We start from the raw sequence: 144179 nt of genomic DNA on the forward strand, positions 1-144179 counted from the left end.
ATGATTCTCACCTGTAAGCATGCAGAAAATTAGAATAAAAATAGATTTTTTTTTTCAGTAGCTGAGCTAAATTAAAGGCACACTTATACAGCACAATGAGAAGCACAGCAGTAAATTATTTCACTCTCATATTCATCTGTCCAAATAATCAGTGTCTTGTATAAGCGAAGTTGAAAGGAAACTCTGGTGCAGTCACTGTCCATCACTGCAGATCAAGTGCTGAGCCGTCAGCTGCAGTGTGGGGATGGGAAAATGAATAAACTCTTCCTCTGACCTCTATAATGGCTGTGAATATATAATTGTTAGGTGCACAGATGCAGTGTTTGATGGGGACTTATATCTGTCCATATGCTGGTAAATCAGCACCAGTGCTGGTACTTTTTGGGGAGGGAAAACAGGGCAGGAGAGCAGGAGGCTGGATCTCCGAATTTTCCTCAGGTACTTCAGAACTCACAACATCAGCAGTGGCCTTGTGTATTTGGCAACCTACCTGTGCTAGTAAGAGATAAAAGAAAACTTGATTTACTTACATATTTTTACCATCGCAGCTGCAGCAAAACTACTACTATTACTTTGATGCATAAATGCAATCTCTCACCCACACCCAGAGCTCATTTCTACAGACCACAATTGTAAAATAATTTTCTCAAGTGTTTTCTGAGGCCTGGAATCATTGCCAGGTAAATAGTAGCAAATTATAATAATGAAAACTACTGATGAAACTCCTAGGCCCAATTTATATAGAAGAGAACTCTATCACTTTTCAGTATTCATATGAAAACAGATCATGAAAGTATAAAAGGATTTTTTGTTTTAAATTTTGGAAGCACTGACGAGCACAACAGAAATGAGGTCCTTACCATATCTATCAGTAAAAAACAATCTGCACAGCTGCCCCTCTGTTTGGAGAAAAGTGAAATCAAAATCAAAACACTCATACCTCAATTTTGCTAAAGAACACGGACAGGGAGCTACTAATTGGCTTTCCCAGTGCCATGCAAGATTTGTGTGACTGATCAAAGAACAGAAATCAGGTCTTCTGAGTCCTGTTCTTCTGCCTCGACTACAAGATAATCCTTCATTTCAAATTCCTGCCAATCAGCTCTCCTGGATATAATGCTGGCTGAAGTGTTACCATTGCAGTATGTAAATGAAATTAGTCAGGGGTCATCAAAGCTGGACAAACAAAGGACGCTCCCATTATCCAGCCTCAGGACTTCAGGTACTGCTTCTTTAAGATTTAGAACAAAATTAAATGGGAAAAACTCTATGAAACTAGAAAATTCAATAAATCCCCCTTACAAAACAGGACAGTCTGGATAAAACATGGCCCTGAGCAAGGGGATCGCCTCCTTTTATCTTACTCCTTCAAGAATAATTTCATTTTCAACAGCAACTGTAGAGCTCTTTGATTGGGTTTTTGATAAGAGCACAGTGAAGCAGTCCAGATTTGCTCTCCTTACTGTGGTATGGCTGTTTCCTGTGCCAGGAACATGGACTTGCTCTAGGGAAGGGCTCTCCATGCTGCCATCTAGCATGTGAATTTCTTTATTTTGCTGTGCTCAGCATTGACACGCGTGTGTCGTGGTCTGTGCAACAGGACAAGGGAGGAAAGCTGCCCATGAGAAGATACAGGCTGTGCCTTCTCACCCAATTTCCTCCCTGTAGAGACCTGATAACCCATTTGGGGGAGAAGCAGAAGAGTTTTGAGTGTTAAAAAAGGGGACCATGGGGCTGAAAAGATGCACTGATTTGGCAACTGCCTGTAATGTGAGCCAGCCCCTGTCAGCTCCTATGTACTGAGAGCCAAGAGCCCCTTCTCTGCATGGGAAAACTCAGTCAATAATTTCCTGGAAGTAAGGTGTGTAGCCATAGCCCAAGCACCAATACGATGCCACTCTTTAAGGAGATAGGAGCGAGTTAGAAAATTAAATGTAGAACTTTAAAAAAAGAATCCTTTCAACTATTTGTGTTAGAGTTTTACCCTTAAAAATGAGACCTAAGACCTGAGGCTTCAAAAATCCAACCTTAAAGCCCAAATCCTCAAAGGCCTTTAGACAGCCAAATCTCAGTGGCATAAATTGCTTTTGAAAAGATATTTATGCATCTAGCGCACACAAGTATTTTTTTAAAAGAGCTTGCAAAGGCAGAATTGCTGTTGTTGATAATGGAGCTACTGCATGTTTACATTTCAAAGAAATTATCTTTCTGAATGAGGAAGTAATGTGTTTCCTAAAAAAAAAAACAAACCATCAAAAACAACCCTAATGTTTTGTCTTGTTTATTTACGTATTTATGTCAATTATTGAAGAGTGGATTTCAGTCCAGGCCTACAGTATTTATCTGATTACACACATAGCTGTAGGACGCTGTCAACAAATTATAGGCTTTGGTCTGCTCACCCAAGAGTAGTTATGATAAATTTGGCTGGCCTACCTGGAAACATTTTATTTGAATTTTGGACTCCTTTCAGACAGCTGCATGATTTTCCTCCTCTGGGTACCATTCACTAATAGGTAGCTCTGAACTGCAAATTAAAATTTTGCTTTCTGTGACCAAAGTTAATTTTTGAACTGTTACTTCTTACCCAAAAATCTCCTCCTCTGAGAGGTAAATTGCATTTTATGTTAAAAAAAGGGAACAAGAATCAATTTGCACCAGCTCACTGACTACAAAAGTGTGATGTTTCATGAGAACTGGCAGCACTGCAGCTGCCTGGACTTCCTTTGCTAAAGCTGCTGCACAGAGTGAGTCACTGAAGCTACAGGAATATTTGGTCCATAGTGCTCCCACTCCTCAAGCAGGACATGCTGCTGGTGTCCAGGAGTTGTGCGTGGCGCTGTCACAGCAGCTGTCCACAGGAGTTGCCTACTGGTGGTGCCACAGCAGCTCAGCCCTTCTCCCATCAGCATTAAAAGCACGACTGCTTTAGTCTCGAGCAACTGATGTGGAGCAAATTCATTGTGTGTGCTCGTGTGCCCATGTGCTCAATACACTGTGGGAAAACTCTTTGTGCCCTTGCAGCTAATTCTATTGCTAGGGTGGCTGGGAGGGCAGTGAGCTGTACACTGGTGGTTTTGCTTTCGTGGATAAAACCGTGATGTATTTTCCTTACTAGATCAAGCCAACTTATAAACCCTGGAGAATTCAGTGAGGCCTTATGGACAGTGCTTGTACTGTCGTTCCTTGATTTGTTGTCTCTAGACCAGGAACTCAGTTTGGCATGCCGAAGTCTTGATCTCAACTCTCTATCTATCAAGAATTAGTGCTCTTTCTCTGATCTGACCCTTGGTGCCGTTAGGCACTGGAGCTAGTAGGAATCCTTTCGCTACACTGACTTTTGTCTTTTCTAACTATTTGATACTAGAATTTGTAATGAGAAGACAGGTGTATTATTAGTAATATTATTAGCATTTTCTTTAGTCCCAAATACTCAATATTATTTGATAGTCAAATATATGCCTCTCACTTCATTAAAAGGGTAATTTGTTAATCTTAGAGCTAACTTGCAAGAGTGGGTTGTGATATTTTTAGCTCCAGACAGTGTTTTCTCATTGCTGTATCATATTACCTCCTTGTACCTTAGCTGCAAATATCAGAAGTGAAGGATTAATTCTAATTGATAAGACAGTTGCTTTAATATAACTTCATTTGTTGAACAATTTATTATCTGAACCAATGCTTTGTCTTAAGAAACACACACAAGACAGTAAAATTTTTTTCTAATGGTAGAGTCTTTGGCTGATCACATGTCAAAAGATAAAGTTTGTTTCTCAGATAAAGTGAATCAAAGAGCCCTACAAACTTTCTATTTTTGCCTCTTATAGATAGCTTAAATTCATGCTAGAATTTTAATGCTGCATGGTGCATTTTATTAATGGATATTGTCATTTTAAAATCTCATTGATAATGAGCTTGTTCAGGTCATGCTGGTATTTCGCTCCTTGCCCTAATTGCACTGTTCCCCCAGAGTGGCAAGACTAAGCTAGTGATAATTGTTCCTCTTTTGTCTTTACCTACGGGCACCAACCTACACCTGAGCTGGAAATTCTGTTGAATCTCTGGTTTCTTCATTTTTCTGTGTCATATTTCTGCAGTAAAAACAAAATGAAGAACCTTTTAGAGTGAATTATTTTGCAATAAAATATACCGATGAGTATCGTCTAGGTTTAAAAAGCTTAAATCAGACCTATTTACATGCGTTCCCTTTCTATCCCACCCTCAAAAAGATTATATAATTCCTAGTCAAAGGCTCCAGTAATGAAGATCCATCATATCTATTTCTGTGCTCCATTTTCTTAGTGACATAGAATAGTTCCTAATTTGCCTCTGAATCTTCTTTGTTGCAATTGAGACTCACATCTGAACGGACAAGTTGTTCCCTTCCCCTTTGCAATTGTCTTGTCTGTATTCTAAGGCTTCTTTTGAGATAAACAAAATTATCTCAATCACTATTCACTAGTGATGTTTCTTAGTTTTCTGGTACTATGGTGTTCTTTGTCATGCTCTCCAGGTGCTCCAGGTAATTCTCGAAATGTTTGGTCCAAAACTGGACATACCACTCCATCTCCAAGAGAGCATCTTTCACATTTTACTGCTCTTTTTATAATTCAAGTTGATTTTTTCACTTTCCAATAGCATTGTCTCGTGCAAACATTATAATACATTGTAATTATTAGACATTTTTCTAGATCTTGCTGTCCAGCTCCATCTATACTCATTTGCTTAGTTGACTGTGCCTGTCTGGGTGTAGTACACTTCACTCATCCCTGCTGAGAATCAACTTGATGTTTTTCCACAAAGCTTTTCCAATTTATGGAGAGCATTTTGTATTCTAATCATATTCAGCCATCAAAAATTTGCCAAATATTTATTCACCTGACTTAGCCTCCCCTTAACAACTCAAATACCTGTTTAAAAGTATCTCTGTATTAAAAATTAAAAAGTATCTACAAGATTACATTAGCAGAATGCTGGACATATGAACTAGCATAATTACATATCCTGCTTCCTCTTGGCTTGGGGATTTTTCTCAGTTCCATTGCCAGAACCATCCCTTGGGAAGAAGGATAGTCAGAAAGCATTTCCTAAAGCCACTCTGATTTGACCCTTACAGCTAAAGGCTGGTTTACACCAGCTTCTGCTGCCAGCAGAACTGCCCCAGGATTTAGCTGTGAGTGGGCATCTCCAGAGTGTTTGTGAGTGACAGGGCACTGGGTAGTGGTGGGGAGAGGATATGGACAAGATTTGCCTTCAGGGATGTTCTCCACATTTTACAAGGTTAAAAAAATATGGAGATTCCAAGTCTTTGTGCTGCAGTGCAGGTGCAGGGCACAGAAAGCTGCCATGATGAATTGAGCTTTTTCCACCTCTGAGCTACAGCACTGCTTTCTATGTGAACATACCCCCAATTTATGGGCTTGAGGATCAATACAGACTATTTTCCACTTGGCTAGGGTATCCTCATCCTTACAGTATCCCTGGAGAAATTTCACTGACTCCAGTGGTATTATTAGTTTTCCCTAGATGACTCATCCATTCTTTATACCTGAGATCCTGGCAAGACTTATACTTAGCAGCTACGTGGTTGCTGGGGGAGAGCAAGTCAGCCCTATTCCTGCCATGGGTTATGGGCCATATACTTCATCAGCTAATGTCAACTGCAGTACTCTTCTCTCTTTTTCTTGCCTCTTTGCTATCTTTCTCCCTGTTCTCTCATTTTCTTTTTTTTCTTTTTTTTTTTTTTTTAATTTTTTAAAACTCCTGTCCCAAAGGTAAAAAGTCTAAATTATGAGAAGCCACAAGCATTTCTGAGTAAGAGCTCAGGCTTGTCTCCCTTTCCACACAGCTGTTCAGCAGGAAGTTTAGACTGCAGCTCTTTATGTCAATTTTGTCTTCTTGTTATAGACTGTTGAATTTGCCTAAAAGGTATCATAAGTAAAGCACAGGTAGAGCTTTATGAATGATGTTCAGAAATTTCTCCTAAACATTGCACAGCTTCCTCCTTCCCTGTCTTCTCTCTCTGTAAAAACAAGCTGTGTTTATGAGCCATTCACCCAAACATTTTTCCTTTTTGCATTCATGGCATAGAGGATCCTGGGGAGAGTGAATGTTCCCACAGCTACTGGGCAAACAGCAGCTAAGACTCAAGTCCGCCAGGATGGGGGTATATTGCAGCTTTGAAGCTGCTTGATGGCTTGGTTTTTATAGTCACATTTTCATATGCATATTTATTGCCTAGAAGCTTATGTAGTCATTTCTTTGAGGAATCTGGAAGATAAATGTTAAAATGGCACAATCTCAGCGTGTCCCCATGGCAACCCTTACACGCAATAACTTCAGAGTCAGTGGATCAGAGATGTTACTCTGGAAAAACACCAGATGTGGCAGACAGGACTTTGACCCAGGCAAGAGGCTCTCCTCTTTACAGATGCTGGTCCTGCTGGTGCTGCAGCTAATACTAAGAAGGTGTTTATAGACCTTTCAAGTTGGTTTGATTTCCCACCTGAAGATGTTCTAATTTGCACCCTGATCCAGAAGTTCCTCTAGACTTAGAGCAGCAAAGGACTGCCCTGTCTCCTGTTTCTGACAAGTTCTCCTGGCCTGGTTTGACTCCCATGTGCCTGTGCCTATAAGCACTGCATATGATTCCTCAATTCCCTGCTTTCTCTAGTATTTCTGAAGCTTATTTTGTGCTGGTCTCTGCAATGGAGCAGAGTAGCTGGGGAGCAGCGAGAAGTGCTATGTGCTATCACTGCTACTGACTGAACTTCTAGTAATCAAATATATACTGAAATCCCTTATTAATACAGGACCACTCCCTCCTCTCTCCAAATTCTTCTGCTATCAGCTGGATCAGAACAGATGCCCAGTAACATCTGTTGAATACAGAGATTTCTTGCCAGCATTGTACAAAGTGTCTGTGTTGTGTTAAATGCCCTGGCTTTGGAAAGCATAGCATGAAAGTGTAGGGTGCCAAAGGAAATTACACATTACAGACACACTGTATTCTCCTGCTGTCCTTGCCATTGCAACAGCTGTAGCCAGCAGCAGTACCTGTGCTGGAGCAGTTTGAAATGTGAACGTGTGGACGTCTGGTGCTGTTTCCCTGCAGGTCCTAAAGAAATTGCCTTCATCCTCAGGAGGTGAGCAGTGAGCTGAGTGCACGAAGAGACCTGCACTGGAAAGGGCTTAAATGGGGAACCTGTACAAGTCTGACTTCGCAGTTGGACTGTTTGATCTAATTGGAACTGGCGTTTTTGTCAAACCATCTTAAAGGACAGTTAACAGTACCTGGAGTCCTCTTGTCAGGTACTTAAAAAACCTGGGGAACAAATATAGAAGCAACAGCAGGACCAAGGAACACTTTAACATACATAAGAAATCTGGTGCAATCAAACTCTTAATAAGAATTCAAATAGAATTAATGAGGAAACAGCACAATAGCCCATCAGAATCAAAGGACAATTGCAACTGCTGTGAAACAAAATAAAACAAGATGGCCAAGCCTCAGAGCAAAACAGACACCATCCAACTCTAGTTCTAGATAAAAACTGGGTATTTATGAAATTCATAGCCTTTTTCTTCTTTCCTGAGAATCTCCTTTGATGTTGAAAGCTAATTTTGTTTGCTGTGAACCATGTCTTTTGTTACACTTATGTATGTGCTTATAGGGAGCAGCTGTTCCATATCCTAGGGTGTTGAGCTAACCAGATGAAGCAGTTAAGTAGGCCTTTATAAAATGATGAGATGTCACAGGAAGTCACTGCTCACCAGGCATCCTGGCAACAATGAAGCTGTGGATCTGGGGAGGGCTCCCTAAGGCAGGCAGCAAAGACAAAGTTTTGGGAATTGCTCTCTGAAAAAATGGTTGTGTGAGGAGGGAAAAATGAACAGATATGAAAAAAAAAAATAGAGAAATCAGAGGAAATGAAAGCAGTGATATTTAGCACAAACCCCTTTGGGAAAGCAGAATCGGGGATCTCAGAATATGATGATTGATTCTGTTTTGCTCCTGCCATTTTCATGGAAATAGTGCCCTTGGTGCAGTCTTTGTCAATAGAGGAGGGCACCAAAGGAATTACTTGACTAGCATCATCTGTTTATTTTTGCCATGAAAAAAAGAGAGCTAGATCCAAAATATTGTCCACAGCCCTAGGCAAAAGTATGACAAAAACATGTGTGCAATTATATTCCTCCCTTTGGGCTTTGCTGTTATCAGAAGGCATACAACTGCCTCTCCCTGCCCACAAGCTCTTTCTGAGATGAAGATACAGATTATGTATCACCAGCACTCATAGTTAATAGTCTTACCTCTTCTTCATACGTAAATACTGTGCAAACAATATCTAACTCATAGTTATTAAATAAGTAGATATTAATATTTTCATTTTCATGATAGAACAGAGGAGCAATTTCTTTCTTAATGTCATGTATTGACTAATTTTCTTGGCAGTGCTCGGGCATAGCTGGCAGGAAAGGGGGTTAAGTGCTGGATTGTGCCATAAACTAAACAACCTGATCTTAGTCTTCCTGAGTAGTAGCACAGCAGCAGAGAGAACATATGTTTGTTCTCAAAATGGGAAGGACAGAAGTGAATCAGGCCTGGCCACCAGACTCCAAAATACTGACTACCACCTGGCCTAATGAGATCAGACCACAATCATGATACAGTCCAGTTAACAAGACCACTCCCCCATGGAAGCAGGGGTGTGGCTAACAGCGTCTTTCAGACCTAATCCTGGCTAACATTTCAGAGGCTCTTCACATTTTGGGTACATTGTCTTGGTCCTGAACCCTACTTGATTCATAAGGTAAGCCCCTAAGCAAGTTGTCCTAAGTCAAAAAGCAGGCTTGTACTGGTAGAGCTGTAATAGGACAGATGTGTGGCATCTGGGGGCTCCTAGGTTAGATGATTAGTGTTTACTCATTAAATTAGGATATTACCACAGAAATATGTGCCTGTCTTTTTGGTGGATAGTGTAACAAGACTAGGCACCTCCACAGAAACCATTCACTGCTCCCAGGAGTGAAGAACAAGATGCTTGGTTTGCTGAAGAGAAACAACAAGACAGGTGTGTATCTTAATGGGCATCTAAATCAGGTTTTCTCATTAAATATGTCCATCCTTAAATCCACCATTTCAGTACTTAGTCTGTGCCAGAGGGTGGCTGTTTTCTGGAAGGGGAGGAGATAGCAATAACTTTCAGAGCTCACCTGGGAGGTGTGGGTTCTTCTCAGCCTGAGGGCTTCTGTGCAACTGCTCCCTTTTCTAAAAAAAGCTGAGTCTTTCCCATGAGGCTGAAATAGAGTTTCTTGCCATTTCTGTGCAGATTGGCCACTGTGCAGGAAGGCAAGATGAAGCAATGAGGAAGGTCCTACAGCAGCGCAGGGCCAGGCAGGGGACCAGCTAGAGAACAGCAAGGAGAATATCATTATCATGGTAATTTTCTTGACCTACTTTATTCAACTTTGGCACTTTGAAAGCAGGATCCCTAGCAACAGCATTACAGCCCTGAGGTTTCCTGATAGGGGCTTGGTGTTTGGTTGTTTTCAGCTGCTGTTCCATATCCTGAGCAAGGCAACTTGCCAGCAGCTTAACAAGGACTTTGCCAAAGAACCTGTCTCTCTTACCCATGCTCTCTCACCCATTCATTACTTTATATTGTTACAGTAGCCATGTTTGGGATAAAAAAATCAAACAAAATTTCATGCTACATGAAAAAAATGGGGAGGAAAAGAATGCTGTAGGCTACTTGTACTGATATGAGGGTTGCTCTGTGTATCTGAGCTCATGATCCTATGGTTAGATACAGATAATGAGTCAGAGCTGAATGCTTCCCATAGAAGCATTACATTTTCAACACACTGCTGGGGTGGTTTTATGAAATTAAAAGCACACACAGACATACACCGACAAATAGACACTCTTGGGGGAGTAGGGAGGGACCTAAAAGCATTTCATGTGTTTTACAGTCTGTTTAAGTAATGGCATTTGCCTAGCAAAAAAATTCATAAATACTACTTGGATTTCTTTTATTCAGACATTTGCCTCCTTGCTTCTTTTTAAGTTTCTAGGAACTCAGAGAGAAAATAAAACACTACCAAACCTTTTACTGTTAGGGTCCTGCTGGCCATCATATTGCTCATGTAACCAGATGTGATGTCTGTATTGTACAGGTCATATGAAATGTCCAGCCTATACTAGACTGGAGTGATGTTGAATTAGGGTACAGACACCCTTGTTACCATCGGCTTTGACAATACCCCAAAACCCTGATAATTCAGATGCAGAAAAAAGCTGTCATCCCCATCTGCTCTCTCCAACTGCTCCACAGTCTTTCCTTCCTCTTCTAGGCAGAGGCCCAGAGCAGGATTTGTGCCTCTCATCCATGCTTCAGTCTCTAATGGGTCTCTGCAAGCAGCACCAGAAGCATCTCAGGCCCTGAAGGATGTTAACTCTTAAAAGAACAGGCCCCAGACCATCCCTCTTTTAATAAACTCAAACAGTGTCTTAAATTTTCCTCTCTGTTAAACTGTTCCTTTGAAGCCATTAATCTAACAACCTTTTAGTACCACAAATGCATTTCAGCTGTTTTCTGTTCTCCTGGCTATAATAGTTGCCAGGTCCAGAGCCAGTGTCAGAAAGAAGAGGGTTTCAAAGACTGCCTTGTTCTTCCTGAGACGTAATCCATTTTATTACAGCTGGCCAGCAGCCTGAAGTATGTATTGTTGCTGTTGGAGATAAACACATTGTGGGTGGAAAGAAAGACAAGCAGTAATACCTGCTATTAACAGCACAATGTAGAATGTGAATCTCATAGCACCTAAGGAAACTGAATCCCAAAATATCTATGTTTTATGGTCCTACATATCATAATCGTGCCCATACCTTTGACTTGAAGTGGTGAACTGAGACTTTGCAATAAAAGGTTCAAATGGGAGTGTTGAAATTTTCTTCTCCAGAATTGCACAGAATCACAGAATATGCTGAGTTGGAAGGGACCAACAGGGACCACTGAGCTCCTGTCCATACAGAACTAACAGAGATTGTATGGTTCATGTGGGTTTTTTGAGTAGTTGTTAATAATTTGTTTACATTGATCCAAGTCAGATGCCAGGAGCACTGGACTTGATGCTTTCTGAGTTGTTCCAAACCTGGGGCCACTGAGCACACAGCGGGGACAGCAGTACAGTAGCCAGCACAGCAGGCTATCACACTCTGTTGGCTCTTTCTGAGGCACTATGCTGCCTCCTGGGTTAGCATCCAGCTTGATTTGCTAATCCTCTGAGCCAAAGGAAGGAAAGCAAGCATTGCCTGAGGCATGCAAGCAGAAGCAGCTGTGTGTGAGAGAAGACAGAGAGGTGGAGTGGCAGCCAAGGGGTGTCACAGAGGCAGACCAGCACTGTGGTCACCTAGAGCTGGGGCTGGAGGCACACACAGCCTGATAGGGTGCCAGCAGTAGTTACAAGCTGCCGACCAAACAGCAGACTGAGGGGGTTACATCATTCTATTGCTTTTGCCCAGACTGCCTTTGGAGGCTGTTTTAGGGACAGGTGGCATTTCATCCTTGCGGTGATCTATCAAAGTCACCCATCAAAACTCTGGCTACAGGGAAATTAAGGAGTGAAACTCCATGAAGGGGAGCCAGGATTTCAGTCATTGCTACCAGGATATCACACTCCCTGCTTGCAGCAGCACTGTGGCATTTCTTCCTGAATATAAGCGTGCTTGTAGGAATCCCATAAAAGAGGGGCAGAGGATGCTTGTCGGGATGCCCTGCTCTCATCACATAGCTGTTAAGACCCTGATGTTCTAGCAGAGCCTTAACATGGACTGAACTCACTCCTCTGAGTGTAGGCATTTGCAGAAAACCCCCCTGCTCAAAAGACACTGTGAATAATATATATATTGAGTTATTCTCTTTATATGCATATATGTAATAAAGATTCTTGACCTATTAAGTGAGGCAAGTCTCAGCTACCTCTTGGTAAAAAGGATCTGGATGTGTGCCACTATCACTTCTCTTTGTCTGCTTTATGTGGCTTGTAGGAGTGCAAAGCCTTGGCTGGCTTTGCATGTGCATAATGAAATTTTTTGCCTTTTTTTTTTTTCTTTCTAAATAAGAAGAAAGGAATCATAGCATTTTATTTCGGTTTGTTTTAGCAGATAAACAGCTTCTTTGAATCTGTATTTTACCTTAGAATTCACTTCTTTCAACTGCAGCAGTGAAAATGCTTTGTAATAAATCATGCAACAGTGGGTGTATTTTATTTGGGCTGATACAGATTGTGCTGCTTTATGCTACTACTACACCATGAGCTGTGCATTTTTGCATGTCCTGAGGTATTTTACCCAATTTTAGAAGTTCATGGTGGAACCTTGATTGATTTGAAGGTGCACAGAATTGCAGTATAATGAAAAATTGCCTGAGGTTTTTGCTGAGCTCATTGGTCTGTGAGCATTAATATACTCATCGCTATTCATAAACTGTGAGATACTGCATGCTACTTTTCAAGGATTTAATTGCAGTTTGCATTATAGACCTATTGCTGGTGGCAGGTGTCTTGATGAAATGGGGTGTTTCTGGGGATTTCTGCTATGTGACAACTTCCCAGGAATCACTGTCATCCCATTTCCAGCAGGGCTAAAAAAGAAGTTACTGCAGGTACAAGAAAATTTTACATTTAGTTTCTAGTGATGCATTTAAACTAGAACATTAAATTTGAGCCTAGCTTCTGTTTGAGTGACTTTGGAGGTTCTGTTGCCTGCCACTGAGGTGCTGAAAGCCAAGGGGTCTGTTGATGCATCAGCTTGGGTCTGGGCAAGTCTATGCACAAAAACATGTGGAAGTCATAATCCAATGTGCAGACAATCCTCATCTCATGTTATCAGGCCTTCTGAAGGATGGTTTCCCAGCGTTTCACTTCAATCAATGCTAGTTTTCATTGCTGTCTCTTTCTTTCTTTCTTTTCATCTCCTTGTGAGCACTACTTTTTCAACAGTTTACCCAGGGCTATTTGTTGCTTTGAAAGTACATGTAAAACTAAAAGTTGCCTGGGGTCACCCAGTTTGAATGTAGACCTCCTTGGTATTGCTTTGAGGACCCTGAAGGGTGGCATAACCAAATGCAAAGTTAGGCATGACTTGCACTCCCTCATCTGCTGGCAGAAAGGCTGCATGAACACAGTGATTTGAATTGGCTGGATCAGGCAAGAGTGAGAAACAAATGCAGAATAATAACTCCACATACAAGGTCCTGCTGGCAGGGAGATTCAGTTTGTCGTGAATCTTTGGGGAAGCATGAATATTGCCAATAAACAAATGAGACATAATCTCTGAGGTTAGGCAGAGGAGGAAGGAAAGTGCTGTCAGCCATAGTCATGTCCACTTAGTGGTTGTAAAAGTGACATTTGCTCAGTGTATTCTTCTTAGGACCAGTGCTGAAAGTACATCTCATCTATTAGCATATTTGACAAGCTACAGTGTTAAGCCCACTTTCTCAGTATCTTGCCCAGAAGAGTAGGTGAGTCTGTTTAATGAGATATTTTTCAGCATATTTTTATACCATTACTGAGAAAATGGTCATATTTCAAACAGTGAAATTTCAGAATATTTCAGAATATGCAGGGCACTGCCTGTCATGTTGGCCATGGATGGATGGTTCACTCCTCAACTAGTGTAGGATGGCACTGCTTGTGCCACAGCTATAAAGTAACTTGTGATGGGTAGAAAGGAGAAGCTCTCTTCCTATTTGGAGGCTTATTCATAAGAAAGAGATATAATCAAATAAGAAATCTCTTCTTTGGATAGCTACATAAACAGTTAAAATTACCTCTCTGTGCAGGAGTTCTGAAGTTCTCATTGAAGTTCTGATTTATTCAAGCTTTCCTGGAAAATACACTTCATTATTGCAGTTTTTTTTTTGTATTTAGCCAGAGGAGACACAAAAAACATTGTTTGAGCTCTTTGGAAAAGTGTGGCTGAGATTTGAACCAGATAGGAGGGGTAAATTGCTGAACTGAATGGTGATATGATATGAGGGCAATGGGAGAATGTAAAGTTGCTGTGTCATGACTGCAGCAACAAAAGTATTTTAAGGGGGTGATTTCTGCTAATTGCTTTGAGCCCTTTGCTCGTATCTGGTGTCCCTTACCACTGTTCCAACAAGATCTTTCCTATTTTGGATTGTGTTCTGTAGGGAGAGATTAGTGTCTTCATGTTATTTGGAAAGCACCCCGCCTGGGACTGGGCAGCCAATAATGAGTAAATAACTCATGTATTTTGGGAGCCTGTAACAGTAGCTGTGTGGAAAATGGCAAGTCTGTCTGGCTTGCACTGCTGTGTGTGTGTCCTGAGAGAGTGTCTGTACACAGCACGTGTCTCTCTGGCTGATGTGACCACCAGTGACTGTGCAGATTGTGCACAGTGAACTCTACAAAACCAGAAGTGAACTGCTGGGAAATAAGTGAGCATTTCACACAAAGCAGATCTGAGAGGACCTTGTGGCCTCTGCAGCCACCAAAGCTGATGTGTTGTTCTTCTCTGTTCCCATTATCAGCACTGACCACAGCAGCACAATAGCATCCTGACTTGTTGGGTCAGGATGAGCTGCTCTCATCCATGGCAAGGGTTATAAACATGCTGTTTCTTCCTCCCTTCTTCCCTGTCATGTCTGGGCAATAGGTTTTCCAGACTTCTCTCAGGGACTCCTTTTGTGCCCCATTTCCTATTGCTTTCACTCAGGAAACCCTGATTCACCACCTATACAGCCAGCCTGAGGAAGGACATTAAGATTAAAGTACAATACCATCAACTAAGCCAAAAATCTCCCAACATAGTTCATCTAACAGAATGGTGTGTGCCTTCAACCTCCTGCTGCCAAAGTCATAATTTCTTTACTTTCAGCAATGTGAGGATGCTAAAGCTAGGTGTACAAACTGGGTCACTTCATTACCATCACCTTCAAAAATTCAACGGTATGGGAAGGCAGTGCTTCCAGTTCCAGCACTACACCTGGGGCAGGCAGGAAATATCTTTCTCACACTGGGCTGTAAAATAGTTTTTTCCTTGGTTCAAACTTGTAAGGTTATCCTAATTTTTTTCCATTTATTTTGAATTTAAAATAATTCTTTACAATTTAAGGAAAAAAAAAATGGCCCAGTCCCCAAATCCCATGCTGTATTAGTTCAGCATGTATATTAAAAAAATTCCTTTTACATAGGGCTGGAAGGTTAGGAATGGGAATAGTTCTGCTGGATTGGCTATGAGAAATGGGAAAGGCTAAGTGTGTCATTGCTTGATGTGCTTAAAGTAAGGCTGGCTGCCCAATACCAAGCACTGGAATGGATGGGTGAAGAGCAGCCTGTCAGCAGAGGGAAGCAGACTCTGATCTGTTGGCTCTTCTGCATCTCCTGCAACTTAAAGTCCATGAGAAATATTTATGTATAATGTGGTTTTACTGGGATATATTTTGCTTCTAACACATTGCCTACATTGCCCTAATGCCTTAATCCCAGTTTAGTTAGTTAGGCGAAGACTCCTAATTTCAGGGGCTGACAAGTCCCCTAGTCCAAAGGACACACTGCTTCTTACATTTGTAGTTATGATCTGGCCACACGACCTTAGTTTTTTCTCTGGTCTGCTACACAAGTACGACCTGCTGGCCAGTTGCTGTTAGCATTTAATATTAACACGGCAGTGAGAGTGCACTTTCCCAGAGCCCATTTTTGCTAGATTCCCAGTTACAGAAACTAAGGCCACCTCTGGTCCTTTAATCCTTGTACTCTGCTTTTCTCACATCCTCTGTGGATGTTCTTCTTTTACCTCCACCAGAGAAATCTGCTGATAAAAACTATTTTTCCAGCCACCTTGGATATTCATTCATCTTTTGGTGTATTAATGCTGGTTTTTACAGAAGTCTTGCTGAAGTTTTAGAAAAATCTTCCTTTTCCTTTTGAACTTCTTGATGCTTTAGCTGAACCCTTGCAACTAAAGCAGGGTTTGATCTGTGACACAATATTTAAATAGAAACTCAATGCAGGGTATTGTTTTGGTTTACTACGTGCAACAACAAAAAATATTCTGGCAATTCCTACATTGAAGAATTTGCAGAATGAGACAAAAATTAATTTCTGTAAGTAATGCAGCCACTGTACACATCAGTTTTATAAAAAGAAATAACCATCAGATTAAGACACTGAGCTCATCTAGAGTTATTGGAGAGAGAGAATTCAATTCCACTGAGATATTTCTCATGCAACACAACATATGCTTTCTGAACATTTGCTTTCTGAAAATATAAATCACAACAAATGAACTGCAAAAGGCATGGCACTGACACACACAAAATTACAGAACAAAAGAAATCTCTCTTGGTTTCCTTTGTTTGATTACAAAAAGCTGAAAGGTAAAGATTTGTTTACCTTTGCTTTGTTAGCAAGATTCATCTGTCAGGTCTTTATGCTCAGGGCTGTTTCACGTGTGTGGTTACGGCTAACGAACATTTTAGGCACACTATTATTTCTTATAAATACTTTTTAGGGACTTGTGGTTGTACTTAGGTAAGATGAACACACAAGGAACTCAGCAGTGGTTGACTTGAAAGGTGTGTACCTGTGGGGGAAATCTCAAAAATAAAATGTTCCCATCAGAAGCTGATTTGGAGGCTTGGTGGGGGATTTTGTACCTACTGAAGAAGTCATGCAGCATGAGTTTTAAAGCTTTTCTTGGTTCAAATGGCAATACTTAGTAGTTCAAAACATGGCTCAAGGCAGCAATTTCATTTCTCTGGATTTTTGCAGGAGAAAAATGTAATAGTTCACATAATTGTACTGGACTTGCAATTGAAAAGGAGCTTGCATGCTCTAAATGTATTTCAAATGCTGAGACAAAGCAGATGTGTTCTTATAAACAGCTTTGTAAAGTCAGGTAATCTCATCTCTGTATGTATTACACCCTCCTGGTCTCATAAGTCATGAGATATGCATAGAGAGTAGTTTAAAATGTGAACATTCAGAACTTATCTGTCAGATATTTACAGGCTGGCACATCTTTTATTTTTTTTTTCATTTGATGTATTAATTTCTTGTATCTGTTTCAACTCTCTTAATCTGAGAGACAGATTTTAAAGGAATTCCAGATGTAAGGCAAACCATAAAAACTCTAAAGACTGTTGGCACCTAATTTTGCATGGAAATGTCCAATGGTATTTCCAAAACACCAGGTCTCTTTGACATCTAATATGCATTACTTCTCAAAATGAGCTAGTCCTATATCCTATGTAGGCTTTTTTACAAATCCTATTTGATGCCTATCTGCATCTTTAAGTATCTAAATGCCTTTGCAAATCTGGATTCAAACTCTTGAGTACTATCTCCGAATTTAATTATAAGTTTTAATTAAATGATGAATTTTGCCTAAGAAAGCATTTCAGTATTCAGTCTTGGAATTAACCAGGTGCAAGCCAGGGAAGGTTAGGTTCTAGATAATCCTTACAAAAATTAATATCTTAACATTCTCTGTGAGTGTTTAGTCCATATACTGTAATACAAAAAGATATACTCTCCATCTTTTCAGCAACTCAGTAATTTTTTCTTTTAACAAAGGGCAATAGATCAACTTCAGCCTAAGTCAACTGAGAACCTAGTATCAGATTTTGTTTAGTTGAAGTTTCCAGAAATGTGTAAATAGAAACATACTTCAATGAGAAAACTTTTGATATTACATTTTCTTTCAGATACTTGAGTCTAAGTTTAATGTAAAAATCTTGTACTGCCATCCATTTTGCTTTGGAGAGATACTTACTTTTTAGGGTTGTTTCTTTGCTCTAAGAAGCACTTGAAAATCAGCACATCTGAAATGCAAACCAATGGAAAAGTAATCTCAGTTTTCTAAATGAGGAGAAAGATCAGAATTCTTATTGTTCATCTTGCTCGCTCCATAGCATAATATTTTCTAGTTGATATCAGAAAGAAAAGCAAAACAAAAATCAATTTTAGAAGTGAAGGAAGAAATTGAAAGGAATACTGCAATATGTTAAGACCATAACGACCCCAGGTCTCTTTGTCTTCCAAAATGCTGTTATTTTCAAGACTACACAGATTGCAGCATTAGAAAAAGAAAGTGGTACATACACACACTTTTATGACCTCTGTCTGTTTTCTACTTAAATAAAGGTCAGAATCTTCTTTTGATATATAAGTTGTGGATGAAGTGCCAGACAGGTAGCCTTTATGTAATGTTTACATGTTTAATGATAGACACATCTAAAATTAGCCATCTTGCCCTTCCCTGTAGAACCCTACACATTATCTTCCTGTCTGTGATATTTACTCCAGTGCATAGTCTAACCTCTTTAAAGATTGCTAATAAATACCAGGTGCCCATGAACAGAAATAGAGAAGAAATGAACAGGTTTAATCGTGGTTGTGGTGGTAATATCCTCTAAGTAAAACTGATTTTGGTAGCCCCCAAAAACCAGGAACAAAGATGAGCATTGTCCCAAGAAAATGGGACCCTACCTGCACTTAGTTGAGTTCTCATGGTCATAGTAGGCATAGTTAAAATGTAGGTAGTTAAAATGTTAGGTAGTTAAAATAGTTAAAATAGTAGGTAGTTAAAGTGAGGAGTTATTTTTATAGAACTTCCTTTTTTTGTAGCAAACTAACTTTTTGTGAAACAATGGATCTAACTTTTGACAATGAACCTAGCTAAGGAATATTTTGACATCATACTTAGTGTTTTGAGTGTGTCCAACTGAAATGTCATGTAGCTACATGGTCGCATATATTAAGTCCACTTACAGACCAGCCTTTCTTACAGACATAAATCTATATATTTCATCTAACAAACTCTATTGTTCCTGCAGAATCAGTATTTCTGTAGGAGGTCACTGAAGTTTAGGCACACACAACATTTCATAGAAAATCAAAAAAGGTTAAATAAAAAAACTTTTCTATTTACTGGACTAAAGCCAGAGACATTTACAGTGTGTGGGATAAAATCAGAGCAGCCTGGAAGTTGATCAGTGAGAAATTTGAGAAAGAAACTAAAAATGCAAGTTGACCTGCAACTGCTGGTTGGGATGGGAAGAGAATTTTGGCACTGTGACCTGAATTTAGTCAAAATTAGTGAACTATTTATAACAACGATAAAAGTGTTTGTAACTTAACTAGTTGTCTATTAATATAATGAAGGATAGTTTTCCCTCCCATTGTGACTACACATCTTTTTTGCTTTGTTTTCCCTATTCCCCTTCAGGTTCTCATAATACTTACAATGTATGAATATCAAAATTTTGTTTGTTTCAGCCAATATTAATGATCTCATTTTTGATCTTGTTTTCTAACACACTAGAACTTTCTGCAAGTGCCACAACAAAGACAGTCTTTCTTGTGAAATGAGCAATATTAATTCTGATCATTTTTAGAAGTAGCAGAGCTTTTCACAGGAGCATTATTTTTAAGTGCTGTTACTGGAATTACTCAGGAGAACTTGGTTTAAATTAGTGATGCTTAAATTAATTAAAGAGAGAGGACTGTGAATTTTCCCATCTGAGTTAGGATTCAAGGTCTTATTTGTGAAGGGTTCTTTTTTTGTGTGTATATTTTCAGCAACGGCAAATTTGAAGAAAATCTGATTTGAATGTTGTCTGCTGCATAGGAGATTACATTAACATTTCAATTAAAAATTACATGCAGGCAATTGCTCATTTATCCTGAGATTTCATATATCTTAGTCTTGTGTAACTCAACACAGACCAGCTACAAGCAGTGATACTACAGTACTTATGTAGGCAAGATCTTCTATATTTGGTAGTGAGAAAAAGACATGGGAATTTTGGACACCTGCCTCCTTTGTTGAGTACTGCCCTCGTTGCACTGTGCCTTCATGGAATAGGGCAGGAGGAGGTGCACTTCATGGAGCAAATGCATGACTGATGAGTCATTTGAAAGTGCATGAACTAATTCAGCTTCCACTGACTTCAGGTGGATGGATAACATGCAAGAATGAAAAGTACTGCACCTATTCTGAAACATTAATTCATTTATCTAAAGTTGTATGCTGTGTCTGGGTGCAACAGAGATCAGTGGTCTTAAGGCCTCTTGCTAGTGCAGGACTTGTAGGTTTTGCATGGCTGGACAGGGATGAGATCAAATGGAAGTTCAGGCAGGAGCTACTAAGGAAGCCTATGACTATTGATTAAATATGGATGGTGTGATAAATAGGTGTGATTTGTGCTGATAAAATTGAAACAGTAATTAATATAGATATCGTAATCAATATTTAGAGATAACAAAATGGTTAAAAGGTAAAAAGCTAGGAAAGCGGAGGGGAAAGGTCCGCCCCCCCCATTATCTTTTGCAGATGTTCAAGGCAGGAAAAGGAGTCAGATAAAGCTTGCTAAAATTAACTGAAAGAGGGGAAACTTGGGTGGAAATCAGAAATATGTTAATTTACAAGATTTTTTATATTGGCTTATATAATTTTGGTTTTAGCATATATGATATTAGCTTGGTGTGCATGTGTAACCCAAAAGGTGAAATAAAGGACACCTGAGGAAGAGGAGCGGCCTTCATCTGGATGACCCCCAAAGAGTGGTGCGACCCCCAAAAAAGATGGTGGCGCATGCGCAGTGAAGATGAAGATATGAGGGTGGAGACACCAGTGTGATGAATCGAAAATAGGAGGAGATGCTGATAATAGACAGTATAAAGGAAGGAATTTTGGGCTTGGCAAGCTTGTACGTGAGGTGGCAGGGGTCCCAAGGCCCTCGCACTCCGTACCCCGCGGTAATTTTGCTTATGCGTCATTACCCGAACCAGACTATATTTTATTATAACCAAATTATACTGCCAATTTATTGAATGTATTCAATTTTATATTTTTCAACTATTTCATTTAAATTTTATTAAAATTATTATTACATTTAATTTTGTTTGGCCTTTTATTTGTGATTAGATAATTAGGCAAACATAACAATGGTGAGAGGTAGTTTACAAAATGTTATGGAAATGTTTCCAAACATAAGCTCATAAAATTTTGTTCTGAAATTAGTAAAGTGGCCTTCTGAAAAAAAAAAAAAAACAAACAAACGGTCTTTGCAGTGAAGGTCAAGTTGGCTGGAGCTGACATTTATTTAAATAGCATGAGTTGCCTTCCCTTTTCTATATCTCTCACTCTTTTTTCCCCCCTTCTCTTTTAAATAATCAAATCCCTTTGAGAGAAATGGAGCAGTTAAAATTTTTACTTTATGGAAACTGTTGGATTGACAAAGCCTACCCACTAGATCTAATTTACAGAGATCCCAAAGGCTTTGCTGAAGAAATCAATTGGAAGTTCTTCCTAAGGAAGGGTGTTGTACTCCTGGGATGTATGTATGTGTACTAAGCATTTTCCATTCATAAGAAACCATTCCTCTTTCAGACTTCAAACTTTTTTTTTTGCTTGCTGACTGGGACATCACCTTCTTTATTAACATAGGTGATACAAACACCTGTGAAAGCAATACAGGACTGTTGAAGATGTTAGGCTGGCATGATAAATTGGAAATTGAGTAATCCTGTTTTATGCAATCTCACTGCTCCTCTGAAAAGAAATTAGGTTTCTGATTGTAAGTGGTTTAATGGTAAGATTCTGTCAGTTTTTAAGTTCTGATTTTTGTGACCTCTCCTTCTCTCAGATAAGAAAACCAGAGTGAAGACGCCCTGTTTTATATAAAGTGTTAACTGTAGAAGCAAAAAAAAAAAAAAAAAAAAAAAAAAATCAAAAAAACACCCTACCTCCAACCATTACAGATATGTTTATTCCTTAGAAATTTCTTTCAGGAGCTTGGCATCTCTGATGAATACGAAAGGCAGTTTTAACATATATCTCCACATTTAATTCCTCAGTGCATCTGCTTTGACAGAAATCATTACAATGGGGTTGACACATCTGTGAACCTGAGAGGCGTTGTCAGAACACGGAGGAAAGAGCACACAAGATGAAGTCAGAGCATTTGTTCCTTGACAGCTCAGAGACACTGGCAGCCAGATAGGGCTGGGAAAAAAGAGAAGGCACTATAGTTCCTCCTCACTGATCTGAAGCCAGCAAACAGATATCATTTCAGACATAAACACTCTGAGCAGCATGGTTTCCTCAGAGGTTGTTGCAAGACTGAAGCATACTGATGCCTTCTCTGAAGGTTTATGTTTCATGACCCCATTTTAATGACTGTTTTTTTCTAACAGTCAGTCTCTGTAAAGATTCACACTCGAATAACCTATTTATGGTATGAATGAGAGGGTTTTTGGGGGGATTCAAACTGAAATTTATCTCCTTATCCTTACAGCTTGCAAAAAATAGAGTTTAATGTCTGAAGTGCTACTGAATGATTAGATTTTACATAAATCAAGGAAGGTTTGATATGCTTACTTTTTTAGGTTATTAACATATGTAACTTCATGTCTGTAGGTCTTTTTGTACTATAACTGAAAGTATGCCTCCGTTACTATCAAGCAACTCTCCTTGTATCAGTATCAAAAATGTCACAGCAATGTCACCATTTGAAAATATTTTGAAAGCTCAATATTGGAACCCCAGTAGTTTCTACATTTTTTCTTTCTTTTTTTTTTTTCTCCTAGAAATGCAAGAATGCAAGGTCAGTGAATTTGAATGCTGTAAATACTCAGGCTGTGATGTGTTTGTGCTTTTGTATCCAACTACTACAATAGCCTGCACAGAGATGCATCCATTCTCAGCTGACTTGCAAGCTGGAAAGCTTGTGCTATAGTATGACATGGTTAGTCTTTGGAAAAGACAGATTCCAATATTCAGTGACTAAAATTTTAGAAGTCTTCCTTCTTCTCTGCTATGAACCTAAAAAGCTTGTTCAGGCCTGCTCCTTCTGCAGCTGGTGTCCCAATGTCTGTTCTACTTATAGTGCTATTTATAACTGGTAGTAGTGTCTTACAGAACCCTACCCCCAAGTTATTGGGGAGAAGCACATGAAGAAAGGTGCAAAGATGAACCCAGGCCACTTGTATCTACCCAATTCAGACAGAACATGTCTTTGCCAGTGAAGAGATGTCAAATAAGGCATTGGCCTGACCTAAACTGGAAAGTTCTGCTGCTGTCACTAGTACTCATGGCATAATGTTGACTAAGGTTGTTCGCTGGTAGACCACAGTCTTCTGTCGACTCCAAATTGGGAAGTGAGTCTGTTCCTTCCACCCCTGGGGTGAGACTGGTTTTTGGATGCAGTTGGTAGCAAGGAGAGATCAATTGCCTGGGTGCCAGGCATCCTGCCATACAGCTGCCCACATGCCAGAGCAGTTCTTCACAGCACAGATCTCCTGACATGTAATTCAGTTGGCATCACTGAGGAAAATGAGTCTAATAACAACTCTTGGGCATTTTAATTCTGCAATCCTCATTCTGTCTCCTAATCATACATGGGTATTATTTAGATTCACAGTTTCAAAATATATCTCTACATGTCCAGCTCCAAAAATAGGTCAAAACACCTATCTCAGCATCAGTACTAAGAATTCACAGGGTGAGAATAGAGGAAAGGCATCCATAAATGTACATCCTGAAGCCTATCCTGTCTTAATTGCAAGAGGGAAAGTGAGTGAAGAGCAGGATGCCCCAAACAATAACAAAGCCCACGGCTGAGAGCAAGATCTAAATCTATACAGAGGATTTCAAGCCAGCACCTCTCTTTATGAATCTCTGCTTATCTCCCCAGTGGCACTAGGACATGGAAGTGCAGGGCATTTCTCAAATTCCAAACCATTTAGGGCATACAAGGTTAAAGATGGCCTCTTTAGTCCCATCAAGAAGCTTGTTGGAAACAATCAGTGGTTTCAGAGAATTTGTGCAATGCATTTGCAGTAGCTTCTCTGTGTAAGAAAGGGGCTAAGCATCAACTACACTGGCAAGCTCTAGCCTGGGTGGCACTAATGACTAAAAGAAAAAACCAGGCTATTCTATTTGCTATAAGATTAAGAAAAATAATATTTTTGATCAACAGTTCTAAACTCCAGTCTACTTCTTAACACCATACTCTTATGGTTAGAAGATGATTAGCTAATATTCCCATGCATTTTATTTAACATTTATTTACTCCCAGACTTGAATAACTTAATCATAATAAAAATAGATTTATTGGTCTGTTTCTCCTTCTTGCCCAATTAGGTAAAGCTCAGAATTTTATAGGATATTTAGAACACTGAAGCAGATGTTGAATAATAACAACTAATCTTTGTTCATTGTGATAAAGCCCAGAAGAGCTTCCAATAATGGCCAAACTCTGTTATGATCCTGGATTGCAGGAAAATGAAAGATATCTTTGAAGAACGTCTTCTACAGTACAGACCCATTTTAATTTCCTAGTTAGTCCTCTTCTCTCATATGATCAAAATCCCATGACTTTCTATAGATGCAGTATAGCTATTCCTGATCCTGTGTTCACTTAGAGGGAAAGATTGTGACTATCCCAATGTCTCTTTTAACAGGGCCAAAAAAGACTGAGGTTGCCATGGGTAATTCCAAGTGTTCTTTCAATTATGCTGATTTTACTGAAACATAAGTTTCAAAAATATAGTATATACAAACCCAGTATTGATGACAAGGCCACAAGTGATTTTGGGGGTAGTTAAATATGAGGAACCTCCAATCTACAGGAGAAATAGCCAAAATGCAATAATCCTTTTTAAACTGGTGCAGAGTCACACTCTTCCAGGTGCCTTTTTTGATTTCATGTCATGTAAGATATTACAGTATAAGGTACGCCTTCTCAAGTAATACACTTGTCCCACACATGTGTATCCCTGAGCTAATATTTCTCAATCATTCTATCTTCTCTCCAACATGGCATTTTTCTTGTCTGACCACTGTCTGGTCTCCCATTCCCAAGAAACTGAAATAAATATAGTCTGAGAGACTAAATTTTAGTAGAAACCATGCCTGGAAAATTCTCAAGGGTGACACCACCCATCTTGCAAGTGCTGAAGTAGTAAGTCATGGCAATTAAAGTGTTGTTTCTTAATGAAAGTGATATATAGTATCCCTGGTTTTATTGCATCCCTTGCTGCTTTTTGAAGTGTGTTAGACAACTCTAAAAATAGATATAATTGCCAGCAATTGCAGAGGAGCCTGTTAGTGAATGCCAAAGAGATTTAAAGGTAAATACATTTTGAAAACGTTGAGGTGGGGTACTTTCTTTTCCTTCATCCTGCATGTTGTTTGGGGGGAGGCAAGAGAAGAGTGTGTCTACCAAGCACAGTTCTGCCAGCAATCCACAGCAAAAGGGACAGTAAGGTCTGCAGGCAGTAGAAATGGGGCTGTTTCATAAAACATATGCCACCTATTTTAATACAGAATTTTCCTCCAAAAAAAACAAATGCAATGGTTTTGTGCAGTTGCAGATACTCGTATAGACTGTCACAGCTTTCCTGAAGGTGGCAGAAATAAGAGAGTTCAATAATTCCCTATTTGTACCAGAGAAGTGAAAAAAGATGTTCAGTCTTGCTACTTTCTTTTGCTCCAACTTAATCCCAATCTTGAGAAGTCACCATCTTGTTCCAGAAAGACAAAATGCTTCCCTTGTCCCTCTGTGCCTGCTGCCCTTGATGACAACCAGCCACTGATGCCTTGGAGGCAGCAGACAGGTTTTGCTAGACCCTGGCCATTAATGAAAGCTTGGGTGCTGCTGATGGCATGGCAGCCAGGGCAGTTCCAGTGCAAAGTCTGCACAGGCATGCTTTGTAGCAGCCACAAATGATGTAGTTTGGAGGGCAGCATAAAGGAGAAATGGATAAGCATAGTTTATGAGAGGGTCACCTGGTCCTCTTCACTGCTCTGCTTTTGATGGGACTGGGAAAATGATCATGCAATATCCCCAAGGTGTGACCACTCACTTGTAATGGTCCCCAGGCTAGCAACGGCCCTTCAAGGCCTGTTTGGTGACCTGAGACTTGGAGCAACTCTGAGCAAGAGTTTCACCACAATCATGGCTAAGGAGTATATTACCTGTCGGTAATAACTTATGGCCTATTACCATTTTCATGAGTCATCTGGTTATTTGATTCAAACCCTATAAATAAAAATTTTCAGTTGAAAGGCTTTTAGCAGTACACCTCCAAATATACTTCTTTCTTAATTCTGAAAATGTAGGGAATAACTGCCACAGGGGAAAAAAAAAATAAAAGAGAAAATGCATTCCCAGTCAAGTGTATGCAGTACACGATGCATCTCACATATATATATATATATATATATATATATATATATACACTGCAACAGTTTTCAAATTCATCTTTCTTTAAATAATTTTAGGCACAAATATTTTTTCTTTGAAGACCTGTAATGGCCAAAAATATTTAGTTTTGTACTGAATTTTATCTTTCTTAAACAATAACAACTAAACGTAATTAGGTGAGAAACATGAGTTCTTTGACACTCAAAACACCTTACAAAGGAGCACAGAGTGCAATTCATCATCATACCCCACCACGTCAAGTGACTCATGTTGTTATCAACAGATATTTAAAACCAAATTCCATGGAATTTCAACTGCTTACTGTATTATCTCTGAACATTATTTTTGCCAACTAGTATTGGGTATGCCAATATTGCAATGTTTCTTGCCTAATTTGGACTGGGCATCACCTCAGATTATGAACTCCCATCTTCTTGAGCAGTCAGCTTTTAAAAACTGCTGATTTTAAAGACTGCCTAAAGATTTTACAATGCCTTGTAAAATCTGAATACAGTTTCTAAAATCTGAAAACCTCCATTAGCATTTTTGCTTGTCTTTGAGCTGAGTAAGGGTTGAGCTATTTAATTTTATCCACCACTCGTGTGCTGGTGGAGTAGTGTGCCGAATAGTATCCTAGAGCAGAGCTGCTTGGCACTCTTAAACTCCTGAACTGGTAGCTCATAATGAAAACAATTCAAACCGACCTGTAAGAAGTATGGAAAGGCCCATGCACCCCTCATTAAAATTAATCTGTTTCTTCATTGCCATTCTGTGGTAAGGGGGGCCAGGTTTTGACTCACCCTCCAAAGTGTGCGCAGTAATTGTGTACTAAACCTCTCCACAAGGAGATTCCTCAGTGCATATAAACGTAAGACAGGAAACAAGGAACCAGATGTAAATCAGTGCTTGACTTAGAAAAGATAAAGATCCCACTTCAGTTCTGTCTTGAAGGCTTAAATGGAAGAAAGTTGCACAGGGCTCTTTCTGTATCAGGGGTGGATGCTGTTCTGAATCCTGATGCTGTTTAGCATGCCCAACAGGGAAGAGAGGAATGCTGCGTTAAAAATCTGCTCCTTTGTAGGTCAGATACAGATACATGTCTTGACTCAGTGATGACTAATAAGAACTTCAAATTCAGTTATTTTTTTCTTTTCCAGTATACAGTTCCAAATGAGTTAAAGAATTTCTTTCCACCCTGTTTTTTACTGAATCATATTATTTCCAAGATCATGATCTTCTGATCTCATGTATACACAGAGGTCTTATGATCAAAATGTTTTCAAGCACTCGTCTTCCTCAAATTCATTTTTACACATATTTTCACAATGCTTCCATATGATCTAGAGAATATTTGTCCTAAAATGGAAAACAGATGTACAGCTGACTCTTTCTTTACTTTTTCTCCTTGACTTTTGAAATGGATCTGTTTTTGGTTTTAGGCAAACAACGCTATATCAGAAATGTCTTATTAGTAAAAACAATAATGTAGTTGATGTTTTTGTCCTGACAATGTAGCATCCTATATAAGATCCAATATTACTGTGCTCTTGCTGCTTTTCTGCAAGCACAAACAATGTATCATCACTGGACAATAATTTTGCCAGATGAAGGCTGTGACTTTGTCCTCTGAGGGTTGTCTGTAAGCAGGTAATACTGTTGAACTAGACAGAGGGATTTACAATGAAACTCTTTTTAGTTATCATGCATAAGGCCAGGGAGCTTCTGAAAATGGTCCCTTTATGAGTAATTTAAATATGTTTCTAAAAGATTTAAAGTGATATAGGCTCAGTGTCAGAATTATGGCTATTTTTAAATGGTAGTGTAAAACCCCAGCTGCACAGCTTTGTCTGTGTTCATATTTTATTAATCAGTCTGTTTTAATGTCCTCACTTCTATCTCACTCTCTCTCATTATCTTCCTTTAATTCTCTGCCCAGCTACTTCCCAGAGACCATTTTAAAATTAATTCTAATGATTTTAGGCACTTTTAAGATGACTGTCCTCATAAAACTGTGCTCTTAGTGAACTAAGTTGTTAGCTGACAGCAGTGTTATTTGGGGACCTTGTCTTACTGTTTCCCCCAAGCTAGCAAGAGTCAGGCCAAATCCTTGGTCTAATCCTGTTTACTTATTTACAATTTAAATCAATTTAAATGAATATGCCACGGGATAATTGACTCCCTTAAAATATAATAGGAAAATAGAGGGTCTAAGCTCCAGCTGTTTTTCAGAGAGGAAGACAACTCACAAATGCTGTGACCAGGCTCATTTCCTGCAACCAGAAAATCCCTGAACACATGGGGCATTTTCTCTGGCCTGTTGGGAATCTGGGGCAATTTGTCCCCTCTGATTAATGATCAGTATGGCTAACAGCTTCAGATACTCTACTGAGTCTGAAAGAGTTGTTGGCAGACAACTGATTTTAATGGATCTAATGGCTTTTTGGGTTAAACACTCTGGATGGCAACCTTTAGTGCCTTTTAAGACAATGGTGAATGAGAAGGCTAGCCAAGATTTGTGTTAGTTAACTGGATTAGTTAAACAAGAGTGAAAATGTCTGATCTTATTGACATCCAGAAGAAATGAGGCAATTATGTGTCAAAGATTTCTGGTTACTTGAACATCTTTTCTTTTGTTCTACCATTGTTGTTGTGGATCACTGTGTTATCTGTCACTAGTCTGTAACTTCAGCTTTGACAGTTTGCCTAAGACCAGTGCCTTGTACAAGAAATCCCTTAGTGGGCTTCTTTGCAGAAAATCCTGCCTCTCCAATTCCTAAAAAACCAGAAAGACAGTGTTCATGCATGTCATTTTCTCTGGACCTCTAGTTCTTTTATGGTGCTTGTCCATCCTGGATGTACTGGCAAAACTTAATTCAGTGGGGAGGTTCACACTGGACTTTCTGTGAAATTTTCCAAATAGGAGACTGTTGAAAGGTGATAATAAGGATCACAAACTGTGTTAAATCTCCACCAGCTTCTTTTCAGAGTTTGATTTATTACTGTGGAGAAATGCACATCTTCTTAGGGTTTCAATCTCAGTCCTCCCTAGTGTTCAGCACCAGAGAAGAGTAATAACAAGGGATGGCTAATATCTGAGAAGAGAAGGAAATCTTCACACATAGGACACACACACACACACACACACACATATATATATATAATTTTTTTTTTACTACAGATCATGTCATTTCCCCTGTAATACCTGTTATTACACCGTAATATATTTGTCTATGTCAGAACACACCTGTTATTACACCAAAACATAATTTTCTCATGAGACAATTTCAAGGAAGATGAAAGCACTTTTTTCAACAAACTGGCTGCAGAAAAACAATAGTGATCTCATAGTAATAACTGCTTTTATGGAGGATGTTTCATCTTGTGAGCAAGATCTACCTTGAAAGTAAATTGCATATACTTTCCTATTTTATCTAGGTGCCTAAGCATGAGGTATCATTTAACCTACATATTTTGTTCTCCCAGTGTTTCTGTAGGTATTTTTACAAGTGTCATTCAACACAAAACTTAGGCACATAGTTTACTTTAAATCCTTTAAAAGGCTCAATTGAAGTCAATATCAGTATTCTTAGTACTCTTGGTACATTATATTCAGCAGATGTGTAAATACCTGCAAGATCAGTATCTTAGGCTGGCAGCTTCTTTGGGGCACACCATACTTCCATTAATGTAAAAATACCACATAAGTATGTGGGAACATATGCATTTTCTGCAAATATGCACAATGTCCCAGCAAATTTGGCTAAGAGTTTTGTACATAACAATAACAGACATAATTCTAAAAATTCAACCTAAAACCAGTCAGTCAAACCAATTATTCTGAAAGACTCAAGATAGCACATCCTAGGTACCATGTGGATTCTACCAGAGCAATCAAGTTCTGTAAGTCCTCATGATACTGTACATAAAGAAAGAAATATTTTCAATATCCTCTGAACAGTGTCGCAAATGTCCACGTCTCAGATGGCTGAAATGCATAGCTGTTATGCTATTGTCAGTGGTTCCTGGACTACATTTTAAAGCTGTTTTATTTTTTTTTTTTCTTTTCTGTTTAAGGAAGACAATAAATCCACCAAAGTTTCTCATTTTCTGCCCAGACACCCTGCAATCTGCTTCTGGGATAGTGCTGGTTGTTTCTTATATGTCCCATCATAAACAGTGATTCTTTATGGAAACATCTTTTCCATCTAGCTACTAAAAATGACAGCAAAGATTATGCAACAGAGGAGTTGCTTGGAAAACATCATTTACAGTCGGTACATACACTCAATGACACAAGCCCATTTCTTAAATAAAACTGTAGTTTAAGAGAAACCTGTGATAAGTCTAAACTGAGAAGAATATATTGATGAGCTAAGGCTATTATGTGTCCTTTACTCCTACCCTTCAGCAACAAAAATATCCACTTTCTCTAATGATAAGCATTATATGAAGCTATAGCTACTGTGATTTTGTAGGCTTCCAGGTGCAAATATCTTTAGGATCTATAATGCCATTTTTGTTTATAAATAGTTTGCAGTGTCACACTGTTCACTGCACTTACTAGTGATACATACAACAAATTTTTCAAGTATATTATTCAGAGGCAGTGAGTCATGGAGATGTGTTTCTACCTTGTTTCACCAGTCTGAGTTGGTCTTCTCTCATTCCTTTTTATGACTCTTTGGGTGAGATGTTAGAAATAGTTTTCACTTATTATGTCAGTCTACACAGAGAAACAGCTAATTTATATTTATTCAGTAATTGTTTTCCTGGATGCAGCCACTCACACCTTCCAACCACACCAAAACACCATGGTGTGTTTATAAATGTTTTCCCGGAGAAGGTGTTAAATATCTAAGTTTTCGTGCAGGGATGCTGATCACCCTCATGTCATGAAGATGGAACACCTGACAGTTTAAGACTGGAAGTCCACAGAAACACAGAAACTTGCTTTCAATAGGGCGTTTCCACAACCAGGCTGCCACTCTGTCCAGCAGTTGTGTCTGTCAGCCTAGGCAGGATGGGACTACTGATGGCAGAGGCTGTGAGGACAGGTCTCTTCTACTACAAGCAGATACCTCTGATAACTTCTGATGCTTGCAAGGCAAATACCTGCAAGCAATTGGCAATATTTTGTGCTTGCATATTTTTCAGTTTTGATGGGATTTGCTTGGTTTTTGAATTCTCAGTGAGTTGTTCTATCTCTGACCAGTGGCACTGGAGACTATTTGGTGCTTGTGGCTCATGGTATAACCAAGGACTGAGAGCCCTGGAAATTAGAGGCTGTTGTTATGTACACATTGTAAATTTCCTTACAATTTAAGGCCAAGAGAGATCATCAGACTGTCTAATCTGTCTTGCATATAGGTGCCTATTAAATGTTGTACATGTATGCCAAGGCTGAGAGAACTACTTTCATTAGTCTGTGGTATTTTAGTCCTTGAGAAATTAAACTAAAACAGTGCCTAAAACAGTACCTGAGAGTGATACTTGATGATACTTGAGAACTGATTAGGCATGCCCAGACAACCACAGAAAAAAAAATCCATGCAAAATATCTGCCATGCTTGCCAATCTGAGCTATTAAAATTTCTACTGCTTCTGGACTGGGCTCAATTCAAACCCAAGCATCAGATGTCTAAAATAATTTTCTGCTTTGTGGTAATCTCTTCCTGGATACAGCAAGATAAATAATACATGGTTCAAGGGAAGGCAAAAAGTTCTTCTGCAGAATATATGAGACCAAATATCTCTCAGAGGAGTGGAGAAAAGGTTCTTCTTCTCTGCTGTAGGCAGCCAACTGGAGCTCTCAAGTATGGGATTTGATTATACTTATTACCTTAATGCCAGCCTGAAAATGTCTGAGTGGGCAGGGTGCAATTCGAGCCATCCTGTTCCAGCCATAATGGAAGAAGTTGCACAGATGCATTGTCCTAATGGACGGGGCCAGAGGGATCACCAGGGGACCTAGCCTGATGTGACCCTCCTTCCCTCCCTGAGCCTGCTCTGTCCATTAGAAGTTCTCCCAGAAGCTGAAGTAAAGCTGTATTTAAGAAAGACAGCCTTTTTTAGGACAAGATCAAGCAATGATGAGTGCACCACCTCCCCTCATAAGCTGTTACAAAGTTTAATTACCTTTACTGCTAGGAAATTGTGTCTGATTTCAAGGTTGATTACATCTAACCTGAAACTTCCAGTCACTGGATTTAGTTGCGCTTTTGTCAGCAAGAGTGAAAAAACTCACTGTTGTTATCTATTCCCTGTGTCCTCTCACTTTTCTTAAGTAGAATATGTCCAGCTCTTTAAGCCTCCTATCTCAAGACTTGTACTTGACATACAAAATACTTGGATTTTCTCCAACATTTTCTCATCTTTAAAGTGCAGGCACCAGAACTGTGTTTGATATCTTGCAAGCATGCAAGGACTGTGCTGAATCCTTTCCTCACCAGTGTACTGAGACGTCATGTAAAGGTGATTAGGATAATCACTTTTTATCATTCCCTGAGTCTCTGCTCTCTGAGACAGTGTCCATTCCTACAAGCTTTTGGAATGTAGTGAAATGAATTTAGTGTGCTGCCTGTTGGACAGTGATCATTTAGCCAAATCAAATTACTGCAGAAGTAATATATCTTCGTTATTTATTGTGCTATATGCGAGCCTTTAAAGCAAGGATTCTATCTCATGGCCTGAAGTGCTGAAAACAAAAGAAAACAATATCAGGCAAAGACTGTTTCTGATTCTGCTTGGAAAGCTCCTCACATTGAAATCTCCTCATTAAAAGGCTACATTTTGAAATTTGTCAGTGAGACACTTCTTAATCCCCGCAATAGGTGACCTGTTAAGTCCATGTAATGCAAGACTTGAAATCAAAATGTCATGTGGTATTAGCTACCTTGCAGAAATCCAAGCACCTCCTATCAATACAGCTGCTTTTCTCCTGCAGACCTGTAATCTTTTATATAAATCTTCAAAATAACCAAACATTCCACAAGTGTATGTGTTGACAACTAACTGCCACTAACCTGTTTTGACCAGGATTAAATAGATTTATTCTTTTTCTAATATTTAAGTATCCCGGAAACACATGCTATTTTGAGAGAAGACCAAAGCATCAGTTTCAACTAATGGATGTCAGGCAAGTAGCAGAAAAATATACTTCCCTACTTATATTGTTCTCTAAATCAGAGCTAGGTGGAGTATGAGCTGAACTAGTTGAGCTTATTTACAACGACTGTTTCTCTCTCAGAAATAATGAATTACTGACAGTCTAGGATCTTCTGTTATTTAAAACAGAAGCTCTCTCCTAAAAGTCACTTCATCTCTTTCCTATAAAGGGACTAAGTAAAAGAACAACAAAAGCTTTCAAATGATGGAATTTGCCAAATACAGGAACAACAGAAACTACTGCTGCTTCTTGAAGGGAGTGTTTAATGCCCAGTCCTCAAAGCCTTGTGAGAGCAGCTGTGCTTAAATGGTCTGCACATTGCCAGCACAGAGCTTAAAAAGATGAAGAGACACAACGGATTTGTACTGGCTCTCTGTAAAGAGGACTTTGATTCATTACTAATCTTCTCAGGGCAAAAGCTCATCACCTATACATGCAGTAGCAGTACCCATGGGCTGAGAGGAGAATGAGGACTGCTGGTACCATCAAGCCTAGAGAGAAAGCAGAAACAGGTACACAATTTAGGAATGCAGCTATAGTGTAACCATTGTGGTTTGTGTTGCTTTTAGTATTTCCAGATTGCAAAATTTCATGCTTTTTTGCTGTTCTCCTGGCTCAACACAGACTACTGCTCTGGGCCCTGCCCATGTCCTCCCTTGGAGTATGGAGTAATCCTAGGGAGAATGTGCCCCTGACATGTCTTTGCATTGCTGTCTACAAAAAAAAAAAAAAAAATCACACTCTGGACCATGAACAGAATATTCCCTCTAAACTCCTAAGCATGTGCTACTAGAGTTAAAAACGTTGTGAGATTTAGCTCTTTAATGTACCTACATCTAGAATATTAATTTCATAGTACTGTTGGCTATGAAAAGAATTGATCCTGTAATGAAAGGAATATTAGTCAAGGGATAAAAAGAAGGTCACTCAATTTATCTCAGCACTGGAAGAAGTGGTATTCTTTGCTAATTTTGTAAAAAGCTATTAATGTCTCAGAAAATAAAGGGAATAGATGGTACCAGATGATTCTTTAATTTAGCCATTGAAATATTTTGTTAATATTTATACATTTTTAAGGATCTGATCCTGTAAAGTCTTGTTTATATGAATAATCCTTACTCACAAACAGTCTTGCTGAATTTTGTAGGGTTTTTTGCGTTAGAAAAAAAATAATTTGTGTAAAGATCAGTACTACCAGGCCTTTAAATATTTACAAACACTCATCAAAATTATTTTATGAGGGAAACTGAAGAACCATCTGGTATCCCCTGTTATTTAATGCTCCCTGATTTTCCTAACTACATGTAGAAGTCAGCAAATATTAACATTTTCTTTCTTATCTGAGGGCAGCCAAATTACCTTCTCCTTATCCTTTAAACTTACACTCCTTCCTAACAGAGGACTAATCCTTTCACTTCTAGTGATGTAAAATGGACAGGCGATGCCTGTAAGACAGTCAGCAAATCTGCTGCTGGGTTTGTTCAAGGAGCAAAGGTTTTTTCACCTAGAATGATAATATAGTCTTTCTTCTGCACACAACCACCATGACATCAGCAGTATTTCAGTCCTTAAAAATCTGTGACATTTTTAACAGCAAGTAGCTGTGCATCCCTTTACAGTAATTTTCCCTAGAAAAATTACTCTATTCTTCTTTTCAGAGATAAACTAAACAGCCACTTTTCAACTGAAGTTGTAGATGCTTAGCTGCTCTCAGGAGTGAGTCTTTGAATACAAACCTGCAAACCAGCTACACTTGTGCAGCTGGCCAAAAACCATTTTATTAGGTGCAATTTCAACAACAACAAAAAAGTATTTCTATCTTTTGATAGTGAAGTTCTGTTTTTCTTGGCAATTGCACTTAAATAATTAGGATGAATGACATCATGGCCAAAGCAGTAAGTAAAGTTATGTGTGCTAAGATCAGTCTTCTCTTATATTGTTGTGATATTTAACAATACAAACAGTTCATTCCACAAAGTACCACTAGAGGTTCAGTTTTAAAGGGAAATGACTGCATTTTTATAAATATATAATATGATGTTTTTTTTTTTTTTTTTGATCTACCCCCTGGCTGCCTTGCTGGGGACTATATATAATATGGTGTTTTTTTTTTTTTTTTTGGCAGGGGGAGGGAGGTGTGGGGACAGTGTATTGAGCCAAATGAAAAGCAAATCTGCTGGGTTTTTTTTTTCATTAAAAAATATGGTGTGGGGGCAGTGTGTTGAGCCAAATGAAAAGCAAATCTGCTGGGTTTTTTTTTCATTAAAAATATTTAACAACAAATCATTACAAGGAAGTTTGCAATGCTAGTAATGTGGTATATTGCAACAAAGTGCATCCATCCTGAGTACTACACCCAGCTGCCATATATCTATATACCAAAGAGTAAAAATATGAACACAGGCTGTATTTGAAGAAAGGGATGCTGCACATTAGATTTTGGGTTTGGGTTATCAACAATGAGTAATATTTTTCTACTTCCTTAAAATGAATCTGAGTTGCTTTCAGCTAAAGGAATAAAACTTTCAAAGCCTGAAAATTGTTTCCCATTGCAAATAATACAGGGTTGCTAATGCAGTCATAGCTTCAGTCAGTTTCATCAGCTTTGTGACACAAACACACTACAAAAAGAAATGCATGCTCATGTACTAGGTTTTTATTTTTTAACTCATTGTGTCTTCAAAGCTGGCTTGAGTCAGTCAGTGCGAGGGTTGTGCAAGGAACTAATGAAAGTGATTTTTATCAAGTTGCTTTTTGTATTTGTTGTTTTCTCTTATACTAATAAGAATTTAAAATGATAGGCATACATATAAGTGTTCATGAACCAATTTGCAAATATTCCTAGGAGAAAAAACAGCGGGTTTTGCTGTAGTACAAAGGCTGGTCCCGCACTGTCTTGCTGATATGATTCAGATAGATTACTCAGAGACGTAAATATTTACTTGGATAAAATCTCACTGGACTGAGGTTTAATGATGAAAATTGACATTTGGCAATGCATTTCTTTTGTCCCGCCCTTCCCTCAAAAGACCACCTCTCTATGTCCATAGCACTGGTCCTTCTAACCTAGAAGTTTCTTTTTTGACAATGGCCGATATGGAGATAAAACAGTTTTGTACAGTTAGAGGCAAAAAAACCAATCCAGAGGAAATCAATGCCAATTCATTTTCTGTTCTATGCAGCATCTTAGGCAGCTTTCACCTTAAAGCAAAACGGTTAAGATGGATCTTTCTAAAACCCATCTGCTCAGGTGCACTCAACTAGAGACAAGCAACAAAATTCTTTGCTGCACAAAATGAATAGAAAGTTTACTTTGCAGAGACAGAGTAGAAAATGCTTAACGGAGAAAGTATGTTCGAGAGAGAGAGGCAACCAATGGTGATGTTTCCTAAAGTCTGCGTTATGACAGGCCATGCAACTGCTGCAACACAGCACATTTCACAGAAGCACCTCTTCGAGAATAAAGTCACCCTCGCAAGAACGGTGGTAAACCCGAAGCAGGCTGTGAATAACCGGATCAGCACAAAAGGTCGGTGAGGCTGAGCACAGCATAAGTTCACCCATCGTAGCAAGTATTACACATTGGCAATGACAGCTGTTCACTCAGATGAGCAAAACAAATAACCTTATTCGTATTTTGCTGGGGAACTGGTGGGCACTGGGGGGAGCAGAAGCACCCTCTGAGGGCACCCCACGATGCTCCCGACAGGCCGGGCTATCTCTCTCCGTTGGCCCGGCTCGGGCGGCCCCGGCCCTGCCCCTAAAGCTGGAGAGCGAGACCCACACTCAGCCCCGGGCGGCGGACGGGCAGCATCACCCCCGCGGGCAGCACTTCCCCGCTGCGCGGTGGGAGCGAGAGGGAGGTCTCCTCCTTCTCTCCCTCCCCGCCCCGCTCTCTCCTCCCTCCCTGCCCGCCTGCCTCCGTGCCTGCAGCCGCAGCGCAGGGCAGGGGAGGGCGGCGCGGCAGGCACAGCCTCCCGGCGGGCGCCCGGCGGAGGCAGCAGGGCGGGCGTCAAGAGGCTCCGCCCGGCGCTCCCATGGCGCGGCGGCCCCGCGCCAGGTGAGCAGCGCTGCCTGTTGCGCCGAGCGGAGCGGAGCGGAGCCGCCGGGGCCACACGCCGAGAAGTTTTGCGGGAAGGCGCCGCGATGTGAGTTGCGGCGCCCCTCGGATGCACTGGGTGGGGGGCGGCAGCGCCGGGAGGAAACTCGACGGGGAGGGAGCGGGGGGAAGGCGATCAGAGCTGCTGCCTCCGAGGGGCTACCGCCGTGCCGTGCCACCTTGCCCGGCAGCGATCGGCGAGGGCCACCGGCGCTGCCCCCTCCCCCAGCCCGTGCTGGCGAACCTCCGGTGTCCGTGAGTCCTGGGGGCTGACGGGGTCGGGATTCCGCCGAGGCAGCGGGAGATGGGGAGGGAATCCAGAGGCGGAGGCTCTGGGAAGGGGGCTGACACCCTCTCGTTTGGGAGCAAACGAGGGATTTGAGACCCGCGGCCCCGGATCCCGTACCGAAGCAACATCAGAAAAAGGGGTGGAAAATAAAGCGCCCCTCCCATCCGTGTGTGTGCCCGGGGCGCCCGGGCGCTGCCGTGCCCGGCCGTATGCGGGCGGGCTGCCGGAGGTCGGTCGCGCTGCTCAGCGTCCGGGCGGCGGCCGGGGCGCCGAGCGGGGCTGCGGGGGAAAGGGGGCGGCGGAGGCGGGGACGGGAGGGAAGACGCCGTGTGTGTTGCCGTAGGATTTTTCCACTTTTGAGACCTATCAGGACCAGTTGCTACGGTTCGGGCGGCGGTGGCCGCGATGCGGGGGGAGGGGGGAAGAGGGCATCTCCCTCGGAACGCGAGCAACAAATGGCAGCGGCGGGCGGCAGCCGGGCTGCAGGACAGCGGCGGTGCCTGCTGCGCCCAGGTGAGCTGCGACGCCCCCGCCGCCCGCAGAGGCACGGGGCGGAACCGTAGCGGGTGGCGCCGGAGCTGCCCCGGGGGGCTGTGACGGGGTGCGAGGTGCCCCCGGCCCGGGACAGGAACGGGGGTTCAGGGGTCCGGCGGCCGCGGGGGGCTCCGTGCCACCCGGCGCTGCGAGCGGGGCACGGTCGCGACCTCGCACAGAAATGTGGTGATCTCTTGCAGCAAGCGGGTACTGGGTACTGTGTGTCTGTGGGAATCGCGGGCTCTTCTCTCGCCTTTCTGGCGAGCTACGCGTCCAGAATTTCCCTGGCCAAAAATTTGGAAAATGCCTCAGATGTGCCAGCGAGAATTCTTCTTTCCGTCTTTGCTTCTGCCTTCAAAAATTAGGAGATTTTAGAGTATCGGTTAGAAAATGTAAAAGTGATTGAGGCTGCAGGTTATCGTGCCATCTTTCTGATTGTCCTAGACAGCAGAAATGGTGTAATTACAGAATGAAAACAGCCGAACAACTTGAAAAGCATAAGTAGACCAACCACCTAAAGAATCAGAACAAGAACCGGGCAAACAACATTTAGTGTTCTCCTGAAAGAAGTAATTCTAGAGTTACTTACATAGATATGAAAATGACAGAATAAGCTAAAGCTTTTGAGATTATTGGAATTAACTAAAATATAATAGCCATGAGAAAATGTTACAGGTTTGGTAAGGAAAGGAAAAGAACCCTTCCTCAAGCTTAAAACTTTGACTGGGGTAGCCTTTTCTGAGTGTTGAAAAGACCTGTCAAAAATTTCTTCTTATGGTAACCTGTCTAATAATTTGTAGGTTTAAACTGGAAGGTGTGTGTCACGCCCTACTGACAGCAGTAGCTTGAGCGCTTTGATATAGAGCACCACAGTGTTCATATGGCTTACCTATTGATATTATTCTTAGTAATTTAATTTAAAAGTATAAGCTCCTAGTTTGGCTTAAAGGGAAAGAAAAGAAGCTGTAGAATTAACTAAATTTGCAAAACCTTTGCTATGCTCAGAGTCTAATTTTCTAGTCTAGTTTCTAAATAGTAAAATTGCTCAGAATTAATTATAACTGTGATTGCAGCAGGCCTTACTTGTGCAGATTGCCTGGATTTCTGTGGGATTACTTCTACAGGTAATATTCTGATGGCTCAAGATAGCAGGATCTGGCCCATGGTCAGAGAGTTCCAGCACCGTGTAGGGTTGTGCCCATTGGCACAAATGAGATGATTTGGACTTTGGCAAGAGAAGAATGTGAGGTTAAGTCTGGATCTCTTGCATTTATTCAGCTCTTGCTGGCTGGGTCACTGAACCCTGATCTTGCCATCCCCTGAGGTTTGCTGTAAAATTTGCGCTGACTTCAGTCCAGCCAAAATGAGCTCCTGTGTGATTGTAGTTTCCAGTTGCCTTAGGGCAGGCTGAAGCTGCTGAGTCTCTTGGAGATCAGGGCCTGAGTGAATGAGGATTGTACCTGCAACTATCAAGAATCAATGTGCCTCAAAAGTGAGATTAATTGAAAGAGAAGTGTCATTTAATAGGCATATAAGTCTGTGCTCTGGATCCAGTCCTGAGCTAATAAAGTCCATGAGAGCTTTGCTGTATATAAATGGAATAGCAAGACTTAAGGGTACAGGTGTGATTTGTCTTTTCCATGTGCTTTATGGATCTGTATTTCAAATCTTTTGGGAGGTAGGAAGAAAAAATTCTTCCCGCTCACACTGAAACAGCATTAGAGTAACTAGAGTAACAGAGCAAGTGCATGATATGCCAGCTCAAGAAATATCCTCCCAGCAAGAGAACTGGAATTTATAAAATTCAGCTGTATTCAGAAGTGCTAACTCAAGTGTCTAAAGCCAGAGAAAATGTATTGCTTCATTTCAAAAGCACCTTTAGATGCTCAGTTAAATAATAAGGTGCTTCTGAGTCTTGTTTTTAAGGATATTTCCTGTCACTTCACTAGGAATATTTATGTGAGTAGCACAAGGGATACATGGCTCACTGGCAGGAAGATTTTAAACTTTTTAATGAAGTGGATGAATTAAACAAGAAGGAATATGGGTAGAAATATATCTTGTTGCCACTTCAGTTAATCAGAAGATGAACTAAGGAAAGTACTTCCTCTCAGAGTGGAATACTGCACTGGTAATGACTTACAGGATTTGCATGTAACTACTGTCCTTGTTGTCATCTGCATGCCTGGTCCTTGGATCAGCACTCATTAGAGAATGCAAATTGAATTAGTGTTCTATGGCTAGCAAAATAATGCCCCTAATTTTGCCTCATTCAGTAAGCTTTGTTCATAAGCTTAGAGAAGACTCTTGTGAAGCAATTTAGAAACTTATAATAATGTTAAACAAAACCTTATTTCAAAATTATGTTATTTTGAGCCAAGAATAAATTACTTGAGTTCATAGAATATGTAGCATTTACCTTGGCTTGTTTGGCCAAGCATTTTTAAGCTGATATTTTATTTACTAAAAGTAACCTCCAGAAAGTGCAATTTTGATAGGACACTTCAGTACTGGTATGAATCAAATGCCAGTATGTCTACTGAAAGTACAAGCAGAAAGGATTTAGGAATTTCTCAGCACCTTCAATAAGTATTTTTAAAGGGATTACAGCCTGTGAATACATGGATGAACAAGGTATATCTTCGACTCTTAAATCCAGCGTGCTGTGGGTGAAGTAGCATCAAATTTAGAGATGTTTTGGTGAATTTAATCTCTGCTTCTAGTTTCAGTCCAGCTCTTTTCATAAGTAGTTTCTGTGCTCCCATCATTCTGGCGTGGTTTGTTAGTCTGGATGTACAGCAGACTTGTGGGTGCATCCCAGGGGGAAAAGGAGTGTGATGTGGTATTGGTTTTACTCACAGCTTCATCAGAGCATTAGATAAACAGTTGCTGTGGAACTCACTGTGGAGGAGGATGTCATTAGTTCACAATGCTTAAAGATGCATGATCCTGCTTCATGGGGGTTTCTGTGGGTGACTGGTGCCTGTGTCTGTATTGCCACTGATGACCTGCGCTGCTTATCCCCATCAGCACCTGTATCCAGGGCTGGCTTTGCTTTACACGCTTAGTTTGAACTTGGAAATGCAATCACAATGCTTACTGTTGCCAAACAACAAAATACCTTTTATTCCTCTCTCTGGATGTTTAAATGTTCCACTGAGTTCCTTCACCAAGCACATCTTTTTAAAAAATGGGAGTATGTCTGACTGACTTCTGCAATGGACGTGGGGAAGTCCTTTCCATAAGGATCATCCCTGCTCCTGAGTTCTGTTTTCCATCAGCAAGGAAAAGGCAACAGTTGCTGAATTTAAATGGTGTTTCTTTCTCTGGAGGGTATGAACTTTTGTAGTGATGGAAAAAAGAGAGGTAGACAAATGGGAACAGATGAAGAAGGCCTGATGCCCACAAAACAGCGGAGAAGTAGATGACAAGAGGGAGAAAGTAGTGGCTGATCTGAGTAGTTTGACTCTTGAAGCTGAGGTGATCTGGGCTGTACCATAGCCCTCTGGCTCTGTGCTGTGCCATGGATTTGTCATGGCCCTGCCATGGGCCTTCAGAAAAGGTGTGTTGGTTGACTTCAGTGGGACTAGAAGCCTTTTTGAGGAATTGAATTTGGCTTTTTGTATCTCAGCTCCACTGACAGAAAGGAGATAAAAAATGCCTCTTGAGGAAATGGGACTGGTAAAAAGCCTTTTAAGAGATACATTGATCTGGATAATTGGACTTTTTACTTAAACAGAGATGAAAATTACCACTACAGATCTTGATGTGCTTGATTAAGGTTTACCTCTGCTTTTCAGCTAGCTGGTGTGTGTGTTTGAAATTAATTTGGCACTTCATTAATAGCAGTTTCATAAAGCTGCTAACTTATCCTTTGTGAAGAAGAAAAAAGTTAACCTCTGCTTGCCAAATAGTACTATAAAGGTACGCTAATAAGAAAAAATGAAAAGGATGGAAGTGAGTGACAATACATAAATGTGATGCTCCTCTGGCCTGGAAGCAGGAAAGCAAATGGACACTATTTAATTATTTAAGGAACAATAAATGAGAAGGCCAGTTCTCAAGTAACAGTAAAAGGATAGATGAACAGAATTTTAAAATGTTAGGAAAGGGAAACAATGCATAAAGAAATTAGAAGGTGGACAGGAAGCGACCAAAGGGTCAGGGGATGGACTTAAGATTTCTATGGAGTATTCAGTTGAAAAATATTGCCTCTGTATTGTGGTGCTTGCATAACAGCCAATGTTTAGCCAAATTGTGGAAGTATGGCACGCAGTGTCCTCCTGGGGGGTCACTTCATGTTCCCACTTCATCCTCTGGATGCAAAGCTCAGTTAATAGGGTATGTGCTTTTACAGACAGTGTGTCTTAGGTGTTGGGCTCTGTTAAGAGGCTTACTTTGTGGATGTTGTTAGTTGCAATGGTGCTGTCATTTACTTCTGTCAAAGTTGCTTCCTTCACCAAACATTGCTTTTAAATGGAGTTTTTTTTGCAGTTTACCAAAATTGGGTGATGCACTTCTGCAACTGTAATCACTGAAGATACATTGTACATAAAGATCATAAGTATTCATCATTTCATTACAAATGTGTGCACTGGGAGTTAGGTGGGACACACGAAAAGCATGTGAAGGCTGTTTACCTCATGTAGATTACAAATGTGTATTGTTTTGGCAGAATTTCTTCATGCAAAATATTCTTGTAATGCTTACACAGTATATATGTTTATGTGCTTGTGAATAATTTGCAGCAAAAGAGTGAAGCCTTTGGATGTGAAATTAAATCCATGGTGCTTGGCATTGTAAAGGCATGGTAATTAAAAGAAAAGGAAAAGCACTGGGTCAACAATGTTGAGTTCCTGCTAGAACTCCCTCACCTCTAAAAGCAGAGACAAATGGTTCTTCCTCTTTAAAAAAGGAGCTGCAACTAAAATTTTGTATGAAATTGCCTGTTAGGTCATATATGGTTAAGCGAGCAATGGTGGTTATATATCTTAGTGGTGAAACTTCATCTTATTAGCATTAAAATGAAAATAAATGTATGTTATTGGTGTTTTAATTCTTGACCTTTTAACCTGTTTGTAGTTTGTGTTTGGAAATGAAAATAGGAACAATCTCTTTAGACTTCCATTTCAATTATTTTTATTTTTTATTCTTCATATAGCGGTTTTTGTACATTGTTTTCTACATACTCTTTTATTAAAAAAAAAAGAAAAAAAACTCAGAAAGCCTTTCCTTATACACTTCTAAAAATACTTCTGTAATGTTTTTTTCATGCTGAAGATTTATTTGGAAATGTTGATGTTCTGTTATAATTACCTCCATCTATGGAAAAAAAATTGCATTTGCCAGGAGCAAAAATTGTGAAATCAATAGGAGTTGCAAAAGAGGAAAGGTCCTCAACAGCAGGAGACTGACTGTTCGTAAGGCTGGAAGTTGGTAAATCCAGGGGTCAGTCTTTATAATAAATCTTGTTAGAGTTGGTGTTTGGTTGCGTTGGGTTTTTTTTCCCTAGATGGTCTGCAGATGGTCTTTAAAATTTATCTTGAATTCTTACATTTTATTAAATGTAATTATTGTTATAAATGTCGAGAGAGTGGCCCTTAATTCTTTTCTCCTAAAATGAAGTTAACAGGCTAATTCTGCCATTGCAACCTTCAAATAGCGTGGTAGTGTTTCTAAACGTCCTTTTTGCCCTTGTTTTCAGCTTTGTTGACACCAAGTCATTGAGATGAGAATTGGTGACTTTTAAACAGTCTATTTTTAACAAAGTTTGTAATAGAGTATTACTGTTTATGAATGTGTGTCAGTCCCAGTTTGCACAAGCACTAAAAGGGAAGGCTTGTGTCAGAGGAGATCTGCTTCTAAGTACTAATTTTCAGCTTTGTTGTTCTCTGGGTGTTCCTGGTCCTGTTCTTCAGGTGGGAGTACCAATTTTTACTCTGCTGCTGCAAGGACATCTCCTCTTTTTCAAAGCTGAGAGATTTCAAACTGAAACCTTTTGCAAAGGAATGGTCTATATCATGTTATAAAATGAGATACAAGTGGGGAATTTTGGTTTCTAGGCTCTTCTAACTTAGAGTGAAATAACTCCTCAAACTTCAGATCACAGTATTTCTTAGATCTTTAGTTGTTACTTCTAACACACTGCATATAACCAAAGCCCACAGTTCAAATAGAGTAAGAACATCTCAGCTTCAACTGAAAAGCAGCACATGGATGACAGCATGCAATCCAGGTAATCCTTTCTTTTCCTGTATGTTTTGAGGCTGCAGAGCTGGCATGTCATGTCCCTGTACACCGGATTTGTGATCCCTTCTTGGTTATAAGCAAGACTGTTCTCATTGAAAGGTTAATAATTTTTGTTCAGAAAATGTATGGTCATTTTCTCTTTCCAGAGTCTTTCACATGTTTTGCCCTTTGACAGAAAACATTTAATTTGTATTCTGCTCATCACTTTCATCAATTACTTGGTATACATATTGGCATCTCTGATGCATAGTGGGTGTTAAGAATAATTTCTTGACAGAAAGGGTTATCAAGCATTGGAACAGGTGTTTGAGTCACCATCCCTGTAGGTGTTTGGAAGATGTATAGATAAGGCAGTTAGGGACATGGTTTAGTGGTGGACTTGGCAGTGCTGAGTTAACAGTTGGACTCAAAGATCTTTTCTAACCTAAATGATTCTGTGATTCTATAAATACTTATTTTGCTAGAGTAGGACTTGACAGGATTTAGACATGCAAGAAACCTAAATCTTTGGCTCAGGAAACAATCCTGATGGATACAAATGGTATTTCAATAACTTTCGATCCAAAAATGTTTCTTGCAAAGCGACAGGACTGTTCTTCTTGCCAGTCATGGCAGGTGCTCCATCTGTACAAATACCACCTAATTTGAACAAGTCAAGCTTAACAGTTTGGGTTTTTTTTCCACTATCTGCCACACTTTCAACAATTTTTTCTCTATTCTTTAAACAAATGTGAGGCGAGGCAGCAGTGTGGAATGAAATGGACAGAGGCCAACCAATTACTTAATTGTAGTAGGTTTTTTTTAACACATTGAAAAGCAACAGTCAACTGTGCAATGTCAGTAGCATTGCAACTTCCCTTGGTTGTAGGCAAAAAAGAAAAAAATGGCATGAATCTGTTAAAAATTGAAATGCATGCTGTTGTGTTGTCTAATGCCATCTCAGCCCTTCCCATTGTTATGCTGTGTGAACAACTATGGATATATCAGCTGTGTGCTGTTTATTCAGTCTGGTTTGTGCAGCAATAATTGATGTACCCTCTTGTATTCAGGCTTTGTTTTCAGAACAGCCCTTTCTCACAAGCTTGCCATAAGGGATATTTGCTATTACACCTTTGTCACTGATTTCAGCTCACAGATGTGTATTTATTTTTACCATGTAAAAAGCTGTCATGCTAGGGATCTTTCTTGAGGTGAAATCTGACGACAGGTCAGATGCAATATGTTTTACATTACTTTCAGGATTAGTTTGTGTAAAAGTACTGTTCCAGTCTGGGCTTTCCATGACTGTATCACCACAAACATACTTCTACGGACCCTATCTGTTCTCCAAAGAACTTCCCTGAGACAAACAATCTCTATGCAGCATCACCTCCATGCACTGTCATCTTAGTGGGTTTTTTTTCACTGTGGCATGCATGACTTGGCAGGCAATGCTTTGATGATAAGTAAGTGGATTTAAAAAGCTTATGGGCATTTGAATTAACTGGGAAATCATTAGAAAAACATAAGGTGAGTGAGGTTGCACAGGTCCTTTTTTTTCTTGCTGTGGGCTTGCAGAGCAGGTTCTGTGGGGTCCCAAAAGAGTCTTGTTGACTGGAGTTAGTGTGTCTTGTTTCATTGCAGCAATTCTTTATCAGTGAGCTAAGACTGCTAGTTTTAAATTTTGATTCTTGAAGCCATGTAGTGCAGCTTTGAATACCGAGTAAATGCTTGGGCTTTTGCAAAGAGAGACTAAAATGTTATCAGGCTTGCAGAGCAGTTCTTCATTAATGTAAAGCATTGGTGGGCTGAGGGCTGATTCTGTGGCCTCATGTGTTTTTCCATTCACTAGGCTGCTCCAAGTAGCCTCTTCCATTTCCTATGTGTCCAAAGTTTCCTCAAATTATTTTTTTAAACGTATATCGTTGCCTTTCTTCTAAAAGTATGTAAGGCTAGGGGTTTGACTGTTGAATTTATTAAATATCAGTATTGAAGTAGAATTGACATTTTTGTAAATGTAGATGTGATGTGTGTATGAGGAGTTAATGTGACTTTTAAAAGCATTTGGTCTCAGCCCTTCCCACCTTGTTTCTGCATTGTGGACCAGCCACTTGCAGGTAAAGGGCACTGACAGAGTGACATTTTAGTGAATTTAAATACCACAGCAGAAAGAGAAAAACTGAATTTTTAAGGATCAGCTGTCGGGGAAGTGCACTTCAGTATTCCCATGTAGGACAAAAAAACAACCATATTTGTTTTTAATTACAGATACTGAGCTTGTTGTGGTCAGTTGATGCAGAGGTAGCTTGACTGCAGAGGTAGAAAGTTTGTGGTAGTGAAAATTGGAGATTGGTGAGAGGTGAGCCTCTTGCTAACATTGATATTATTCAGGTTCACTGTTGTTACTCATACACCTGAGTGTTCTTGGAATTACCTAGCAGCATTTGGCATAGAAGTGTTGCTCCTGGAAACAGTTTCAATCTGAGAAATTAGCCATAAACTTTGACCCTTTTGTGGTATAACTTAGACTAGATGGTTTTATTTGACAGCTTAATAGTTGTACCTAAGCTGCCTCTAAAAATATTTTGCACTTGAACTTTATTAGTCTTGAATATATTACTTTTTCAAATGAATTTTTATAGTTCCTACTACATAAAGGATGGACCTGGAAAGAGGAAATTAAAAGCAAGTGATCTGTGTTTTCACTTACAAAACAAATACAATATAATTATTACATTCTTCCCAACATTATCACACCAGAATGGGAAAAAAGAAAAAACCCATCTGTGTAAACCTTCTGAAGCCTGTTTCCTGTGCCGTTGTCTGTGCTCCTTCAAGTTAGAGGGAAACACTGTATTCCTCAGATGCCATAAGGAGAACATGGCTATTCAATGGTTGTGGCAACAAGCAAACACTGTGCTGTGCTGTGCTGTAGCTCCCCATAATGGTGAAAGCCTTTAATTTTTCATTAGGGATTTGACCCTTGGTTCATTTGAAGGGTGAACTTGATTTCCTTGCCCCTACAGAAAAAAAAACCTCGCAAAAGCACCAGCTGCTGTCATTACTAATTCATCAGATGTGACAGGGTTGGTGTTCTGCAGAAAAAAAAACCTCCCAAACAGACTAAGCAAAAGCACCAGCTGCTTAGTCATTACTAATTCATCAGATGTGACAGGGTTGGTGTTCTTCAGCTTGGGTTTGCGTGTCAGGATTTAGGGAAAATGGAATGAGAGGGAAGTGATGTCTATAAAGAGCTGGCAGGGGTGTACCAGATAAAATACCCCTGTAAGAAGGCTCATCTGAAGAGATGAAAGGCAGAGTAATCAGCACCTGCAGGAACGTTTCCTTTAAGGTTTGTACTTCTGGTGAGAGGTAAAAGATAAAACACGTCACTAATACTACAGCATGTCCTTGCTAAGCCTACAGCTGCTTTCCTGGCAGCCCCAATGGGGGCATTTTGCTGGGCCCTGAGAAAATGAGTGTTTTGGACATGCACAGGTCATGAGGATTTGTCAAGGCTGAGACATGAGCCCTGGTGCAAAGGCCAAGTCACAGAGCTCCTCAGACAGGAGCTCAGTCTCTGGCCTCACAGCTGTCAGCAGTGATGGGCATCCCTTAAAAGTTTGTTCAAGTGCTGAGCTTTTCTACAAAAGTTTGGAGTAAAGGAGATTCTTTATAGGTTGGGTGGCTGGTCCAGGGTGAAAAAGGAATGATGGCAAGTTTTTCAGTTACGCTTACTGCTCTCTAAAATACCAGTTTGACTGTTAACATGAATATTGTCAGTGTAAGTAGACTGTTTTTAATTGCTGTTGTTTACATGAGGCCTTCAATGAGGTTGTGATTGAGGACTACAGGAGGACTTTTCCAAAACTGTACTGAGCAAAAGGGCTCAATTCCTTTTCCTTAATGAGTGGCATGGCGTAGGGGTGAAATGGATAGGTGAGATTTCAGTGTTCTCAGCGCTGGGTGGAAAGGAGTCCCCATGTGACTTTTGCAATATGGGTTTGCAACATTTTCTAACTTGCCAGGCATTTCTCCTTTGTTTTGTTTTGCTTCCCCAGTACTTTTAAAACCTTGTTCTAGTTTTCCTCTGAACCGAAGTGATTTTTAAAGAACAAAGTCCAGGAAAGATGTTGGTACAACAAAGAAAAAAATTCCTAGAAGAGGCTTAGGAGGTCTGAAATTGGAGGTGAATAGTTCTTTTCCTTTCTCAGGGGAAATGGTCCTTGTAAATAAGAAGGTAAAGTGTTCTCAGGTGACAGAAGAGTCTTCAGAATGCTTAAACAAGTAAAAAAAATCTCTGTGTTTCCTAAACAAGGGGGGAAAGATATTTTATTATAACATAGACCTGTAATAAGTTAATAAAAAGTAAATTCTGTGTAATTTTCCTTGAAAATATTTTGATACTAATGAGAATCTTTACAGTCCCTAAAATTTCTAGAGCTTTCTTTTTATCCTGCTGTCTTCCATTTTCACTGCTGCTGCTCTCAGAAAAAGCTGTTTACCCTCTCTTTGAGGTGTCAGCTACACAGGACTCTTCCAAGGCACCACATTTATGCTTTATGTGGGCTAAGAGTTGCATGAGCAGGGCAACAAGTCTTTCAGTGCAGGTGCCTGGAGCTGGCCTTCCTGTACCCTTGCTGGAGCTGGTGGGGAAGAAGCTGGGTTTTTTGAGAAGAATAAACACAGGAATGTGCTTAGGTTCAGACCTGAGACTAGGGTTGTACAGAGGTTGTGATTAGATTGGTATTTAGTTTGGAAGCGTCAGTATTGTGGATTTATTTTTCTTTTTTTGCTTGAAAATCGCTCATATTTAAAGATTTCAAATAAACCTGTGTCTGAGCTTGGTGGAATTGCTTTGATTTATGTGGGTGTAAAGCATAGTAGATTTATGTCCATAATGTGCATGCTGTCTCAATTTTTTACAGACTTATGTAAAATCATAATGAAAACACCTTGAGAATGGATGTCATTTGTACTGATTTGAACACAGGATATTTCCAGATGAGAAGTGAGGTATTGTTCCTAACTTGCAATATAAAAATACTTGAAATAACTGTTTCTGGGACTTTAGTATCATCTATTGAATTCATATCTACCCTTGTCATCTGACAGACTACTAAACCAAGATTCTGCTCAAAATTATAGAAGTGACAGTCATACAATGCATTTCATTCCTGCTGAGCCCTGTTAGGTAGTTAGTCAGGAGTGATTTGGATCTCACTTCAGTCTTGCAAGGGCAGTCCTTTGGAAGTGATTTGCAGAATATGTAATTGTGCCCATAAATCCCTCGCTCCCCCCTGCAAATAGGGTAGAATTTCTGTTGCCACCCTCCTGTGTTGAGGAAGCAGCATTTTTTTTCCCCTCCTTTTTCAAAGCCCAGCAGTTGTGGTGAATTCCCTCTGCCACTGGCCATGCTTTCATTCCTCTGCAGTGTGGTTACACAGAATTGCTTCTGTGTTTCTGTCAGTGTTTGATCCCTTCCAGCTGGTAGTGAATCGAAGAAGTCATATGTATGGACGCCCAAACTCTGCCCTTAGCTACACTTGTGGAAACTTGTGGCATTATATGGTTGGCTTGGAAAGGCTTAAGAAATCCCATGAGATCCACTCCGCTGAAAGTCGCTGTGTAAATGTTAGACAGGGCTGTTGTTTTTGTTCTAGTACATTTTACTTTAAAGCTGCACCTGAGCTGCAGTCGATGATACTGTTTCATAACATTGAAAAAGAGGGACAGATTTGGAGTATGAGATGTGCTGTGCTGTCAGTGGAGTTTGTCACTGAAACTGTCATAGCTGCATGCCATGGCAGTGTCTGTGCTGTGAGAAAAACGTGCTCAGTGGGGTTCTGGTTCCTGGCAGCATTCTAGCAATTGGCCAACATGCAACCATCCTCCTCAACAGCCTGATCTCCTTTGGGAAAGAGCCAGGGCCATCTGCTAGCAGGGTTGACAGCAGTGGTGTCCAGCACCCTGGTGTATCTTGGTGGACCCTGATCTTGCACAAGAGTGAGTGCCAGGCAGCAGAGGGTGTTTCTTCTGGGCCAAGAAAACTGTGTTTGCGTCTGACATGTTCCTAGCATCATCCAGTATGGAGGAAGCACACGTCCAAGGAACCCCTTTGGTCTTCTGGCTCTGGGGAAGCTCTGGGTACTGACCCGTGGTGGTGTGGCTGAGTACCCTGTGACTGTGAAATACAGTGTAAAGGAGATATACCTTGGTGTATGGATGGGCCCATATGATCCTTTTGCTTCATGGTTAGTGCAGAACCACAGGAAATAATGATCAGGCCGATACTGTACTGACACAGCATCTTTGACTCATGCTGATCTTTGCCAGTGTGGAGGATACTTCATGCAGCTGGTCCACAAATAACCAAAGAGCTTGAATAGTTTTATAATACTTATTTTTAAAAGTGTTGCAACGACCTGAGCAGGTTGAAGTTGCAGTCCAAAAGCCCTGCCCTGAGTCATTTACTTTAATTCTTTAATTTACTTTAATTCTTGGTTTCTGTTTCTTGCGATCCTTGGGAGACAAGGAAACAAATTATGAGACGTGAGGAAGGTAAGCAGAAGATAGGATGACATGTACTATGCACACCTCCAGGACTGTCATTGGGTATTTTTATCTACTTCTAAATTTTGGAAAATTTTCAAAAGAAGAGTTCTGTCTATTTTTTTCCAGACTGAATGGAAATTTTGTCATTGGTTAATATAGAAAGGAAGTCGGAAATACCAGAATTACATGTGAATTATTTATGTATCCAATTTGCTGCTGTGAATGGAGGAACAAGGATCTTAAATGCTGTTAGTTACTGTGAATTTTATTTCACTGACTGTGGTTATAGCTGTAGGCCATGTAGCCTCTGGAGTGACCTGGGTGCCATACAGTTTAAGGGCACTTCTGGAAGGGAGGAGGGAATGTGTAAAGCGTTCATTGCTGGGTAGTCAGGTGACATCTGGAGGTTTTATCATGTTAGCAGAGAAAAGAGATGTTTTTCCTTCAAGTCCTGAAGGATTAACAGCTTTATTTATGTTTTTTCTGGTGTGTCCAGAACAGAAAAAATAATAGGAAAAAAGTTATAATTCTGTAGTACAGCATCTTCACATTTTTATTTTGTGCTTCTTATATTCAAGGGATTTCCTAGCAAGAATAGAAACATCTGCAATAGCAGCTCCCATTTATGTTAATCTTTTCCAATCAGCATGTAGCCTGAAATAATTACAATAAATGCACTGTCTGCTCCAAACACTCACAACTTCCATTTATTTCAGGCTTCTTTGCTTCACAAGTCTGAGAACACAATCCTTCATTCTGCTCTGCTTCATCTCCTTTGCATGAATTTATCCAACAGTATCTTTTGTGATCTTCATTAACAATGGTCATGCCATGATAAATTACATAAATTGAGAAATTTTTAATTAACTAAGTTAACAAAACAGGCCCACAAAGCATAATAAATTTAATTAGGTAATGTTTTCCTGTAATAAGTTTGCACATGAGGTGTGTAATGAAGTGGGCCAGAGTAAAATCTGTAATCTGAAGGTTTTTAGATTTCATAGCTGCAGAAATAGTTTCTTTAAAAAAAAAAAAGTATTTTTATAAGATCGTGTGCTAAACATACCTTGTTGTGCAAAGGATTATGCAAACTTGGCAGAAAAACAATAGTTACTGACAAAGACATGACTAAGAGTATGTTTGAACAGAAGAAGACATCTTCCACTCTTTCCCCCTCTGCTTCTGCCAGAGCTGCTCCCCAAGTCAGGGTCATTTTCTCCAGCTTGGCAGTAGTGCTTTGGCTCTGGTTGGGTGGGTTTTTTTTGGTTCTGGGCAGAACTGATGGGTGTTTTTGGTCAAGTTGGCTAACGTATGTGGTGTAAAGAGAACATTCAGAGCAGAGTCTCCTGGTGCTCTGTGCTTTTAGCTGGGCTGCTTGCCCAGGTATGTGGGAAGGAAAAGTAAGATCAGCCTTGGCTCATGTGTGGAGTGCTGGGGAGCGACTTCTCAGGTGTCCTCTGCAGCTAACAGCATCTGTCTTTGCTTTTTCTTTCCTAAACATGCATCCAAAAATATTAAGATTCTATCCCCTGCCTCCTACCCTCTTACACAGCCCAGCCGGGCTGCTTTTGCTTGAGCAATGCTCCCATCTAAGGAATTTGGTTCAAAAATAAGAACTTTGCTTTTCCTTTATGTCCAGGACAGCTTTGTGACAGTAAATGGTACTCTGATTTTTGATGATGAGACAAAGAAGAAATTAAACCAAAAACAGTGGGATAGGACACAGAAAGGAGATCTTTAATTATTCAATATTGGTTTGCCTTTCTCCCAGACTCTATGCAGTCACAGAGAGCAGTGCAAAGGGAGTACGTGGGTACATCACATTTACTCTTTTGGTCTGGTGATGCATAAAGTCAGAGTAAGGTTTTGTAATTGTCTTTCACAAGTGCAAATGATTGTGTATTGAAGGCTGTGAAAAATAGTTATCAGTATTTATACTGTGAAGTATCCTTTTTATACTTGAATTTAGGGCTGATTTAGAGAGACAAGTTTGATGTCAGCAACATCAGTATCCAGTTTGGGGTGGATCTCTGGTTTTTGTAGCCCACTCACATTGTTTCTCATTAAACTCTGAAACCAGGGAATGGGGCTTTTGGACGTTCTGTGAAAAATACATAGCACTACATCACCTGATTTGTGTGTGCATATAATTATTCTGCTATCTGCAACAGATATGTAGTATTTAACCTGGTAAGGTCTTTTGTGAAGATGGAATGGCAACTTACCTGAGCTGGTGTATAACTCCTAACCAGAAAGGTCACAAATTGTGAGAGGTAGATCTCTTACAGTTTTCTGATTCACAGACTACAGTTAATTGTCCATCAGAAGACATTATAAAGCATTTCAGCATGTGTATATGCTGAATCTCTGTCCGTTCCTGCCTTTTTACAATCAAGAGTGGAGCAGCTGTAATTCTAGAGAAGGTAAGAGGGCATAAAGTTTATGTAGCAGAAGCACATCTATTTTACAGAAAATGTCCCACTTAAATTTTAGGGTTCTACCTGAACATTTGAACAGTTGCCAGACACACTCCCAAGCTTATTGGGTATTGCACAGAAATCATGACTGTACTCCTTTGCAGAATTTGAGATAACCCATAGCACGCATGGTAGTCTGGTGGTAAAGAGGGACACACAGGTCTGGAGAGCAAAATACAGTGAAAGGAAAGAGTTGATAGGAACAAAAAGTAGAAATTAATGCACAGAAGCAGAGGGGGGAAATTAGTGAAGGAAATATAGGAATTAAAATACAGAGTGTTGGCTGAGAAAAGCAGCTCACTAGCGGTCACTCGCTAGGGTGAGAACATTGTATGTTCAAGAAGAGATTCAAGCAGACCTTCCCCGGAGATTTGTGAATCTTCCAGTGAAGGACTTCTGGATGAGCAAGAAGACACTTTGCCTCCTAAAGTGTTACAAGTTAGGTAGCTGAGGCAGATAAATTTTCTAATAGTTATCTGGAAAAGAAGATATTAGAAATTAAGATCTTGATGACAGGAGTATGTCAAATTAATGCGTGATGTATTTTTGGAATTATACAATGTGTCATAAGCCAATTTTGTTCCAGGGGAAATGTGACATCTTCTCCCTTGTGAGTGAGGTTTCCAAAGGGCTGAAAAGCAAGGAACATGGAAAGCAAAAAGTGAAGTTGTCAGATGGAGAAGAAAAGCATCTCCTGTGGTATTTAAATTGATAAATTGGTGTTGATGTATCCTGCTCTTCAACCCCTTCTGATAGCTCTGTGTGTTTCAACTGCTACACCTGTTTTCCATTTTCAGCCTGTTTCAGGACAGTAAATTTTACCTTGACCTGTGAAGCCAGTCATATCCTTTTACATAGCAGTGACTACCCAGGAAGCAGAAACATGAGTCTGTTCTGTTGCCATGAAATACATGCTGTGCCTCACAGCAGATCTGTTTCTTAACTCACGAAAATGTGTGCAATAGGATTTTGCTAGGCTACTGAAAACATTTGAGTGCAGTTTTACATACTGTATTCTTGTTTCTTCTGCTTTCAGGATCTGGACAGTTTAGAAAGGAAATGTAGAGTTAACATCTGCAATCTGATGTGGTCTTTCTTTTCAGAGAAAATACTGTTTCTGCCATTCATGTTGGGATAGAGGAGCCATCCTTTCCAAGACTTTCAGTACAGATATGAAAATATTCAAAGAGCTGACAGTTAGTAATTATTATTCATTGGTGCTACTTTGCTTCTAGTACAGTGAACATATTTTGAAGTAGAATTAAATCCAAGTCTCTCCAGGGGCTGTTGGTATTTTGCTAATGCTAAATTAAAGTGTGCCATGTGCTGTGCACTAGAGGTGGTCAGTGGTGGCTTGACAGAACTTAATTGTGTGTGTGGCAGGGGTGCTGTGAGTCACTGCATGGTAGGTGTGATGCAGCTGCAGACTGGTGGGAAGTCAGAGCCCCTTGTGTTTTCGTGAGCAGGAAGGAGAAGCTGCTTTCCATCCTGCCTGCAGGTTAGGCGGTCCAGCTCCTGGAGTGGTTATCCTGCACAGCCAGTTTTGATTCCTTCTGCTCGTCACTTATCCCATTGCTTTTTCAACTCCCAAGCTGTAAATACTTAAAATGAGAAATAAGCTAATTAGCAGCCATGAAATAGAGATGGGAGCTGAGCTTCCTTAAAAAATCAGTAAGTGAAGAAGCTGGTCCAGATTGGAGAAGAAGGGATGTAGTCTTTATTATCTTCAAAATTATCATCCTATTAAGCTGTTGAATCATGTGTTTGGATTTATCAATATAAAAATTTAGTAGTATTCCATCCTTGGGACATTCTGGTATATGTTGGAAGTTTTTAAATTACACTGCCCTGTTTTGAGTACTCATCCTCTTAATACATTTTCGGTATTACTTTCCTTGATGAGGTCCTCACCCTTCTCAGCCAGACACTTGGAGTGTGTTCACTGTGCCCAGATGATGCAGTCAGTGCACAGGATGTTGCAGCATGGCTGGGCTGAAGTGTTGGTGGGGAGAGAACCACCACAATTTAAATTTGTGAATGGTGCACTTGAGCCAGCAGAGTCATTGTGTGGGGAAGTTTCCTGAAGAGCTGAGCTGAAGGCCTTATTCCCAGGCTCTCCTTCTTCCCACTCTCTTTTCCTTCTCTCAGTGAGGGCTAACCTAGCTCAGGCAGTCATGCAGTAGATGTGGATAAGGATCCCTGGAGATGGTAGACATGATCTCTGTAGCATGCAGTAACTAAAGAGAAATTAAAGGGAGGCAATGCTCAGGTACAGGTGCAGGTGAAAGACTGGGGGGCAAATCTGCACCCACAGTGATCCTCAGTGCTGCCTTGGAGCAGGGAAGGAGGAGGAGCTGTGGCTGCAGCTCAGTGTTGGTGCTGTGGCTGGTTAAGTGGAGACAGAGCAGAAGAGTTCAGGAGGAGAGCAGAACATCTGAAGATTCACAGGGGTGGCGTGATATTTGGGAATTGCTGTGTGCAATGGTGGCATTTTGTTCATTTATTTTGTAATCTGTGATGACAGTAAACTGAATATTGAACAGCTTAAATCTAAGCAACTGTCATTTCATGCTTTGGTGAAGAGAGAGTGGGTGAGTGAGATAGTAGGGGTAAATTGTTAATAGGAGTGAAACCAATATGTGCAGCTTTCTCTGAACCTGCCCACCTCTTTTTTTTTTTTTTTTTGTAATATTGAGCAGCTGGGGCTGTGCTATCTCAACTTATCATCACCAATCAGGCTATAGATCTCTGGGGACATGCTTTGCTCTCAGTTGCTGTGGTAGAAATCTAAGCTTATTACTTAGATTTCTAGATATGCAAGATTACTTGCATATAGACCAGCAAAATCACATAAACAGATTTTGAGCCTTTTTTGTCAGTGTGGTTCATGAGACATACTCTAATTTTTTGAGTGCTCTTTGTTTAGTCAAAGAAGAAACCACTTGTACTCAAAATGAGAGAGCATTTGCAGTATTGCCTATTTTTTCTTCTTTGTGGAAAATTGTACTGCTTTTAGTAGAAATAAAATTAATAGAGTTCACTGGAAATTAAATTACTTACTTTGTTAAAAAGGACATTTTCATAGTCCATAGTCTTCATGCCTGCCTGTAAAAACACAGGACACAAACTTGACCAACTTAGTTACAGAAGTGTTTGCTGCTGTAATTGAATTTCTTCAGCTGTTTCAAGCATTTTTCAGGGAGATTTTCCCTCTTCCTTGAATTCCATGGAGCTTTTATCTTAAGTATCCCACTGGTGACCCTATGTATACTTTTTTATGCTGTGTTAGGTAGGTCTGTTTATGAGTTGCTGTTCTAGACTGCTCTCTCCAGAGATGTAATTTAGAACTGGTGTTTCATTCATTACAGTGCTTACCTTGGTCTGAATCTACTGTTCCTTAACTTTCAGACTGTTGACTCATTTCTTTGCTTCATGGGATTGTTGCATGTGATTTTATCCCACTCTGAGATGAGCTTTGGAAGTGAGCTAACAAGAAATGTTTACAGAATTCAGCATAAATCACAATTCCACAGAGAAACGTAAGGGGAAAAAAATGGGAAAAAAGGCTTTCCTATAACTTGGAGATAAATCTATACCTAAGGGACTCCTTGTTTTCTTCCAGGTAGTAAGTGACAGGACCAGAGAAGATGTCCTCATTGCACCAGGGGAAGTTTAGACTGGATAGTAGGAAAATATTCTTCACTGGTGTTTCAGACATTGGAACAGGCTGCCAGGAATCACCATCCCTGGAAGTGTTCAAAAGGCATGTGGATGTGGCACTTGTGGACATGCTTTAGGGATGGACATGGTTGTGGCCAGGTTAATGGTTGGACTTGATGATCTGAGAGATCTTTTCCAACTTCAATAATTCTGTGTGATTTTAAACCATTTTAATTATTTGCCTGATTCATATGACTCCCTTGAGTCTCGGTATATGCAAGAAGATGCTCTCTGCCCCTTTCTGACCTTCATGAGAAGGTGTGCACAAGCAGATTGGTGCTTCCATTCAGGAACAGGGTGTAGCAAAACCACCTGTGGGAATCCAAGAGAAAAAAGAAATCCTAGTGGGATGTCCATTGTATTTGCAGGCCTTTTCTTTAGAAGAGCAGTTCCCTGCATGCCGTGTCCCTGCGTGACTTAGCAGCATCCTGGAGGTGTGAATGCCTGTCTCTGCAGAGCAGGATATGCAAAAGATGAGGGGATGGGTGGTGGAGGTAGACATGGTGACTAACTCTTTATTCCTGGAAGTGCACCCTCCGTGTGGAGGACGGCATTAAGTATGTCCCAGATAGGCTTCTCACACTGCGTCATTGCTGGGGATTAAGCCGTTTTCCCCAAGGATTCTGTACTTGGCAGAAAGCTCTGCCGGAAGTGCTAGTGTGCCTCCAGATTTAAACATATCAGCACTTGCATAATAGGTTTATTCTTTATTATCCACCTTTTTTTTTTCTGTTCTGTGGCTTCAGATACTGCACGTGATGATTTTGCTCCTGCTGCCATGTGGTCCTACCACATGGTGAAGGAAGGATGTTTGGACTTGTATTATTTCATCTCCCAGAATTTGACAGTTTTAGTGCTTCACTTTGCTTTCTTCCTAGTATCTCTTCTGGTATTTTTATTTTATTTTTAAAAAATCAAACATTAAGGCTACTGATTGTTACCACAAAACTGGTTGTTTTTCTTTCCAACTAAAAGATAATTAGTGAACTCCAACTGAAAGAATTATCAGGATGTAATTTTGCCTTTTTTGGGGAGGTGGAGGGAATTCGCTTACATCAATCTTTCTGTTTTGCTAGGTCTGTGAAGACCACCTCTCTAGGTGATTCTAACTTGTTCATACTGATTTTGAATGATAAGGGGAAATTTGCAATAAAGACTTGTCATGAAATTTGAGGAGTGAGTACCTTTATGCTCAAGGTAAATGAATAATCTCTTTCTGTATTTAGGTACAAGTCCCAGCCAGCCCTCTTGCTGTTGGTATCCTTTAGAACTAACCTGGGTTACTGTACGTGCAGAGTGCAAACTGTGAAATGATACCAGTCAATGTTTTTGTGGTTATCTGTTTGTAAGGAGTGTCATGGTAGCTAAAGGCAGCATAGAGTTTACACTTGGCATGTTCAACTTGTCTTCCAAATGCTGTGTTCATACCCCAACGACTGCCAGCCACCTGGGACCTGTTTTCACCTGATAAATGTTTCTTGTGGCCATTTGGAGGGTCTGCATGACTACAGTGCACAAGATCCTTCTTCAGCCTGGCAAACCATGTTTGCACAAGTAGTAGCTAGGTGGTAAAGGTCAAAGCTGGGATTTCTCAGAAGTCTGTGTATTAAGTTCCTTCAGAGCACAGGAGAAATGTGAAAGAGGCGCACGGACTAATTCTGCTTAACAGCTTGTGCAAAATATATGTAGGAGTGTAAAGAAGAAACTGTCACTACTGAATCTCAGAAGAAGTAAATGTAAGAAAAACGTTTAGAATTCAGGGAGGAAGGAGAAAATAATGTGCGCAGATATAATGTGAAGCATCAAGTTCTTGTTCAAAAAGGAAAGCTATTCAAAGGCCATTTGGGAAATTTGGGTAGTTTTCAGTGGGCATATTCTGTTGTATCTTGCTACCAGTTAACAAGCCTCTAAGTTTTTGGTGTGTGTCATAGTTTGGCCACATACCACTGCAGCTTGCTGACTAAGGCTAGTGAAATTTGTTTTTACTGAGGATATGTATCCTCATAGGACATGCATAAAGAGGCTGGCTGATTTATTCTTCACCTTTTGAGAGAGCTAAAATGTTCATTACAAACAGCTTGTAAAATAGCAAAGAGCACTTTGTTGTTAGTGTTATGGGAACACAAATTTTCTGTGTGATTTTATATGAAGCAAACAGAAAAAAAGTGCAGCAGTTTACCCCACGTATTTGGCTTCTATCAATATAGAAAAATATTTGCTTAAATGAATGTGACTTCCATTTGGTGTTGTAAGGTAAAATATGTTTGTACTTCACTTCTTCTCTTTGCCATACTGTTTAATCTTGCTTACTTTATGTAGCCATGCTTAAATATAACCTATTGTATAGTATTTTTATGAATTATCTGGGCATTTGAATTTCCTCTGCGTGGCCCTTTTCCACCATGAGAAAGCCGTGAGCAGTTTTCAGTGCTCAAAATTAATGACTGTGGGCAAGTATGTGGTGGGCTCCTTTTTATTAGGCTTAGTACCTAAGGGAGCTTCTCTTCATTGTAAAACAGTAGTAGCAATTAAACTTGTTGTCTTGAAGTGTAAAACCAAATTGTTCAGGTTTAAGAGGAATTTGTCTGCTATCAGTGCTACTGAATTTCGTGCTACATGAAATTCAAAGGTATTTCTGTTACTGTGGACTTGAAAATTCAGGTGATAGTTGCTTTTTTATTCCCCAAGGCAGGAACTGCATGATCCCATAGGTTCTTTGCTTATGTATGGAGGTTATCCTCATGGATGACTCCCTCTACGGCTTTGGAAAAAGTCTGGTCAAGCAGAGGTGCCCCCCTTCTTAACTCCAGCTTATCTGGACCTGTAGAAGTATTGGGCAGAGGTGGTATGCCTTGCTTCTGCACTATCTTCTGGTGCTTGAACTTTCCTTCGGAGCTTGGACTCCTGGGGGCTCTGGGAGTTCTGGGTTAAGCAAATAGCATGATAGAGTGTTTGAATGATGCCAGGAGATGAAAACAGCCGAGCTGGATCTGCTGGAAGATAGCAAGAGAAAGCCACACAGAATCCCTGAGCGAATGCAATGGCAGATACAAAGCACACCCGAGGGCTCTTTGTTTGGCAAACTGAGGACCAACATAAAAAAAGCCTTTTTTCCTTTTAAGGCTACCAATCCCAACAGGAAGCTTCAGGGGAAACCTTGTTGGCTTGTTCCTGCAGAGTTGGGGTTTTTTCTCTTGGCAAATGTCATATCCCTGTAGAGGGTTGTGAATTGGCCTCAGATGTTCTAAGAGAGTATTGTAAATGAAGGATGGAAAAATGTATTTCCTATTACAATCCATTTGACTGACATCTTAAAATTAATAACAAAAATTGGTATTTTAGAAAGCTTGTTCAGTCGGCTTGTTTCATTTTGAAGCTTTCTAGCTAGACTTTGAGGATTATCTTCTGTAATTTGCATATAGAAAACAGAATGAAAGTTTCCCCTTCTTTTATTGCCAGCTTGAGTGTCATTTTGGTGCTCAAAAGCATTTAAAAAAAAGGCTCAAACTTCTTTTTTCTCTCTGTTTGTTTGGTTTCTTTAAGAGCAGTGTTTTTAAAACAGCTTGTATGAGAGTAGGCACCCAAGTTGGTATTAGATGCATTGAATTCAGTTAATCACTTAATTGGTCCATTAGGTTCTTAGGAATTTATTTACCTAAATAAATTGACTGTGTGTGACTTTTTGTCATTTAAAAAACTTCTCCTTTCAAGAGTTTACAGATAAGTTTATGCATATTTACCGGGGATATTGTCGTGCTATCAGTTCAGTAATTCAATTTGTTGACTTCAGTTACAACAATGAATAAACATTTCCAGTTTTGGTCCTTTGCTTTTGGATGCTGGTGTGAGTTAAAAAAGAATACTATTTTGATTTAGAGTCACAGAGCAACACAGTAATTGTGTCTCTTCAATGTTAGTTGGCTAATATAACCATTTCTCAGGAAGCACTGTTCTTGTGGAAAGGAACATCATTTCAATTAATGCTTTACACCATGTTCCTTTCAAATAGGATTTTTAAAAGAGAACATCTGTAATTGGATCTGCTTACTTACTGTAGTCTTAGTGGAAACTATACTCAGTGGTAAGATATTTAATAAAATCTGAGTGATAGAAAACACCTACAGCCAAATTCTGGTTTGGGTTATGTGTGTATAACTAACTCCCTGTTGAAAGTGAAGAACCCCATGAAATCTCTTCTTCACAGACTACACAGGTTGTACAGTTATGTGTAACATAAAGAGGAAATAAACATGTGCATCTGTAGGATTTAAGCATTATGCTGCAAAGCCTAGAATTACATCTGTCTTAAGTTTTTCTGCTTTTGAGTATTTTCTTCTTGAACTGTAGTTCTTTCAGCCGTTCTGTTTGACTTGATTGGAAGTAATCATGGAATGGCTGAGGCTGAAAAGAATCTCTGGAGATTGCTTAGTCCACTGCCATGCTCAAGCATGTTGCTCAGAGCTATGTCCACCAGGCTTGGATGCAGATGCCACAACCTCTCTTGGTAACCTGTTCCAGGTGTGACCACCGAGGGAAAAAAGTAATTTTCTTACTTTCACATGGAGTTCCCTGTACTTCAAGTTGTGCCCATTGAATCCTGTCCTTTTGCTGGGCACAAATGGGAAGAGTGTCTTCATTATTGTGTCCCATCTGTTGTTTATATATACCGACGAGACCTGCCCTGAGCCTTCTCCAAACTGAACGGTCCTTGGAATCTCAGCCTCTCATATATCAGATCTTCCAGTTCTTTTATCACCTTTGTGGCCTTTGCTGACTTGTTTCAGTCCATGTTTTGCACATACCAGGAAGCCCAGGAGTAACCCTGCTCTGTGCAGGTGTCTCACTGGGGCTGAGTGGAGGGGGCGGAGCACCCTTAAACCTGCTGGTGATGCTCTTTCTGTTGCATCCCATGATGCTGTTATCCACCTTTCTGTGAGGGCACACATTTTGTGTCTGTTGGGACCCTGGTGTTGCTCTCTGTAGGCCTGCTTTCCAGTTGATCAGGCCCCAGCATGTAGTGATGCATGGAGTTAACCATACCCAGGTGCAGAACTTGGAATTCACCTTTGTTGAGCTTCGTGAGGTTCCTGCCAGCATGTTCTCCAGCCAGTCCAGGTCCTTCTGGATGGCAGCACAGCCACCTGGTGCATCAGCTGCTCCTCTGTGGTTTCTTTTATCAGCCAACTTGCTGGAGATTCTATCCCACCCTGCAGGTTGGTTATGAAAATGTTAAATGATGTTGGTCCCAGTGCTGACCCCTGGAGTACTCCACTAGTGATGGGCCTCTAGCTGGACTTCGTGCTGCTGTGCACAGCCTTCTGAGCCAAGCAGTTCAGCCAGTGTTCTCTCCACCTCACCGTTTACTTATTTAGTCTGCACTTCATCAGTATGTCAATGAGGATGTTACGGGAGACAGCATCAAAAGCTCTGCTGAAGTCAAGATAAATAACATCCACTTCTCTCTCATCTCAGCAGGCATCTCATTGCAGAAAACTATCAGGCTGGTCAGGTGTGATTTCTGCCTTCATAAATCTATGCTGACTATTCCCAGTCATTTAATTTTACTCCATATGTTAAGGTAATTGTTCCTAGATTTATTTGCTGATCATCTCCCCAGGGTTGGAGGTGAAACTAACCTGCCTGTAGTTTATGGGATCCTCTTTCTTGAAAATAGGTCATGCAGGCCTCAAGAAATTCCTCTGATCCCTATGATCTTTGAAAGATAGTTTAAAATAGCCTCCTGTAAACTTCAGACAGCTCCTCAGCACCCATGGATGCATCCTTCCTGGATTCTTGGGCTTGTGTATGTCCAGTGTGGTTAAATGTCACTTCACTGGATCCTTCTCTGCTGACAACAAGCCTTTATGGCTCCAGGTTTTCTCACTGGTTGCAGGGGCCTGGGGTTTCTGAGCATAGAATATTGAAGGAAGAAGTTCCTTTTAAATTGACAGCCTTTTTCCTGATAGTCTGTCTTTCCAGATATCAGAGATTCACTTAATGTGCTTTAGCCATAACCAGTCCTGTGCAGAGTGCGAGTATTAAAAAAAAATTAGAGTCTGTTGATAGAACTGTATTTAAATTATGCTATTAATGTCTTTCCATGATTACACTAAAAAAGAATTCTGCACAAAGCAGTATAAATCTACCAAAAAGGTGTGCGTTTTTTCTGTGTGCTTCTTTCCTGTGTTGGCTTGGCTGTGTGCTGACTGTGCAGAGATGTGTAACAGGAGTGACTACAGACAGTGCAGTGATTTCAGAGATGGTTTTGATGTGTCAGAACAGCAAGGGGAGTTAGTCTGCAGTCACATTCATGTTGCCATCGAGAGCTGTCGTCCATGCCTGAGCAAGGTTGTTTTAAGCTTGCAGGGGTGTAACAGTCCCAATCTACAAGTGTTTATGTGCAGTTGTCAAATGGGGAGAAAGAAGCAAGAAAAATAAGCGAAGCTTTTGTTTCCAGCTCAGCAGGAACCTGACAGCTCCTGAGCTCAGCAGGACCAGAAACTGCTGCTTCTTGGGTGGGGCCATCAGCCTGAGGCAGAAGGCTCCTGCCTTCTTCTGAGCTCCAAGTCTGGACTAAGTTAGCAGTCTGGGTTAATGGGTGCAAAGCACAGATCATCCCTTTGCTGCTGAGCATGTGCCACTGATGGGGAGCATAGGTTGGTGAGCCCTGCCCTCCAGAGAGACATGGGGCATCTGCACTGAATGGAGTGAGAACTGAGGAGCCACTCGTCCTCAGCAGTGCTCGTGTACCTTTCCAGCATGGCTCCACCAGATTTAAGTCCATCATAACTTTTTTAAAGCCTTTCCCTTTCTTAGATTCCAGAAACAGCCAGTGACTTTCAGAGGGGTTGACGGCACTTAGGACTCAGCCTAGCAGCACGTGAAGATCTGCCAGGGTTGCTCCTCCTCCTGGATGGAAGCAAGAATGGCTGTGCATGGGAACTGTGGCACTGCCTCAAAATTAGTGGGAAGCTGCAAGTGTTGCAGTAATTATTCCCCAGAGTAGCTGTACCAACTTCTGGGCTGCTTTCTGCTGGCACTGCTACACAAAAAATGTTGTTTATTTTCCTCAGCATATCTGCTCCTGTCATCACATCTTGTGAAATCAGAATTGCAATGTGTGTGTCTGCTCATGATGGACCGTTCATAACATAGCCCACATCAAGTGTCTCGTCTGAAAACACATTGCATGACCTCACCACAACCACCTGAGCTTCTGCTTCAGACCATTGCTTAGCTCCTGAGTGTGAGCCCAGCCCAGCAGCATTCAGTGAGGCCACCTTATTCACCTGTTCATAAAGAGCTGCAACCTTTACTGCACCAAAGAAGCACCTTCTCTTTGTTTTGAAGAGAGCTAACTGAAAGCTCCAGAAGGAGGAACTGATAAAGGAAAAGTACCATATTTTTAGAAAGACAGAAAAATGCCAGTGTGGTTTAAATTTTGTATTTTGGTTGAAGTTTTTCATGTTGAAAAATGTTTTTAATTTTTCCAAGTTTTTCAAAATTCATATTTAATAAAGAAAACATGTATGTTCCAATAACACTAAAATATCCATTAAAATTTTAGTAGCAGTATTGATATGGACACTATGAAAAATGCAGGAGTAATAAGAAACTACTTAAATGAAAGAATGCCACTGTATAGGAAAAAATATTAAATTACTTTTTTTCCTCTTCATTAAACTTCAGGCTGTTTCCTGTTTTAATGAGTAAAGGTAGGGTGTAGCATTTTGCCTGGGAAATACTTGGATAACTTTAAATAAAATATGTACTAACATGTTATAAATAGAGTCTTTTTTTTCCTCTCATTTTACTACTAAAATTTATTCTAAGAGAAGACTAGTTATTTATTTTGTTATTAATAAATGATTGCCTTACTAAGGCAGATGTTAAAGTCATTGATGAAGAACTAATCATTCATTCTTAATGGAGCTTTTTGTACAGCCATGAAAATCACTTCATAATATGAAATGATGATGTGGTGGGTTAGTATTGTAGATGAACTTGTAAGACACCTCCTGGACTGGTGGCTGACTTGCCCACTCCTCTCTGTTTGCAGAGGTCTTTGCCAAAGTGCATTTTTGTGTGCAACTTTGAAGAATTCTGGAGGGGTTATTTGCAAAATGACAGCTTTTTGGTGGAAAGAGAAAGGAGAGGTTGAATATCTTAATCAAAAGAGAAGCAGACCCATCATAGTAGCTTTTCGGGGCTGTTGAGGCTCGTACCCCAAGGAGCCACGGGCTTGCCAGCCTGCAGTGTCCTTGCTCGCCATGGTGCAGCCATGAGGTGGCTGGTAGCGCACACTGATGCCGTAGCTGTGGGTGTCTCCCTTTCCTGTTCTGGAGACACTTTGAGCGCAGAGCACCGTGAGAGCCCTGGTGGTGCAATAACATGTGGCTACTGCCACTGTGAACACCCTACTGCTGCTCACATATCATGGATCAGTGTGAAAACGGGTTGACAGTGCTATGTTGACTGAGGTCTAGCACTGGGCTGCTCCTCAGGCTAGCAAAGATTCTAAATGTAGGATTGCAAGGATGGGCTCTCCTTGTAGCTGGAAGAGATGGAAGATTTGTCATTTTCAGAAAGCATTCTTTTGGGGTGCATTCAAACTGTCCTTGGACCAGAACGAGTGACACTGAAAGGTGCAGTGCACCACTGCATTACAGAAGCTTAATCTGTTTTGTTGTGCTTGAGCTAGTCTGTTATCCACACTGTCCAGTGAGGAAGGGCGGGATGGAACTGGAGGATGCCTTTGCCAGACTGAAAGCGAGAAGGGAAGCAGTCAGGAGTGCAGGAGTGCTCAGATCTGAACCAGCTTATGAAGATGGCTGCATGTTGCTGCAGCACTGTAGCCCTGCATCTATGGCAACTAAGGAAAGGGGCATGAGTAGGATAATGTTTCCCATGATGGGAAGCACAAGGAAGAAGATTTGAAAATGCTGCTCTCAAGTGATACAGTTTGGTTTACTTGTTGTTGTGATGTTCCTCATAGTACATAACCTGGGACTCAATAACAATGTTGTTTAGGCCATTTGGACTTTGTATGTCCTGGACTTTTGACTTGTATTCAAATGTGGGAATTGAAAGCATAAGAGGTAAAGTTGCCTTAGAAAAAAAGGAAGACAGTTAACAGGGTGCTTTCATTATTGACTGTCATTGTGAAGATGTGTAAATATGGGGAAAACTGGTTTTTTTCACTATACCAGTGCATCTCTCCCTATTGTGTTAGTCAATAGAATGCTGCTGCTGCTGGGCTGTTGCATGGTTTGTCATGTAGCTCCCAGAAAGATGGTATAATTTATAGAACTTGTTAAGGCTTGGCAGTTTCACTGGGCTCCAGGTTGTAAGGAGCCCAGCTCCAGGTTGTAATTCACCCATGGGCTTGTGAGCCAGTGTGGTCTCTCATGTGAAACCCCCACATCTGGCTTCCTCCCTTCATGGTGCGTGTGCAGGCCTGAGATTAACTTCTGGTTCTCTTTATTCTTCGCTCTTCTGCGAGCTTGTCTGTCAGCCTTAAACTCTCCTGTAGGTACCGCCATTCTTCTAGCCTCTGCCTTTTTGTCCGTGAATTAGTAGTTCTCTCAGTGAGACAAAAACTTTTCTTTGTAGTTGGGCCATCTCTGTAAGAGTCTCTGAATCATAATGTTTGCTTCTGACAGAGAAAAAAAAGTGGGTGAGTTGCTTTGAACTCACATGCTTTTATTTGGGCCAAATAAAAGAGCAAACCAAAGAAACAAACAAAAAAAGAGGCAAGTGACAAATAAACAGATGAAAATGTCTTAATTTCAAAAGAATATCCATTATTTATTTGCTTTGCCATTATATTTCATTACTTCTCTATTACTTTTGGGTTTTTTTCTTTTAAAGAAATTGTTTTAGGAGAGGAAATAGAAGTCTCTGGGCTCAACTCAACCAGTGCCCAGACCATTTTGGGAAAGTGTGACACAAGGGACCCTTACTGGCAGATAAAGCCACCATCATAGTTATGCTGAACACACCTCACTGAGAGTAGCTGTTGCTTCAGGAACTTGAGGAGAAGCAGGCAAGAAGGAAGGTGTGTGTGCCATGTGCCAGGCACAGATTCCCTTGGCTTTGATTTGACTTTTATATATCTTAGCAGAAATGAGTGGGTTAGTGACTGGGCAGGGATCACAGGTGACACACTGGGGCTTGGCATACCAAGGAAAACCTGAGGCCACTTGGATTCCTGTACTGAGTGAAAAAATTCAGCTTTATGGCTCTCCTGGAGTCTGACTGAAATAAGACTGGTAGTAAACAACTTATGTGCTAATAGCAGGGTGCCTTAGCGTGCAGGTGGTTTGCAACAGAAGTGAGTGCCTTTAAGCATTGTTTTATGGTGTTGTGCGTTTCAGACTGAAAAATGGCCACAAGCTCTATTACTTTGATATTAACACTTTCTCATTACTCTCTCCCTCCCTGCTCCTGCAAACTGCTGCATTCATCCATTACAGTGACTCTTCTTTCCCCTTCACCTGGCGTATTGCCCAGTGTGGGGGCGTGGGCAGCAGAGGGACAGCTGAGGACATCATGGACCTCATCTGTTGCCGAGGGAAGCCAAAGCCCAGGCTGCCTCAGATAACCTGTTGAGGTAACTTGCAGAGCCTCAATGATGACAGCATCCCTCCTGCTATTTCTGCTGCTTTCCGGTGACCTGCAAGGAGCTGAACCTCTTATGAGACCTTTTCCCATTAGGTTTTTCCATCCTCCCTCCTGCTCCTTGATGGCAGGGGCTTCTCAGTGCAGATGTTGTTATCCATCCTTTCCCAACTCTTGCAATCATATTTTCACTGCACTTGCCACTGAGGGCTGTGTGCCAGGATGTTTTAGAATTGGGAAACAAGCAGCCATGATTCACAGGATCAAATTTGCCCTGCTTTCTCCTGCAATGTGGAGAAATGGTGTTAAAAAGTTTTTTTTTATAAATCCTATTCTTATATTCTCTTTCCCATTCCAAGTGTGTCAAGTTAAGCTTATCTCAGTGCCAGTACCAACAGTAACCAGAGTTAAATTAGCCTTCCTGTTAGCTCTGTTTGGGTTTCACTTTTCAACAAGCCTTAGTAAAATAAATTGTGCCCCACATCTTTAAATTTCATTATCATGACCTAACTTAATTTGCTATAAATTATTTCTACCTGAGCTTCTTCAGCTGTGAACTTGCAGCCTCAAGTGTCTTGCTTATTGGATCATTGCCCAGCTAATCAAGATTTTTTTTTTCCTTCACAACTCCTGCTTTTTGTATCAGCTAGGTCTGCCAAAGTCAACTTGGCTGTATAACCTCAGAGGGGACACACATTCTTGTCTTTAAAGAGGAGCTGATACATTCTTGTCTTTAAAATAAGGGTTTTATTGAACCAAGTTTCAGTCTGTTCCTGTTGTACTCTAGTGCTGCTGATAAAGACCTGTTTTCCTTTAGTGAAAATGTGACCTCAAGGGTTTGTTCTCTTCTTGGAGATAACCATTGCAATACTTCTTTTTGGCTCTTCCTTCCTTTTGTTTTCTCCTTGGGAAAAGCTACTGACTGGAAGATCTCTGCACAGTCAGTGTCAAGCAGCTGTGCCTTGTTTTTGGTTTTTGCACAGCTAGGTTCCATGTCTGATAAAGGCTGGTGCTTATTTCCACTGAGAAAAGCAGATTTTTATTTCTTTAGAGCTGTTCCTTTCATTTAGCAGTTGGTGATAACTTTTAGTGCAGTGAAGGCTTGCCTGCCCCTCACCAAGCTGATGAGCTGCGAACAGGCTGAAGTTTTTTGCTGAGTAAGGGTCAGAGAATTCTTAAAGGATTTCAGCCTGCAGCCTCAAGTTGTAATAACTACTTGCTATCATCATATGGCCTCAGAAGAGAAACTTAATACAGCAAGTTTTTTATGACTTTGGAAAAGTACTACTACATGGTTAAAAAAACCAAAAATTACCTGACTTCCTGGGAAGCCTTGGGGATTTTCTAGAGCACTTATTTCAAAATGAAAACATGCTGATTTCTGCTTAGATGTAACACATGTAATTTGAACAGTCCCTTAATGGCAGCTGAGGGCCTGATGTAACTCACCAGCAGATTAAAAAATAGCCAGTTTGTTTAACTTTCATTTGGAGAAAGTGGTAACGTTGAGCTCTTGATGATGAACAGTAGAACATTATCTTTCAGTATAGCCTGTCTTTTGAAAACAGATGCTCTTGCTTGGTGTCTGGATCCTGGTGGAGCAGATATATCTGCCAGAGTAGTTTAACTCTTACAGTGAGTGTTGATACAGAGTGCTGCAAGAACAGTGGGCACAAAAGGTATTGCCCTGGGCACACAGAAGTCGTCTCAGTTCAGACATGCTTCAGTCTGACCTAAATTTTTGGGCTCAATATGAGGTTTACTGGTAAAACGACACGTCATGTGGTAGGCAGGGGGTCAGATTAGATGATCTAATAGCTCCATCTGGCCTTAAATACTTAATTAGGGAAATGCTGCCAGCACAAGATGGCATTGAAGTTTTACACTGCTACGTTTTTCTTTCTTGGGAGCTCCTCACCTGAAGCAGGGCTGCAGAAATTGTACTTGGGCTAGTTTTTTCCACAGCTTCTAATGGTAGTAGCTGCCAGCAGAGCTAAAAGTGGGTCCTGATGGGAACCTAGTAATCTTGTTTCCATGGAAGTACAAAATCCCTGTGTTTGACTATTCTAGATTACCACATGTTGAGCTTTTAGAGTTATAATGATACCTAAACATAGAAGGAAAATCTATTATTAGAACTGGAAAAAAAAAAAGAGATAAGTTTCTCTGGCAAGCTAATGAAAAAGAAATTACAGTTATTTGAAGCTACTCATGGATTGAAATACTGGAAGTGGGGATGTGATTTTTGGGTGGTTTGATGGGTGGGTGGTTTGATACAGTAGGTTATGATACTTTTGCTTGACACCTTTGGTGCAGAAATGGAAGTGTGATGTTGTAGATGTGCTCTTGGCTCTCTCAGCTGTGCAAATGGCCGTGTGCAGGTGTAATAACCATTGGCACAGCAAAACCAGCATCACTGATCAGCCAGTTTCTTTGGCAAGGTCAAATGGCTTGCAGCTAACTCAGTGTGTCACTTGATTGTAGAAGGTCATTTGAATGTCTTTTAAAGTTGCTTAATCGCTTATTGATCGCATAATTACTCCATACTTGCTGTTTCTTTTACTATTTTCTGAATTATATTGATAAGTGACAATTTTAATTTCATTAGGAGAAGCTTGTGGTTTTATGGTGTTGAGCGTTCACTTTTAGGTTTAGAGCTTTTAATTGGAACTTGATTGGTTTCTTTTATATGCTGGTACACATTTTATTTTTCTTGCATTTTTTCTAAATGAGTTACTCTACTTCTGCATGCTTCTTTAAGGTCCTGTTAATATACAGGTAGCATATTTCAAAGCACAAGGAGCTGAATTAATAACTGCTGCGGTACTATATTTTAACTGCTATCCCCTTTTGCTAATTTATCTTGTGAGATTTTGTCTCCCTTTAAGATTTTTTCAGAGTAATTGCGCTGGAAGTATATTCTTTTTCTTGCTAGTCTCATGTTGTGTACTATTATTTAGGTTGCTTCATTTTAGCAATAGCTTCTGCTGGCTTCTTTTCTTTCAAATTCTTTGTGCCATGAGTTATTGCTCTGTGTTCGTGTCTCTGGGAAGTTGTGCAGGAAGAGAAGCAGCCTCAACTTTCTGGGTTTTAACACAGCAGGGTACTCTGGACCCAGTAAAAGCAAGAGCTTGTGAAAGTGGGTGCTGAACTCTCACTGTGGCTCTTCCTCTGCTCACATCTGTATTTTGTGTTGAGCTATCTAACCCAAGAAATTGTTCCATCTGTGGTGGCCACTGTAGTTCCTGGGAACCTGCTCCGTGACAGAGGGTCAGCTGGAAAAAGCCACTTTCAGCCATTCTCTCCTTTGTTCTCCTTCTCCCTGTCTTTCTTTGGAGTCGGCAGCACCTCTCGTGCAGCATTCCCTGGTGCCCAGGTGTCTGCTGCCAGCAGCTGTCCTGCTGCTGCTTTGGGCAGCTGGGGGCAGCTTTGCAGAGCCACCAGAGTGTTCCTTGCTGAACAGTCCCCTTGGGTTAGCACACTCATTTCTGCCTTGCTGACTTTATTATCAGCACAGCCTCCCCAGCCTAATTACAACCCTTGTCTTCTACTAAGTTGCAGGAGCATTTGGATGAACCTCAAATGAGCCTAAAGATCACAGTACACAGAACCAAATAAACACCCTTAAAAGTGGAAGAAGGGTCTCTAGGTGGTCTGAATCTTGCTTATCTTTGCAATAGCCTTAAAGGCTAATAGTTCCTTAAAGGCCTGCCAGTTTCTGGTAACACAGTTTTGTTAGCAGGGGTTAGATTTCCACTTTGCAAAAATAGAATGAGATCTTCAACTGGGCAAGGACACCATCTGCAGTCACCAGCTGTAGTTATCAAGATTAAATTGCAAGACTTGCCACTGATTATGCTGGTAATCATTGAGGTAATCAGTGTAATTATCTTGAGATCAAGACAAGATTTTCTCTGATCTGATAGATTCTGTCTAATTAAGTTGAAGGAGCAACCATCATTAGCTACTGGAAAGAGTATGGCTCCAACTGGGCACTTGTCTGTTTCACTTTGATCATGTTATTTTATAATATGGGAGAAAAAATAAATAGGCAAATATTGTGAAATTGGCATCTTATGATGAAAGCATTTTCCATTAGGTTGTATCAGATTTCTTGAAAACCTACAGCATTCCTTATTCATGAAAGACTCTTAGGTATTCTCCTCGTAACCAGACTTTAGAAAAGACTTCAGTCTGGATCTCCTTACCCAAGGAAGATGAAGTATTTCCACTTCAGGTTATTTTAAGCTTTCAGAGTATATTTTTTTTCTACTATAGATCATGTGGAGGATTGACTCAGCTGCAACTGGAAAGGATTTTCTTGCCAAATAGAATGGTTGTTGATGTTTTCGCAGAAAATGTGACTGAGACTTGGTAGAATATAGTCCCAAACTCTGATGCACACTAATAATCTAGAAAAAAGTGATAAGGCCTTGGAGAGCCCTTCACAAGCAGTCATTTGTGTGTGTTGGAGCATTTTCCTTTAGCATCTGTAATGCAGTTCTTCATGTTCTTATATAGTGGTAAAAAAATCTTTTTGCAGTTGTGTTCGCTGAGCAGTAACTGGCATATCTTGAGCCTTTGTTCATTTTTTCTATAGGTTGTCAAGACAATTTCTTCCAAATATAGTGGAAGAAATATAAATTATGTTGAAGATTATCATGTATATTACATCTTGTATCTTTCATTTTTAACTTTATGTTGACACTATATATGCTCTGTAAGTGTATGTAGCATTTTGCTTTCTTTTTCAAATGGCACAGGTGTGTTTATATTTCCCATCAGGGTATATTGCTTAGGGAAGGGACAGGAGCTGTCTGTAGTCTACATCAGGTGAAGAGGATGCAGAAGATAACAAGGAAAAGTAGGCAGCGCTGAATACCTTCCGAAAAGCAGGTGATTCAATCTTTGGTAAGGCTCAAAAGAATGAGGTCTAACAGCATCCCCAGCAGCTGCTTCTTTAATTTCCAGCAAGTTACCAAATTTCATTCCAAGAAATGTGTTGCTGCAGAAAACTTACAAGAGCATAGGAGATGATTGGTAATATTTTTTCTGTCATCAATCTGTTATATCTGCTAAGTTTCACACAATTATTTATCAGCTGAGAGTTGCGAAATAATTCCTGACTTGATGTGAAAAGGGAAGAAGTCAAATACATTTTTTAACATGAACCCAACCCATCAGTCTTAAAGTGCTGATTCATTTGCCCACACAGTATAATTAAGATGTTAATCTGTAATAAGGAGTGATACATTCAGTGATCTCACAATCAGAAAGTAATTATAGCTTAAAATGTTCATTTGGCTCTCCTCAACCATTTTATTATTCTGTGACAGGTAAGGGAGGGCATTCATAGCTCAGGATCTATAAACCTTTACCTACACACTTTACTTCTACAACTGGAAAAGGTTTGCAGTTATATATAGATGCTTGTACTGGAAGATTTTTGGGAACAAAATGTTGACTGGCATTCTGAGTCCTGTCCTAGGGGAGAATATTTCAGTTTGAGTACATTTGGTGTTTCATTAGATAATGAATCCATTATGTAGTTTAAGTTCAGGCTCACACTGATTAATCATGACATTTCAATTATTCATAGAATCAGTGATCTTTTGCACCCCTTTTTTCCCACCTCATTTGCTGTTGGCTTCTATTAATTTCTCTTTTTACTGCTTTAGGATTTCTCATCTTGCCATATTCTGAAATCCTGAAACTCTTCCACTGCTGGAGACTTCCATCTGGGAATTTAAATGACCTGCAAGCAGGTCATGGCGCCTCTCTGGTTTGGTGCTTCATAACATCTTGACTGCCTACCTTCAAGGTGGCAGAGCTGTGAAGCTGCCAGGCCTCCAGGTTTGAGGAGTGAGAGGGAGAGATGCATGAAAGACACGGGTTGTTCTGGGAATCTAAACCAGGTTCTTGTTTCATCTGCTAAATGGAATTTCCTCCTGTTGTCCTGGAGCCACGGAGAAGGTTGAGTTGCCTGACTTGCTGTCCCTCTGTGCAGCTAGTGAGATTGCCCTTGGCCATGGTGTGCTAACAGCACACAGGTGCCATTGTTTTAAAGGATTGTATTGTTTGTTTGGAGGAATTCACTTGGTACCTATGCAATTTGATGTTTTGTAGTGCACAAACAGCACAGAGGTCAGAAGTGGCCGCTGCATTCCCCTTTGGGTCCTACTGCTCCTGTCCAGCTCTCGAGTATGATCACTTTTCAGCTCAGTACCCACTCAGTCAGTCTGTCACATTGCCATGGTGTAGTTTATCATATATCCATAGGTGTGTAAAAAAACCCCGCAACTTCTTATTTTTACATCAGTCTTGTGGTTTTAAAATTTGTGGGCTGATTCAGCAGATGTTGGTGGAGCCAGGCAGGATTTGATGGAGGTTTTTCCCCAATGTGCACACTCTGCTGGCCTCCAGAGGCTCAGATCTCTCAAACCTGGTGCACAGGACAGCCCAGTGTGCAGCTTACTGGGAGGTCTGTATTTACCAATAGTGTAAGATTTATTAAGGGTAGGAGGTATATAAATAGTTCTTTCTCCAAATATCTTCTCTGTTTTAACTCTTCCTAAATATGCCATTAGCTACTGTTTGGGAGTAGTGGTGGCAAATCTCTTCCTTTGGGTTCAGGTAAAATTGTCCTGTCCTCTAGCAAACTGGACTTTTCAGGCTGGATAATCACCTGTTCATTTTAGTCTATAATCTCCTTCTTATGGCTGTCTTGTCAATACTAATTGCAAGGTAATATTTTTAGAGATAAAATAGTATATGACTTTTTATGACAGTGGGGAAAAAAAGAGGAGTACAAAGTCATAAAACACAGCTCTATGGATGGGGGAGAGTGGGGTGGGGGTGTGTGTGTTTTGTAAGAAGCAGACTGGCATTAACAGGAAGCAGAACTCATGGGAAACAATGTATTAGAAAAGGGGATATTTTCTATTTCAATGGTTAATTTGCTAAACCCAATGTAACACAAAAATATTCAATATGGCAAAGTTAAGACCTGTTTTAATAGAAAATAGAAAACTAGATTTATCAATGAGCATATTTTCTATAAACTAACCTCATCAATGTCTTAAAGGAGGGAAAAAAGTTATAATAATGTCAGGTCTTTCAAAACTATAAAGCATCTCAGTAATTTTCTGGAAGTTAAAATAATTATCTTTTTCAGTGCTCCATTTAATGGATTTTTAGTTATAAAATTTTAATATTTATTCAAAGTGCAAGTTTGCTTTAAAGATGTCTGAAAAAAGAGCCCTGTAGGAGTCTCATTTCCTGGACTTTTCTAATTCTGTATCAAAATTCCGATGCTGGTACGCAGGAAAGTTGTTACTCTGAAGGGCAGGACTTTACTTAGACCGGGCTTGAAAAGTGGAGCTCTTTTTCAGGGATCTCCTGAGGGCTTACTGGGAGTTGAGAGCTTCTTTTGAAGGCAGTAGAGCTGCCTCCAGAAATAGGATCTGTCTCTAGATTAATATATGAGTTGTATGGGCTGTACAAGAGGAGGATGGGAGGCACCCTGATATGTGCAGTGCATCTCTGATGTGGGGGGCCTGCAGTTGTTTGTGGGGATGCCTTCAGTATTAACTGAGAACACAGTGATGTTTGTTGTGGACTCCATGATCCCAAGGAGTGTGGAGCTCTGCAGTGCCATTTGGGATCCATTTTCAAATGAGTGCTTCTCTGGGTACTGTGCCTAAAGTTAGTAGCAAAGTCACTTAAGCTTTACAGCTGTATATCCTTGGAAGCATGGTAAGCCAAGGCAGGTGAATTGTGCATCAGTCCCTATGATCCACGTTCTTAGGAAGCTGGATTGTACATAATTTTTTCCAATCTTTCTGGTGGTTGAAAAGTGACAGACCAGACAGATTGAGTGCAGTTATGATGCAGCCAACAGCTCACCCCCTGTGGTTGAGCCACTGGCTTCCTTTTCCCTGTTCTGATCCTGCCTGCTCGTTTGAGCACATCAGCTACAGTAACAAGAAATTCCTTTCTAATCATGGAGCCTTCAGTAACCTTAAGTACAAACTGTGTGTGCAGTTGCTGAGCATTAGTGGTTAGCTGTGACCCCTTTAACATTGCTGGAGTAACAGATGCAATCTTTTTCATCAGTGGGTCCAGCTTTGAAGAGAGAGCAGAGAGCTGCTGCTTATTCTTCCCATCAGTGTTTGGCAAGCAGGCAAAACAAGTGAGGATGCTGTGTGTGAGTCTGGGGGCTCTTGTGCTTACCTGTACCTGTGTGATCCTGTTCTACAAGACTTAATCTGTGGCCCTTATTCTGTGATTTAGAACAGGAATCTTCCCATAAAAATGGTGTAGTTCGTTTTGGAAACATTTATATTAAATACATTAGGTCATGGTTTTGTCTTTATGTGTGAGATCTTGCTTGCTGAAGAGCTGTCAGGAGAAGGGTAATGGTCTTGGTTTTTCCTCAAAACAAAATGTTTGAGAGTTCACTTGATATTGTCTGAGAATTCAGGTGAAATTCCAAGTAGAATGTTTTCCTACTGGAACAACTTGAACAAAGATATTTTACTGTAACAGGTTATTTTTGTAGTGCTAGAAAGTAATCTTTGAAGGACCCTACTAAAATGTAGATACACAATGCATGGAGAGGCCATCTGCTGAATCAGTAGGGAGTAAATCCCTCTCTTGTATCTCTGAAAAATTTGCAGGAGGAGTGTCATCAACAAGTGGCTCCACTGGTTTCACCAGAGGGCTTAGGGGGTTGTGTGTGTGGGTGTGTTCAACGTGCTGTAGGCAGAATTCCTCTCAAGGCTGGTGGTAGTCTCTGCTTTTGAGTCCCCTGAGAGCAGTGGCTGCCTCTCAAGTGCATGGATTTGGTCTCTGTTCCATTTTCTTTTATGGGGGCAAGGGGGTGTGTGAGTACCTGGGTGATGACCAGAGCTGCCATGTGGACTCTGAAAGTCTCAACACTGCAGTAGAAACCCCTTCCCCTAGTCAGACATCTTTAACTAAACATATATGATGGATCGTCTTTTTATTCATCTCTTGTTGTCTTAGTATTGCCCTAAACAACAAAACATCTCAGCCTGTGTCATTTTCTGGCTGTTCTGTCTGATGGTTATAGGATTTTCTATCCTCCTCTATGTTCCTTTGAAGATAAACAGGATAAATTAATATTTCAGGCAGTCTTGTCCTGGACTTTCTGTGTGACTTTCTTGAGTCTGAGGAGCCCTTTTCCATGTTGGTAGTTGGAGGCACTTATGCTTCCTCACATCACTAGTTTCTTGTGGGGAGAAGTTATTATTCAGTTAGATAATTTAGTAGTGTTGCGTTCAGGAGCTAAGATACAGTCTCTGCACCTTGTTTGCAGTAAAGACAAACACTTGCAAGTACTGACACCCGAAGCTCAGTAGAAATCTCACCATGTATTAAAAGCAATGTGCTTTCCCTGAGGCTTTCAGGATTTGTACATTTTCCTACATTGTTGGATGTAGGCACTGAGTGAATGGTCTTGGGGGAACTCGAGAAGAGGAAGCCTTGGAAACCTGTTTAAATTGCAAGACTGTAAAGAACTCCTCTGTGCAATCTTTTGTCTGTAGTATTGTTCCCTTGCAATATTTGACTTGGTGTTAGGTATTCAATGTTTGTGCTTGTATTTTAGAAATGTGCACAAAAAGCCTTTTTATACCACACTGCTACAAGTGCTCCTGGTATTGCTGTCATTTCCCTGTGCCTTCGTTCACTTTTTAATTTCTTTTTTTTTTCTTTATTTGCAGATTTATAATTAATTCACATATTTATTTTAATTCTGTGTCCTTCATTCCTTTGTCTGTAATCATTACTGTTTCTTCTGGTATATCTCTATTATGGTTGTTCCAACTTTGACACCTTTATTTATTGTGTTCCAAGCAAGAGGAAATTAGATATAGCTCAAGAAGCCACAGATCTTCCACTGGCATTAGAAATGTGTGAATCCTAGTTTTCTTTTCTTGCAGTCACTAGGAGTAAAGAAGGTTCTTGCTCTAAGTTTATTGCTGAAACCTAAACCTCAGGTATCCCTTCGATGGTATATTCTGAAGCAAACAAAGCTGTTTACCCTGACTGATGCTCAGTCCCATTGTGTTTCTTCTGGTTAATTTACTGGGAATTTGCTGAGCTTTGTTCTTATTCAGACAAGTTTTGTTGAGTAGGTTGTTAATTGCAGGTTTAAACTTGTATTTGCTCTATGTAGCAACTTAAAACATTGTGAGTTCTTTCCTCTCTATATTAATTTACTTAGTTAGGCCTTTAGAAGAGGTACTGCTCCATTAAACACTATCCTGTTTAGTCTGTAATGACTCTACTTCTTCCACTCTAAACACATTGATACATTAATAGTTTCATTTGTCTTCGGTGGGATGAGGATGTTCCACAAAGGGGCTTGGGGCCTCTGATACATGCTCTTTGGTGGTGTAACAGTGCTGTGGTGGACTCAGCAGGGTCTGTGCTATATTTTGAGGCTGACTGGATTTTTTTAGCCTGTATTGAAGCAAATTTGATATTCATTTGTCACACTGATGAGAACAGTATCATTTTCGTGCTTCTATAAAATGAAGCACCCAAGACTACTTCAGGTCCTTGCTCTTTCCCCCCAGTCCCTTCCTGCAGTAGAGCTCCAGTGCCAGTGGTGGGAAGCCACTGTGTACAAGCAGTAGGTGATGAGATGATGCTCCTTCTGTGGTGATGAGCTGGACCACTCATCTGCTCTTTGGGTGCAGCAGCACAGTACAGAGACACATGAACATGAAGGGAAAAGAAAATAGGTGGCTGTTTTTCCAGGGGACAGGCTGTCCTGCCACAACACCCAGGGCTGCTGGAGGGAGCAGCAGGTTGCTAGCTCCAAGTGCCAGGGGGAGCAGCTGCCAGCTCCAGCTTGGCCTCCGAATGGGCTGCACATTTTAGCAAGTACTTAACGCTTTTGGGCAGGCTGGGAAAAAAACAACTTCTGGAGCTTATCTCCTTCGGTAGCAGGTTTCTGTCTGGTCTAAAGAGCAGGCACTGCAGTGACCAAAGAGGCAAAGGGAGAAATGGAAGTGGGAGGGATACACCCACTGCAACAGGGTTCTTTTGTGTAAACCCTGGTTTTTTTTCCACAGAGGTCATGAAGCATTTCATTAACTCAGAAGGTGCTACCTCACCTCTCTTTCCTCAAAGGGAGCTTTTCATGCTCTGCTTAGTTCCCTTCTAAACAGTTTCACATTTCCAGGGTTAACTTCACAATTTCTCATTTCTAGCAATTACATTTCTTTTTAATTTTAGGGTAGAAGTTAATGTGAGCTTTCTGTTTAGGTTCTTGGGAAATCACTGATTTGAGCAATAGATATTTGAACATTAGTGGTGGTGCACCACTCTCTGCAGTAGTTGTAGTGAGAGTATGCTGAGCTTGTGCGAGCATTCCCGAGTCATGGGGTAATCACAAGTAATGTACATGCTGTTAAGATTGGTTTGGGTTGTTTTATTTTTCTTTGCCTGTGGGGTTACTGACATACTGAACCTCAGCAGAAAGGGTTAAATAGAATTTGAGCTATGAGTTTGAAATTATGTTTGACACATCTGATCCATATTACTGCAGTGTGTCAGCAACTGCAGTTGGTATGTCAGTTCTGAAAGTAAAAAAGTGATTGCAATGCAATTTCTTCTTTTTCATGTAAAATCACACATATCCTCCTTGCAGGGATTTTCTTGTTCAGTGGGCTACAGTGTGGATTTAGAAAAAAACATAATTCATTTATATGTAAATACAACCTGAAGGCTACACATATCCAAGCTGCTACAAAGACAGAGAGCATGTACGTGAAAACAAATGGACCTGTTGTTGTTAGAAATTCATAGTTTACCATAATAGGGGTGGTGGGGGCAGGGGGAAGGGTTGTCTTTGAAACCATATAGGTCAGCATTTCAGACTTCTGTATTTGTATTCCAGTTAAAGGAGAAAATGGAAAAGGTTCTGGATGTTTGCTATTTTAAAGTGAACTTGAGGCGGGGAGAAGCAGAAACAGTATTTTTCATATGTCCTATTGGCAAATGACATGCTGTGAAATAAGATATTTTAGTGTTTGGTTTGGCAATAAGTTTCGTGAGTTTTATTTGTTTTGGAGGGTGGGGTATGTGAGTTTTTGGCAATTGTTCCATTTCTTTTTGTTACATGAAAAGAAAATTTTCAAAAAAACTGGAAGTAGAAATTATATCTGTGGTTCTCACCAAAGATACTTGGGAAGTACAAGAAATCCAGCATTCTAAGGCAAAAGAGAAGGAGGGGTGGACAAACAAGGAGATGGCGGGTGATTGTGGTGTCTTGCAGCAGCATTTGCTTTACCTGAGATTTGTTCCTTGATGTAGTAAAAATATTTCCTTGCTGAAGTACTTGGATTTAGACTTAAAATAACATAAATTATTTTGAGATAACTTCACATTAACCACCACAGATTCCTCACTTAACCTGTCACTGTTGCTGGAGATACACGTCTTAGCTCCTATTGATGCATCTTCTACTTCAGCAAGGGAAAATGCAGTTTAGTTTTATAGCTGTTTTAGAAGAGTCTGTGATAAAAGCAAACCAGTTTGTTCTCTAATAAGTATTAAAGACCAAACCCATGAAATTTGTAGTAAGTGTAGTCTATCGTCTTAAAAATGTCCTGGGGATTTATGTACTAAACTCAGATTAATGTTAATAGAAGTTACTTAAGATAATAAATCATTTCTTTAGCATGGCATTTCCCTCTAACATATTTTTATTTCTATTTTTTTTAAATAAAAACAAAGTTAGAATTGGAGTTTGTGGTATAAAGAATCTTTTTTCCTTCTTCTCTGTAGGCATGCTTCTAAGAAGCGTATTGACCATGAGGAAGCCCGTGTGCTAGTAACCAGTTTTTACTAATCCTGACGAAGAAAATGAAGCCACGTTTCAGCTTTGCCGATCCTTTTCCCACCCTGGCGGCTGAATGAGAAATGGTCGTGTGATTATGCTGACAGCCCAGCATGCATTTGGTAGACCTGTGGTTAACTCGTTCCCTCTCCATGTGTCTGCTCTTACAAAGTTTTGTCCTCATGATACTGTGCTTTCATTCTGCCAGTATGTGCCCAAAAGGCTGCCTCTGTTCCCACTCCGGAGGTCTGAATGTCAGCTGTAGCAATGCAAACCTCAAGGAAATACCCAGAGATCTTCCTCCAGAAACAGTCTTACTTTACTTGGACTCCAATCAGATAACATCTATCCCCAACGAAATTTTTAAGGACCTGCACCAATTGAGAGTCCTCAATTTATCAAAAAATGGGATTGAGTTTATCGATGAACATGCCTTTAAAGGGGTGGCAGAAACCTTGCAGACTCTAGATTTGTCCGACAACCGGATTAAAAGCGTGCACAAAAACGCTTTCAACAACCTGAAGGCCAGGGCCAGAATTGCCAACAACCCCTGGCACTGTGACTGCACGCTGCAGCAGGTGCTGCGGAGCATGGCCTCCAACCACGAGACGGCCAACAACGTCATCTGCAAGACCTCTGTGCTGGACGAGCACGCAGGGAGACCCTTCCTCAACGCTGCCAACGACGCCGACCTCTGCAACCTGCCTAAAAAGACTACTGACTACGCCATGCTGGTCACCATGTTTGGCTGGTTCACCATGGTGATCTCCTACGTGGTTTATTACGTCCGACAGAACCAGGAGGATGCAAGGAGGCACCTTGAGTACTTGAAATCCCTGCCAAGCAGGCAAAAGAAACCAGATGAAGCTGATGACATTAGCACTGTGGTATAGTATTCTGAATAAAATGACCGCCTTTGTGGTGGAAACTAGAGTTGGATGACGCTAAAACCAGAGGTTTACTTCTAACGTTCATTGTAAACATTAAGACTTTTGGGGCTTTTTTTTTTTTTCCTGTTTAACTGAATTATGCCACTGTTGAGCTTTCTAACAGAAAGTTTTGTCTGGGTGGTAAACTTCAATTATTTCTCTGGTGGTATCCTAAAGCAAGCAAATTAATATGTAAACATTAGTTTAGACCCATTCCACTATTTAATAACGAAATTTATTTTTTTAATTTAAAAACCAAATAAAAGCTTAAATTTGAACCATGTAAAGCAGAGTAATTTATTGATCAGAAGCATGTCCAGTGCCACAGCACTCTTGGCTTGTTCAGTGCCCATGAGGTAGAAGAGAGGAGCGATGATGAAGTGGGATGTGAGAGGTTCGGGACTGGAGAGTCCCCAAAGGGCACGTCTCACCCGTGGGTGCAAGGTGTGCAGCTGGTGAATAGTGGCCCATTTTGTGGGCTGCCTGCCACGGTGGGAAAGGGGCACAGTGTGGACAGAGCAGAGTGCCCTGACTCTGAGTGTAAGGGACTGATGCTTGCTTAACCTCTCGGAGGGCATTTTGGCAGTGCTGGGGAGGAGGCAACCTCGAGGAGCTGCACCTCAGGACATCAAAGAGAGGTAAGCCAGGGGCATGTGGTGGTTTTCATTTTACACCCACTTTCTGCCTTGCATGAGCTTCAGGCAGGTGACCTCATTACTGAGGAGTACGGCAAGAAGGCAACAGCAGAGTTAGTATGCTGGTCAAACTAGAATTCCATTAGTGATAACTGAAAAAAAAATCTGGTGCGTTTAAGCTGTATATTAAGCAAATGTGACTTCTATTTTTCAGGGAACAACCTTTTAAAAAATTGAAAGAAATAAATGAATATATAGGCTAGGCATATTCTATTGTGTTAGGATATATGTGTGTTTTTTGTATGATTTTGTGGCTAAACGTTTAGGAAAATAGAAAGTCCACATGCAGTTAAACTCAGCCTTGCATATGAAATGGGTATTTTAAATCTCTGCTGTCTTTAAAAACACAGTGTTTTTCTCTTTTCATAGATAAAATTTTCAAAGGGAACAAATCCACAAGAACGTATTCCTCTTGTCCTTTATTACCATAATAAAATGATACTTGTCTCTGGGTCCCTATAGATCCAGTCTAACTGACATTGGAATATGTATTACAGAAGGGTGGATTAAAAAATGTATAAAACACTGCTTTCCAAGAGAAAGTGTTAAAGGTCACCTTAAAAAAAATGTAAAAACCCTCCAGAGTAATCTCTCTGATTAGTTTATCTATTATTTCTGTTACGGTTCTGTTATGAGGGCAGAAGCTTGTTTATCTTTTTTTTTGTTTTCAGAACACTGTTAAAATAATAGCTAAAACTTGTTTTAAATCAAGTGACAGAACAGGAAAAAAATTAAATGGACATAGAGTCAACTTTTTATGTCATCTTTGCACTTTTTTGTCATCTTCATAGGGTGAGTCCTTGTGACCGACTTAGCCATTTGCATACCTCCATGAGCAGTTTTTGGCAAATTAGGAGAATGTTAATGTTTGTAAAGGGCACAGTCTGTCTGTAAAATATCCACTGTCTGATATTTCTGTCCCTGCCACCAGCTCCCTTAAGTAAAAATGTTATTTTCTAAGGAGAGGCTCTTGTTCATGACACATCCTCCTTAGTTAGCATTTCCTGTTTTCCTGTTTCCAAGCTCTGACTATCTACCCAAGCCCCCTAAACTCTGTGTGGCCTCCTGCAGGACCCAAAAGCAGTAGGGTTAAATACACACATGAGTCTGAAGAGAGCAGATAAAATGTTACACTGCAGTGACAATATAACAAACTCTACTGAACAGGACGTGTAGTGTCTCTGTGTAGGCTGAGCAAAATTACTTCCTGATGTAATTCCCCTAATTTCTCTAAAATTTCCTTCAGAGTAAAATTGGTCTCATTTCTGTCACTGTGTTCCCCAAGCAATATTTAGGATAACAGATAATGTGCTACAGTGAGAAAAAGCAGGGGGGACTAGCTAAAAGATGACTCTAAGCTGGAGGTACTAACAGTCAAGAATTTGGTGTTGTTTTTTCACAGCTGAATGCAGGAATTTCTCCACAAAATTTGGACAGAATTATTTAAACAACAGTTAAGAAATCCTGGTCAGTTTTAAAACACTTTTAAAAACACTTGGCAGGTTTTAAAAATTTAATTTCAAGCAACATTTTCAAAAAGAACCACTCTTCCTAAAAGTGACTGAGAAAAATATAAATAAATTATCTTTAGGTTTTCTGGGTGTTTTTTTTTTTCTTTATTAGTTGGTCCATGAGACAGGATCTGGTATAGTTTTACCCCAGCAGAACTTTTGGCTTTCCAGCTTTAAATTCTGACCCAAGCACATGTGAAAAAAGTTGAGCTTTACTCTGTAGAAATGCTTTGGAGGGATGGTTTCAAGAAGATAAGATGCGTGTTTACTTCACACCTTTCTTTCCAAAACTACTGTCTCTAGAAAAGCCTAGGTGCTGCCCTTTGGAGTCAATGGCAAACTTTTAGACTTCTATCAAAGTTAAACCCTTCAAGGAGTTATTTCATTTACAAAACCAGTTTTGCTGAGAAATTAGTAATTTGGTTTATTTTATCTGAGATACCTTAGCATGTAAATGCAGATGAAAGGAAATGGATGTTTCCTTACTCACGGGAGATAGCATATGATAGAAAATATGAACAGATATACATAATACAGTGATTTTTTTTTTCTATTAAGATGCTTCAGGAAAAGTAAAGCTGGGACTTAATAGCTTAAATGTGATTAATTTCTCTACCCTGATTTTCTTACAGAAAACATACATATTTTTGTTTCTAAATGATACAAGATAAAGCATTAGTTTTTTCTTAAAACTAATGGTGATTTTTCTCAGCTAATTTTCTAGTGTTATGCTCTATGGGTAAGATCTGTGGTAGTGCATTTGGTCTGTGTGTATTAAGGCTCAGGCTTTATGTGTTTCTTTTATTCTTAATTTGGTACACTATTAGACATCACTGTTAATGTACATTATATTCTTAAGTCTTTGGTAGCAAGATTTTGCACTGCAATTGCCATAAATTTCAGGGGTTGAGTATGAACAGAAAATGTGGTGATCCGTGTTCTGGTCTTCCCAAGAAAAAAAGAAGAGAATAGAATTTTTATTTACCAAGTAGATGCTGTGCAGAGAATCTACCACATTTGTTTTTCAGCTTGAAAGGGAAAAATCAGAAGCATTAGAAAGCAAAAAAAGGGAAGTAAAAGAAGCAGCTGTAGGGTTAAACACTTGAAGGTGTCATCGAGTCTTGCAATGTGTTTAAATGTGCAGTGGGGTCTTGGAGTGAATCTAAATCAATTTTGAAAAGAGTGTTGCTCTATTTCCACACCTGGAAAAAGAGCTAAACAAGCCAAGCAAGAGTGAATGAGATCTCTTTTAAAAACAGTCTTTAAACTTTAGGAGGGAAATCTAAAGAAGGAAAATATAGGAGAATATAAATTCTGGGCCATATGTAAAGCCATAATATGGGCAAAACAAATGGGAACATTTTTTTCTAAGCAAGTGAGAAACAAGAGTCCAACTAAAGCAGGAGTCAAGAGTTCATCAGCAATTAAGGGAACACTGTGAATAGATAGGGCAGATGTTTTGAAAGAAACTAGGCTAGCATTTGAGAAAGGGGAAAAGTCACCTCTCAGTTACTGGTTAAAAGATAAGAAGCAACAGTATGAAGAAATCTTCTGTTGACTTGAAGGAGAATGGTTACTGAAATTTCTGAGGTGTCCCACAAAAATCAGAATGGGAGCAATGTTGTACAGTGTATTCCTGGAGAAGGGAGTTGATAATGAGCTGATAACATTTGTGGGTTATAAACAGTTATGGAGGGCAGTCCAGCCTACAGCTAACTGTGAAGAAATACAGAAGGTTCTCACATTTCTAAGTTGGCAGATGATGATATAAAGAAGATTGGATTTTGTGTGAATAATTACAAAGTACTGCAGATGGCACATCTGAACATGAGGATATTCTCTAAATTGGCTGTAATCAAATGGAAAAAGCATCTTGGAGGCACAGTGGGAAGCTCTTCAATGACAAACACCAGAAATTATTAGGAGGGAAATAATCAAACAGCATGGTGGAATGGCATGGTAAACCGCTGAATAAAATCTGTGATGAACACACATCTGGAGCATTGCATCTCAGTTTTCCATGTTTTCAAGAAAAATGAACTTACTTCTGAAGTAATGAATATGTAGAGAAAGATAATAAGATAATCAAGGATATGAAGTTGTTTCCGTAGGAGAAGACACTTAACATGCCCAGTCATGGAGGTGAGATGACATTAGAACTCACTGTAATAACTGGAGTAGTAAACAAAAGGGAAATTCAAAAGCACTGATCTCTGTTTCTTGCAACAGAAAACAGCAGTCTGGTTGGACAATATGAGGCAATGGATGCTGGGGTTTTTAAAAACATTTTTGTAGAGAGCATGCATTTAAATGAAGTAAAGGTTACTGTAGAGAAGAAAACATATTCAAAGGTAGGACTCCACAAATGCTTGGAAGTCAAGGTTGTTAGCAGTTAACAATGCTAGCATTATGTAGATACAGGTCTTAACAAGGAAAGTCCCTGGTCATCCTAGGAAGCAGGGATGGTTTCCCTAGGAAAAGCTTACAGGTTTGTGCTTCTCTTACTCTCTGAGACACTGTTGTGGGTGTTTGTTGAGGAGAAGGGAAGGTGGGCTTCATTTGTATGGCACCGATGCTCTCGTATGTCCAGCGGGATGCAAATCAATCTGCCTCTTTGAGAGACAGGAGAGGGTATTTTAGTGGACACAAGGAGATTTTCCATGCATGGGCTGGGAATGAAGTCCAGGAAAATAAAAATCCCATGTATGTGTTGGTGTCTTCTCACTGTGAATTGCAGCACTAACTGCTGGACAAGGTTCGAGCACTCCGTGCCAAGTTGTGCCAAGACTGTGTTAACTAAAGGAGTGACAGCTTTCCACTGGGGATCTGTGGAAAAATTAATTCAAACCTTGCTTGACATATCAAGGCAAATTGGTACTAATCTTACAGCTCACCTGGTGGTCCATCTAGAAAGGAGGGGAATTTCTCTGCAGGTTCTTCATTAAAACAAGATTAAGGACTTGATTTTCACAATGAAATCCCTTCATTGTTGTTTCTTCAAGTGAAAACTGGTGTGATAAATTCTTGAAAGTATAAGTACTTCAACAGTGCCACTTATGACAGAGAAATACCTGGAAGCTTTGGTTTTGTTTTGCTGGAGTCAGTCTGAGGAGTGAAAGTCACCGACGAGCATCAGACACAGGCGTATACATGCCATGCCGTAGCGATATGTGAAGGAGGTGTTTTTTGCATGCCAGTGCATCCATGAGTATGCAGATGTGCATGTGCAGATGTATGGATATACGTCTCTCAAGTTCAGCCATATTTCCCTGTGGTTAGTCGTGTGCATGACTTTGTCAGTTAGCTGTACATACACACAAGCAGATAAAACAGGATCTCCTTTGCATGCTTTCATTTGCCCTGTTTAATCATGAAAAGAGTTGCTTTGTTGTTTCAAAGCCATGATTCATACTGCATTTAAGCCAAGTACACCTCCATCCTCAGCCTTTCACAATGCTCCCTGATCCCAGTACCAGCTACACAGAATGTGGAAGAAAATGAGGCGACACTGGTACAGCTCATCCTCTTTCTGAGATCCTTAGTCACATCCACTGGCTACCATATCGAGCTGTTACAGACCTTTGTGAACAACCTTTTGTTTTCCAGCTGGCTCAGAAAGCCATACAACTTAGAAAGCAAGATATTTAGGTGGATGATGTAATGCCTTCAAGGTCATAAGGAGCTGCCCCGTTTGTGAAAACTGGACAGTGCAAGTGCAACTCATGTTCCTGGATTAGTTCTCCTCTTCTGCACTTGTAAATGAGTAGGTTCTTGGCATTACAAGTGTGTTTGGCTATGTTTTTCTCCTAGGAGATAGTTATAACCCTTGGAGGAAATTCCTTGAGATGGCTGTGGGTCTGAATACAGCTGCTAATTCCAAAAGAAATGCCAGAATGAAAAATTATGTGGTTTTAAGATTTCCCTACTGCAAGGAAACTTGAGAAGCTGTTAAATTTTTGGGAAATCAAACATCTGTGTGATTCTTGATGCTGTTTTGAGGTTTTAAAAGCACATTGTGAGCATCCTGCTGTTTTGGTGGGGCAGTCTGCAAGCAGATTTCGTAACAAAGCAGCAATCTCCGTAGCCTGTTAGGGGCAGATTAAACTGGACATTGAGGAGAAAAAATGCCAAAACCAAACCAACAGGACAAAACCACTAACAATAACAACAAAACCCAGATAAGCAAACGAACCAACCAAACAAAAAAGTCCATGTTAAGCCATCTATTTAGATATCTTCATCCTTCAACATTAGTAGTCGCTGCCTTATATTGAAAGAGTTTGTGATCTCTTAAGTTTTTCATAGCTCCATTTTAATTTGGAAAAAAAGGTCTGTTTAAAGACATCTACCCTAACACTGGTAGTGTATGAGCTGGCACTACTCATATTTAAATGGAGATTGAAGTTTATTGTATTAGCAAAACCTTGTCTGCACTGAGTTCTTTTTCTGTGCCTCTCTGCACATCTGTAAAAAAACCTTACGTATATGTTAGAAAAATACACATTTTCTGTACATAGGTGTGGTTATAAAATCATGCTCTTTCAAATATGCTTTGGAAGTTTTTAATATATAACAGCAAGGGAAAAATTGGGAAGGAAGAACGGACCCCAGAACTTTCAGGTTGCCTTCAGGCATCAAAGCGGGACAAAAAGGAGAGGAAAAAAAAGCCCTATCAAAACCTATTTTTTTTCTTCCTTTGAGGATTAGCTTTGTGCTCAATGCTGCATTTCATGGTTTACCAATTTTTTATTTCTGTACCTAAGCCAGATTAGCAGTCACTTAGAGCAAAGTCTCTTATAAATGGAGTTCTTAGTCACAGAGAATACTGAAACATACCATGTTGTCTGAAAAAAACCCTGTGACTGCAACAAATAAGCCCTCTAGACAGTATCTCTATACCCTGTTAATTAAATTTAGTGGCAAAGGAAAGCAGTTGTTGAATTAAGGTAATTCTAGAGAGATTTCAGGTTCTCGAGTGGATGCTGGCCTTTATGTTCTTAATTTGACTGTGTAGGGGCAACCAACACACCTTTTCACTGTTCTATTTCAGAAGCTCCAGGTCTGGTTGCTGTTACAGGACACAAAACCCACTGTCCCTGTCTTGTAGTCCTTAAGGACAGGGGCTTTGGGAATGCTGTATCTGGGAAATGCCACCCTCACTGGGAGCAGTTTGTTCAGTCTCACCTCAGCACTGCCCGCTATGTTGGCTTAGGCCACTTGCATTATTCCTTGTAGGTTTTCTGTCTTCCCTGCTGCCTTAATCTGTACAGTTCTTTTAGTCCTTCTGTTGAAAGCCTTGGTTTTGTACATACAAACCACTTCACTTTTCATAGGAGGGAAACTGCTATTTGGATGAGATCTGTGAAACCTCTCACTCTTGAAGGGACTTGCTCACCGCTAGTAGAAGATACAGCACAGATCAGGATCCCAGAGACTTCATCCTTTAAAACCATAGGGAGCTTGCTTTACTTCAGAATGATACAAGTTATTTTTGGTACATCAAACTTTCCAGTACTATGAACTGAAATACACCAGCACAGCCTCTTTGATTTTCAAGACAAGGGTGCCTAACCACATTGCAGCTGTACTCAAACTAGAATATTTTGCCTTGTCTTTAGTCTTTTGTTGTTTAGTGTTACATTTGTGGTTGAATAAACTGCATGGCTCTTCAGATTGAATCTTCAAGCAAGCTTGTTTTCACTTACCAGAAGTGATTTCCAATTGCTATTATGGTAAACCTCACTGGGAAATGTATTCACGGGTCAGCAGAGATTTGTTCTTTTCTCATGTGTTTTGCAAGAGTCATGAACTGATTAATATATTAGGGATTTTTACAGAGCAAATGATGTGTGTATGCACAAGCTCTTTTTAAAAACAGGGCTAATCAAGAAATGAACAAAGTGAAATTTTCTAATTATCTTCAGAAGTTCTGAAGTAAAAAAGGATGATCTGTTTAGGAGAGCTGGGTGAGGTATAAAGGTATTCCTTCAAACAACAAGCTCTGAAGTACATGGAAACATCTTTTTATTTTCAAAAGCTGTGGCAACCCTGAAACTATAGTTGCAGGATAGTAGATGTAAATTGCAATGCTGAAAATAATAATGAATTGATCTATAATTGATAATTAAAGAAAATCCATCTCTCCATTTAGTTCTCACCCTGTGTAATGTATGAGAATTCCTGGCTGAACTTGAAATTGTGCTTTCTTAGTTAGCAAGCTTTCTTCCCAAGTTCAGGAATATACTTTGAACTGTAAGTGAGACAGAAGTTTTGAAATTGCCTTCAGTGGGATTAGTATTTCTGCAATAAATGTGTTATTGTTAATGTGTCAGGGTGAACTGAGCCACCATACTAGCAATTGCTTTTGTACTTTTGAAAGGGTTAATTTGGGTTTGACATCTAAATAATGACATCACGCAGCTCTGCGGTCGTGCACCTCAGACTCCTAGCATGGCAATGAGAAACTGTCCTTTCCTTATCCTGGTGGCAGATAGTCATGACAATTGCCTTAATTTTTTATTGTTTATATGACAAAAGACATGTAGTGTCTTTTTTGTATTTGGCTCTACATAGACCTCTGGAGTCTCTTAAGTATGTGTGTAAGAGGACAGGCTTTTAGAGTGGAGAAAAAGAGGAATTTAAGATGGTTGACTGCATGTAATTAGCTTCCAGTAATGGATCACAGTTCAGGCAGCCGTCACCCACAAAGTTACTGTATAGCAAAATCGCTGGAGTCAGCAGGCTTCTGGAAAATACCCACCACTATTGTTTAAATGCTTGTGTTCCAGTATTTTTCCACAATTATTTTTGTTTCTGCAGCATTGTGTTCTCTCTTTGAGCACCACTGTGGAGGTGATTGTTTTGGGAGGAACAAGCTCTGAATTTCCACGCTGTCCTGAGGGTGTGGAAAAAAGGTCTTTCATGGAAACTACCTCAATTAAAAATATGACAGTACATAATCGTGGACCTGAGGAGACCTGACACACATTTCACGCCTGGCCCCTGACTGCCTGAGTAAATAGATGCCATACTTAGCCCAGAGAAAAAATGGTTTGGGCTGAGAAGGGTGAGTCATTCAAAGCTGAGTTGCTTTTCCTGAAAGCACACAGAAATGCAGTGATTAAACAGGCTTTACATTTGGAAAATCTTGCAGGCAAGTCTTTAATCAGTGTTGAAATCTTTTCCATGTGCTGCCAGTAGCTTTGTTTTGACACAGCGTGGTGATGGCTCTAGGTACGGCAGTCAGTTTTAGCTGGTAGAGGCGTATGGGTGACGACTGCTCACGTTACGTGAGCACAGTTTTGGGTGTCTGACGAGTGTGCTCCTTCTGCTGCAGGTGCTGGATTGAGCTCCACCGAGAACCAGCTTTTCCACACAAATTGAGAAGATGCCTGAGCTGCGTGGGCCGCCTGAATTCAGGGAGAGTGAGCAGATGGCACCCCTCGCTGCAGGCCTGCTGATGCTGTTCCTGATGAACTTGGTTTGAAACACTAGTTCTCATCCCTTGTGGAAAACCACAGTGGTTCATGACACATGGACCTCAGCTGTTCCAGCTTCCTGTTCCCATACATGTGTGTGTGTTTGTGCACTTGTGTGGGTACAGCAACATTTGACTCAGCTAGGTCTTGCTGGTGGGAGAGCAGAACTTCTGTGCTGGACTCACTGTGTGAGTTACTGTGTATACAGATGATAATACTGGATGGCAACAATATCCCTGGGAAGCTCTCTGCACACTTGTTGGAGAGTGGGTGGGAGAGGGTCAGAGGGTGCTTGCCATAATCATGTGCTATTGCAGTATTCATATAAGTGGTTTGTGTTTATTCTGTTTTCTCTTTTCTTACTGGTTTAATACTGGAGCCTCTTCTGTAAAAACGAAGGAGTAATTAAATCATTACTTATCAGTAATGCCATAATGTTTCTGCCATAATGAAGAAGCGCTTAATTACTGTATGTTACCTGTCACATCAGAGCCTGTCACATTGCTTTTCTCAGGGAGATTCCCCAGGGAAGGAGTCAGCCACGTTCTTGGTACATCCCTGCCTGACTGCAGGGCACACAACTGAGCAAAACACCTTGTTCACCTGGCAGCTGCACTCAGGGGGGTTCTCTGTGTCTGTCAGAGGTAAACTATCTACTCATCTCTCAAACGTGTGTTTTCACATGTAAACTTCATTTCTTGTTGGAGCAAAGATGTCATTCAGAGGAGATAGGTGAAGATTGATAAGAATCTGCAAGTTATTCTCCCAGGGAGAAAAGAGTGGCTGGCGTGGATGAAGCAGAACTTGATTTGAGGCAAGGGGTTACAGGAGTGCCTGGAAAAGTCAATAAAACCCAGAAATTGGGTGAGCTGTATATGGGGGAAGCCCTGAACTCTCTGCAGAGAATGGATGAATAGGAGGGAGAAGCTGAGGTAAGATGCCTACCTGGACAGGATACTCTGCATGGAGACAGGCATTTATTCAGGCGGGTGCTGGGGAGAGGGGGGCAGATGCAGGGAATTCCCCTGTTGAGTTGCCCCAGCCCTTGCTGACACTATGACTTGTTTTCCACCTCCCATAACACCATTGATCCTGCTGTCTGCTCCAGAAAGGCTGCGTGGGGGCAGAGCTGAGCTAGGAGAGGTATTAGGAGGTTTATGCTTCTGATGGTCAGTCATCCAGTCCCACCTGGGCTGGCCAGAGTGTTTCTTCCTGGACAGCTGGAGCTCCTGAAACCTGGCTTGGTGGAAGGCATCCCACCGCTGGCGCTGCTCCTGCTGCGAGGCTGTTTCCCACTGAGTGGTGTGGGGGAGAAAAGGTTCCAGCCTCTCTGGTGGCTGCTGGGTTGATCTGCCTCTCTCATATTGCTACCCCACAGCTTTGCTCTTCAAGCTGATCCTTGGCTCTTCCCTGTCCTTCATCAAGGGCTGAGGAGGAAAGATATTTTTTCTTTCTAGGAGGTGAATCATAAATAATGTCCGTGCTCTGCTTTCCCGCTGAAAGGTTTTTAAACCAGCTGCATGTGCCCTTTGAAACACAGGGAAAATGTAGTGTATATAATGAAGTTATCCCTTGTATGCTTCTGTCTGCTTTGGATGTATTTTTAAAAAAATTTAAGCTGGGACACCACCTACCCTGCTGTAATGTCTTCCTGGGTGACATCCAAAAGTGTAGAGGGTCAGATCCTTACCTGCAGTAGATTAATGTAATTCCATTAAAATCAAAGGAGCAAGTCTCATTTATCACAGTAAAGGTCCTCTTGCAGAAAGTATTTTTAACTGCCAGCATCTTCACTGAACATGAGGGAAAGAAATCCATGGTAATTTGGGGGGAATATTTAGCCAGTCTACTTTAAAGGTTCTCCTATTTCCCTAAGTTGTGCTTAGGGATTCCTATCAGAGAAAAAGATGCTGATAAAGGGGATGGTTTAGCACAAGTTTAATTCAACATTGACTTAAGCTGTCAGGGCTAAGTAGATCAAGAAGAATAGCACTCAAATTATGACAGCTTCAAGGCTTTGTAGATAAGAGAATCTGATTTTAATTAGGATCTTCACTGAATTTTGAAAAGATCATATTGTTTCATCAGTGTATAGAAGGACAAGAAGCAACATGAACTCTTCCACCTTAAAAGTGGGGGCAAACCTGTCTTTTGTTTTAGCCCAAAGCCTGTGAAGGTCAATATAACTTCTGTTCTTTTTCCTGGAATTATGTGGTACAATATTATTGTTTCAAATCTATTACTATACTGAAAATGTTGTTGCTATACTGCAAGGGCAGTAAAGCAGACTTTACTAAAAGCAAAATTTTTCTTCAGCTGACTGAAGACATGTCTCCCTCCCAGTTTAGAGGTATCTCCCTTACTCAACAAGATTTTTAAAAAAATTAAGTTACTTTAAAAATATTAGTCTCAGGCTTTGTCTTAAGTTAAAAACTTTTAAATCAGAGGTTTATTAAGGTTAGTGTTTATCATGCTAAGATTACGTCACTTGCTCCTATGAGGAGTATGTGGATAAATAGTTTACAAGCAGGCATCCTGCATTTAAAAAACCATGTTTTGCAGATTTATGCAACTAATTTTAGATATAGTGACTGTCTCTACCTAAGATCCTGATCACTGTCAAGGAAATGAGAATTTCTCAGGTCTATTATCATCCTTAATTCCATTAAATGTGCTCAAGCACCATGAATGTAAACCCTTGTTGTCTGTTGCCAGCCTCTTCTAGGACCTCATCATTCTTAGCTGGGAACAGATCGGAGGCTGGTCTTGCTGGGGTGCTTGATATCAAAAAAGACTGAGAAACTCATGTTGAAATAGAGGAAAATTGTTCAATTTTTAAACAAATATACCGGGGTGAAGCTCACCTTTGGAGGAAAGAATCTGTGGAGCATGATGGGAAAGGTGTTCAGAAAATAGATGGTTCACTTTTATTGTTTCCCTTTCTTCTTTTTCACTTTTGAAAATGAAGTCCTGCAAAATTTTACAGTGATTGGAGAAATAGAAAATAGTGAATTGGCTACAGCCAAATGAGAGGATGTTTAATAAGAGAAAGGAAAGGGGTTTTTTTTTAAGTCAGATTGTATTAGACTCTGCTAGTTTTTTTTTTTCCAGTGGCTAATTAACTTCAGATAAAAGAGATTGTAAAGTCTTTAATATCAATTTCAGTTCTTCATGAAGATGCAAGAACTCGAACATCCTTGATGCATCCTTTATTAAGCCATGGAAAGTGTGAAAGACTAAACTCTTGATCTTTCAAATTGATCTAAGGCAGACGAAAATCAAGAAGGTTTTAGCTTTATTCCCTTCATCTGTCCTTGACCCAGCAGCTGTAATTTAGCCATCAAATTGATGGGGAAGACAAACTTCATACAAAATATGTATCTTCTCTCATGTCAGCTACAATGGAAGGAATATTTGGTGTAGAGGTTTTAATTTCTTTTAATTTCCCAAAGTTTCAAACTGATCTGTGCAGCTCTAAGTATACAGAAACTTAAAACCAAATTTGCAGAACCTCAAGCAAAAGTCTGATTGAGTTTATAAATCTGGCCTTGATGAGAAGACTTAAGGCTGGAGTATTCAGATTGTTTTGGAAGTCAAGGTGATTAAATTTTTCTCTTAAATAAGAAGACATCTTTTAGCATCTTCTTGATGAAGACTCTAAGATTGGAAGTGCCTGTTTAGGAAGATGGTAAAATCCAGAAATCAAAGCATCTTTCTTTAATAAAAATAATTCTTCATTTCAAAAGTGCAGAGCAGCCTGGGAGAATGAAGACAAGCCCAGGACCCCTTCTTTTTGTGCTGAGCTGTGATGCTCTCAGATGCTGAGTGAGGGTCTGTGGGGATATTGCTACCAGTGGGGTGAGAATTGATCAGAAGGGAGTTACTCTTTCTGGCTCTGCCTGGGGTGAGAGCAGGGTGTGGCTTTGCCAGTTTGGTGGGTTGTCAGCCTGGTCGTCAGCAGGAGTTTGCACTGCTCCTGCCTGCACCTTCCCCACCATGCATGGGACTGCTGTGGGGCTCACCCAGATCATCTCCCATCTGGCCTGCCAGGTGTGGGGGTGTTTGTGGCAAGAGTTTCTTCCCTTTCCACTTTGATTTTTTCCTTCCTGTCAGTCACTGAAGGGAAGATTCCGTCCTCTGTGTCAGTGCAGAACAATGGCATACCCCAGCAGGGCCTAAGGGCTGGGGAGTAATCTGCAGATATATCCAACTCCAAGCCCTGCAGAACAGTTTGTCTTCCCCACTCGTGATTCCTGTAATGGGAGGAAGTGTGTTTAGATAAGGAGTCTCACATTTGAGAGGTCTGTTTTCTACGGGCAATGTGCTGTCTGTATCTTTTGCACACAGGGCAAGAGAGGCTCTGGCATTGCAAGAGCAAAGCCTAAAGAGCTCCTCAAAAACACATGCAGCTTACTAGTAACCACTTCTAAAGAGAGGACATTGCTTTTATGTCCTGTTTTCTAAGACTGTTGCCAGAGGAAAACTGCGTTTACTTCAGTGTCCTGAAGGGGACACTGAGGATGAAGGGGCTCAGAGTATCCAAATTCTTGGTTACTGATTAGAACTAAAGGTCTTGGTATCAGATATCGTATCCTAATGGAGTATTAATTAATCAGCTGGCTGGGAAAGTCTGGCTTTAGAAATATGTAACATAACTGAAGTGCTTCCACTTTTGCTCATCAAATTCAGCATGAAGATCAATTTGTGCATCTGCAGCCTCTTCAAAAGTAGCTGACAACAGAATGGCTTGTTTGTTCAGAGACAAACTTCTGTGGCTTGTTACATGATATGGAGTATCTGAGTTCACCTTCCTGTCTTGTATTTACTGTTATCCTAGGAAAAGGGGTTGGGGAAACAACAGGAAACCTTGAGACAGACTGGGATAAAAAAAAAATATACTCTGTGACAGAACTTTATGATGGAATAAACTGTGTTTTATGTTATCCCCTTATACACCCAGCTGTCTAAACTCTTTTCACTCACCTGAGACCTGTCAGTGTTGGGAACATCTGCTAAGATGTTCCACTGCTGCTGATGGGTTTGACATTCAGTAAACACTTGCAAAATTTTATATAAAGAGGGATGCAATATGTTTTTCCTGATCATCCCTATTTACCATTAAAGAACACTAAAGTTCACTGAAGGTTTTCCAGCTGGCTGGTTTTGAATTGAATTGTTATTGCTCTTAAGTCCTCAAGCACGTTTGCACTTGCTCTCCCTTGCTTAATGTACTTGTTATAAAAGTAAAAGGTACTGTCTTTTCTTAGACTTGTGAATATAGCTGAGAAAAAGGAGGGGGACCCAATAGACAAGATCTTTCAAACAGCAGAAACTGAAAAATTTCTTGCATGTTTTTTTTTTCTCCCAATTATGTCAGTTGGCTACGAAAACATGTCAACTTCTCCCATGTATCTTGCCAGAGGCCTTATGACAGCTAAAACAATGCTGTTGCTGTTTAAATGAATACAGTGTTTTCAACTTTTGAGAGCAAATATAGTATTCATAATCCCACTAATATTGATATTCATAGAAGAGACTACTGGTTTACCAATCAACTGCTTATTTTACAAGTCTGTCTCAAAACAGCCCCAACACCACTGTCCACTTTTCAATATAATCGTGTTCCAGCCCACTGACAACACTTAAGACAGAGTTTTCTGGCAAATTGGAGAAAACATGACCAGGTAAATATGGAATAAATGGGAAGTCAAACAATCTAAATGTAATGATTTTCACTAGATGATCAGAAAGAGTTTGCCTATTTCTAAACAGAATTTGGACAGATTTGCTAATCACATCTGTCATTGCTGCAGACTTGGTCTGCAATAATTTGTGTTACTGTGCATCCCCAGACACGCTTGTCTCTGCTGGGACAGTATAATCACCCAGTGAGGCTTCCTTAGCATTTCAGTGCCACTGCACCATCCTAGGCACTTTTCTCATGACCATGTGCAAGGCTAAAGTCAGAATTTCCAGTGCACAGAAGGCAGAGTATAGTCATGTCCATAAAGCACAGGTTCACTCCAAAAAAGACCTGAACAAAATCTACATTAATAGAATGTAATAGAAGTGGTGACACAGTGTGTGACCAGTTGCACGGTTTCTGATACTTCTAAAGTGATTAAGTATAAATAATCAAACCATGAAAACATTTTTGCTGCTCGACAGGCGTCTTGGCACCATGGTGTCAGCTTTGCAGGGACAGCCAGTGACACATTAGTTGGAGGATAAGGTAATGGGTTCACAGAGCACATCAGCAACAGATCAGTATGCCAAGCAAAACAGAACTAATGGAAAAAGAATCTTCAGGACATTTCTGCACAGAAGAAGCCAAGGGGAAAATCTTAAGAGAACAAGAAGAGCTATATTATCCTACTAAACTGTGTTTTGTGATGTTGCAGCACGGAATTGAAGTTGGTGCCAATTCTTGTCTCTTAGACAAGAATTTCTGAGCATTTGAGAAGAGTTGGCTCAAACTGATGTGGAAGAGTTGCCTTCTTTTCTTTTTGAGAAATTCTTGTTGTTTTGCAAACAGGTCCAAGTAGTGTTTAAATTTTCCTGGGCTTTTTTTTGGGTTTTTTGTTATTCCTCAGTTTCAAATAAAGTGTCTTAATTTACTACTCCATAGAAAAATTATATTTTAACCTTGAGGCATATATACTGGTTTTATTTCATGTTGGCCTATTCAGCTGCAAAGCAAGTAGTGTGAATCAAAGCTGTTGGTTTAGATAATTTGTTGGCTTCCATTTAAAGCCAATAACCCTAACACTTCCATAACACTTCGTGACTGCGCTAGTTCTCAAAGAAATAACACACACATGCGGCTTTCATTGATCTTTGGGAAGGCTGGAGTGCCATTCTGTTAGCATTTTAAAAGCTATTAAAACTTTCAATTAAACAGTGTGATTTTTGTGCTATTGAATTATTCCTTAACCTTATTGAAAGAAGTAACAGAGCCCTTTCTGCCAGTTGTCATTCCTCTGTTATGCCGAGGTGCACCATTCTGAAATGGTTCATGGGAGGCTGCTCAGCTACGAATGTGTGAAATGGATGCAATGACCCAGCAGTGCGTCTGGGGAGCTACTATAGGGCTTTGCATTTAGCCACTGTGGGTGAAAACCGCTTCTGGGTGCAATTCTCCTGGCACTGCGTGAAGGCTCAGCAGTCAGACGGTGCAGCTTGTGCAGGAGTCACAGTCTCTGGGTTTGAATCAGTGCGGGAGGTACCGTGCTACGCTGATTTACAGCAGCCAGGGTATCGTCCGCACCAGCCTGGCAAGGGCAGCGCTCAGCTTCCTGGAGCACAGCAGCCTTGGAAGGAGGCTGGTCTCAGCTCTCCAGGAATGAAGTTGCTCCTTCAGTGCATGGGAACAGTTAAGCTCACTTGCACAAAACATATGTTGCTTGCATAAGAGAGATTTTGGGTGAAAACTCTGCTTTTAATTATAGACGGTTGCATAAAATGTCAGTGATTAAAGCACAGATTTAGCAATATTGTTGGCCTGAAGGATGCCAGCCAGAAAGCATGTTTCTCCTCCTGTTTACTCCTCATGGAGCAGAATTTTTCCAACTTTATGAAAGTTTTCTATTCAAGTGAAAAAAAAAAAATCAACCAAAGAGGAAAGTGGCATTTCCTGATCCATTCTGTCTCTCAAGTTTTCTCAGCAGTAAAATTTCTCAGGAGCTGAACAGGGTGGTTTTGAAACAGGGAAGATGGGAGATCTAATATCTCATTTCCAAGCAAGAAATCTAAAAGTCAGGTTTATGTTGTCTGAGGCAATCTCAGCCTTTGGTTTCCTTTTGTCCACAGGCTGATGGAGAATGCCCCTCCTTTAAAATCGCGAGTTGCCTCTGATAAGTAAAATTCCTTCAGTAATTCTCCAGAGCCTGAGATAATTATATCCAAGGCAAAACTGGCAAGGTTTGAAATGTGATCAGATATATACCCAGCTGAGCAGGATCCACTTAAGTATTTGTTCTGACTTAGCCATTGTCACTCCAAAAATACTGTCATGGAGGAAAATATAAACATGATCCCTTCTTTTTTAGGATTGTTACCATCTGTATCATAGTTACCAAGTATTTCTTGCTTAACTTGCATTTAAAATTAACTGAGTCTATGCATCGCCTGCCTTTAGTGTAATCATAATATAGTAATCACAGCTCTGTTCACAAAATGTGGTCTACTTCAATAAGCATTTTGCTTTAGCTTTGAGTAATGTTTTTTGACAAGTGCTATTTTTGCCACTTCTTCTATAAATATATAGGTTATTATTATTCTGCTGTAGTGATTCACTTCTGTACTCATTCCTCTGGAAGTACATTGAATTACACCAGCTGAGATTATGGCCTCTACTGTGCTTTTCAGAATGTTTTCTTTTAGTCTCCTCTATTTTTAGGTCAATTACTGAGTCCAAATCACATTACAGGACTGAAGATAGCACCTGTCCTTTTATTTATATCCTCATATTTTCTGAGTTCCTGTTGCTGCTTTTTTTGACCTCCCTTCTCCATGTAACTGCTTCTCATTATGCTATTTCCTGATTTAACCTAGATTACACAATATCTGTGTAGATTCAATAATCCCTTTGAAGGAATTAATTGAGCAGAAAATACTAACAGGAGACCTGTGGGTTAACCCCAACAAAGGCGAAATCCTCAAGCACATAAGGAGGATACTTTCCTTTTTAAATGAGGTGATTAATGGTAAGATTCTATTTTACTGTGAATGCTGTGCATGAATTACTTTGGCGAGGTTTGTTGAGAGGAAAATAATATTTTAAGGAGTACTTCCTGGAAAGCCAGGTTCTGGCTGATTCTAAGAAGGATCCTAACCACCAGGAAGGTACACAAAAGGCTGCCTTCCTTTTCTAATCTCCAGTTTCTGCATTTCTTGAAAAGTCTGACAGAAGTCATTTGATTCATAAGGTGGTTGCCAGCTACGCGTTGCCAAATGTTGGAGAAGTGGAGAGGAGCCACGCATGTGCCTCTGGTCTCTGTCTGCAGTCTGACAAATGTGGAAAGCTAACCAAAGCAGCAACCATCTGACCCTCAAGGAGCACTCACTTGGAGTTACCAAGTTTGCACTGTCAAATGTAATGGCCAAGAGCCAAGGCTTTTCTGTGTGAAGTGCCCAGTTAATAGCTGAATGAGTATTTGGAAGTTTTGGCATATAGTTAGGCTTTGTTATCATCTGACCTTTTCTAATCTAATTTATTATATGTAACACATAACTGGCTTTGTGTAGAGTATTTTTTGTCTTTAATAATTATACTTTATCCTTAAAAATAAGCAGTACTGATATATCTATAGCAGTGTAAAACTAGAATTACTCACAAGTATGGCAGATTTTGAACATATTTCCAACATGATTTATAGAGATAACTTCATATGCTCAAAAAACCTTAAATTTCAAGAAAGGACAGCTCTTCCCAAAAATCTGCTCTTGCACTAGGATGGGCTGCTGGCATTTCAGGCTATTCTATCATCAGAGTTCACCCCATCAGTATTCGGTGTATATTTTACCATGATCAGTTAAATATCAAAATAAGGCTATCAGTTTCTTATGCTCTCTCTTTGATTCTGCACTTTACCTATAAAGTGCTGTTCCTATGGGTTTCTAGCTGAAATTTGAGCTGTGCCAGACTTAGCATGACTTCTTTGATCCCACAATGAAGTGGCCTTGAGAGGAAAACAGGAACAAAACAGTAAGTAGTGGGTGAAAATTCTACTAGTAATAGATTAATCCTTTTTTCTTCCAAATATGGCACTGAATTTTACCTGTTAGGAATGTTGTCTCCATTTGCCTATTTCTCAACAATGTAAAACAATTGCAATTTTGATTGTGAAGATGTGTGTCTAAGATTATGCCTTGAGAATAAGGTTGGAGTGAGTTATGTGGAAAGGGTTAAGAATTCAGTGTTCGAAGTCAGTTTCTGAAGAAGTGCACCGCTCTCATTTTCCAGTGCCAAAGACGAGATAGTTTGTCGTTGCTTTGGGCTGAGAGAACAAGGTATGTGAAGGGGAATTCACTGTGCTGTTTATGAATGTGTCTGTTTTTGCTTCCTGCTGGGCATTTCCTTGGTCACAGTTTGGCCTTCAGGACTAAGATGCTCCAGAACGTTGTTGCCTTTATTGAAGATCTAACAGACACCAATTTAATCTGTCCTGGCTCTTCATGCTCAGTCTCAGGTTTATCTAAATCTCTTCAAAAAACACAAGAAAAGACGTTTCACATACCAAGATATCTGCTTCAAGAGCAAAACCCAAAGTGAATAAAGAAAGCATTAAAGTAATTAAGTTAAGCATTAAGCTAAGTGGTTTAAAAGTTTTAATGTAAATTTGAACATTTATGCACTTTAAAAACAACAACAGCAACAACCACAGACCCCCCCCCACTGCAAGAAGAGAAGAAAAGAAAAGAAAAGAAAAGAAAAGAAAAGAAAAGAAAAGAAAAGAAAAGAAAAGAAAAGAAAAGAAAAGAAAAGAAAAGAAAAGAAAAGAAAGAAAACACCACACAATATGTGCACAGAAATGGGATTTAAAATGTCTGGCCTAAATAAATATGTTTCCAGGCCTGGCTTCATGTGAGTAAAGCATTATGGCTTTCTTTTAGACAAGGTGCTTGATGTGTTGAAAAATAATCTTGTCAGTGCTTTGTGTATACATGTTTATGTTTCCAGCATGGATAACTGTATAGAGCTCATCACTCTGATTACAAAAATTACCCAAACTGGAAGCTGTTCACTTTGGGCTGGTCCCACTGCTTATGCAGAGCAATGTGCATAGCAGCATCCTGTTTTCAGGATGTCATCCTCCCAGCCAGCAAGGGTAGTTTAGTGTGCTTTCTCCAGTTTGGGGACAAAAAGTGGGATGTACAAAATTCTCGTTGCTGCCAACATTAGATCTTTTCTAACTGACTGGGTAGTTAGAATAGCTGCAAAATCCATCTGTGCCAGGATAACTGGATTGGGATAGAAGGGGACGTGCCTAGGGCTGAAGTTCAGGGTCATAATGATGTGTGCCAGTGGCTGGAGAAGATGTGTTGGTACAGACATTAATATGATGGATAGGTTGAAAGAATATGGAGAACCTTCAGGATTCCAAATCAGGAAACCCAATTACTGCATGATGTGGGCGAACTTAATAAAAAAATAATGATGCCAGTGAAACTGTAGCCCTTCTTTGAAGCACTCCATCAGAACTGCAAAAACAGATCTTAAAAGCAACAGATGGAAGGATCAGTTTAATAAACCTTAGTGCACATTTCATTAGGCTTGAGCCAGAGGAAACAGCAGGACATGCGCTAGTACTGATTCTCTTTCAGAATGGCAGCAAGGGTGCTAGGAGCTGTGATCTCATCTCATACCAGCTGAAACTCTCCTATTCCACAAGGCAATAATACTCATAACCATTAGTCTCTTGTCCAAGTCTCTCTCCTGACCCTAAACAAACTTCTGAAACAACTGTGGAGAAACCTGTCTCTATATGACCAGGCCAGATTTTTCATCGAATCCAAGGGAATGCAGAGGAAGAAAACTCTGAAGGGATCCTTTGGCCAAAGTGGAGTTATCTCCCAAGTGGGAGAAAAAAAGACACACTTCAGAGCGTGATTACTCCTCTTCTGAAGGTGATGGCTAAGTGATAGATGAGCCACGCCTTGTTTTTTTCCATTGACTGGAGGGAGTAACTTATTATTATAAATGTCTCTGTTTTAGATGTCTAAGATTGGGTGAGACCAACCTTCTTGAGGAGTACCCAATAAATATGCTCAGTGACGCCTCCTCTGTAATACCAGGATGAAGAGCTCACTATACGTGCCTTGTTGTGTATATATACATATATATCTATATATATATGTATATATGTATATATAGGATAGGCGCTTCTGTGCACCAAAGTCTGTAGGAAGAATTATAATGAGTTTCTAAAACCTAGACCTGATGCTTTTAAAATTATGTTATGTACCTTTTGCTGTTCAGTTTCATTGCCTTCAATTTTTCAGTTATTTTACACTCCTAAAAAATCAGTGGAAAAAAATGGTGCAGTCATATGGTTCTTACCTACAATCAAGAGTACCTGAAGGAAATTAATTTGTGTTTGTTAGAATGCACTGAATCTTTCCTAAGTAGACAAAATTCACAATAAATTTCCTGACATTCATCATCAGCATTTATTTTGCACTCATTTTTCAGTGAAAACAGGTTTATCAGTCCTGGTCATTCATCTGTCTTAATTTGTAATGATTTCCAAGGCACCATAATCTGAATAAATTGATGAAATGTCCCTGTGTACCTCAAAAGCAAATAATTTTGTCATTTCATTGCAATATATGTGCTCTAATGCATCCATCCACACCAAATTAAGGTCCTGTGTTGTACAACTGACTTTGCCATCTGCTTTGGGCATGGAGTTCAACCAAAAGCCTTCAGAAGCTACCCCCATCAAAGAGTAAAATCTGTCTTCTAATACAGAAACTTGGTCCCCAGACTGGCACATCAGATGAAAGCACAGGAATAAAAGCCAATTTGGGATCCAAACGTATTAACCAGAAGGAGTAGATTGAAGCATATAAGAGCACATTTCTCTAAGGCTAACATGTACTCTGATTTGTATCTTGCACTTATCACTGATCTCACTGAGACTTCACAAGCAAGATATGTGCAAGTACAGAATTTGTTGCTTTGCATTTGAAGCTGTACTTTTGATTCAGTTGGTGAGAAAGTGAGAAAACAATTAAGGAAGGAGTTGTTTGGGCTGGTGAAAAAGAACAAAGAAAATGATGGTGACAAACGAAATGCTCACATATGAGCAAGGACATATAGTCTCACCTGAATGTTCTTAAAGAGCAGGCAGAGATAATTAGAGAGGCATAATCAATCATTTTTGACACCTCATTAAGAGCAGATGAATTGCCAGTGGACTGAAGGACAGGAGAGCCAAAGAAACAGCCAATGGTTAAGTAGGTAATAAACAGGAGCGACAGATGTGGACCTTTGAGGCAAGCTTCAATATCCAAAGAAACAATAAAAGGGTTTATTCCTATTGCTGTGGCTTCCAAATGTACAGATTTCAGTGCCTACTCTCAGGTCCAAGGAGAAGCAATCAGATGGTCAAGAATATGTTGAGCTAGTAGTTGCTGACTGAGAAGAAAGACAATCCCCACACTCCCCCCTGCCATTCCTCATGTGTCAACACCAAACAGTGTATTTTATATTTAGAATATATTTGGAAGGAATACTGAACAAAGAAATAGTTATGATCGATAGAAAAATCCAAGTAAAGGATTCGACACATGCTTGTTCCGCGATAGTTAATCTAATTCAGGCAGTCCTTGCATTGGGGTGGGATTTTGGATACTAGTACTGGATTTAGTTTAGTAGACAGAAACATACAAGCATGGAGGTACAAGGTTGGGCAGCCATGTCCTGGCAGAAATAAATTTAACCTTGCCCTGAATCTTCATTTTTCTTTCAAACAAATCCCAGGCTGAGTTACTCACATTGTTTTGGAATTCTTGTATAGCATTCCAATATTTTTTTCCACTATTGGGGTAAATTGTTTTGCTCCATTTATTTAAGACATCTCTTTTGGGGATTTCTTTGTTAGGATATGTATGAATGTCCATTAAGAAAGAACAGCAACAGAAGCATTAATAAAGTGGGGCAGATGTTAAATTAATATGAAGGCAATGATCCTATGCTGATATATGCAAGCTAAAGATCTGTCCTACTGAATACCCAGAGAAGTGACTTGCCAAACCATATTATCTATGCTTCACTGCCTTATTTTCTGTATGCCTGAGAAAAGCCAAAGAAAATTAGTTCCCTCTTATACCACTCACAGCCAGGAAAGAATCTGTCATCATCAGTCATGAAAACACTTGAAATATGGATGTGCTGTCTTCATTTCCACAGTCTTCCATGTCTAGCCTATGGCCTTGCTTTGGAGGACATAGCATTTTTTCAGTGTGCATGGGTTTCAGGCATTTTTGTCAGCAGAGCAGGGTGGGGTGGTGGAGGGGAGAATTTGTTTTATTGCAAGCTCTTCTTTGATTTAGAATTTTATTTACTTCATTAATTTTCAGGTACTTGAGTTTTCTACTTATGTCCCACTATTATTCATAGACCATTAATCTATTCTGAGACCTCCAACTTTTAACTTTCGGTCATTCATTTCATTTTCAGTCACCTTTTGTAGCTATTGTAGTCTTTGAATGGTGTATTACCAGAACTTTTTAGAAATGTCAGGATATGACATTGGCAAATGCCAAGTGACTCTCGTTCCTTTCTCTCCAGAAGCCAGGAGAAGACCAGGTCTGTGATATGTGAGATCTCACTCTTAATTAGGACTGTTTTAAGCCTTTATTTCATTACAATTGTAGCTACTGTTTTCACTTTGTATCTAGGATGGGCATTAAACTAAAAAGCGCAGCTGCTTTCAATTATACTCCAATGTTCTGTTTCAAGATAGCTTTCATTTTTTGTGGCATCACTTAGTTGCCCTTCCCCCTTCCCTGCTGTCTTCTGCACTCAGAGCTTTTAACCACTTGGGAATGATGCAGGGATAGGAATTAACAGATGTCATTTGCCACTGCTTCTGTTTCTGGTAGCAAGGCCAATTTCACTTAGTGAAAAAATTCTCTCGTTACAAGCCATCTAAAAACTTTTGTCCATGGGGAAATGCTGGAAGAAGTTGCTGAAATTAATAGGATGCTGTTAGACAGGTGCCAGAGATAAAACCTTTGTGGGCCTACTCCTCCCTTCTTCTGTATCTCTCAGTCTGGGGCTGGGGTTACCTTAAGAGAGGGGACCTTTGCTGGTGAGATGGAGAAAGGGCAGCAGACACAGACTGCACCTGCAAAGCCAGCATTCCTGCCTGGAAAGGAAAGGTGTCCCAGTCCCATGAAGTCAGTACTATCAGTTGTGGAGCCCCAGGTTAGTGGGGAGAGACAAGGACCCTGGCATCTCTGACACAAACCTGGCAGACACTGAAGGGCACCTATGATGCCCTTTCTAATGCCATGGTTAGGCTGAGTTTGCCACAAGTGTGGGCAGGTTGAGCAGCCTTGGAGTGAGATACCATTACAAAGGCAGCAAGGGAACAGCACAGATCCTGGGAATCACCGGTGTTGCTATAGGTGAGTGTGCCTTCATGGAAAGCAGGAGACAGGCTTTCCCAATGTCCCTCTGGTGAAGATGAACTTTGGCTGTGCTCATTTGATGCTGGGGTTTTGCTAGCCTCCATCAAAATGAATAGAGAGAAATAAAGAGCAACATGTGAAAGTCATGTTGGTTCATTGTGTGCTCATCCAGGATCCAGAGGTGAAGAACCACCAGCAAGGACAGTGGGGGTGGTAGCCTCATTCTGTTCATTCTTCATTGTTTCCTCAAATTAGAAATCTTTCCTCTTTGTTAACAGCAATTTCAAAGAGAGAGCAGCCTGCTCCCATGCAAAGTAGCCACATGAGCGAACAGGAACTCTTTTGGCAGATGAGGTTTTCCCTCTTACTTAGCAGCTGAAAAATGGAATCCAATGTATAAAACACCTCTTGTAATTAATCAACTGGCTTGTTTATGCCTCCTAATCTCAAATTTGAAAGCTTTCTGGAAACTTGAAGTATCTTGGGGATAAAATAATGGGCATTAAGCTTATTTTCTAGCAAATGAAACTTTGGGAGTCTGCCAGCAGTAGTCAGGTTTATTGGACCATATCTATTCAAAGCAGGGAAAGGCATGAGCTGAAGTCATTGACTACCTGAAAGTTCACAGAGTGATGAGCAAGACTGGCCTCTCTCAAAAAGTGAAATGAATAATAAGTGACCAAAAAAAAAAAAAAAAAAGTGGTAAAGAGCTAAAAATAACGTCCAACTACACTGTAAGCCTTAGTACAAATGGTGAGGGTCATTTCACATTTCAGCCTGTTCTCTGCTTCATTGCAGGGAAAAATGTGTTCATAGAGCACCTCACTAAGCAGGTTTTTTTCCCCTTGCTGTTCAACTCCAAGCTCTGTAATGAATGTGTCAGCATTCTAGCAGAGCTGGGAGGGGAATTTGCACATCTTGGCTGGGGGCCATATGACCCTAAGGAGTGTGGTTATCCCTCCTCATCCACACTGAAAAATTCCACTGACTGAGGAAGAAGTTGCCAAGCAAGGGCTGTGGTATTAGGAGGTGAAAATGTATTTGTAGCATCTCCTTTTTAGAAGGAAAAGAGATGTGTCTTCAATGAGAAATAGTCTGAAGGTGTTGAAGGAGTTTACTTGACTTATGCTAACAAACTCTTTGATGAAGCAAATTGGTTTTAAACGGAGGAGCTGGACACACAGTCCAGCTGACCTGAGAGATACCACAGGTAAGGGATAGATCTGTAGAAAAATGTGGGACTTCATGAAGCCTTGTGTTGGAAAACGAGAGATGTGGGGGCAGATTGCTGAATCTTCTGAGTGCTGCCTCCAAGCTCTTACCTCAGTGTGAATGGACACACACATACAGTCACATTAAAGGTATTTACTGAATTTGACCAATACAGAGAACAGATTTTAAAAGGTGACTTTGGTGACTGAGTGAAAGGTGACAGAGATGTTGGTTCTCCCAAAACCACAGGGTCCAAAGCTGGGCTGAGAAATGAAGAGCCCATCTCAAATTGCAAAGGAAGGAGTGGTTTAAAAGGGAAGAAACGCAGAATCACAGAATTGTTAAAGTTGGAAGAGACCTCTGGAGTTCATCTAGTCCAACCCTGAAGAAAGAAAATATTCTGCACAAGGCTCTTGCTTTTAAAAGAGAGTGATAAGATGGAGTTGTCTCCCTTGCTATGTGCTGTGTAACAGCTGTGAAGGTATCTTCAGTCAAGGAGCAGGGGGAAGCAGATTAGATTCATCAGAGAACTGAGACTGAGCAGCAAGGAGCTATGACAGGAACTGCAAAAAGGGAACAAGTCAGAGACAACACACAGAGGCAACGGTGTCTTCACAAATCCTCCTTCAGATGAGAATTTCCTGTGAGTGGCTGTCAGGAAGAAAAAACAGACAGGATAATGCCGGGTATGATCATGCTGGGGACATCAGAGCAATGATATTGCAAAACCCGAGGGGGAGAGAGAGGAATGCTGAGGGCAAATGGCAGAGCAGGGCTTTGGGAGCATGAACTCAGAGTGAAACAATTCCAGCGCAAAGGGAAGCAGCACTGCAGAGGCACATGCAGCATCTTGGCTCCAGCAAATGCATTTGGGAGAAACACAAACGATAATGGCCATTCACCTTGGTTGCATTAGCAATTTCCACAATTCACAATAGTGCAGTTTTGCTAAATCAGGTGTGCTTGCAGGTAACAAGACCCAGCCCAATATCCACTTCCACTGGAAGAGATCCTGATTTGCCTCTGTGTACCCTCCTTTGCCTGCTGACTGGGTCTCACTTGACAGAGTGTGGGTTGAGACATACTGTGCTTGCCATACATATTTGTCCCATTTTATTTGGTACCACCACCAGGATGCTTCCCTCTGCTAGTACTACTGCAGGCTTTATTCCACTACAGAAATAATGCATGTCCTTGGGTTCTTTCCATCACACATCCTCTGCGTCTAGTCTCTGAAAATATTTTTAGGCACAGTGCTCAGTGTCTTCTGGCCTATGTGACATGTGAGAATGGAAAACTGATATTTACTACTGACTCTTAATTTGGTCTTAGACAAGAGGTGAAAGCAAGAACTACAATGAAAGACAGAAGATGTATATTGGAAAGATAAAATACTTATTTTAAGGTGTGTTATGTGTATTCAGAATTTAAGGTCCTCTTTCACGTAAAACTTCATGGTGGTCTGGGTTTTTTGAAGTTGCTCAAAGAGCTGCTTCTGATGTCACCTGCAGTGCCATTTTTTACATGGCAACTCGCTTGTTAGCCCATTTCAAGCAGTGTTGGCATTTTAAGAGGCTTACTGGCCAGTTTCTCATTTATTTGAACTGTGTAAATCTACAGGTCTGAGGCTTCTCTTTGGTATCAGATTATTCTCTGTTAGTCTACTGCAAATTCCCCTCCTCTTTTCCATCATATTGTAACTGCAGTCTTCCATTTGCAGGAAATGGTCTCACACAAGTAAAATTATATCCAAATCAAAAAATGCCAGGAATCTTGGACTAATCTTTGCTTTTGTTATCCTGCTTCACAGTCCATCTCTGACAGAGGTGATATTTTTCCCAGTGAATGAAATAATGTTTTCAAGTCACTTGACTAGTTTTATAGCTTTCAAAAACAGCACTGCATCTCACAGGACATGGGAAGTCCCAGAGTTCTGTGCAAATTTTCCAGTAATGTTGTTTTCACCTCCTAGCACTGAGCTGCAACAGGACCCAGCCCATTGCTCCTCCTGCAGACACTGGTGGCACTTTGATTCTGGGAATATGAAGCCCTACCTTAACTTCAGATTGCCATTTATAATCAGAAAACACAGAAAAACTGTACCACCACATTATCCACATGTCACTGGTGCAAAGTTTAAACTGGCTTTTTTTGGTTTGCCCTCAGCTGGAAAGTGGAATGAGCATGTCACATTTTGATATCAATGTTGGGTCCATCCTCATTTGTAATTAGCAGGGGAAAAGCTGAGAAATCACCTTCACTCATTTATAAGCAGTGTCCAAAAATTGCTAACAAAGACTGGATGGCCAGAGCCCAGACTGCCTCCCTGCAGTGCTTGCAGTAGGAGCTCACCAGGCAGTGTGCATGTGCCTTTTTTTGCATGTGGAACACAATGAAATCACATCTGCTCCTTTTTGTGTACACGGCAAGTGTGGCTGTGGCCCATCAGGGCCCTTTCCTTGTGCTGACAGGTGGCAGAAATTGGGTTGGTCGTAAGACCCTAAAAGTTAATGAAGGCAGACATCTGCAGCAGAGCAGTCTGTAGCTGAGCCACTTAGAAAACTCCCTGTGCAGCCAAGAAAGAAAGAAGACACTTCTGTGGAGCCTTAATTTAGATGTCTATTTTAGGGTGGGCTGAATCACACTTTGGTGCCTATTCAGTACTGACCTCTCCTAGTCACCACTCAGGCCAGGTGACCTACATTTAGGTGAGTGACTCCCACCCCTGTTTCATTCAGGCAGACGAAGTGCCTCTCTGGAAGAGCACTTTTGGCTGGGTGATGTCTGTAGCAGTGCTGGCTCTGCCTTTGCTCTGGTAACCATGACTGCTTGAGAGGTTATTTTGGGGCACTCGGGAGTAGTTTAAATTTGCTCTCCCCAGTTGCAGGCAGTTTCCTCCATCTGGTCCTGAGGTCCATCAGCTACAGCTATTGGAAATGCAGTTTGCATCCCACTGCATCAATAAAGGTGATTCAAGCACAGTAAGGGGCTCTAAAGGCTCATTTCATTGATGTTTGCTGTTATTGAGTACATACATAACTTTCCTGCCAGCTGGAGATGGCTGTAATAAGACCAGTCTCAATAAAATGGAAAGGGATCCTTCCAGAGAGAAAACACAATGGCTCACAGCTCCTTCACGAATAGTTTCTTACTTACAAGTTTCAGAAAACAAAGTTCTGTTGGCAGGACATTTTCCTAGCGTTTCTTCCCTGCCTGGAGGGAACTTGGAGACAGACACAGACAGTTCTCCTTTCAGAAAGACTGTGATAACCATTCAACATGCAACTAAGAGAATGAGTATGACCAGTGTTGCTAGAGCACAGACAGCCACACAGGTGGGGGTGAACCCCATAGGCATTTAAACCAAAAACATAATCACAAGCATAAAATTACCTTCACATGCCCATCCTTGAACATCTCTGAGAGACCTAAGTGGCAACAGGAAGGAAGATCTCAGAGTGACTCTTGTCTGTTTAACCAACTTAATGCTTAAGGAGTTTTTCTTCTACTACACCAAGTGATGTCTGTCTGACTAAAACCTAGTTTTCAAGGCATTTTCTTCTTAATAGAGGTGAAGATTCAGAAACAGATTCACCATCCCTTTTAAATTTTTTTTCAAAGATTCATACCCCAATGTTTAAAAAATGGTGTATCTTCTTGTCTTACAACCCCTTCTGGCTTCCAAAATTTGAGCTTAATAACGCTTGTTCTTGTTTCTTGCTGAAATCTTCTCACTAGATCAAGTATTCACTGTCCCCTGCCTTCCTTTTTTCCCCTACTTCAGCTGCTGTCAAGCTACTTCACAATAAATAGATCAAACCCTCTACAAATAAACCATTTTCTCAAACTCATCAGGCCTCAAATCATCTCTGCACATTTTCATTTTCCAAAATGTTTTTCAAGATGCCTGCATCAGGACTTCATGCAATATTTCAGTTCCAGCGGAATCACTTCCCTGCTCCTACTTGTTTATATCATATTTATATAGCTGAGCATTATATTTTCTTGTATTGCCAGAGCATCACAGGGGGAACTCTGCTTGCACTGTGGCAACTCTGGGACTCTCCTCATCAATACTGCTTCCACAACTCTGCAGATACAGTCTCAGCCATATTAAACAGCTTTATTTGATTACACTGATACACCTAAACTCCCTGCACCATTTCATATAATTGTCATGTCATTATAATTTCTATTCCAGCAGCATATGTGATATTCACAGGTTTGCTTTAAATCAACAGGAATATTGCATTTAATTCCAGATCACTGATGAAATTGGTTGGTCAACACTGTTTCTAGTACATACCACCATGGGATGCCACTAGAAGCATACTCATTCAGAAAAAAATTTATGTTAGCAACAGCTTTGCAATCTGCCATTTAGCAAGTTCTAAATTCATCTTATCCAAGCTTTATTGACACTAATTGCTCATTTTTGCAACCTTGCCATGCAGTTGCTCATTTTTTAAAAGCTCAGATTATTCTATGCCAGCAAACAGTACACATTAAACCATAGAAATCTTTTATGTCTACATGACAGTGATTATCAGCCAAACACATAATTCATAGTAAAATCAGGCTGTATTGACAAGATTTCTTTTTTAACAGCATCATATTAACTGTCATGAAATGGTATTCACACCTTTTACTTCTATTTATGTCTTCATTAATTAAATCTTGCTAATTTTTCCTCTTGTTTTGCAAGGGACACACATCAGGATAGCAAGGTGATTGCCCATATTAGCCCATTTTTTCTTTTTATTGTATCATCACCAAAGGATTGAAGAAACTGGCTGTACTTCTTGATGCAAGTCACCCAAATTTGGTGATTTATAAACATTGTTCTTAAAGACATGGTAACATTTTTCTTACTTTTCAATGGACAGGAAAACATTTGAAGTGGCATAGGCTTATGACCTGCTTTTCCTCAATTTGTCTGTATTTTCTCCAAATACAGAATATAAATATCTACTGTCAATTTCTTACTTTTTTTGTCTATTGAAGTTATGAATGGTCCTATTTTCACTTTGCAAAGGTGGTCTTTTATTACTTCATCTGCCTGTGCTATGACTTAAAAAGTCCTTATTATGCTAAACCTGGCAGACCTTTTTTTCTGTAATTTCTTTACCATCCTTTGTGTGTTTTCTCAAGTGCTAAGTTCTAACTTAGCTGTTGTAGCCCCTCTCTAACACTGTTACAAAACACCAGCCCTGTGGTTTATATTTACTTTTTTACTTGAAGTGAGAGGTTCAGAGCAGAGAACCATCATACCTGCATAATAACAGCAAATCAGAGGGCATGAGAAGAAGATTAACAACATATCCTCTGTCACAGTCTGAAAGAAAAGAACATCTTAAACTTCTCCTGGTTCCCCAGTCTTTGACTTTGCTAGACCCATGTAGAGCACCCAACACTAACTTATGCTGATGGCCTGAGAGCAGGAGGTTTCAGTTTATATAACACGTGTAGGGAACATTTCTGAGTAGAAACCATTGTTTCATGGTCTCCACGGCCCTGAACTGCTGTAACTCTGCTGAAGATATTGAGGTCAACATTTCAAGGTCTGTTTCTTAAACAACTTATAATATTGTAAGGATTCTGGAACTTGGAAGCTTGTGCATTTTTTCTTGAGGTTAGGAGTTCATGTAGTGGCTGTTTTGGGTGATGACTGAGGTGCAGTGAGCTGTGCAGAGCAGCCATTATATTTAGTAGGATGGAGGGGATGGTAATCAGGATCACAGAGTAACTCAGGTGGAAAGGGTCAGGAGGTCTCTGGCTCAAGCCCCTGTGTAAAACAAGGCAAACTTCAGACCACATTGCTTGAGGGTTTATCCAGCTGGGTCTTGAAAATCCTCCCATAGAGGAGATTGCACATCCTCTTTGCTTTGCTGCCTGGCTGTCCGTGCAGTGAAAAATCTTCTCCTTAAATCTCATGAGAATCTGACTGTCTGTGCTCCACTATTGTGCCCAAATACTAACAGCTTGCTTCCATCTTTTCCATTACTTCCTTGTACTCATCAGGTACCTGTTGCCAAGTCCTTCCAAAGCCATCGTATCTCCTGATGGAAGAAGTTCACCTCTCTGAGCCTCTCCTCATAAGGCTCCTGCCCTAATCATCTTGGAAGTTCTCTGCTGAACCTGCTCTGGGTCATCAGTGCCTTTCTGGTGTTGCAGGAGGCAAAGCTGGACACAGCACTCTAGATGTTGTCTAACAAGTGCTGAGTAAAAAACTTCTTTCATCTAACATCTGTCTTTCAGCCCCAATCCTTTTCTTCACAGCTTTTCCAGGTCTCTTAAGTGGATTGCTTGTACCCTGCCTCCATTTTTCGTGTCATTACCACTTCAGTACATCAATCTATTGCCCTGCTTTTGAAACTCTCACAGCTCTGCCTTGCAGTCTGCCTGAGTAATCAGTATTCAGAAATAAAAGTGATATTTTGAAAAGATGAGCACAGGTCTGGTTTTGCTAATGCTGGCTGCTGTGGCAGACTATACAAGAGAAACCAAAGAAAATAAAAAAGTTCTTCTGTCCCTTCCCAGAACAGAGAGTGACAATAATGGATCCGTTTCCTACAGCAGCTGCTGCAGGGGCCTTTTCTTTGCTAACAAAATACGCCCTCTCTGCCCAGCCTACAGCAATTTTTATCAAGGAAAGCCTCTCAGCACTGCCTTATTATTTATTCTGCCTGCATGGCCCCTCAGTGCTGTGGCTGCCGCCAAAGACAGACTCAGGATGAGGCATTGCCAGAGAATGTTAAAAGCAGAAAAGGTCCCAGAAGCCACACAAATGGATGCAAAAGTGTACATTCTCTTCTCACTCCAGAAAAAAAGCAGCAACTGTTGTGCACAGACTTCACGGAACATTTAAGCTAAAGAACCCTGAAAAGTCAGGGGAATCATTCCAGATGTTGTGAAAATGGATGTGATTCTACACACAGAATATTGAACATTTCATTTTATGAGGATTGCCTGCATCACTCGCTGCAGTGGCCAGATAGACCTGTTCAAGATCAGACTTTTCTATTAGGCAAGGAGCAAACCTCAGTCATGTCTTCCAGGCTGATGAGCTCTGAAGCAAATATGCACAGGAGTGCCCAGTATGCCATAAAAACCATAATTAATGTAGGAATTAGGAACTCCTGCAAGAAGAGGACATTATATAATATTCAGCAACTAAAACAAGGCAAATTTTCATGGCATTCCAAACTTCTGTGTGTTCTTAGAATTTCAAATTTCCATACCTTCCTTTTCCCACATGCTCTGTCACTATCCTTTCTCAGCCCAAGCCTCCTTTGTCCTTCCCAACTGGTGATCCTGGATATCACCTTTCTTTCCCAGGGTCTCTCAGATTCTTCCTGGTAGGGTCCATCTTGGGTCTTTCCACATATGTGCTCTGTATCAAGAGCAACAGAGAAAACAAGGCTGAGATTCATCAAGTGGGAAGCTGTGCAAGGACAGAGGGTTTAGTGTTCTTTGACAACGTGATTTTGAATAGGGAAAAGGAAAGTTTTCCAGGGGATAATTGGCAATCAATTATGGCACTTAACAGCAAGACCACGTATTGATCGTGCTGGGGTGCCTGTGGAGTAGATGCAATAAACACATGAAAATGAATCCATATGATCAAAACCTGCAAGACAGACTGATGTGCAAATAGAAGGACAAGCAAGAGTTTGGGGTTCTTATTTCTTATGAACATGCTTTTCCCATCCTTCAGCTCAACCTGTTGCAGCTGCTCTCCCAGACATTTCATAAATTTGTAAAACCTTTAGGCTACCAGGCCCAAACACCCAAGTAAATAACTTATTCAACTATTTTCCAAAAACAACACCATTCTGTGATCTATGACAACTGAAGTAAATGAAGTAAAACACACAAAAAATAGAGAAGCTGGTAACATGGTGATTGGGATGCTCCATTTAAAAACAAAGCTGTTGGGCACTGTCAATACCATAATTAAGGATAATACAAACCATTTTTGCATACTGGTTTCCTGTGATAGATCTGAATTTTCCTCAAAAACTGTAAGAATCAGTAATTGTAAAAATTATGTAAATCTGGTCAGCATTACACCAGCCTGGGAATGTATTTAGTTTTAATCACTGAAACACAAATACTGACAGTTGTAGGAACTGACTGAAAGCTCATTAAGGCCTGTTCTAAACTGGGGGCTTAAAGAGGAATTTAGACCTGACCCTCATTTGCTTAAAGTAGTAATGAGGTATTTCAAGAAAATACTTTGTTGAGAACGGTGAGGTGAGAAACTCTGCGCAAATGAAATGGCTTCTTTATGTTATAATATCTATTCCATACAATCCAGTGCACATGGAAGGTCATTCAAGCCCAGGGAAATATTTTTCCCACCTCACTGTTGCTTGTTTCCAATTTCTGGAATACAACAGTCCAGTGGTTGTGCCAGCCACTGGAGGGAAATGTCTGCCCCAAACATACATGGTTTGAACACATCAGAAAGTTGATAAACAGCAGGAGGCTGTAACCCTCGTGTTACAGAGGCTGACCCAGAGACATGGAGTGACTGCACTTGCCAAAGGTGACCATGGGAATCAGCAGCAGCACCAGGCACTGGCTTGCTGACTGGCTTACTGTCCCTGAAACTGTCAGTCTCTGAAAGGACATCTTTCTCTCTGATTATTTTTTCTGAACATGCTTTGCTTTTTAACAGGTGGTGAAACATAATCAAAGAACATATTCATTACTGATGTTTGTCCAAGAAGTTTCTACTAACATCAACCTCTTTTCCTCCACACAATGCCAGTTTCACAGATCCATTTGCATCACATTGGGGAAGTCCTATTCATGCATCATTTGCAATATGAACCATCTGTTTTACTCAAAACAGAGATAAAAGACAAAGCAGTCTCAACACTGATGGGATTCAATTTTTAATCTTTGTGCACATTTGTTAAAATAATCTACCTTTGAATTTCAAGCTTAAAAATACTGTCAGAGCAAACACTGGCCTGCAAAGATCATAGTGATTTAATTAAAAATGTATAAAAATGTCAAAACTGGCTTAATGCTCCTGTGGGAAGAAAATATGGCCAAGTTTCCACCCATCTTGAGTACATATTGGCTTATAATAATTGCCTCAGAATGAAAACAATCTTTTCAATCAGAATTAATTATAAATTAAAATTAGTGAAAGTGTATTTACATTTGATGGTGACACTGGCACATAAAAAGCTATATACAATCTCTGTTGTGATGCTGGAACAGTTCTATGGCCCATTCTCAAGATTTCATGTCAGAGGAACCAGTAACTTCCTTTTCAGCTTCAGCAGAGTATTTATATATGCACATCTACAATAGTTATTCCATCTCAGCAGAGAACTAGCCAATTTTTCCCTAATTAAAGCCTCATTATGCCATCTTAATAGAAACACATAGCTCTCTTCCACCTCAAAACCCTTACTAAGTTTTAACAGCGCCCAAGGACACTCCATAAATCAGTAGTGGCAGTACAATTAGTACTGAGGATTTCTTGGCTCTTAGGTCTATATTCAGCTCTAAGCCAGCCTTCTCTTTCCATCCCCTGCCCACTCTTTTTGGTCTATATCAAGTTTGGTAGGTCATAAATATGTGCAATGTCAAATTAAGTACCCCTTATCACAGCCTGCCCACACATGAAAAAAAAAAAAAAAAAAGCAGAGAAGAAGGTGAATGAATATTCCTTGTCAAAGGATAAACCATTGTCTATTTACCAAAAGAGATAATGTGATACACCTTGAGGGTTATTGGGCTCTTTTCTTCCCTTTTCTGGCAATATATTCCTTGTGCTATTCTGACAATATAAAATGTTCTAAATAGAAAACAGAGAGCTATTTTTTATAAGGTACCATATTTTTATTTAACATCAAGCAACAGCTTCACAAATGGGGTTGAAATGTAAAGCAAGCTGTTTCCTAGCACCAGTGGAAAAACCTTCCCAGTGACATTAAAGGGAGATCTTCATGGACTTCAGCTGCCCCTGGTTAACCTGGCACCCAGTACAGCAGGATGGCTGCATCCCTCTTACTCTACTGGTACTGGACAATAGATTAAGGGATGGGAAGAACCACTCATATCTTTTCTCTCTGAACCCAAACAGGCATAACCAGACAAATATATTTAGTGGTATTAACTCCCAAGGCTTTCTTCCCTTGGATTTCTTTGCAACACCTGTTGCCACATTTTTAAGGAGCAATTTCATAAGTCAGTGTCATACAAGAGGCTTGATACTTCTCTTGATGTCTAACCTAAACCTTTCTCTTATCTATTTTAAGCCATGTCTGTGTGCTTCTTTATCATTCCCTTCTGCAATTCTACAGCAAAATAAACCTTCCTTAGAGCATTGAAATGCTCTCCATCACTGAAGGGAGTGGGATGGTCATGTCTCTGTTTCAGCTCACAATGTCCCTGAGGATGGAGCCCAGGATCTGATTTGACTTTGTGGCTGCAGCAGCACAGTGGGGATGGGCTCAGCTTGTTGGCCAACAGGACCCCCACAGGAGATTCTCTACTTCTGTACCCGTGAACATTTCCTACAATTTCATTTTAGGTCCAGCTACCTGACCTAACTAATAATGAACAAATCTTCTTGTAGTCTCATCTTCATGTAATTTTATGCTCTTTCTCAGCCTCACAATCAAATCCTGGTGCTAGGAAATGCTTATTTTAAAATCCATTCTGCATTGAAAAAACCTATTTTAGTACCTCACTCCATCTGCCATCTCAATCAAAATTGTGGTTTATTTGGCTGCTAAAGTTTGATCTTGCTCAGTAGTGTCCTTTGCTGTGTTTTTCCTTCCAAAAGTCTTGGTGAATTCCAGGGGAGGAAATGCTCTCATCATCTGCACTGGGATTTTGTACAGAATCAAAACAAACAATTGTTCTCTCATGTGTAGTGACATATTAATGCCAAATTTCTCTGCTTCATCTCCACAGATCTCCTTGGTTCTCAAATGACCCATAATCTGTGGAGCAGGAAGGATGGGCTGAAAGCCCTGATACAGCATTTCCTGAACCCTGCAGACTGCAGCGTCCCACTTGTGTAATCTGAAGTTGTCATTGTCACATGGAAAAAAGCAGCTTAGTTTAGAAGCACAGAAATGTTCAACTCATTAGATTTACCAGGCCTTCAGCTGCCTTCCAGATGTGGTTCAAAGTGCTGGCTTGAATCAAAGTCTGTTGGTAATTTCTGCAACATCCAAAATTGTTACTGAACCAGATATTATTCAAAGTCAAAAGAACATTTCCCCCCCCACCCCCACAGACATAGAAAAGAGACAGATGCTCATCTACCCTCTGGCTCTTTCCCTTTTATTAATTTTGTGTTTTAGGGAGTGAGGATGAGGGTGAGGGGGCATGTTGCACATTTTTTTTCTTCTTTATCCATTTCAGTAAAGACAGAAACTGGCTTTTTCCCCTCCTCTAGTTTACAGATGAAGAAGTGTTCTACCTTCAGTATTGTTTTGTTTCAGTTCAATAAAAAGGACTGAATAAAATACGACGTAAAAATCTTACAATTATCTCATTCAGTTTTTCAGACTGAACTAAATGACTGCTAAGATGTAGAAGAGAATGAGAAGAGAGCTCACTTTTATACCATAGCCCTCAGAAAAGTTTATTTTTCTGACAGAAGTTAAATCTGCATTTTTCTGTAAATCTACCTTAAGCATAACCATCATGAAGGGCTTATATCATGTTGTGCCTTCTGGGTATTTCTGTATTGTTGTCAGAATAAAGGTAAGGCTGGTGTCATGAAATGCCAGTAACACCATGCCCAGCATAATGCAGATAAGCTAAAAGCAATGTAACCTTTAAAAAAACATCAAGCTGCTATTTAGCTACTGCACACATTAGCTATCTGGCACCCCAGGCTAGAAAAGTGGATGATGCAAGTGTCTAACCTTTAGTGCAAATATATTTGTATGTGAATTATCCAAGCTTTGTGACCTGTGGCTTCCTAGCCAAACTCACCTTCCGGCACAGAACATGAGATGAGACATTTTTCAAATCACAGGGAGGAAAAAAAGAAGGGGGCCTGGCTAGAGAATGGGAGACAGAAAAATCACATAGCAGGGAACAGGGAAAGTGATTCAGGCACTGCTTAATGAAGGTGGGAGACATGCAAGGAGCTGATGTAAAGCATGACAGCAAGAAATATGAAGGAAAGTTGTTACATCAATTTAGACCTCCTCAGGCACATGGATCAAATGCTTTTAAACAGGCTGTGAGGCCACATCCCCCTTCTTAATGTCCAGTCAGCCGTAAGTAGAAGACTGTAGATTAAATAAGTACCATTGTAAATGACAACATTCATCTGTCTAATTACCTGCTTGTTGCTGTAATTTATCTGACTTGCAGATAAATCTCCAGGAAGGTGGGAATAATTTAATTACTCCTCAAATGCAGGAAAACTTGGCAGACACAGATCTGTAGTTACAGGCGCTGAAAGTGTTTTCAAGCATAATATAATGAGGTATTTTATTCAGGTAATACTGTGGGGGTTCTTGATTGGAATCTCTGTTGAAATTATGATGTACTGTTCTGCTCCATATTTGTTCTGCCCCATATTCACACACAGAACATATACTTGTTTCAGCTTTTAAAAGCAACCTTTTAACCAAACAAGCATGCAAGATACTGCATGCTTGTTTCACTTTAATGTTTGTGCACACTGTGTTTTTTTGAGTCTGAGCAGAAGGCAACAGCCTATAATTAGTAATGATGAGAGATCTATAAATACATTAAATATTCTTTTTTGTTTTCCAGGAGATTGTGTGACTTTGGGTTTCCTTTAGCAGGAGAACTGCACATTAGTCTAGTAAATGATATTAATAACAGACTCAGGCCTGCTCTTCAATAGCAAGAGATACTCCCCTTAGGCAAGGTAGGATAAATAGCAAAGGCATGCAGCTATGTCCAAGGGAGGTTGTAATTGTCTGTGGCAAGTCAACGGTCTTTGGGCTTTAAAGTGGCTTTTTATAGGACCGAAAACTGAAAATATGAAAATAGAAAGTCTCTGCAGACCAGTGGGATGTAGGCAATGCTTGTTGTGCAATTCATTTAGTAGTGGCACACAGCTGCCTTCCAGACCCTCTCCTGCCAGAACAGAGACGAATTTAGAGGGGAAAGGAACTTAATTCCCACAGGAGTATGTGGAGGTGTGGAGAAGCATTACACACACTTAGCTGCATTATATCCTATTTTCCTTATGTGATAATCCTCACACTATGCATATACATAAATAGGTATTTGTTTTTAGCACAGCCTTCTTCCCAGAAAACTATTTTGAAACTCCTTTCAAATAATTTTCTACCTAGCAATTTATCTTCTTTTGATATAACAATGATTGTTCATGCAAATGCAAGGCAAGCTGAACACGGATATCTCTCCAGGATTAGAGCTGCTGAGTGTCCAGCCTGAGAGACCAGCATCAGTAATAGCAACACATCCCTAAGAAGGACAGCACCTGGCAATGCACAGAAAACATGATTACTGCAAAGCACAGATTACAGCCTTCTATGCCCTCCTTGTCGACTGTATACACACTGGTGGCTCTCTCAGAAACAAGCCCGAAGCAACCTGACACACAGATTAGGAGCCCACTACCTTCATTACAAGCCTCCATTTCAGACGTACTCAGCCTGCAAGGCCTCTTTCTGTTCACCTCCACTCATTTGAAAAAGAGAGTTGTTTAAGATCTCTGGTTTAAGTACTCATAGTCCTTGGGACATTAGTTTGGAAAAACTTCATTGCCATCAGTCTAGAAACAGTTCCAGCTATGCTGCCTTACACTGGGGATGGGACACTGAGAGCAGCCAGGATGAAGTGCCAAGTTTCAGCTTGTGTCGGAGTGATGCTGACTGCACCCAGGCACAGCTCCCTCATTGCAGCCTGTCCAGTGCCTGGCTGTAACCCCTTAGGGTATCCTTCCCAGCTTGGCTCCCAGAAGGAGCCATTACACACTGCCCTTGTGCATCCTCATGACAGATATCAGCATGAGTTGGGGTTTTTTAATTCCAAACTGCTTCCAAACTGCTGTATAGAGCTGCTATGCATAACAGTCTGTCTGTCTGTCACTGATACTCTAGGGCACCCTGACCCAGTATTGGAGGGGGCCATGAAGCTTCAGGGGGGTTGACCAGAGAGAGTGTGGTGTCTCTCCCATTGGAGAGACACAACAACCATCTGGACACAATACTGTGCCACCTGCTCTAGGACAGCCCTACCTGAGCAGGGAGGTTGGACCAAATGACCCCACTTTGGTCCTTTCCAACCTGACCCACGCTGTGAGTTTGTGATTCAGTGAAGTCAGTTTTTGCTTGAAAAAAGGCTGGGCAAGTAAAAGACATCTCACTATAGCTCAGTTAGATGACTGTGTACCATTACTGTGACCAGGGACCTTTTTCCTCTTGATCCCAGTGATGAGCACCTGCCAGCGTCACTGGGAATATGGTACTGTCATGGAAATGAGAAAGACACAGCAGAAAAAAAAAAATGGAAGGAAATTACAGTAAGAGGAAAACAGGTTATAATACATAGCAGATAAACATGTGCAAACTTGGCACTGTCTGCTTGCACACAAAGAGACTCCCTGTCCCCAGCCCAGTGCAGGTCTGGCTGCTGGTGGTGGAGCAAGAATCCTCCTCCCACTGGCACTGGCTGCTGGCACCTGGTGACCTGGTCAATCTGGAAATGGCAGTGACAGATCAGTGTTTGTGCTCAGTGTGCTCACAGCCATGCCAAGCCAGCTGGTTTCCACATGTCTCTGCTATTTGCTCTCTCCAGCTCATTAGCTGGTGGTCAACACGAGCAGCAGTGTTACGGGGCACAGCTCTGTGTGACACTGCTGGTCTCACGTCTCACCTGCTGCAGGTGTGGGCCAGAGCTGTTCCTCCTCCCTCCACTGCTGCCAGCCCTGCACACAAGGGAGCTCTCCTGGCCCTCCATGGCTCCCAGAGAGTGCAAAGCCCAGGCAGCTGGGGCAGAGTCATCTCTCTCCTTCTGTTGGAGGCTGGATAAGCTTAGCCGTAGCCTGAGGCTTCACTCAAGGGACACCAGGAGCTGCACAACAAGCTTGTTACATGCAGATAAGGCAAAAGTCACATTAAATTGTGCATGAAATAAAAACTGAGCCCCGGTGGAGGTGGCAGGGTCAGGCAGCTGAGCCAGCCTTACCGGGGCTCTGTCGCTGCATCCTTATGCCAATGCAATTTCCACAGCCTCCAGCTCCACAATCCCTCCTTTGATGTGACTCAGTGATCTTTTCAGGTGGTTAATTCCAGAACCTGATCTGCTTTAGCACTGGAGAAGCTTTACACCTGACCTGAATCTTTGCTTCTTTACACAGAGCTGATGAGCCTTGATTTTATCCCTCACAGTTTCGTGTAAGGGAAACTGTTTTTCTCTCACTTCTTTTCACATTTCTGATGTTTGTACAGCATTATTATATTCCTGTGGATTTTGGCTTTTTATTGAAGTGATATGAGAGAGGGGAAGAGAGGGCATACCAAGAAAGGGATACTTAGAGATGTCCATATTAAATTATGGGGAAACCGAGCAAATACTTGGTACGTGTATGTGCCGATGTCAAGGTAAATACATGTAGGTGGATGCTATATTTTCACATTTACAAAAAATGTACATACAGAAGCACAAACTATTTTTCATCATAAAAATGCTTCATTAACCAGTTGCTCTTTTAATACTATATGAAAATTCCCCCTTGAAAAAAAGAAGGAATTCTGAATGCCTCTAAATGCAGCCAAGCTGAATCTGAAAAAAGTCTCAGAAAGGGGACCAGGGAAGAGTTTGTTCATTCTCTTACTGAGCCTTGTGAGCCTTTTTTTCAGAGCACCTGATCTCAGAGCAGGATACTGGCACAGATGGCTCAGCATCCTGGTCCTATACAGCAGGCTTTATCTATCTGCTTTTAATGTAATTTATACATCATCAAGAATACAAATATTATCTGAATACACGGTGAAGGAGTTACAGAGCACACCAGTGTGGGCTAGTGCCTGAGCAGAAACCCCACAATCTCCAGTGACCATTTGTCATAATGCCTTTAGCTCATCTCTGTGCTTCTTCAGCCAGTAAAGCTGGGTCTCTCTAGGCACCACATACCAGATACTCAGTGCTTCCCACAGGCATGGAATAAGTGATGACAGCTTTGGCTGCTGCTCATGTCCTGATCGCACTGAGGCAGGGGACGGCACAGTCCTGGGCTTTACTTGTCCACTCCCTTCATCTCTGCTCTGCACAGAGGACTTGTGCCCAGATACTTTCTAATGGGTGAATAGAGCTCAGACCCAAACTTAAAATATGGCTCAGGCATACTCTGGACAAGTGCTATGCTGCTGTGTTGGGCTTGTTCAGGCTACAGATTTTGTGTGGCCAAGCAGGATTTTGGGTTGCAGATAGCCAAAAGTCCACCAGCTCCCTTTGGGGCCAGCTGCTGGCCCATGAGGCCGCTGATCACTTTCCCTTCGCTTTGCAGAGTTTACCAACAAAGCCTCTCTCCAAGGCAACTCAGCTCTATGCTCTTAGCTGGTCTTCTCATGGTTTACACTGAACTGAAAAAGGTCACAATTGTGCCATTCTCTGAGTATGAAGAAAAGCTCAGTGGTTTTTTTTCTGTGAAGCCTGAAAGGCATTTCAGATCTTGAACTGCTGGAAAACCAGCAACCCTCCCCATGATTTAATTTTCAAAGGCGTTGACTTAATTCCCAGAAGGCAGTGATAATGCTGGCTGTAATCAAGAGGGCTGTGCCTAAGAAGAATAAGAATTCCCCTCCAACTAATTTTTACTGCCTAGTTACATGAGAGCACAAAGCTCTGCAGAGAGAGGGTACAAATTCCCTCTCTCCCTTCCCACCCCAGATCTGTCCTAGTGGGACAAATCCATGACTGCTTCCCACCAGCTTTACTGTAATGTAAATGTACTGACCAAAAGAGATAATCTCTTTAGTCTCAATGAACTTAATTTACCTCTACATCCTGCAGATAGTTCCTACTTTAATCCTACAATGCTAAGCTTAAATGACAAAATGATCAGAGGGGAACCCTGGGGGGAAAGTAATGATTTCTAGCTACTGAGAATCCCCTTTCTGAGGGAGTCATTTGCTCTGTTGGGAGGTGCATGTTTCCCCTATGGCAGGGAAATAGGGGAGAGCTGGCATTTCCAATCATCAGCTTCTGAAAGGCAAACTGAGTGCAGCCTGTCTGCTAAAATCTGGCAAGGACTGAATTATGCAGAGAAGAAAGAAGGACCATATCATTTGCACAGCATGCTATATATTTTCTTTCTCTGTGTTCTCGTTATGCCTCAGCAGTCTTCTCTACCAAAATACTGAAATACAATCCTTCCTTCTGAGAACACAGTGAATAATTCTTTTCCAGATAAATTCAATCCCAGGAAAGACACTGATCTTAATGGCAGAGTAGCTGATTGAGCTAAGTCTCAATCCACTTAACGGCCAAATAATCAGAAAACTGCTATTAAAATTTTCATCAAAAGATGCTGGCAGGGAGAAACAGACTTCTGGTCTGTCATGCAGTAACAGTTCTTGCATGAGACCATTGCCTTAAAAACGATGCTTTTCTGTAGCCAGGATGCCTCTCTGGCTGGTTGGACCTCGCATATTGCTGCGAGTGCCCCTCCTGTGTGCGCTGTGGCAAGTCAGAGCTGCTGGCAGCGCGTGGGCAGGCCAGCAGCGTGTGGTTGTGCAGGGCAGACGGCTGCTGTTGTCAGCCACCTCCAACGCCTCTCCCACAGCAAATGTCATATAAGGGAGAGCTGGAAAACACATTTGACTTACAAAACTATTCCCAGTTGCCTCCTGTAGAGTCTGGTGGTCTACCTCCTCTCTGCTAGCGGCCTGTATTTACTTTTTCTGCCTTCCATTCCCTCCCTACATCAAGAAGAAGGTGACCATTCAGGCCTGAACTGTCACTACACCTACTTTATTATTTGTTTTCTGCATTGACAAATTATCTGCATTAATGTGTCTTAAATACATGTTCTCCATTACGCATTGTATTTACTATTTTCTTTTAAATTTTAAATTTGTCTATATTAAATATTTATTTTCACTAAGGTTGATATATTCCTCTGGAATTTTATACACTTACCGGCATTTGTCTTGTTTCTTCAATAATAAAAGTTTTCAGGACCGAAGGGAGAGTTTGGCCACTTAAGGATGGTTTCAGTTTTTCTAAGAGAGCTGCTGAGAAACAAATTTGTAGTTGATATGATTCCATGTTAACAGAGGTTGACCTTATCTGAGCACAGCCTTAAAAGGAAAGTCTGTTCAGTCTCAGGCTTGAGAGTACACAGACATGTGGACCTTATGTAAGTAGTAATAAGTGCTTACAACATTGCTCAGATATCTTCATTGTTCATAGCTGTACTTTTGCAATACTTTTGTTTGTTCCATTTCCTTTCTCTACTGTAATCTTAATGTAGTCATAATGGATTTGATTATATGTTGTTGCTCATTCTTGGCTTATTACAAACTGCTGGCAAACAATCCATAGCTCAAATGTATTCCTGCAAAATCAGCTGCTTAATAATGCCAAATAACAAACAAGTCCTCCTTGGTGCAGAATATGTAAACCGAGCAAAGGGACACATCTCTGCAGTATGCTAAACAAGACTGCCTGCAGTTAGCAGCATGACTGACAGGTGAAGATAAAGGGCAGCAGTAAAGAAAACTGTTTTTTGAAGCTTACACAAAATACTTTTTTCTACAGATCAAGCATCACAAACATAGCAGATGTGCTATGGACTAGCACACAGGATGCGTGAAAACTTCTTTGGCATGACCTGGATGTCTGATTTCAGCCCCTCTCATGAATAACACCCCTGTCCCAAACTTAAAAGAGTACAAAGCCTCACAGTGTGTTTGTGCTCTTCTCCTCCTGGGAGACAACAGTCTCAACAGAAGATGCCTATTTGTGAGTCATTGGATAAGGGAGATACCAATGCTGGAATTTATAACAGCTCTGTGAAAAATCCAGCTCCTCATTTCCTTTCCATTTTCGCAGGCACTTATAACAAGCTCACTTTTGGAGTCAGATGCACTACTATGTTCAATCCTGAGATTTTATTTCCTTCCTTATTTTTTTAACAACAGAATTAAAATAAGGCATCTATTTATTAATTTCTCTTCTGAGACAACTTGGACACCTCCGTCACTTTTATCTGCTATCTCTTCTCTTATGCTTGGCTTGTAAGCTCTTTGGGCCAAAGACAGGTTTTCTCTGTAGTGTTTTTGATTGCCAGAGTAATAAGAAAAGAAAATAGTAATTATAATCTGCTGGTGTTTGTTCATAATAAATAAATGCTGAATGTTTCCTCAAGTGAATAAAACCACCATGTCTCACTTTTAAAATCCTTAGATTTGAACTAATCACTCATGGAGTAATTTTCTATGCATTTATGTGATTTAGACTTGCATCCCTATGGAGGACATGCAAGCACAGACTGAAGCTTGTTTGGCAAAACACAAGCACGTGTACTCCTAGTGCTGGACTGGACCTCCAGGGAGAAAGTGATGGCTGCCCAGACACAGCTGGGTGACTCTGTGCTGATTAAATTGAGGGGTATTAATGCTGACTGTTTCTTTAATCTGCTCTCATTCATACTGAGTCTGAGCAATGGCATGACTGCGCTCCCCGGAGCAGAGAGCCCCTTGTTAAAGGACTGGGATTTTAGGTGCAAAGAGGGATTTCTTCAGCCTTACCTGCATGAACCAGCCAACACCAAAACCTGCATCAACATAAAATCTTATCACATTGATTTTACAGACACTGATATACTTTCCAAACAAACCCATGCAACCTGTTCAGTTTTCCCCAACTCTTCACTGAGTTGTGTTATTGTGGCTGTAAGCAGCACAATGTGCAAACATTAAAAGGTCACCTCACAGCAAGCGAAACTGTGTGAGACACAACTGGCCATCAGTAGGACAGAGATAAAATCATAGAATAGTTTAGGTTGGAAGGAACTTTTAAGGTCATCTCATACAAACCCTCTGCAGTGAACAGGGACATTTTCAACTAATCAGGTTGATCAGAGCCCCATCCAAGTCGACCATGAATTTTTCCACTGATGGGGCATCCACCACATGGGCAATCTTGCTCCAGTGTTTTATCACCCTCATTGTGAAAAACTCGTTACGTATAGCTAGTCTAAATCAACCCTCCTTCAGGTTAAAAACATTGTTCCCTGTTCTGTCACAATAGGCCCAGCTAAAAAGTTTTTCACCCATCTTTCTTGTAGGCCCCCTTTAGCTACTGGAAGTTACTATGTCTCCCTGGAACTTTCCCTTTTCCAGGGTGAACAACTCCAACTCTCTCAGCCTGTGTTCATAGGAGAGGTGCTCCAGCCACTAGATAATCTCTGTGGCCCTCCTCTGGACCTGCTGTAACAGGCCCACATCTTTCCCATGCTGAAGAAAAATACACAAGCAGAGGGTCAGAAAATCCAGGTGGTTTCTTCCTGTTTAAAATATTTTGGAACAGAGGTCAGGCATACATTCACTCAGAAAAAAAATCATCCAGATCCTGTGATCTGAGCAGACTGTCCACTGCCATGCAATGCTGTCACAAACATTGGCATGTCCCTATATCCCTAGAGTTTAGCCCACAGAAATGGCAAATGTACCATGACCAATTTTATTCTGCATTGTTTCCAATACCTGTCACATACCCAGTATTTTCTTACCAAGGCTGTCACTGAAACCTGCAGAAGCTGAGTTTACCTGGTCACTCATGAGGCAATGCCTGCTCTGCACAATCCTATATTAGGTTCCAGTTTTCTCCCAGGGAAAGTTCTCCTATGGCAGATGGCATTCCACCTCTTGTGCATGTCCAGAGGAGCTGAAAACAGCAGAAACTGTGCTTAATTGTGCTCTCACAAGAATGAGCACTGGAAACAGAGCAAAAGAACATTTTCTTCTTACAGGGGTGCTGGAGGCCCATTCGAAACAGAGAACTTACCTTTGTATGTGTGACTATCTAGCCAGTGTGTTCCATCCTCCCTATGGGTGTTAGTCTGGTTCTTCACATAATCAAAGTTGGGTAAAGACCAAATGACCCATGGGGCTGATTTTTGCCCAGCTGAGACCACAGCAGCTCACGGTCCTTCAGCCTGTATGGGGTAAAGTTATACTCTCTGACACTCCGTGGAAAAATTTAAGCTTGTTTCCATGAGATTGAAACTCCTTCACTGTATTTTCCTAGAATCACAGCCCAGAAATCATACACAGTGTTCTACGTATATACAGCAATGCCTAAAAAATGCAGTACTGAAAAAAATGAAGATCTTCTGTCTCAGAAAATTTTCTGCAAACCTTGCCTATTCTATTATTTTCGGTTACTGTCATCTGATCAGAAGTACATCTTTACAGACTAAAATATATAGAATTGAAGGAAGCAAGCAAATGCTATTTTAGTGAGTTTATTATCTAAAGTAGGACTTCCATCTGTTTCAGACCTAATTATTACATCATCTTTATGTAGCTCAATTTACAATGAGTGAATTAAATGCTTGTGTGAGTGGTTCATACAATGTGAAACACAGCTGTCATTTTTATAGACAGAACAGGGCAAAATGTTCTCAATACACTGAATTTCATTTTTCTACTGTGTATACAAAAAAAATCCCTTTGCAGCAAATATTTTTCCCACTCTCTTAGTAATACACAATTGTATTTTGGGGAACCATACAGCACATACTCAGATTGCAATAAAATGCTGGATATTTTCATCTGCCAAAGAAAAGACTGAATTTAGTGATCAAAACAGCAGTCTTTTTGAAAAGCATTCAGCTGGTTCTTCCTAACCTAGCTGTTGCCAAACACAGACAGATTAAGATTAATTGCAGTAATTAAACAAAGGGATAGGCTACAGCATTAGTAGTAGCGATGTATCACATTCATGGTTCCCAGATACTTTATTCAACAGGAAAACAGAAAATCACAGGAGTTCTAGTCAATGTTATGTACATTTTCTATGAGGATTAACTCTTCAGCTGATACCAGTTACAAGGCATGTGCATGCATAGTTTGCTACAGCATATCACTCTTCAAAAATTCCTTTAGCAACTAAAAGCAAGCTAGATTTAGCACATATTTTTGACTAGATTATAACCCTCTAAAATAATTTAATGGGAGCAATTTTTTTAAACTACCAATTTTTTACTTGTATTTCAAAATTCATCTGACAAGCTGTAGTGAAAAGAGAGGTAGAATACATAGGGTCTAGAAAAAGCTCTTGTTTCAAACTAGATAAGGAATAGTCACCATTTTATTTTTGTTTTCCCCTTATCCAAGATTTTTACTTGCTTTTGGGTTGGGGTTAGGTTTTGGTTTTGTCATTGTTTTTTGCGTGTATGCTTCAAAAGAAACGTACCCTGTGTGAGGCCAGTTTTGGTCACATCAAAGGTTCAGATTACAGTGTCACCAGGCTCCCAGCAGGACACTGCAAATTAGCTGCATTGCATTCAGAAGGCTTGGCTGTATATCCATTTTGAAAGCCAGGATACTGGCTGTTGTTTTCTCAGAATGAAAAACAAAAGACTGGTGAATCTCTCAAACACACACCCTGTCAGGTTTAAAAACCATGTTCATATTTAGGATATTCCAAGGGATATAAATAGTATAAATATCTTGTACCAATAGTTTATGGACTCAGCATAAATTCCATGTCTCCAAAGCTTCTGCTCTCCCAGGACTTTTCCCATCCCTTTTGTCCCCACAGAGCTGAACATAAAAGCAGCCTCAGCTTAGCAAAACATGATCAGAGATTATGTCAATTACATTAAAAAAAAAAATCCTCTAAGGTCCACTTCAGTGTGGCACAGACACAACCTGTTTTGCTGGGGCTGGCACAGCTTAAGGCTTACTCATTAGTCATTAGGACAGAAATACACACGTTAAGAAATCAATAGGCAGTTTTGCAAGCAGAGAGGTAGCAGAAAATAAACAGAGCTGTACTCTAGGAAGAAATTATGTATTTTCCTCATTTAAGCATTGAACTGGAGAGTGAATCTGATGGTCGGAAGAAAACATTAAGCACAACTGAGGAGTGGAGAATGTGTCCCTTGCAAATAATTTCCCATGAATAGCTGCCTGCTCTGATATCTTTTGATTGAGCTATTTCTAGAGCTAACCCTCTGCTTGTAAATCCTAATGGTGTAAATACTTAATGCTAATCTTGTTTCAGAAATGTTTCATCTTGGCTAGGCATTAATAAACACTGTACCAGAAATGCTAGGAGTCCAGCCACGCACAAGGCCTTGCTATAACAGATCAATCAATAGTGGAGGGAGGTGAAGACCAGAAGGATGTTTAGATGCCTTTGTGGTACTTCAGGCACATTTTGATTCAGCCAAGATCTGGTTTGACTTTCCTTTTGCACAAGAAAATTTTAGCTTGTGTAAATGTTCGCAGAAAACAATTGCTAGTTCACAGGTGGAAGTTTGCTTGATAAGAAAATTTGATTTGGTGGAGAGAGCAAGACCCGTGTTGTGCAGTCATCCACCAGGAGAGTACAGGTAAAGCAAGGGGATACCTGCTCTCACTCCAGCTACGAATTACAGGAATAGTCATTACAGACCATTCACTAATCATGTACAGAAAGGGAGTATATTGTATAGGCAAAAAATGATTCATGTTTGTGGATTTTTAAGTCTCCTTAAAGGAATCAGATTTTCAGGATCCAAGGTCCTCAAGACAATCTCATTCTTCAGCCATAATGTATATATCACAGTCTGTTAAATAACAACCAAACTACAAGAAGCTGGCTCTTATTGCTGTGAATTATTATTATTATTACTATTACTTGGATTGCTATTGACAAAGATTAGCAGCATGGGTGAAACAACTGGAGATAGGTCCTTTCTTTGAAGGAAGTTTTGTGAAATATGCAACACAAAAAAGACAAGCTCAGCTCTAAATAACTTCCACTCTCAATGATGCATTAAGGGGAGAAAGAGAAATATTACTTTTCCTTATTCAGTGCATTGATAGCATTGAACTTTCACCACTTATCTGCTGCTAAAGGCTGTCCTCACTTATGCCAAATAAAGGGTATTAATAGCAACAAGTGTCACTGGACAAAAGTGGTGAGTGAGTCTTTGGTACAGCCTGTTATTGATAAGACTCTGATCCCCTGCCCAGCTGAAGAACAAGACTACAGCTGCCAAACAAAGCGCTTTTGTTTGATGTGGTAGCTGCAGCCATGTAGGGAAAGGTGCCAAGTATGATTCTGAAGTAGCCTTTTAATAGCAGATAGCTAAAAAGAGAGGTTGCACTGAGTGGGAACACAGCACACGTGGGGGGAGGCAGTTTTGCTTGATGTGTGAAAGCTTACTGTTTATACAAGCTGATGCACATGGCATTACATAATTGTAATTGGATGCTTTTTTGTCTCAGGAGACATCTGAATTGTAGCTTAATCATTTGTACGTGACATCCTGCAGCTCCTATTAACAAAACAGAAGTTTTGAATTGTACAAAGATATTAAAAAATCCCAAATAAAGTTTAGCAGGAACCATGTTCACCTTTTCTTTCCATAGCTTTGCCTTAGACCCTGTATAACCAGCGTGATGTTTATGGAAATGTATTTCAGGGTAAATTATTAACACTGCAGACAGTAATGTTGTGATTCTGGTTCAGTAATGCGATTCTGTTTCATTCCAATAAAAAAAGAAATGTACTGTAGGATAAAAGTCAACAACTCATTACACAAGTCACCATCTAGTGGTATGTAAGAACATGAGCTACTATTCTTTAAGTTTAGTTGTTAAATAAACCTTGTGATCTTAGGGACTTAAAATAACCTCTTCAGTGCTGCTCCAGATGAATTTGTGAATACATATATGGTCCATATGTGAATATGTAGTTTTTACATATATGTTCAGTTTTTAGATGTATGTACAGTTGTAGTGTAGAGAGATATTTTAAGTAAATTTGGTGTTACTCAATGCAAAGTTTAGTTGCGATAAAGTTTTATGTCATGTCTTTAAAATTATGGAGCACAACAGTTTGTAGGGTACTTGTTTCTTAGCCTTTTTCTCTTCTCTGTATGCATTTATGTGTGTGTTTCTCTATGTGCATCTGTAGCTGTATTTATGTGCCTGTAACTGATGCTCCAGAGCATCCCATGGAAGGGGTCTGCATTTCTTACTAGCCAGCTCAGTTGCAATGCAACTCAGTGGTTTGCAGTGGCAAACTTGTGGTTTGCCAGTGTTATTTGGTTACTGCAGGAAGAAGTGACATCCCCCCACTGCAGCTATCTGTTCCAAAGGAAAGCTATTAGGACTGACAGAGAAGCTCATTCTTGCTCATTATATTCCAAGCCCTTACAGATGAGGCAATTTTTCACTCTTCTCAGTTGTGATAAAAGCTGAGGACAAATACAGCATTATGCTCTATTCAGGCTGTATCTAAAAATGTTCCGAATTTATTTATCTCTGAAGAAAAGCTGTATGCAAGCCAGCACTTTTTCTCTCCCTCAGTCTACCTTTCCTATTTGCATTTCTATTTAGCATTATTTCACTTGGGGCCAAATCTTTGAGACATTATTTGACTTTAACCCAGTCTTTCTTCCTGCATTAGTCACCATATGAGATTTGCCCGACAAAGGATTAATTAAAACTTTGCAGAGAGGATGTGCACTAGAACTTCCTGATGAAACAAAAACCACATGGCAAACAAGATATGACATCAGATTACAAAGGTGCACTGATAGCAAGCTGTAATATTTCTGTTCCTGGGCTTCCAAAATGCTGGAGGATACATGGGATGGAGCTGGAGGCAGAGAAATGAGATAGGTTTGATGCAAGGAAGGATGATCTGCAAATAAACAGCTATGAGTAGTACTTGGCCAAGTGCAGCTTCTGTTGCTTGGACTCCCACAGAAAAAGCAGCATGACCTGTCACAGAAGCTAATAGCAGGTGCTGACCAAGGCCAACTCACCCTTCTCCCCACAAGGCTGCTAAGAGCAAGAATTTGACCATGTCATGCTATCCTCTACTTTTGGGGGACATTTATTATGGAGATCTCTAAAGTTAAGGCATTGTGGTGGGAGATCTTTCACTGTTGAGCACGGTGGTAATTGAGCCAGCCTTCATTAAAGGCAAGAGCACAAAGGAATGCAATGAAACTATCTTATAAAATACCAGGTGAGCTTTGTAGATGAGTCTTCCTAAAATCTAGTCTGCAAAGCAGGGACTTTTCTACATTTTTTTCAGTTCCTGCGCCTTTGTACTGAACCTGAAATAAGGAGAAGAGGGAGTACCTTCTATGTGGACTCATGGACTGGATTTGGTTCCCTCAGTGGCAGGGTACTACAAGTCAGCTTAGTCACAGGACCTGCCCATACCCCCACTTACACTGCTTTAAATGTAAATCAAATATTTTACCTTCAATTGCTGCATTTAGCTAATACATTTTATTATTTTAGTTTAGGAGCAGGCATATGGCCACTTACTTCAGCTCAGCTCAAGAGGTAACTGCTTAGATCTTAGTTGTGTTCTTGAATTTTAAAGTCTGCCTGGGTAGTTCTCCATGGAGTCTGGGAAGGGGAAGACAGCTGAAAGGAGAGGGAGTAATGTCCCTGCCTCAGATATCCTAAGAGTTCTGATACCAGTAGGAAAAATGCAGATTCATACTTCCCCAGATTATGTACTAACCTTAAAAATTCAATTCAGCTCTCTCCTGAAGGAGAGAAATGGCTTCCTATACTATTTTCTTTTTAAAGGCATGCATTATTACAAGTGGCCAAAGGCACCTCTTGCCTGATGTCTACTTTTAACCTGTGCTTTTAAAAAATGTCTTTTTGCAGATGGCATCTAAAAGGCAAGATAGAACACTTGAATCTGGAGCTTTGTAACCCCAGAAGAGTTAGCCAAAACACTCTAGAAGAAAAGAAAAAAGTGGGTTTAAGAAATGCTAGGGCTCCACTGCAATTGCTGGAACACTGAGGAAGATCAGTGATAAGGATAAGCAGTCAGATCTGAAAGTGGTGTAAACTGGCATCGCTGAGGTAAATTCAGGGGCACTACTTTGATTTTCACCACTGCAACTAGGGAGGAATGTGTAACAGCCTTGTGAGGCACAGATTTTCCTTTCTGTGGAGAATATTGTTTCAGTCTCTCCCACAGTTTGTCAGTGACTGCTCCCTGGTGAGAACATGAAGAAATTGTCAGGTCTATTAACCTTAACAAATGTAAATATGAACTCAAAATGTGGAAAAAATGCTTGGATCTGAGATGAATTTCATTCCAACAGACTGCACAGCCAAACAGTCACTTATGCAGCCAACCCAGCAACAGCAGTCACTGAAAAAGAAAATTGTTCACCTCACTCCTTTCAGGTTGTCCTTCCTTCCTGTTTCTTTTTGGTGGCACTTCATGTAAACCACTGAACTGAAGGAGGTTGAAGTCACTGATGTGATTTATCCTAAATAAATTACCTTGCAAATGCAGGTCTTTCTTCTCCAGTCAAGACTGTTGCTCACAATTTTTCTATATAACTGCAAACAAATCTTACTCACCAATTCACTCAAAAAGCTGCTGCTAGGAACAAGACATATTCTCAATTCTTGTAGCATCTGACTGGAACCAGGAGCTGTATCCCCTTATTTCTGTTCCCTGACAGAATGGCATGTTCCATGTCCCCTCTCCCACAGGGAAAGAGGCATTCTTTTGCCTGGTAAAGGCTGTTTCTGATCATGGGGAAGTGTATGGCATCAGACTATCACCAGTGCTGCAAGACTGCTTGGAGCATGACTTAGTTTGGGATGGAGTCCATAATGTTTACATTTCCCATAAAAAGTGTTGCAATAAAAACAAGTAATCAAAAAGAGACTTAGCCCACATTTCCATGTCTGCACTCATGAAGGCCTGAAGGATCCCATTGTACTGGACTGAGATGGCAGGAGCTGTGTGAAATGGCCTATTTCTCCACATTGTGAAAAGACCTTTGCAAAATTGCTTCCTGCAAGGACCATTACCCTGCAAGGGTTGGGATGGGGCTAGAGGGAGTATTGGACTAGGGAATTCTTTACTTGGCAGATCCTTTGCATCTCCTGCCAACATACACAGACATGCATGCATGAAATGCAGGAAAAGCTCCCGCTAAGTTTCAGTCTGCTTTTTAAGATTGGGCAATATTTGCAAAGTAACTCTGCAGCTTAAGGTAGAGAGAAGCCACTGTTTGCTTTATGCTCTCGGATTCACTTCTCCACGGTCCAGGTTCATACAGAGACAGAAAGCTGTGCACTGCAGCTTTTAAGGAGTCAGAGGCTGGATTCTTCTTGGTGCTCCCATGGCCCAGTTATGTACTGAACAGGAGGACTCCCAGGCTCACATCTACAGGCTGTAGAAGCTGAAGGTATTCCAGCCCAGGGCTGTCCACATGTGTTTCTGCATCTCCAGCTGTGCCTCTGCTGTTGCCTCTGCATCAGCAGCATGGCACACACTTCTGCATCTCAGCAGCTTCAGTGCCCAGCCTGATGTCACAGGTGGAACTGCTGGGCAGAGATGATGGAGTTAGTCTGAAGGACAGGGCACCTGCGTGCTGTCAGCTCTGTTAGACAGGTAATGCCTTCCAGCCAGGGGTAAAGGTTTGTCTGTCAAACCCTCCAAGTGCTGGGGCTGTGCCTGGGAACTGGATGTCCAAACTTGGAGATGGGAGACACTGAAAGCAGTGTCTCAAATTTTGTCTTTCTCTTGGCTGGATCAAATTTTGTCTTTCCCTTGGCTGGATCATCACTTACCTGTGAAGGTGGTTTTCAACCTCCAGGGTCTCACTGAGGGCTCAGGCACTGGTACTGTGCATTCAGGTGCTGTCAGGAACACATCTTTTTCATTCTGCAACAGAAAAAAGGATTCCCTCTTCTTGACAACCAAGTGTACCAGGATACTTGCCCAGACAGCAGATGTTGAATTTCTGAGTGAGAAAATAAAATAAGAGAGAATTCCAAAGCATTAGGAGAGTTGCCTTTATATGCAAGAATATTGATGAATACTTTCCATAGTGCCACTTTCCATAGTGGCACTATAGAGTATACTCAATGGGACAAGGATAAAAAACAGGACTAGATTTGTCAGAATAACTTTAAAGCATACATGGACATTGGGTTCCTCTAGCTCCATTTGGATTCAAAAAATTTTATACTTACTGTTCTTTGCTTCCCTTAAAGACATTTAAATGTCAATGGAGATTTTATTTCATTTTGGAGCTTTCTTGTGTTTTTCAGTTTCCAAGTCAGAGATAAAATGGGTAGCCCTTCATTTTATTTAGCATGAAATGAATTACAAGAAAGTGGCACCTCTAGGAATAAAGTGCCTTCAGTCTGCATGTTCATGTAAGTGTAAAACGTACTGCAAGGCAGATTGCCTCTCCAATTTCATTACACATTTGTAATAATAAAAAAGTGGACTCTGAGGAGAAGTGAGCCATGGGCTGTGTGATTTGAACAGCTACATTAACACACAAAGAAAAAGGAGCAGAAGTTCTAGACAGTTCTCTATTAATAGAAAACTAAAACAGCACCCAGAAATGCATAAAGAGGCAGTAAATGAAAGATTGGATGATGTACATGGTAAGAGCAAATCTAGACAGATTTCCATTTGAAAATAAATAAAGGCTCCCAGTGGCAAGTAAATCAGGGGAAGGGAGGCAGAAACAAAGAGCAGACAGAGGAAGGGAGGAGGGATCACACATTGCAATGTACAGTTATTGTGTACTTGGCTAAAATACAGTGTTGGAATGAATGACAGCCTATACCAAGATTCTAATTTACAATACAGAGATACAGGGAACATTCCATCGGTGTTTGGTAGGAGGGAAAACAAATGCCTGAGTCATTCAGAAAGCACTGATAGCCTGTTTATAATACCCACATCTGTCACAACAACCTTTGTTGTAATTACACTCCCCTTGATGGTAAAAAAGAAGATTATGTAGATTATTTCAGGGAAGGATGTACTCATGAATCTGCAGGCAACATTCAGAGAACAATCCACTCAGAACTTGGCTAATCCAAGAAGCAATAGAGCACACTGAGACACTGAGCCACATTTCATCATAATAAAGCTGAAAAAAGGGACATACTTAACACTGAGCAGAACTTTGATACTAAAGTAAAGGAAAAGAGATGAAAACTGGAGGAAAACACCCAACTAATACCTAAATAACACCTTCTGGGCCACCTGCAGGTAATCGAGGTTGGATGTTAAGGACAGAATAGAATAGAACACCTTAGGAAGAAGACTTGCTTTTTGAATGTCTAGCAGAAAAAAAACCAAAACAACTGTGTATATCTAACTCCCACTTGAAAAACACCAATCTGAAAATGCCTATTCACCATGGAACAAAAAAATTTTTTTTTAGCATTCAAACATACTGAGTATTTACGAATATTTTCTGCTATTCATTCTACTTTGAGACAACTGAAAACAAGCTATAGCAATTCCAATTTAAACTTGATGGTCAGTGATTATATTATAGGTTGTCCATGTAGCTCAGCCTTAGAAAAAAGATGTGGAAAATCAATAGGATTTTACACTAATGATGAATATGTAATAGCTCAGAGTAGCTTGTTCTCTTCAACTGATACCATCAGTATAATGGCAGTGCCAAGGAAATGACAGACTTGAGCCTTTGCAAGATAATGATCACATTTACTCCTGTTTAGAAAGAAAAAAAAAGGATTGAGGACACATGATTTTAGCAGTACAAGGAAAACAGAATGCTACAAACGCTCTGTTAAAAAAAAAAAAAAGGTGGGGTGGCAGTTTGGGAATGAAACTGGAAACAAATCTTACTGCTGGACTAAAACCTTGGTGATCTGGGGAATCTGTGAATTGTCCCTTGAGACAAAGTCCCTTGAGACTTACTCTGCCCCCTCACTTTCACCCAGATATCCTGTAAAGATTTTTTTGCAAAAAAGTGTTTAGAGGTGAAGCTACCTGGTGTAGCTACACATTTTCCTGTGTTTTTGTAGATGTTTCCACATCTACATTGTCCTGTTTCAAGGAGAAAATCAGACAGTACCACCTCTTTGCTGTTCCACCTTTGTCTCTCTGTGGAAGCATAAAAATCCAGCACACACCAGAAACTGCCCACACATCTCCCCAAAACAGACAGGGAAGCTATGTGGGTGCAAGGACAAGGCTGGAAATCAGTATTTTCCCTTAGATGAAGGTGATGTGACCAGCCCTGCAGTGTGGCTAGGTCATGAGTCAAGGCCTTGAAATGACACATGTTTAGTTCCCAGTGCTAAAGCACCAAGATTTTCCTACACACCACATGAATATGTAGTGTGTTTGTCAGAGCCTGACACTTTATAAAATGAGGGAATTGTCCAGCAAAATGAGGACATGAAGACAGGCACCTGCCAAATGTGCCTTCAGGACTGCAGGTGCACAAGTACCAGTACAACATTTTACAGCATTGTTTTTAATTTTCATCCCAGATCCCCAGCATCCCATATGGAAGAGGTCCATTGCAATGAAGGAGTACACCAGCTGTTTCCATGCTGCAGCTTTGTGGATTTGCTCTGGTTTATGCATATTGCATCTGAATTAATGTACACTTAAGCTGATGGGAGATCTCATGTGTAAAGCATCACAGAGAAGCTCATACATCCTCTTTGCACCCTGGGACTGTAATCTATTTACATCCCATGGCTTTTTTTGTTTCAGACATACCTGCACAGGAGTTTCACTTCTCCTCTCTTTGCACTGTGGCCCTTATTGTCCCTCTTCTCTTCTGTAGCCGGCAAAAGAAAGCTGTAGCATCTTTGTATTTTGTGCATTGCCTGTGAGATCTGTAGCAGTGTACCATGTTTAGAGAGTCTGAGGCCAGAGGGGATCTTTAGCTCATCAGCTACTGCTCTTTAAACTGCCCTCTGAGTAACTTATCATTGCCAAAAAATGACACACCTTCAGAGAACATGCCTGTTCTGGAAGTCATTGAAAGATGGAGCATCTATCACTTCACTAGATAGTTTGTGTCAATCACTCCTACCAGAACAACCTATGTCTTGTTTTTAGTTTGAATTTGCTGTCCTTTGGCTTCATGGTTTTTTCTGTACCCTTGCTTGCTAGATTAAATAGGTGATTCACTCACAGAATTTTCTCCCTAGTGTGTGAGTATTCTGTGACCAAGGTGTTACTTTTCTCATAGATTCATTCTGTAGTGCCCAGCACCAAATGCATGATCAGCCTTTATACTGTTCCTTGGAGAAAAACAAGTGAGATCACTTCTATCGTCTTTTATTTATTCAATTAAACATGTTTATTACCAAAATAAAATCAGATAATTACTCCCTGGCTAACTATCCTTCTTGACTGCTTTTATAATTTCACTGACCTGTCACAGTGTGCTGTTACCTGGAGCAATGTGCCAGTAGTTAAATCATGTATTATCCAGCAGAGATTGACATTAACTAATGTAAAAGTATTCATAATTTCAGCTACTATCAAAGAGAAGTCTGGACTGCTGGTAACAGCAGTTACCAGAACATTTTAAAGGCTGGAGGGCATTTTCAGTATTACACTGAGTGACATGCTTACTGTGATGGCTTAGTCTAAAATAAATGTTGTCTAAAGCACAATTGTGCACTTTTGGCATAGCAGCATTTCAGAGCTAGCAGCTGGGTGGAAACATGGAAGCACCAACACGACCCTTGTAGCTTTCCCTGTAAAAGCCAACAGCCAGAGAGCTTCAGAGGCATTCTCATCTGCCTGTCAAAGTCAAAGGGGCAGAAGTTTGCATGGGCTGAACAAAGCTGAGGGTGCTGGGAATGCCAGCTCTTTGCTCCACCACTGTAGCTCCAGGGACACTGGTCAGTGCACAATCTTGTCTCCCAAATCAGCCCTCAGCCTTGCCAGGTGCCTGCAGGCAGGTCTAGCTCTGGAGGGCAGGACTGTCATTGCCTCAGTGAACATTCCTGCAGATTTTTTTTTCAACCAGCTTAATTTCATTGATCCTGCTTAAGGGCAGGTCACTACCCACAGTCACATCAAGCAAATTGGAAGGGCAGAGAGCTGAAAGTGAGAATGTGGGAGCTGGTGGGAGTGCCTTTTAAAAAATGGTAAAAAGTTATGCTAGAAGAGAGTCAGTTATCCACACAAAGTGTAGAGGCTGGGTTTACTAGCTCTACTGTGAGTCAGTTTTAACACCAGAACACCTTCAATTCACTATGGGTTTATTCTAGTAAGACAAATGGTTTCATTCCTGATTATAATGTTGAAAGCAAGAGTGGATAGACAAAGACAACACAAAGTCATCCTGAGCAGCAATTTATATTTGACATCTCTCTTGCCTGCTGCCTTGGCTCCTTGAAGGATATTACACTGTAGTCCTGAATTGCTAGTTCTTAGATTTCAATGATAGTTTAAAAATTTACAAAGTTAGTCCTAGCCACAGGGACAATCACCTGAAAAAAAAACCCCAAAAACCTAAAAAAAAAAAAAACAAAAAACCCCAACCAAACAAAGACAAACCAAACCGAACAAACCCCAAAAAAATACCCAAAAAACCCCCAAAAAACAAAACAAACAAACAAACAAACAAAAAACAACAAAAAAAATAATCCCCCAAAACCCAATAAGGAACATTTATAAAACATTATTTCATGTAATCTAATTTTCTTCCAATGTATATTTGATGCCCTAATCTAAATAATTCCATTGTCATAAAATTAATTTTTAAAATCTAAAATTATATTTACATTTTTTTCAGTTTATTAAAATCTGTGTACGACTGAAACTAACTTATTTGAAGTGCTGCCTTAAAAGAATTTATATTCAGCATCATTTTTGTAAAGACGTCCAAGTTTATCACAAAAGAAAAATATTCTTCCTAGTCCTGCATTTATGGTTGGATTGCAAAATATAAACTTTAGAGATATGAAACAACTTTGGGGGGAAGGCAGAATGTTAGTTTATTCCAGAATATGGATTTCCATACATGAAATATGAAAACAGTTTCTAATATAAGATCAAGATTTTCAGGTTCTTAATTTGCAGGAGTTTGGAGATAAGCACTTTGCAGAGAAATTTCTTAACATTTCTGTGCACTCAAGGATGACAAAATGAAAACTGCCATGCAATTCCAAAGCACATTTGGCAAAAATGCAAGAGATAATTTAAATTTTCATAGTATACATTCAAGGTTGCATAATGAGCCATATACAGCTTCCCTTTTTGTATTATGCAGAATATGGACTAGGAAATTATTTAGAATATTAATCTTCATGCTATATTAATATGCACTGCTTTATGGCTAAATATTGTCTTCCAATATTCCTGGTGTGGTTCCATGTTGCCTTCAAAGTAAACAACAATGTGGAGAACAATAAAGGGACTGTGCACTTACACACACAGCTGGGAACAGCTATATTGGAACATTTTAATATCTCTGTGTATTGGGATATCAGTGGCCTTTTTAATTAGAAAAAATTTTAAAAACCCTTTTGCACTTACCAGTTACAGCCTAATTCTAGGCGGACCATGGAAAAAATTATTCACACCTCTATCATGATGATGTGACCTGACATTTTGCATTTCATTGCTTCTGAAGCAGTCACTTCACCACTTTCTGTGCTTTCCTGTTTTTTAGCGATAAAAAAGTTGTTCTTTTAACTGTGCTGCACTTATATTTGTTATGGACTCCACTCTTATGCTGTTTTAATTCTGATTGGCTATGTTGAACAATTGAGGTTCTTTGCAATAACTACCATAAGCCTTATAATAATTATTGCTACCTTCACTGATCCTGCAAAATTATTTTTCCATTTATTGGGAAATTGCAAAGCTCTTTCTACTTAGAGAGTGCATTGTGATTTACTGAAGAAATTACTACTGCCATCAGTGCCAAAATTATGATCTCTATTAAGAATGTCATTCAGCCAATGAAAAATGGTATGGTAGTTAGATTTAATCTGTAGTTAGATGGATATTAGGTACTGTATTCTATATATAACAGCCATGATTTAGTTATAATAAATATGAATGATAAAATGCTCTTTATTTTCTGGGAGCTTGAATACACAGGCTAATCTTAGCAATCATTCTTCAAGGTAGATTTCAACTCTACTGAAAATATGTGTCATACTTTTTTTTGCGAGGGTTAAAATTGTCTTCATATAAAATAAAGAAAGAAATAGAGGATTCTGCAGTTTAAAAAGTTCTACACAAATGCAAAATTATTTTTTGGATGGAGACAATACCTCAGAGTTATCTAGGGAGAAATGAAGCTTCATCAAAGGCAAGTTTGACTCAGTAGCTCAGAAGCCCCCCCCCATGTCAGAGTCCTCTGCCATCCCCAGAGGAGGGGGAGAAGTTTGCAATAAGCCCTGCTGTAATAACGTCTGGAAACTTCCAAGACTTTTCTGAAAAGTCTGTGCTTCACAGCTCTGTTATGCACACAGTAGGTACTAATATTCAGCAATAAAATACCTTTATGTCTCTTTGTGTCAAGTATTTCATTTCTCCATAGCTATTAAAAGCATTTCACAAAAGATAGCTTTTTTCCTTTTTTGTGAGTTGATCCTCACCTGGGTTACAAGTAGAAGAAACATCAGCAGTTATTTATGCAGTGCCATATCTGTGATTTTACTTCAAGGTAGTCTGGAGAAAACTGAAAAAAAAAAACAAAACAAAAAACGCAAATAAGGCTAAAATAGTCTGGAGAAAACTAAAAAAAAAAAAAAAAAGTAATGTCTTTGCTTTGCAAGCTTTGTCAACAATAGATTTTGTTAAAAGACTTGATTTCTGCTGGCTGAAGCCTACAATGCCAACAGGGCTTTATTGAACAGTTAATTCCTTAGTGCAGTGCTGCAGAGATTTGATGGACTGGAATCAGGGCTTCTGCTTATGCCTGTAGAAGACCAAAATGGGAAGTGGTTTTCTAATCCAAGGAAGAGTCTTGGGAACACCACCTGGCACTACATTTCTCTCTTTTTTTCAGAAGTTCCTTTTCCTCATCTTTCTTGCCTCCTTACTCCATAACAAGGGGTTTTGATAATAGAGAACTTTCTCAAACATATCTCTAATTATTACTACCCTTCTCCTACTTCCTCGCTTTCTGAACTTGCACTCTGAATTATCACGTGCAAAACACCTCTATCGCCACCCTGGGAATGTCCTGAGTTCATAGTCTAGGCAAGTTCTTGAAATAAGTATGTTTTTTCTGCTTAAAATGGCCTTCCTGTATGTCAGAACTGTTCAAGAGACAACATTCCCACAGTGCTTCATGAAGTGTGTGTCATAAATCAGTCACTGCATGCATACCTTACCAAGTGCAGACACAGTGCATTAGAAATGCAGATGACCGAGCGTTTGAGAGTTTGACTCTCTCAAAACTGTCCTTCCT

At 40.4% G+C, this 144179-nt stretch overlaps 1 protein-coding gene across 4 annotated transcripts; it reads left to right on the forward strand.

Annotated features, from left to right (window-relative positions):
* The first annotated feature begins 37438 nt into the window (after positions 1–37438).
* Positions 37439–98324, forward strand: LRRC3B (leucine rich repeat containing 3B). 4 transcript variants are annotated; one of them, XM_041411552.1, is made up of 3 exons: positions 37439–37559; positions 80756–82374; positions 91279–98324. In XM_041411552.1, the coding sequence occupies exon 2, from the start codon at positions 80921–80923 to the stop codon at positions 81698–81700; it is 780 nt and encodes a 259-aa protein (XP_041267486.1). In that variant the 5' UTR covers positions 37439–37559; positions 80756–80920; the 3' UTR covers positions 81701–82374; positions 91279–98324. The 4 variants fall into 4 exon arrangements, with proteins under 4 accessions (XP_041267486.1, XP_041267484.1, XP_041267485.1 ...); XM_041411550.1 differs by having other exon boundaries at positions 80756–81694; XM_041411551.1 differs by lacking the exon at positions 37439–37559 and adding an exon at positions 38190–38312 and having other exon boundaries at positions 80756–81694.
* Positions 98325–144179: the final 45855 nt, after the last annotated feature.

Source organism: Onychostruthus taczanowskii, unplaced genomic scaffold, assembly GCF_017590055.1.
Source record: "Onychostruthus taczanowskii isolate IOZ18803 unplaced genomic scaffold, ASM1759005v1 scaffold36, whole genome shotgun sequence".
NCBI classification, from domain to species: Eukaryota; Metazoa; Chordata; class Aves; order Passeriformes; family Passeridae; genus Onychostruthus; species Onychostruthus taczanowskii.

Coding starts and splice junctions, on each gene's coding strand:
- LRRC3B (XM_041411550.1), top strand. CDS start 80,921: ATGCATTTGGTAGACCTGTGGTTAACTCGTTCCCTCTCCATGTGTCTG.